Consider the following 144,179-nt stretch of genomic DNA (forward strand, 5'->3'; position numbering starts at 1 on the left):
GAGAACAGAGATGACCCCAGTCATCTGTGTTCAAGAACTGCTAGGCACTCTATCCACAAACCAATTAAACGCTTCTTAATAAACTATTTCCACACTTTCCCCTCTTCTTCCATATCCTAATCTGAACCACAAATTTTTGTGTTTTTTTTTAAAAAGACATGATTACTTTTTATTAACTCAATTTCCTTATGTATTACAAATGCCTTTAGTTGTAAAGAAAGTAATGTTCAGACTGTAGTCACAAAATACTATCTTCTTTATCTGTTCATACACATTTTAGTTTGCAGTGGCTTCAAAAGAAGTCAGGGTGTGCACTGCTAAGGGGGAACACATGTAGGCAGTTGCAGCTTCCTGGTGAACCAATGCTTTTTTAGACCCTTATAAATGCATCAGGATTTTGTCCTTACTAGATGTACAAAGAGGGTTAGATTTGGAATCAGAAAATCAAACATAACTTTAATATTTCATTATTTCTGCAAGCCAGTTTTACTAAATGCTTTTTAAAATGGCTGCTACAATTATGGTATCATGAAGGGAAACAATAAACATTTTAAATTATGAAGGCATGATCATTACCAAGGTTTAAAGAGGAGATCAGGGTCTAAGTCAGACATTTCTAACAAGAACATCAACAAGGTTCGTTAACTATCCTTACAGCTTTCTGAATATGGTAATTCACATAAAAATGGATTTAGTGACATGAATTGCTCATTACTTTCTGTTTGTGTTTAGGTCCATCAAACATAATTGTAAATAAACACACTATCAATACATTGTATAAGTAATACTCAAAGGGGTAAGATGGATGAAGATTCACACTGTTAAGTATGCATTTGTATCTATGCATAGATGCTGCTAAAACAATGCCCCAAAACAGGTGTTCTGTATTCATTAATCTTCGTGTGGGTTGTGCTCTCTCTTAGATCACCTCATCTCTTTTTACGCCACAAATTTTAGCCTCTGTTATTCTTTCCTGCACAGCTATTAAATTTTATAATTTATCTTTTCCTTATTACCTCTTTCTAGGAGTTGCTGCACTCTACAGAGTGTGTATGGTTTAACTTAATGTTTTAACTCACTTTAACATTCTATCTCAATTATGTTTTAACTTAATAACTAATATAATTTTAAACCAGTGTCAAGTAGACTATGAAATTTATGTAGGGATTCTAATTCAACTTGTGAAGCAGACATAGGCCAGTTGAATTTAAACACACTCAGAATGTTTCCACAAATCACTAACAAATAGGTAGAAGTGTTCCCAAAAATACACAAGCTGTTGTAAATTAGCAAAGGAAGCATCTTGGTCTGCTTCACTACTTCAGGAGAAGAAATTTATCAAAAGGAACCAACAGAGCTCTTGTGCTTCTGATCCCAAGCTGGATCCAGGCCAAATATTTAGTAGCAAAATAATGCTTTAATAAACTAACCGATGAGCAGAGAAAAGGTTTTTGGACTAACAAAGTCCTTTGTTAGATCTGAAAGGAAGTCAATCTATCCTTCAGTGTAGTGAGAGACTGGAAACAGTGACTAATATTACTAATTTAAATCCAGAACAATTAGTATGTTTGAAAGAGCTAGATGTGGGAAGGCTATCAGTCCCCATGGAACTATGAAAAATGTACTTTTTCATTGTCTCTAGAAACATGAAAAGTTAAATTCAAGTTATTATATAGCAAACGAATGTGCAATCAGACAAATATTCCCAGTGTTACTATCAGCAATATCTTTAAAATAGGACTTAAAGATGCAATTACACAATTTTATTAGCTATTTTGAAGTATTCTTTTAAATTCAGCAGAATTGGTGTAAATTAAACCAAAGAGAGGAGTATTTTCTATAGAAAATATACTCTCTTTGCCAGAAGAAAATGTAAGCCCTTTCAGTTTTTGATGTTAATTTTCTCCAGTGTGCAATACCTTTCTGATTCCCCACATATACTTCCTACAAGTGTGTTTTGCTTTGCTGAATAAAGGACCAATACAGTTTAGACATGCATATAGGAACTATAGGGTTTCTTCGTGGTTCTTCTATGTCACATGAATATTTCAATTTGACTCTGCATTTTCTGTTTTGGGTCTGTAATATTGCCATACCTGAAATGAACAATTCATTAACAGAAAATACATTTCTACATGAACTAGCTTTTCTTGCTCTTGTCCCCCTCTCAAGAGAAAACATTTAAGCATCCCACTTCATCTTCTCATTCCCTCTGCTACATTTTGTCTTGCTGTCTTCTGTTTGATATGGTCTTTCCCAAATTGCTATCTTTTTCTATATTCCATCATTGAAACAATTCTACCATTCAGTCTACGATCCCCTATTCATATTTCTTCCTTTCAGCTCACAGTTTCTGACTCAGATGCTGTTCTGTTTTGTCCTTTAACTTTGGTCCCAATTGAGTCCTGTAAATAATAATGCCAGCCCTGGTTTTACTAAAAATAACTAAAACATCTAGACAAGACAGATAGAGCCATGTCTCCTGATTGTTAAAAAAAGCTTGGGTCCCCACAACCACAAAGCTCAAGATGAAACCTAGTTAGGTAGAAGTAATTTTCAGAACAGCAATACCCAGCACTCACAAATCTGTGTGGCTGGAGTAATATGGGTTACCCCAGACATGAATCAATACAGGGGATTAATTTAGACACCTCACAAAAGTAATCAAGAGCTAAACATTTCCAGAGGAAGACATCTCTCTTCCTCCTATGCTTGAAACATTTAATCAGAAGAACTACTTATTTCTTCCATAGCCGTTGAATGAATTCACAACCTACAAGTGTAGGAAGGGAAAAGCTAGAAGAAATAAATTGAGGTAATAATTTTGTCATTTATACAAAAGCTGCTTAGTTTTAAGCATAGATAAAATTGCTACAGGGCTGAAATTATGTCCTTAAAACAAAAGCACTTACCCTATTAGCAACATATACCACATGACACAGAAAAAATATAATCTCTTAACACCTGAAAAAGTTCTAGAAAAAGCAAAAGTTTATTAAAATTTAAAATGTTATGTATACTATTTAAATTACCCATTTGCACAATCTATGTCAACTACACAAGATTGAAAGTAACATTTATTACAATAAAGTTTCATGTAGCCGTTTTCAGTGACACCCAGTTGGGCTAGTGATGTGCAAACAGACAAAAAGACTATTCTCACTTCAAAGAGCTGATGTTTAACCTTGTTTAAAGAGAGTTATGTTGCTGTAAAAAAGAAAAATACTGCACCGTTTGATCTTGGATGCATAAAGCAAGTAGCTAAACCAAGTAACAGTCATTAGAGACAGATGTCATTGTATTAGGAAAAGCTTTTCCTCCCCACTGAGTTCCAGCACTTGAAGTGTTATGGTTAAAAACAAACACCAAAACAATCACCAATCTCAAAGTCGGAGAGAAATTTTCAAGGCCCTACTGTAAATGAGATACTTAAAACATGCTAATGATTCCAGTAGACATAGTTAGAGTGGAAGGTAAGGAAGACTTTTCAAACATGAATGATGATATTTCGTGAGAAACTGTGTACTGAGTGAATTAAAGAGGCCCAGGAAGACGGAGATAGCACTTTACGGCATCTTCATCTATTTCCAAAAATACACCGCAGCCAAAGTTCTGTCATATGCAAAAGGATTGAGTGCATCCTCAGCAAATTTGCAGATGACACCAAGCTGAGTGGTGCAGTGACATTCCTAAGTGATGGGATGCCATCCAGAGTGACCTGGACAAGCTTGAGTAGTGGACCCATGGAAACATAATGAGTTTTAATAAGATCAAGTGCAAGGTGCTGCACCTGGATTTGGACAGCCCCTTTTATCAATATCAATCCAGGCTGGAGGATGAAGGGACAAGAGCGGCCCTGCCCTGGAGGACTTGGGGGTGCTGGTGGATGAGAGGTTGGACATGACCCAGCCATGGGCACTCCCAACCCAGAAAGCCAAATGTGTCCTGGGCTGCATCCAAAGCAGTGTGGCCAGCAGGGGAGGGAGGGGATTCTGCCCCTCTGCTCTGCTCTGCTCTGCTCTGCTCTGCTCTGCTCTGCTCTGCTCTGCTCTGGTGAGACCCCACTGCAGAGTCCAGCTCTGGGGTCCCACCACAGGAAGGACATGGACCTGGTGGAGCAACTTCAGAAAAGGACCAACAAGATGATTAGTGGGTTGGAGCACCTCTCCTTTGAGGAAAGCCTGAGAAAATTAGTTTTTTTCAGCTTTTCAGCTTGGAGCAGAGAAGGCTTCAGGGTGACCTAATTGTGGCCTCTCAATACCTGAAGGGAACTTACAGGAATGTTGGGGAAGGAGTATTTGCAAGGGCATGTAATGAAAGGATAAGGGGGAATGAGTTCAAATTGAAAGTGAGCAGTTTTAAATTAGATATTAGAAAAAACCTTACAGTGAGAGTGGCGAGACGCTGGCACAAGTTGCCTAGAGAAACTGTGGATGCCCCTCCCTGGAGGTGTTAAAGGACAGGCAGGATGGGGGTCTGAGCAGCCTAGTCTAGTGGAAAGTGTCCATGCCCATGGCAGAGGGGTGGGAACTAGATGATCTTCCATGTCTTCTTCCAAAGCAAATCATTCTATGGTTCTATGCCTCTTTGATAATATTGTGTAAAAGAAAAAAAAAAAAAAAAAAAGAAAAAGAAAGAAAGAAAGAAGAAAATTACACGTCATTTCACAATCAGAACACAAATAACTGCATTTTTTCCCCATTCCATGTGGTTAGGCAGTTCTAGTAAAAATATTTCATTTGCAAATATTACTGTAAACACACATGGTCAATTTCGTATTCCTTCCAAACTGTATACTTAAAATATGTTAATGGCAGTGCAACACAAATCCTTTAGTAGATGCTTTATGGTTAAATAATGAAACAGTATTTATTGCATTGTTTGTTTATGAAAGCATTTCATGTTTTCCTTCCAAAGCTCCCACAATCAATTTGAACTAGCTAAATATTCCCTATTTCTGAAAAGCAGTTCACCACCTTAGGTCCCAATAAAAGGTAGTCTAAACTGGCATTAAATTCAGAATAAATTCCCACTGTACCCAGCATGCCAATATCTATTTTTTTTTTGCTACATTTTTCAAAAAGCTGCTAATCTCTTTTGGCCATTTGTGCTGAGAATAGAGCATTTATGAAAGTTTTCAATTCTGTTTGGATTTAAGCTACTGGTCTCAGCTTACATCATCCAGTGAAACCTTTGTACATCAAAAACCCTTTGTAGATCAGAACCTAAATTTACCATAAGGCCTCTCTTAACAAGAAATCGTTTGACTGTATGCCTAGTGTGCCAAAAATGGAGTACAGCTCTACACATTCTTTTTGCTCTTAATACAACTGGAATACAGTCATTGACTTCACCAGATCAAACACAAATGCCCAGACATAAAAGTCACTTAGTCGTGTGATGGTCTGCCTTTCAAATAGGACATAAATGAAAGTACAAGTTGAATAAGTTGGGTCATGTGTGAATTAAGTGGGAAAATTTACTGTAAAAAATGGGTCCCAAGATTAGGGCTTTTAACATCTAATCTCTTAGAGATGAATTTTGAATAAGAATCGTAATTTAACCATTTAGACAAGAAGCTATCAGGAAGTATTTCTAACAGTGACAGGCTTGTTTGGTATTTACTACGTGTTAGAGGTGTATTTGAAGTTTTGTTGGGAAAAAAACTGAGATCATTTAGATCTTCTCTCTGCCTACACAGGAAAGAAAACTTTTTGATATGTTTTAGTACTATAAAATTTCAAAATCTGTCTCAAGATGCTTTTTTTTCCCCCAGTCTTGTATTTTGCAGAAAGACTGAACATGGTCATTTTTGATAAGCATGGATATTAGAGTCCACTGTTCCCCTGATAAGAATTACACTAAGAAACCAGTTGAGAAAATGGAGATGACTCCACCCACTGCACTGAGCAACTCTGGAGGAGAGGTGAAAGCCATCCCTTGCCTCAATTCTGCACACTGGATTGGACTTCAGCACTTTCATAGCAGATATCAAACTCTTTCCTTCAAACAAGAATCAGATAAGGCGAGGTTTGAGAGCTGGAAGCTGAACCTTAGATGTTCAGCTGCTTTAAGGGTGACAGTTTTTTTCTTCACTTGAAATTACACCAAGAAACAGTGTTGTTGCATGTGACGGAAAGCAGCTAGACTTAAGAGCAAACCCTGTATCTCACAGCTCTGTCCAGCTTCCACTTATCAGCCTAATCATATTTACTTTGTGCAAGCTCACTGGCACAGAAATAGCAGTGTACCTGCACTGCAGATTAACAACATAGAGATCACCTTCAATGGTGGCTGCAGCTAAAGAGTTAATTGTGTGTGGATGTCAATCATCATCAGCCAGTCAATCATGCAACTAATTCCTTCAGGGGTCACAGTTGCAACAAGGACAGCAGGTGACAGGAGAGCTGACAGACTAAGAATCCTACCACCTGGGTAACAGTTTATGCATACCAAGTCACTCATTACACAAACAGATGCCATGGTCCATTCAGCACAGGGTAAGCCCTTGGGCATTTTTGACATTTTAACCAAAATAATCCTTTGAAGAACAGGGTGCAAAAAAGTCTCCATTTTCACCACTGCATTCAATTTACCGCAGCAAAATGTTTTTGTCTTTCTACCTCTCTTTCCCCTCTTCACCACAAGGGTCTTTTGCCAGCAAAAATGAGAATAAAATGAAAGCAAATCAGATTTTTAAAAATGTTATTTATTTAATTGACATTCAAATTTATGCAAGGATACATACAACTGGCCTGCATTCTGTCACTTCTTTAGGAAATAAATATCTTTGCACAGCTATAACTTATTTGTTAATGCTTTGAAGACAACTCTTAAATAGACAGACAACCACCTGCTTTCATCAGAATGCTAATTTGTATTTAAGATTATGTCCTATTAAAAAATGAGCTTAAAATTCGTAGTAGAACCAGATAGCTCCAAACATTTTTGTTTGCTTTCTAAGAAAAAAAAGAAACAAAGTGAGAAATCATTGGAAAGGAGTGTTAGCTAGAGAAACATTGAAAACTAAGTAGCAACAAACCTTTTGAAGACCCTAGTGCAAAAGCAAGAAGTCCAGAGGTTGGTCAGAAATAAATGCCCTTGTGTATATTTAGGAACTCATCGGCAGAAGGCGGATAGCCATTACCTGGATCACAGAATTAATTTCTTTCCTTCTCTGCTAACTCAAAGCCACCAGTATTCAAGCTACAGGAGATAAATATTTAGTGTACAATATCACAAGACAGTTTCCAGCAGCCCAGTAATACTCTTCAACAACTGGCATGCTATCCAAACCAGCAAACTAAAGCAGTAAAAGAAGGGGAAAGGACACTGCTGTCCTAAGCCTTGCAGTATCCAGGCTGTTCTGGGAAAGAGAGCACATGACTCACAAATCCACCAGAAAAATTCATGAATATCCAGTAGTCCCTAGAAATTTCACCCAGCTTTGGATCTATCCATTTTTCTAAATCTGAGTATAGAAGTTGGTTGGTTGGTTGGTTGGTTGGTTGGTTGGTTGGTTGGTTGGTTGGTTTTGGGTTTTTTCTGTCGAGTGGAAGCTGCTGCCTAATGAAAAATTTGGCCTATCTCAAATAGTATAATAATAATAATAATAGGGAAAAGTATAAAAATAATAGGGAAAAGTGTAAACATCTGCAGGAGTCAATACAAGTCTTTAGAGAAGGACAAGTTCTATGCTTCTTCTATAGTTGACCTTAGAAGGTCCAAAACCAAGCAAATAGCATGAAGATGGTGCCAAAAATGTAATCAACAAGAATAGATTATGTTCCTTTTTTTTCCCACCACCATTAGCTTGATAACAGGACTATTTCAAAGTGCTTTTGTAGGCTGCAGAGATGATGATTTCAGAAATAGCTCAAATCATTCATTAGCTTCATATTGTGCCACTACTGAAGAAAAATACTTCAAATTGACTTGGATTGCTCCTCATATTTTCATCACATTCATCAGATTAATTATAGCTATGTTTTTTTTTTTTTTTTTTTTTTTTTTTTTTTTTTTTTTTCTTTTTTAATGTTCTTATTTCTGCTATACCAGCTAGAGATAAAAGACCATATTGCATTCATGGACTTTCTGCCTTCAGAAAGCCATGTACAAATACCAGTTGCAGCCAACGGGACTGCAGTGTAAATGTGAGCTAAAGGTAGTTGCAAGATTTAGTTATTTGCTTAGTTCTCTGATATTATAATCCTGTCACCTTAAAATGAGGCTTTTATGGCGGTCTGCAAGTGAAGGACTGACCTTCAAACTGTTACAATTTCTATAAAGGTTATATATATGATTCAGAGAAAAGAGTTAATAAATCTCTAATCAAGTTTTATAAACAGGTGGCAGATATACCCGAGACAAGTGTAATATCCAGTTAAAAGCTGGCTAACAGCATGATATCAGCAGTGATCCATATCTGGAATAGTGATATTGAAGGTTTATGTTAAGAAATATTCAAAGTATTTACTTCTTATTGTTTGAACTTAAATGTTCCAAAGAGTGAAAATGAGGTCTAAAGAAAACAGAAAAAAAAATCTACTAAAATTCAAAATGAAATAAGATATCCCAGATTAAATGCAAATTAAGAGCCACAGCTGCTACTAAAAGTGAAAAAGACAACACATTGATCTGTTTTCATCAGCCAGTGCTTATATATACTACATAATATGCAGAACATGGAAACTTTCTTCTGGAAATTCAGATGAGAAAATCCCCTACAAAAAGAATATTTTTGTTTGTCAGAAATTATTTTTTCCTCTTGTGCAGTTTTGGTCTGATTTGGATCCAAAACATATATTAAAAAAAAAAATCCAGAAACTCTCAGAACTCTTCAGCTGTAATGTCAAATTGATGATACTATCAAATTCCCTACTTATAACCACAATAAATTGAAGACTTTGAATTTATAGATCATCTGCTGAAGGTTTCCATGGGCAGCTTCATCAGCAGATTGCCTCATACAAGGAATATAATATTTCTCAGTTTTGTTGCCACAGGATGGACCTTCCAGGTCATTCCCCAGAGCCAGTGATATGACAATTAACAGACAGCAACCCTTCAGATAATCAAAACAACAACAAAATGTCTTCCAAGATTTCTGCACTCACAGAAGAAAAATAAAATTGAGAAAATTGTTATCTATTTCAAGAGAAAGATCAAATCTCCAAATAAAGATGCTCTTCATTATGTTCAGTCCTGCCTCCTTGAAGCATAATTCTCCAGTCTCATCTCCAAAATAGCACTAAGAGCTTCTGATGGATCCACATGCAATACTGTTCTGCCTTTCTAAAAGTATTTCAAAGTTAATCGCCTCCATAAAAAAATGTTCTGAGAAATTATTCAAGCATGCTCCTAATTTTAGATCCTATACTGATTTTTCCAAGTATAGTTCTTACTCGGCTTACACCTGCATCGGTGTTGCATCCACATTTAAAAAGGAGAAAAAGTAGTTTTTTGTTGCTACACCATACCTTAAATAAATTATAAAAATCATGGGGTATTTACCCCATATCCAGACTTTCAGACATTTATTTTTGAATCCCATTCTATCATCTTCCCCCTTACTTACAGCTTTTTCCTGCTGGGGTACCCACGGTACAGCCTCCTGCAGGGAGGCATAGGGACACGTATGTGGTGTGTTTATGCTTGCTTACTTCACACTTACCTTTGCCAAGGCACATTAGTGTGAGGATAGATGTGGCTCTAGATGCACCTTGATACACTCACTATATATTTTGTGTGCCATGATTATAAAATAGGAAGGCTCAAATATCCATCTGCAACAACTGTAGCAATTGTCAGGTAGGCCACAGAAGTGTCCTGGCAGAAAACATCAACTTGTAGTAAACCAAAAGAGCTGTGCAATCACTGACTTGTCCATTTGATTTGTTCTGGAACAAGAATAAGTAAATATGTCCTTAAGAGGTAAGAGTCAGTAGAATAGAAGTACTCTGAGAAAATATTTGAGAAAAGTCTTCTCCATTATCTAGCTCATAGTGAATATTCTCCAGTCTATTGAAGCCTGGTCAAGATGGGAGGCTAAACTAAGATATATTCTAAGGTTCTGCCTCTAAGGTGTTATTTTTCTTCAAAATTGTGGGTATACAAGTGACAACATTGTAAAAGAGAAAAAAGTTTTGCTTTAAACCTTTCAGTATGTAACATTTCTTCACATGAAATGTTTAATTAAACAGCAGCTTGCATTCTTTGAAGTTTGCAAAATGATTTCACGTTTACAAATTTTAGAATTCAGGAAGGGAGTGGAGGAAGCAAAAGGAAAAAGCTATTCAGTGCTATCTCTAGTAAATTCACACCTAACACTAAACATACAAATGGAAAGCAGTTTAACTAGTACAAAAAAGAAGTGCAGCTGGAACCCAAAAGAAGCTTTTATAATTACAGTGATGATATTTACTTTTCAGAATGGAATAAGAAATCAAGGGAAAAAAAAAAAGAAAAGAAAAAAGATAATAGAAAAAACAAGTTCTCTGGATTCATTTTGATATACTAACCTTGCCAATAAAAATGTTTAAACCTCAGTTACAACTCCCTAGGGAATGGCAGCTATTATCCCCTATTGAGCTGGTGCTTACCATACAGAGTCTGAACAATTCATACAGAAAAATAAAGCATAACGTTCCTGTTTATTATTGCTTTAGCTGAGAGGTGCTGACATTAAACAGTTCTGCACTGCTGCTATAAATCAGCATGCTGTGGATGTTCTCAGCATGGGACTAGGGCTCCCTGGTAACAGCTCTCATCAAGGCAACCAGCTGTCAGAATTCTTCAAATTAAACTGTTATTACTACAGTATTCATTAGTCAGTTACTGACTATTAAGATATTTTTATATCTGAGCCATTGACATTGGATATTGCTTTTTAATATGCAAGTTATATATAAACATGATTAAGTGGTTCATGTGGGGTTGACAGTTTCTATTATAGCTCGATCTCCCCTTTGTAGGGACTATGGTGTTGGAGATAACATCCTGGTCTATACTTAAATTAATTCTCTATTTAAAAGTCTTGTATGTCTGCTGTGATTGATAAGGTGTTTCACTAGGTGCCACATTCATGTTGCAGAGGTATAACACAATACAAAAAGGATGTACAATAGATTGTTTTGATCATAATATAGAGAGACAAAAATTGGCAATTTTAATTCCATTGCTGTCCACAGTAGCTTCTGGTCATTTTGTTTATGTAATACCCATGTACCTGTGGTTGCAACAAATAGGAGATTCCAATTTTTTAATACATGCTTTAGTTGCTTATTTTGTATAACAATGTAACTAATGTAAGTAGGAGCATTCTTAACATATGAACAAGTTTGAGTTTTTTTCTAAAATATTGATTTTAAAATACCAAAAAGCCTTTTGATATAGGTAATATCTTTTGCTTCCAAATAAAGATGTGAAATTTCAAGTTTTCCCACCTTTATCTGCATTTGCTTGTTTTAGAGGTACTCTCTACGCTGGTAATTGTTTTACATCTCAGACGTGTCTGCTTTGTTTTCAGAATGTGTTTTTGGATAAATTTCCAATTTAAGCTAAAATATTGGTTTGATCCTTTTTCAAACTGTCCTCCCTTTTCCATGCTATGTGGAAATTTGTGAAACACTGCAGAATTTACACATCCCTACTTTAAAGCTTTGTTTCTTTGGCAGAGCTTTAGGCTTTAAGCCTGGAAAAGTCAGTTTTGCTTGCAAGTGTTGGCAAGCACAGGAGAGGACTACTGTTACAAGTCTGAATGTCTCTAAACAAAGCTTTCCCCACTAATTCATCTCCAGAAACTGTTTCAGTGCAAGCAGTAACTGAGGCATCACAGCATGTGTGTTTCACTGCATCATGTGAAACACCTCAAAGCTGTTCCTGACAAGGACCATGTCATAAACTTACACAGCAACCCTCCAATAAAAACTTTCCTCTTGGTACAGCTAGAAACCTGGGAGAAGGCCTCCTGCTATAAATTTCATAACAGTGAAAATAAAAGCAGAACATCATCCAGCATCTTATCCACTGGGTTTGCACAACCCTAAGCTCCATGAACTTATTCACATACATGTGGAAATAAATGCTCTCTATGGTTGGCTCCAGGCAGCCCAAAACCCACTTTCTTCTTCTCTCCACTTACGTCCAACCACACACCAAAGCTTCAGAAGAAGCAAAAAACCCTGGGAAATCTTGTGACCATATTTTCCCCAGGGGAAATATACCGTTTCTGAAATTGGTAGAATTACTAACATTGAAGCCTAAACAATAGTCCTGAAAATTCTTGTCATGGAAGCACCTCAGAGAAAATACCTTTCCAGAATGTTTTATAGAGGAGTGTTTACATAAGTTCTTGGATTACTTAAAAGAACTAATACTCCTCTGTGGTCATTAAAGTCCTTCAGTACATGAGACAATAAAGATATTTGTACTTTAATTGCTCTTTTATAGGAGTTTAACTGTAGAGAAAATCAAAGAGATCAGATTCTTATTTTCTCCCTCCACCATTCACTAGCTTTCGACAGTTAAACCCTGGAAGCAGTAAAAAGGAGAGCATTAGAAAAAACATCCCAGGAAATAAAAAGTCAAGACATATTTTACACATCAAAACCTCCACGTGAGTTATGTCACCTAAGATTTTTTTTAAAGGAGTCTCTTCTTTCGTAAGGAGTTTAGCTTTCTGAACATCTCTGAAAATGGGTTTAGAGAAGCAATGTTTAATCACTCTTGGGGCAGAGACATGGAGACTTTCTCTTGCAGATGTGCTGGTGTATGCCAGGCCAGATTGGGGTGCTTCCATCCCCTCTCAAACTACTAAGTCTATCTGCTCAGTTATCTTGAAGTAGTGCAGATTTACTTTAGTAGAAACTTCATATAAAACTAGGGCCACTTAATTATGTCTAATGCCATTGTCCATAACTGAACACTAAAATAAAAATAACTAACTTCTACTGGAAATTAAAATAAAAATAATTAAAAGCCACACCATTAAATTTCACACAGACCTTACAAACTTGTCAATTTTCAGTTGTTTTTAGACATTATCAAAATGTCCTTTAGCTACAGGCAGTGAAAATTATGATTATAACGCTGAAGTTTCAGCAGCACACTACATAGGAAATAAAAGAGTTTTTAACATAACTTAAAAGAGATGGAGAACTGAAGCCTGAAAGTGGAAGAAAAAAAAGTCTAACATACAGAGTAAAAAGATGCATCCAGGTAGTTGGGATTCAGAATAGAAGTTTACCCCACCAGGAGCAAGTGTATTGCCAGAGAGCCACAGATGCATGATGAATGAGACAGTAAAAATGTGCTTATGGAAGTGTGATGACAGTTCTGTGTCCATAAGACATACATCTCCAAGGTACACTTGCGCATCTGTTATATATTTTGGTGTTGTTTCTTCTTCAGCTTCAAGTCATTTGAGAAGGTGAGAATATATGCCCAAAAGGCCATTAAGAGAGAAAAGTTAGCAGAGGCCAGAGGCCATAAGGCGACAACATGAGTGGCTAGAGAGATTTATCATCAGGAAGAGCAAAAAATATTGTAAATACTGTAGAAGACTCTGCAGTGGAGGAAAGCAGCTCTGCTGTTCACTCTCCCATTACCTCAAGGGTGAATTATGTCTTCCTTCTTAATGTGCAACCGCTACAACTCAGTAATACTAATACAATAGAGCTTATAGGTGATTTTTTTGACATGCAGTAGCATACTCTCCAGTGATGACTTTTCTCATTATTGTTGGGACTGACAAAAACTAAACATAAGTCTGTATTTCCTCAGCTAAAATGGGCAGGTGCAAATAGGAGCAGAAGGGGAAGAAAACATGCAACAAATGCCACCTCTCCCAACAACCAAATGAAAGTGTTACAAGACACTGTGTGTTGCTATTGTGCAGTATTTTATGATGGTTATACAAACTCTTAAGTTTTACTAACAAAGTTTGCTTCTAGGGCTTACAGCATTCAATATTTTGTGACTCTTAGGCCTGCATGACCTCTTCTTTTCATGCAAATGAGAGACTCTTTAGTGCCTGAGTTAGTTGTTTCCTGCTTTCTGCTTTGAAGATAGCAATTACATGAAGAGCGACAACCAGTACTATGCTGTAAAGTTCATCTGAAGCAAACAGAAAGAAGACCTTTGTCTCCAGAGCTTAAGCAGAAACTGCTACGAGAAATGAAAATTTAGATCAAATGATGCAGATGAAAGGGATTCAAAAAGAAAGAGAGCATGACAACAAAAACTCCCAGCAAAATGACACTCCAGATGCATGGAATGTTTTACAATGTAAAGAATGGAAAGTTCAGTAGACATTACTAACCAAAAAACACGCTTTGAAGGTGGCTGGGCAGCATGCTGAAACAGTGCTAAAAAGCCATATTCCTCCATCAGGAAAATTAGTGTGTAGGACCCACACAGGACCTCAAAAGGCTTGGCATATCATTACATCAAACTAGATGCTAGTTAAAGATAAAATTGAACTTGTGTACAAAATAGGTAGCTGCCCTAGGACAAAGAATTGGTCTACCCACAGGCAGCTATGACATCTTTTGTCCCACCTGAAGCCTTTTTCCTTGCCTTAGCAGTAAGCAAGGTTTCTGTGGCTCCAACATATCATGCTTACACTGAAAATGTTTCATCCATCTGAGCAGGACTATGATAAATGCTGTCGGTACTGTACAAAATAACCATACTGTGCTAAAGAGTAAGATCCTCTAGGGTAGTGTATAAAGGAGTCAGCTGTTGTTCAGTCTTCTTCATGCTAAATAAATGCAGCATGTCAAAATAAGCTCCCCCACTGCATGGACAGAGAAAAAAATTTAGGAACAATATTCAAACATTTAATTTTATAGGCAATAAAACCAGAAAAAAAATAGATGCATTTTGGCAACTTACAGGCTAAATTTACATTCCAAGGTGTTCACAAAAAGCCAATACTACTTGAAGACAGCTTATGTACTCTAGCTGCCAAAAGGAAACCCCAAAACTTTTCTACAAATTTTATTTGCAGATATGGGAATTTAAAATCAAGTACAGGTTAAGAACAGCCACCAGTTGTACCACAGCTGCTTCGAAGTCTTAATGCATACCACATGGCCAGTAAATCTGAAAAGAAATTGGCATCTCTTTTATGTCGCATTCACTTTCCCCTTCTCATGTTTGGCAGAGCTTCTCTCATGGAAAGCAAGCCATAATACTCTATTCTCGTGAAGAAGCTGAAAATATTAACATCAGCCTTCTCCTTCATCAGTTAAGACAAAGCAGCAGAGAACACTCAGTACTGCTAACTGGGAGATGCAAAGCAGAGACTAACTCAACCAGCAGAGTGAGTGCATTCCTGTGATATTTATAGGAACAATGAGAGGAAGAATTTTCGTCTATAAGTTAAAAGCTCCTTTTAACACATGCTTTCTAGGTTCTGGACATGATTCTTTACTAACATAAAATAGTCTTCAGAACTGGATAGACTGCACCCCACTGCAGATTTCAGGTATTTTCAGGGAAACTATATACTCAGAGAACAAAACTATGAAATTATTGCTATCTTTGTACAAAATACTAGCAGGTAGCACAGTGACTAAATTCAATGTGTTCTCACAAATTTGATCTAAAGTGTTTCAATTATGGATAATAATTTTGGAAAAAAATATAGCTTAACTATTATACCAAGGCCTGCAAGACCATCTTTCTACTTTTATAAGCTATGAAACACACAGATGGCAATAGTCTTCAGGAAACTAAATAGTAGTTTTGCTATAATGAAGTGTTAGAGGAGGTCATGTTGAGAAAAAACACTTTAGATAAGCCAGCAGCAGTTCCAATGGTTACTGAGGGAACCTGGCAACCAGATGTGTGAAGTTACAGAGCCTCAAAGGACTAGTTGGTTTGAGAAGAAAGAATGGGATTAGTACAAGAATTGAACACGTGGTCTTTGTAGAACAAAAAATAATTTTATCTTTGAAAAAAAAAAGCATATTATGACAATCACAGGGTTTGTCTAATATATATAAAAAAGAAAATTCCTGACCACCTTTAAGCCTATGTGAGACATAATGGAGATACAAGAGCAGTGAAAAATGGCTGTGGTTTATTGTCAACACTGAACAACAAAAAGTTACATTCTTTCCAAAGTAGGGAGGAAAAGGAAATAATCTCAGTCTTGGCTATCAACAAGATTGATGAAAATGTATTTATGATCAGAATTCTAGCGTATCATGCATCTACTTCATATTGTGTATACATCCAAAAAACTTAAAAATATTTCACCAAAGTCAAACAAGACTGGGACTTTGAAGGGCTTTTTACTATGTCAACAAATTCTCTCAACCAAGAACTGTTAAAATTTTTCTCCTCATTCATAGACTGGACCACAAGGTAAGGTCTTTCCCTACCCCCTTGTAGTTCCTTCTGGTGCCAGTCAGCAAGTTAGCATTAAAGTCATAATAAAACCAAAAATTTTTTACAAAAAAATAGAGAACATTGACACATATCGATTGTGCAGTCATATTAAAGAAGTAATCATCAAAGGTGAAGAGATGACTCTCTTTTGCTATGTTTTTAACTTGTGCCTCTGTGAAGATTTCATGGATTCCAGTAACATATCCACTACTGCTTCAAATTTAAGGTGACTTTTTGTGATGGAACACTTTACTGGGAAAAGATGTGCTGGAGAAGCTATGAACCAAAACTTCTCAGAGCAGCTTACATTACGAAATTGCTGCCACGTCTGCATCTCATGGTGCCACTGCTTTTTCATGGCATGTTCAGCTAAAACAGCATGGATTTTCTAAATTTAAGTTTTATGATAGTGGTTGGTGTTCTAGGTGAACCTGATTTCTGAGGATCAAAACCACTAAAGTTTCATAGGGGAAAAAAAAAAAAGTTAAGTATTTGACAAGAAAATACAAAGCAAAATGACTATTTTTTTTTCAAGGGACTGGGCTGTTCATCCCCTCACAACTTAAGTTTTCCTAATTTTAGGTACTGTTCCATCTTACTCTGCTAAATAAAGTACGAAAAGCAAGTCTGCAGCATATATTTTGACATGATGATATTTACTCATTAGGAAATTTCTATTTCAATTTGAAAAAGTAAGCTAGAAAGTAATTGCTGACAAAGTTTGATTTAGTCAACAACTAAATGGAGAAGAAACAGTGTGAGTTTTTCAGAGCTATTTTAAACAGCATTGACAACATGATCTCACTGACATCAAATCATATTTCCTAGAGAATATTCTGAAATTAGGATTTCATCCAGACTTTTAATATTTCTCAAGGTTAGGAACCTGTTCCTTGCAGTTCATCACTTGGGATGTGTGACTACTCATTTTCAAAGAAACAGTTTATCTTCTTACAGACATCTATACATGCCTGCTGTTTGTTTAGTTGTTTAAATGTAGTCATCCTTGGATGACTGCTTGGGACTCTCCGCTGGGCTCACAGTAAGTGGAATCTAATTGAAACCAAATGATTGGCAATTGATTCTGTGTAACCCAAAGCCATTTGTTCAGTTCTGGCTGACACAGGGTAACTGCCTTTCTTCCTCATGTGGAGCGAAGAGGGTGGGGGCAGGAGATAGAGAAGGATGAAGTCACAACCTTCTGGGCTTCCTCAAAGTGTGAGAATACCATTTTCATCGAACACCTTATGTTTGAAATAGAAGGCAGTAACCACAGGGAAAACAAGCCCTCTGTATAATCTCTGTGCTGCTTCCATGAAGATTGACTGTGACTTAAAATAGCTGGAGGTTATTAACCCTGTAAATCTTTCTGAAAGAGATTTCAGTTGCATTCAGAAAAATCAGCTATCATGTATCTGACATAAATTACAGACTTTTGGGTTATGTTTGAATAATTAAATCATTTATTTTACCCCAAATGATAAATCTGACCTTACAACCCACAAGTCCCCCTCCCCGCCCACCACAGGAAAATATTCAATAATTTGAAAAAGTCCCTCTAGCCCCTCAGTTCAACAAACTGATTTTTCTCTTGGAATATTTTAAAGTTAATTGAACATTTTTAATCTGTTTGTAAGAGTGAATCATTGTGCGGAGAACATTATGGATAAATAAAAATTCATCTACCTTATTTGTAAGAGTTGGAAAAACATTATGACTTTTCATTATAAAAGTACTTCTGATTTTTGCCAAGACCTTAACCTGATGATACTTAAGTATGAAATTAACCCCACACCTGTACATTTGTTGCCTACATTATTACTCTCATATGCATGCATATGAGAGTACTGTTACTTTAGTGCAAAAAATAACTAGATGATGTCCTGGAGCCTGTGAGATTAGAGGGGTATAAAAATTCCTCCAGACGTGAGATCCTAAGATTCTCCAAATTACATTTTCCACCCATGCCATATTTTCCCTTGGCATTTTGCTTTTCTCCCCTGGAAAAAATTGGAGGGAAAAAATAGACATCTAAAGGTGTTATGATGAGCATAAGGGATACAGAAAAATAAAGGTCTAATTCACTGCAGACTCTCCCTCTTTATTTTTTCAGATTCAACTAGACTAACTGCAACATATAGTGTCTAGCTGTACTTTAAGTCCCAAAAAAGTAATTTTCTAACATTTTTTTGTACTTTAAAAGTCATGTAATCCATATGAAGAAGGATTTTAGGATTATGACTCAGAATCTTATGAAACAATCAAAACTGTAGGAGTACTGAAACATCATTTGGACTAATACAATCAAGTTGCTTACATATTCTGTTTTATCTGCTGGTAAACAATAGATGGAGCATATCTTGGAGCTGCCCTTATAAAGATTTCTACACTTTTAATGCAAACCTAATTTACAAGAAACCTGAAATGTAATTTGATGATTGGCTGAGGTGGTGCAAAACTCACCACAAATGTTTCAGAGGAACAAACATTTGGAAAATATTGTCTAAACTCATTGCATTTTATTGGACTCTTCAGAAATTACTTTTTGATACATGCAGATCTTATTTCCTATTTCAAAGTTTTTTTTAAAGAAGAAACTTGGAATGAAATCAGTATAGAGAAATGCATATAACAAGAGCTCATGCTCAATGAGTTTGTATGCAGAGAATTGTTCACAAGAAAGGTGGTTGCCAAAATTCAAAGTATAAACAGCAAATATAAAGCACCACTTCTTTATTGTGTGTGAGTCTTCACACCACTGAGCAGGGAAAAAACAAACAAACAAACAAACAAAACAAAAACAACAAAACCCCCAAACAATCAGAGATAAAACTGAATTATACACATTTTCCCTCAGTATAAATACAGAATTTTAAAGATGTGACCCGTCTTTACAAGATGAGTGCTGACGAGTCATCAGCTGTGTAAACACTAGCTCTAACACTTTTCTTGGACCCCCAAACTTCTTGTTTCTTGTCTATGCTTGAAAGCATAGAGAAGACTCAAATGCCTGGATGAGGTTTTTTGGTTTTCTAAATACAAAGCAGAGATAAGTCTAAGCTGCAGGTCTTGTATTAAATAATTAATACTAGTATTTTGGGCTTCTGCAGAACTCAGCTCTCTTAACTGCATGCAAATTTGTTTCATTTTCCACCATGCTAGAGTTAACTGTGAAATCTATCACACAGCAAAAATGTGGAAAACATAGATGAAAAACAATGGAGGACTTGATGTGTAGCAGAAGTAATCACTGTGAATTATCAGAGTGGATAACGCTTCAAAAATCCGTAAAGGAAAAATGTTACTCTTTTAAAGTGTCATATTACAACAATGTTTTGCTGAAAACTGTTGTCTGCATCCAATTTAGGAAGGCATCTGCTCATGTTTGCTTAAAACAAAAGGGTGGTTGACTTAATGAATTATTTACAGGCGTGCAATATGGCAACAGTATCATTATGAACTCTCTCCTAAGATCTCCTCTGGCTACTCCTGGCAGGGTGTCAATTTGCTTGTTTTTATGGTAGGTGCAAGGAATTATGGAGCTATTCTCTGAAATGAGATTCTGCTATTCTATTCACTAAATGTTAACAAAGTCAGTGAACAAACTACACTACTACATTGCTCAGAAAACATTTATTTCTTAATAAAAGAACAGTGTTCACAAGCTTAAACAAAAATTTTAAACAAAAATTTTCTAAGTAAGTGTGCAGAGATTTACCATAAACAGGTAGTTTACTAAAACAACCAAATTCAGAAAGTAACATCAGCTTATGTATATCTTTTAAGAGGAACCTTTTAAACACAAGGTTTATTTTTTGTGCATTTTCCGTATTTTGCATCAGCATAATGATGGCCTACCTGGAAGCAACACCAGCATTACATAATTACAGAACAACTATTTGGCAGCAAGAATTCAGAATTATGAGGTTTTCTTCTGAAAGACTATGTATGCAACTTTCAAAGCACTTGGGCAACTGAAACTTCAAGACCTCCTTCTAGAGAGGCCACAGTGCCACTCAATTTCAAGGAATAAGTTAGGGAAAAAAGGGCTAATGAAAGTAACCCATACTTCCATTAATCTACCAAAGAGTTACCAACAGAGCACTGCAAAAACAGAAAAGAATCAAGTGGGGATTCCCCAAAGCTCTGCTCCCAATCTCATACTATTTCAGTCACTAATGACCTAGATAATGGAGTAGAGCATAATTAGTACATTTGAAGATGATACCAGGCTAAAAGCAGTGGCAAGTGCTGGAGGGCAACTTTAGAATACAAAATTATTCTGACAAACTGGATATATAGCCAGGGGAAAAAAAAGGAAAAAAAAAAAAAAAGAAGGATTACAGAATATTATTCTTGATGAGAACAGTCACTCAAATGTGGGACAGTGAACAACTGCTCAGTGGCAGTACTGCAAAGATAGGCAGGTTCTGCTTAAACATAAGCAGAACATGAATCCATGGTGTTCTGTCACTGCAAGGAAAACAAAAATTATCAGGATGCACAAACTATATGGATAACTACACAGAACAGATATAACACCACTCCTTAGGGCTGTCACTCTCTTAGCTCTGCTTACCTCACTCCAAGGAGAGACATTTCTCTAATCTGCCTCCAACTGGTCAGCAAAAGAAGCCTAAAAAACATGGCTCACAAAGAATAAACTAATTGTACTGCTTTGTCTTGAGAAGCAAAAGAAAGAGAGAAGGAGAAAGGAAAAAGGGATTTTTTGAAAAAAAATCTTCAAACCTTTGCATACTGAAGTAGTTTTCATGTACATAAATAATCTAATTTAAAATTAATATTCAATTCATTCAAGATCTTTCAACAATTTCTATGGCAATACTTAATTTATATTTTATTAGATAAGAAATAAGCAAGCTTTATAACAGGTATATAATTGAGCTTCTTAGGCACTCATTTGAGGGGACAACAGGCCAGAGGCTGTCAGAACTGAGTGCATATGTTGTACATAATACATTGTACATAGAAATTAAATACTGACTATCAAAAAGTTATTTTGCTCATTTCAACTCATGGCAACTCTGTTTGCTCAGAACATGTAATACAGTGGTATGACCCAGGAGACACTCCATCATTTTTCCTAAATAGTTTCTTTCCCCAACCTCATAGGAGAAAAGGAAAATGCAGAAAAAGAAAAGAAAAAAAAATAGGGCAGGAGGGAGACTAAAAGGAGTTTCATCTCTTTCATAAGGCCTGTAGATCATGGAAGCCATATTATTTTCAAGTGCACCTGTTTGTAGTTGGTTTAATAAACATAAAAGTTTTACAAATTACCTATGTGTGTTCAGGTGGGGTGATAAATGGATGTTCCATATTAACATAGATCTCATTCATCTCATTTGGGTTCAATGTCACTTGCTTTCTGACCCAAGCAGAGTGTTTGTTTCTCTTTGTTTTAAGTCTTCTGGGAATCATAGCATTTCCAAAACAGGTCTAAAGTCACACAGAAAAGATTTCAGAGAGGCTATCAAGTTGTATATAATTGGTTAATCTGGACAGGTTCTGGGTGACATTGTGTTCTCTGTGCTGAGATCTTTTGTCTGAAGGGAGACAAGGACACGAAAGCTGGTACTTGTGTGTGTCTGGCATCCTGAACTGCTTTCCTCTGCATTTATTACACCCCAGATATGTACTGTGAGTGAAACTGTAAGTGTGCTTTTCCTTTGGGGGAAAAAACCTGTCAACTTGACAAGTCTATGGTCAGTTTGAATAACGTATAAGTAAATGGGTATTTTCCAGAGCTGTGAGAGGGCTTTAACTCTTAAGGGAAGCCAAGATGAGAAACTGAAGCAGAATATCCTAAAACACAGGAAAAGGTGCCTGATTAGCCCTTATTATGTCTCCAAGAATTGCTCTTTAATGTTTATGTGCAGTCCTAATGACAGGAAGTTTCTTATTCTGTTATTAAAAAAAATTTCTTCTGAAATCCCCTTAGAGGAATCTTCCCTTGATTGATTCAAAAGGCAGACGTTCCACTCCCAATATCTGCAACTTAAAGATACAGGTTTTAATTGTGCAGTATAATATGTTTATCACTGCCATTTCCCCATTATATTAAAAGAAACCTACTTGAACATAAACATGCCAGAGGCTTTCTGCCTTCAGAAAGTAGGGAAGAGACCAGCTGCATTGTTTAGGAGTATTTCAGCACAAAGCTGGAAGGACATCAGGACAGTTATAAACATAGCATGTAATTTAATTAATTTCCCTGCCTTATAAAGATATGTTTCCATCTAGCGTGGCTGAGAGTGTGTTTGTGGCAAGAGTAGGTTGGGCTCAATTTATTAAGTGTGAGTTTAGTTCTTGCAGCCTTCAGCAATTCCAGACTTTCTGCTTAGCTACAGACATTGTAAGCAGTCTTCCCCTTACAACAGTGCTAAACTTGGTGTTTGAAAAATACATTGTATTTATAAAGAGAGAGGAAGAAGGACTAAAGAGAACTGTTTGAGAATAACAAATTGTATTTATAGTTAGACTGCAATCTTGTACATTCTGTACTTTTGTTGACTAAAAGACATTATTTGACTGGCCTTCCATGAGGAATTACTTGATCTGTCTTCTGACGGTGTGCTTGTCTACGCCACCAGCGTCCCGGGATGATGGTTGTGCAGGGGCAATAAAAACATCTGTGAGTATTTGACAGGGGTAAGTGACAGGATATTAACTACTTAGTAGGTTGGTTTCATTGCTTTCACAGGGTTCAGCAAGGCTTTTCAGTCTGAGAGATGCCACAGCCAACCTACAAAGACAGCTGCATTCCCTTTGCACTCTTGGCAGTCATCCTTCAGTGAAGGTTCTGCTCAAAGCTTCTGCAGCCTTATTTATGTGCTCACATATATGACACTCTTTTAGAGAAGAAGCTTTGAACATCCTCAGGCACTTTGTCCAACATTGTGCTGTTTGTTAATGAATATGTTTCCAAAACTTTGTATTTTTAAACTGACAAAATAAATACATCCAATTTTCATGCGAGGCTAGATGTAACATATCCTATGGCTCTGGACCATCTCCTGTATGTTGTCACATTAAAATACAATATCTTCTTTAGGCTGGTTTTTCCCCCCCTCCTCCACTCATCCTGTATTTTGAAATATCCTCTGGAAAAAAAAAAGGCATTTTAAGCTTGAAGAAGCTGAAAGGCCTGAAGGCTATGGAAGAAGAAAACAATAAAGTAATCTTCAATTGTGCCTGCTGCTGTCTCAGGCACTTATTCCCATGACATGCAAACTGTGGCACTAGTGCAGTTCAGAGGGCACAGGAGTTTTGGGAGAGAAGGTGGAGGCAGTGCTGGCTGCTGGTGGGAGCTGCCTGCTCCTGGCAGATGCCTCCACTGCCAGGGCTCTCAGCTCTGGGGCAAGCTGCAACTTTAGTCAGGCAATTTCTCTTAGTCTGCTGTCTAACTTCATGTTCAGGTCAGGTTTAGGTCAAACTGAGAGAAAAAGAGGTGCAAGTGTTCATACACATGCGTAAACACAAACAAACACAAACGCAGACACAAGCACAAACACAAACAAGTTGTGCCAGTTGTGTCCCTGTACTCTATCCCAAAGATCACATCCCTCTGTTTTCACAGATTACAGGCCCCTCCCTGGCCACAGACCTTCAGGGATCTTCCTGGCCTGATAGAATTTCCCACGGCGGTGGTCCCTTGGGATTGTCCCTGTCCTGGTGTGTGTCCCATGGCTGCTGTCCCTCAGGAGTTCCTGTCTCCCTTTGGCGCACTATGTCCCCCCAAGGGCACATCTTTAGCCCTGACAGCTGAGGCCTTTCTTAAACACAACTTTTCAGGATCTGCCTGTGTTTCTCCAGCTGACAGTCATGGATCAGGATGGGTGTTTTTCCGTGCTGTTTCTGTCAGTGTCAGGGGTGGCTCCACATACTTGCCATGGGTCCCCAGCCTTCTCACACATCCTGTACTGCTGTAGTCCCCAGCACTTAAACCTTGTCTCTCTAAGAATACAAGCCTTGAGGGAGCCCATACTGACTCACATCAGGAAAACTGGATCCCACAACAGAGCCCTGTTCTGTGTTTCCCAAGTGTCTCCTGTTTCCTGGGTGATTCTGTAACAGTGGTTGAGGGTCTTCCCAGCTGAGGTCCCTCCATGCAACAGAACTTTCCAGGAAAATACATAAAACTTTGTGTTTCCTCATCTCACACAGATATTTTGAAATGAATACACCCAGGGGGAGCCTTTATATAAGCCCAGGTCAGTACAGGGAGGATGGCTGTTGATCTTCATGGGAGAAGGCAGGGATGGCCCTCATTTTCAAAATGAAACCAGCCCCAACAGATGCTATCAAGTTTCTATCTGCCATTAATCATGTCTCTCACTGTTTCTTGAAAGTCTTGAGGAAAGTGCTCTGGAGAGGCTGCCATAGCCCCAAGCTGTCTTTTGCCAGTGTATCTGTCTTTACATCTTTATTTAGACATGATGTGTATGAAGTTGCTAACAGTAGCTAATGGTTTGAACATTGTTTTAATATTTATTGAATTTTTTTATTTCATGAGCTGCAGATACAGCTAGGTTCCAAAGACATAAAAATGGATATGAATATCATCATCAATCAAAAAAATTAAAATGAATAACTATATAATGAATATGAAGAAAGGGAGTCATTAAATAAAGCACAAGAAAATTGTAGCTTTGTATGCCCTACATATATTTTTGTACAGAACTACATGTTAATTAAAAAAATAGTCAAATTGTCCATCAGTAAGTGCTAATGCCCCATAGTTGACCTGATAATTGCTTGTAGATGTCATTTAAGAAGTGGTTGTTGTGAAGTCAGTTAAAAAGCAAGTGAAGTTCAGAGCACTTGTGTGACACAGATGGACCTGAAGAAAACATGATGGAGCTGGTTGTGGCCTGTAAAGGAGGATGGAGGTTTGTAAGGAAGAGGTGCAACAAAACAGAGATGGTGGGAAATAGTGGAGGACAAGTACTACAGATGAAATTGTAGAAACTGAAGAGTGCAGGTATCAGAAATTATAACAGTTAGCATGGAAGTACACCTGGCACTACTTAGGAAATTACTATGAAGAAAGCATTACATGCCAGGTATATTGTCAGCTAAATGTCACAAAATTTTTCAAAAAGTCATCTACCTCCTGAATTAATCGCAAGTCACTTATTTGTGAGTGTTTGATCTCAATTTCTAAATGTGTGAGAATGATGTAATTGAGATTGATCTCAGGAATAGTATGATATTATTTCTTATTTTGTTGGATGTTTGTGAGAAAATATCTTCTGAAATGTATGCATAATGTAATCATTTTCAGGAAGCTTTCCAGATTGAAATTAGCTTTCTACAAATATTTTACCAGAAAAGTCTACTTCATAAGTATATGTACAGTCTACTTGCAAAGAGGGTCATGTCTTTGTCATGTCTTTTTGAAATGCAGGTACAAGGATACTTAAATAGGTCAGTTCTTATAATTCTTAAAATCTGAAATAGTCACAGAAATAATGAATCATTTTAGTGTAAAAGTCCCATTGATGCCTTCTCTGCAATTGTTTTAATATCAACTATTATTTGCTATATATTCTAGAAGTCCAGACTATGAAAAAAGCAAAAAGGAAATGAAAGATGAGTCTGACAGATGAGGCCATTGATCTCAAAGATTGCTTTTTAAGAAAGAAGGAAGTTTAATTTATGGGCAGAATTGTTTTGGCACCACAGTTATTTTATAATCAGTGCTGCATTCCTAAATTTTCTTTTAATCTCTGTTGTTACCTTAAGTCATTATATGATAATGCATATAGCATATGAAACATATAATTTATGATAGAAACCATGAAATGAAAGAGAATTAAATATAAACTGTCCCATTTTGATGACTGCAGAGAAATAAGGAAGAGGGAAAAGGGTCTCAAGAAAGGGATTGATTCCTGGTAACAGCAAAATCTTCCATATTATTACTCCCAGACATCACCCAATTTAAAAACATCTGCAACTTAAAATGCAACATTAGATCTTTTAAATAATAAAAATTGTCCAGACATTAGTGCAGATATGATATAGGTTGTTACAATTTTAGTATTTTCCTAATTAGCATTATAGCGATAATAATGTCAGATTTGAGGATTTTTTCTTGTATATTTATTCTCCATCCATGCCTTTTAATAAGGCTGATGACAGAATCAGATGGTCTTCACACAGTACATTGGATTCAACTTGCTGTACTAAAGCAAATATGCCACATAGATTCTCTTGGTACACTGCAACCATAAAAGTCTATTGCAGAAAAATGAATGTTGTACCCTTTCTGTTCCTACTTAGATGAAGACCATTATCAAGAGAGAGAAAAAAGTGTCCATACATTCTCTGGAATTGACAAATTATTAAAAAAAACCCTCAAATTGTTAAAGTGAACCTAATCTAGGACAATATTCAAAGCACAGACAGTTCTGTCACTGAGTAAATATACTGTATTTACTAAACCAGTGTCAAGGACTGAAACTGCACTGCCTGGAGTCCTGCTATGAATGTGTTACATTAATCAGCCCTGTAGCCAAAATACCATGCAGTGCTGCTGCAAGTTAGTCTTGGGATGAATAGAAATGTGATCTGTGTAAATGGCACTGCCTAGAGAAGAGCTATTGCCATACTGAATATATTGTTTTTCAGGGAAATAGACTGGTCATATGTGACATCAGGTTTATTTGCCCCTCTCAGGAGCAGCTAAGTTAACACTGAGAGAAACTCTTTGCAGTGATATAATGCAAACATTATTCCTCATGGCTTGCAGCCAGACTGTTCAGGTAAAGTATATTTTGAATTTTAAAAAAAAGGGTATAAAGCTAATTACTGAGAATATTAAGATGTTAATATTAACAGGACATTTCATTTGAATGCCAAAAATAATTACGTGTTGAAATCTTCTATTGAGGTAAAGATAGAGATTTACTTATATACCTGTATTCTGACCTGTTACCAAATGCTGATACTCTCAAAGGAATCTTCATCGCAAATGGTGTAAGAAGAATCAATATGTCCAAACCAGAGACACGGCTGGTACTCAGAAAGTGAGGAACTATCTTTATATCAATAACTTCTCAGAACAGCTTCCAATAAGTACAGAATTATTCTCATGAATTCATCAGGTAATATGAAGACTTTATCTAGGCTTCAATGGTTACGAACAGGGGAGACAGCAGTGTATCATGATAAAGATTATAGTTTATACCCTGTTCAGAAAAGGTCTGCACCAGCCTACAGGTACTAGCAGAGCTAAACAGGACAGCATAACCTTGAAGTTGAGATTGTAGCAGAAGGGAGAGAGAACAATTAAAAGAATACTTGTCTTACCAGAAAAAAAGAATAATGTCTTTCTCATGAGATGTAAAGAGACGAATTTTTGACATCCTGATCCATCTTTCATGAAAATGTGGAATAGCAAAGTATGGCTCTATTTCCTTCTAAAAGAAGATGCATGTTCTTCCTATATTTCCACAGTCCACAAAAATTCACAGTGGACCAGACTTTGTGACACAGAAACCAGTCCTGTCAATCTTTGGTCATTAGAACATGCTCTGTTGCACTTCTTCATTCTTGAGGATCAAAAGACAGCAACAGTCAAATTTTGAGGATTCTGCTCAGGAAGGATTCTCCTACAGTCTTTTTTGACTTGTCCCACTCACAAAACTTAAAGCTGAGGTCAGTAACTTCAACAATTTCTTCATGTTCTGAAGGTTAGAAAAGTCAATTGGGAAAACTCAATCTGAGTCTGCTAGCAAAAACTGCTAGGAACTTTTTGATTGTTCTACAAGCTGGTGAAGGATTTTTATCTTGACAATTTTGTGGTGAATTAGCAGTAACTTATAGATGTACAAAAAAAAGAAATATATATTGTCCCTGAGAAAGACTTCACTATGCTAAAACTGTCAGACAGCTTTGCTCCTTCAGGATTTCCAGGCCAGTTTTTCTGACTCAAGACTTGATTCAAATAAATCAGAAAAAATATGATTACATTATTTTAACTTCAGCCAATCTAACCCACCACCAAGCGAGTTCTGATTATCAAAAGAATCAAAGTAGATGTTATCATATTTTTGTTTATTTTTTGAATGGCAGAGTTATCGCTCTTTGCTGTAGCAGAGAGGTTATGTTTTCACGTTTTCCAATATTTCCGTATTTCCCCCCACAAACTTGTTGTAGGAAGAGTGAAACAATAACTTTAAAAAAAATTAAAAGTTTTGTTTTGTGTTTTTTCATCCTACCACTTATCTGGAGACATTTAAAGTTTGTTTGAGCTTGGGCCTGGTGCGGGTGACTCTGTCTGAGCAGAGGGATTGGACCAAACAACCTTGGCATGTCCCTTCCAACTTCAGTGATTGCATGATTCTGTAACTTCAAAGTGTAGATCCCTTGACAGATAACCTACATGATAAAGACCATGGAACTCCTGTATTAAAAAGACCCCATGTGGAGAAGATATCTCAGCAAAATTATGTTGCTTTTGTCAGGGCAGTGACAGTCAGAATCAGCAAGTTGTGACCATCTGTCTGATAATAAAACAAGCTAAACATGGGCAGGACAGGACTACTCTAGAAAAGTTGTGCAATATCTAGCAGAGAGAGTTGGGGCTTTTTGTTAGTTTGTTATTAAAAGATATTTCATGTCATGTCTTTTATCTGTTTCATTCTGTGCTACAAAGCCTGCTACATTATTAAAAACTGATGTTATGGGTGATAGGAGAAATGCATAACCTGTAAGAGAAGTGTGGGAGTGAAGAAAACATTTTTCAGTGATGGTGAGTTTCATAATGTTGAAGCCTTTATCTGCCCTCTTCACCTTCCTGATTTCTTCCGCAGAGGTTACGTGTGTAAGCCCTCTCATTATGATTTTGTTTATGCATTTATTTATGTGGAATTAGACAAAGCACTGTAATGTTCATTACTATTAAAAAAAGCAAACAATAAAAACCAGCTTGATATATCAGTACTTTTTTCTTTGGAATTAAGCCTTTTTCAGTTTACTGTATTATAACGAATGTCATACCTTAATACAGCAGTGTGTAATGAAAAAGAAAAATCCTGATCATTTTTTATTTCTGCAGTTTTTCATGTCATTGTCACGCCCCCTCTAAAAACAGGAATTTGGGAGGGACGATCTATTTTGCACCCTCTTCCTTTAAGAAGAAAAAGTAGAAAATGTTACAGCATTAATGAATGTATTTGTGCTTCAATTTCTTCTCTTCATGAAACTGAGTATTTTGAACATCAAAAAAATAATTGTGTTGTTCCCTCAGATTAGCTCTCTGTCTGAAATATACTGTGCTAGAATGTTAATTGAGTTTGACATAGGCATGGATATAAAATGCATCATGCCACTCAACTTACCAGCAGTGAAACTGATTACCAATTATAATCATTCTCTGCATGGTGACAGCATACCAAGATGGAGATGTTGAATATTTCAGTTTGCAATATTATCTGGGTTGTTTAAAGTACTGACTACGTGTCCTGAAACCAATAGAGGTAATTGGTATGCATGTAGGAGCTGGCAGGCTGAGCACATCACTTATTTATAGAGTCTTTTGATGTAACTCTGTGGAAAAAAAATGTTAATAAAACATGGTTCAAAGGAAAATTTACACTCACCATTATAATACGACATAAAGTACAAATTATTGTACCTGAATAACTGTTTTCTAGTGAATAATGTTCCTTTTTCATTTATTGAAATAGTCCACTGAAACCTAACAGAAGGGGGAAGGGGAACACAAAGAATAAGAAGGCTATTAACTCTTTTCATTTTGTGATGCAGCTATCTGGAAATTAAGATGCATACACAAGATAGAGGGTGGAAAATCACAGGGTATGTCATCGTTTTCATAGCCTTCTAATTTGCTCCATAAATTGGTTTATGGTCCTCTTAGGGCACGTTCATCAACAAACTTCATGTCAACAATTGATATGAGGCTTGAAATGGACCAGAAAACAGGATACAGGAAGTAACATGGTGACCTCAGTTGAAAGGCAGTGAGCCAGTTAAATTAGCCTTCATGTAAGTCCTTCTCCTGCAAGGACACCAGCAATCCTTATCTCTTTTCAAAAAGGAAGATAACACTAAAATATTGAGACAATGTTTACAGAATGCTTTGCTTTTGTCAGAACTACTTGTAAGCCTGATTGAATCTATACGGAATGCAAACTTTGTATCAGAAGTTAAAAAAAAAAAAAAAAACAAACAAAAAACCTAGAGCTTCTAGGCATCAGATAAGAAAAGACACACAGTATTTGCAAATGCTGGTAAAAACCAGTTTTATTAAACTCAGAATTTATTTTCTATGGAATGAGTGGAATCCTCAATACTGGCAACAAAAGGGAAAAAAACATGTTGGGGGTATGATAAAAAACATGTCTCATGGGGGTATGATATTGTGTAATATTAATGAGAAATTGCATTTAATCTTGTCACTAATTACAGAATTCTTATGTTCATGCACAGTGGTGGCAAATTAAAGTTGACCAAGCATTGACCACTGTCATTCCCATAAAGCTGACCATTTGCATTTCCTGCTGTTAAATGTTTCACTATGCAAACTCAGTGCCCTGGGCATGTATTTTTAAGGGATTGTTAGCATGTCATGTAAACTGAATAGCACATTAGTAATGCCTCTTGGTCTTTAATTTCCTGCCCTGTGATGCCTGTCCATCATGAAAATGTAAACTCTGCACAGGTACAGAGATTGGCTATTAATGTCTCCCAAAAATGCCTTAGCACATCAATGCCTTAAAGAGAGGCAGATCCTGGTAAAAACAATCAGAATCTACAGTGGATGAATTCCTGTATAGCACTCAGGTAGTCTCATTAATGTAATTTAAAGCCTTCAGTTTTATGTAGCATTGAAGGCTACAGCTGCCCGTCAAATAAACCTGTTGATCTTGTGGTTGTCTGCCGACCTGCTGTCATGGAGATCTTCCTGATTTCATTTTGGCTTTATAAAATACCTGGGATCACTTTTCAACTCTACTTTAAATGTTAAGTACATCCTCTTGAGATCATAATTTTGCCTGAAGCAATATTTATTTACTTAGAGCATATTTGCATGATTAGAGCATGAGGAGAAATATGGCTGTGAAATGTGAGTAAGGCCAAGTTCTCTGCAAGTTGACTGCTATCAGGACTGTAAATCCTGCAGAAAATACCAAGGATTTGAGGTGGGTAAGAAAAAAAATAAATTCTCCTAAACAGTATGTTTCTTCTGGGCTAACCAAATTCATGTTTTATTCATAAAACACATAATATAATGCTTGAATGTTGAACATTATTTCCCTGGAGTCAAAGTCCTCAATAGATGTCAAGACACAGGAGGAGGGAAGAACACAGAATTGCACATACTCCTTTCTCCCTTCCCTGTCCTTCCACTCTCCCGAGTGCTTTTGGAACTGTACTTGGGGATCAAGTGCAGCCCAAAGCCACTGTCAATGTAGAAATTCTCACATTGGGAATTGTCCTTCAGACAAGCAAGTAATCAGCCTTTTTGCACCCAAACTACATCTGTGTAGCCTGCCTTGGCAGGAAACACTCTAGTCAGCCAACTTACAGGTCAGCTTTTCCCAAGGTCCCTTGCAAAATGTGTCCCTACCAAAGGTGGTCACTGATCCATCACCAAGACCCAGTTGTGTGTACCAGGAGCTACTGCAGGGGTTAGTTGTAGAGAGGACACTTAACCCAGTGGTGGAGTTAGGCCAATTTAGGACATTATTTACTTCTGCATATGTAACTGAGGCACTTAGCCCTTATGTGTTACAATATTGTTTTGTTAATAACTGAAGTAAAATAATCTCCAAAGTTGTTTTCTATTATTTGATCAACATGGAGATTTACTTTTCAAGGCATCAGAGGATGTAAGACCATGTCCCATTTGCTCTCACTGATTTCTGTAAGCCAACTTTTTTCCTCTCATCTGGCTCACTTACTGAAACCCTAAGCCAATCCTTCACAGTGGTTTTACCACTGCCTGCTCAAAGCAGACCCTTAAGGTAAACAGAGTTTTCTACCAGGTACCCAGTACTCTCAGCCACCTACAGGTGTGTGAGTTTTGTTGTAAAATGCAGGGGTTTTTTTATCAGAAAGCATTAGGGTCTCAACAGCCTAACATTAGGTGTGGCACAGGGACTGCAGGTTTGGTGTGACCCAGAGCTGCAGCCCACTGCAGATGGCTCTGGGTGTAGAGGCAGAGCAGTCAACCTCTGCCTGATATCTAGAACCAGTTGAGTCCAGTGCAGCCTCTTTGTGAGTGCCAAGTTTCAAGTCTGGAACTATTTCTTGAGTACCATCAAGGATGCAGCTGTCAGGAGGGTAAAATTAGGTTGATTTACCCTCGGAGAATGCTACACTAATTCAGGAAATGCACACAAAGGACACAAGAAACAAACATCAATTAGAAGAAGAAACATGAAAATATCTTTCAGCATCTGCCCTGCCCTTTATTATTATTCCAAGTGCATTCAACCAATCATTCCCTCAGTCTGCTTCGTTATTAGTGAATTGTAAAACAAATACTGAGTATTTTTATCTTCCCATTAGCAATGCTGAATCTCATTTCCTTGTCTGGAAGATTTCCCTGACTGCCACAAAGGGAAATATCCTGTGATGGCCACCACATTCTAAAATATGTCTTTGAAAGAACATGAGGTACAATTTTATCCTTCTAATTTTCAGAAAAATAAGAAAGATGGTAATGAAATGACAGCAGCATTTTTATTAGGGGATTAAGGTTTGCTCTGAGTGTTGAAAAGGCGCAACAAACCATTTAGTGAAACAGCACAGGAGTAAAGAAAGAAGGAAGAAAATACAGGCAATAAGAGCTTCTTTTGTTTATGGTTTGAAGCGTGCTGACAACAGTTATTAAGTTATTAATATTGAATAACATTATGCTTTCAGAGGCTGCACATTATGTGGGAAAGAAACAGGCTCCTCAGCAGCTATTTTTACCCCATTTCTAGGTGATACAGAATACACACAGTCAGGTCATCAGAGACTATAGCTACAAAGCTCCTGAAGAGAGGAGGATCTGTGAGCACCTCATGACCTTGATCTTGCAGTGAGCCCTGCAAGCAGCTGCTGTGCAACCTGGATGAAGAGGGTCCGTGCTAAAGCAACACTTGCGGGTTTGGTACCTCTGTGTGCAGGAAATTCATTTTCTTCCCTTTGATGTGAACTTCTAGTGGAAAACACAATGCAGACAAAGTGGGAAAGCTGAAGAAAATTTTCCCTGTGTAAGTGTATCTGATTAGTAGTCAGCAGCCACTCTCCACCACATATCCACTAGGGTCCTTAGTCTACTTCAAGTGTCTTTTTATTCATAGGAGATTAGGGAAGGAGAGTCCTTGTGCCAGAAAAAGAGGGAAGCAAACACAAAAGGGAATTAATGCACAGTTTTCAGAACTTAATTCAACTTCTGAGTGATCATACTCAGACTAACATCTTGTTCCTGTTGAATGTCAGCTCCCTGTATAGATTGCTTACCTCTCATGGCCTAACAGACAAAAAACTTTATAAGGAAAACCTTCTGGTGGACATCATGTTCTGACAAATCAGCTAATTTTTACTGTTATTGTATAGATTGTATTAACTTTCAGGACAAGCATAAATATATTTCTGAGTATGTATTTAAGTTTAGGTGTTATTATAATATCTTCCCTGCTGGCTGTATAGATCAATGTTTGCTTGCACAAGGGTTGTTTTGCCACTGAAATGTTGTAACAAAACAGACAAAACAAAACAGAAAATCTGCACCCCTGAGTAAGCAATTTAACCACAGATAAGCAAAAGATGGATTCTAGTATATTTAATTCCATAAACTGAAAATAAAAATAATAATGAGGTGGTCTATAATAAAAAAGAGACAAATTACAAATATGTCATTATTGATTCAAGGGATTGTAATTTTAGAAAGATGCTTTCAATTCTGTCAGCATTATAGATCATGAAAATAAATGGATTCTTTCAGCAATATTGTCTTCCAAAAACCTACCTCTCATTGCTTGCAATATTTTGAATAAAACTAAGATGGCACAAAACTTTAAGCAGATATTTCAATGACTTTTTTCTTTACTAATCATAGTTATGGAAGCATCCACTTCATATTTTATTGCATTTTCAATGAGTATAGAAAATTTCAGTCTGATAATGACCTTTGTACGTCATGCTGCAAATTGATTTTGATGACCTTTCACTCTCAGATAATTAGGCTTCATTCACATTCATCTTGTTCATGTTGCACTGAGACTGCCTACTGCACTGGGCTGTGTAAATTTTCCCCTTTCCAAAATGTTGCCTCATATTTTTCATCACTGGTTTATTGTTGTTGGAGAAATTAGGACATTTTTCTGTGAAAATTACATGTTCAACTTAGCTTGCCCTATATCATACAATCATAAGGGCTGGAAAAACCTCCAAAATCATTGAGTCCAACCTCTGACCAAACACCACCACGTTAACTAAACCATAACACTGAGTGCCATGTCCAGTTTTTCTGGAAGCCTTCCAGTAATTGTGATTCCACCACTTTCCTGGACAGCCTGTTCCAAAGCTTGATAAACTTTTCAGTGACAAAATTATTCCTGATGTCTAACCTGAACCTCTTCTGACATAGCCTGAGGTCACAAGGTTAACAATTGTGCTATTATTATTTGGTGTGAAAATGGTGAAAATAGTTTTTTCTCTATTCATAAAAGAAAACTTAAAAAAAATATTTCTCAAATAGTTTTCTACTCATTCCTCTGCCTCCCTCAAGTACACTTCCTCCTCTAAACTAAGTCTTATCTAGATGGTTTGGTGATTCAGCAAAAAATATCATTTGGTCCTCCACAAACTCTATGTACACTACATCATAAAAACGGTAGGAAACACTGTGATATCCTAGAAGATGGTGACTTCCAGAAGGGCAAAAATGCCGCTGGACAGAAACAAAACATTGAGAGACAACACATGAATGCAGCTGTCTGTAGTGGAATATTTTTCCTTAGACATTGGTTTCTCTAAAAAGAAATGTGTTTAGGGAAGTGCGCCTGTTGCATCAATATATACTCAAGTACATGCTCAATATACTCAGTGAATGATTAGAAATTTCCTGAATATGAACTGTTAAAAATCACATAGTTAAAAAAGTAGACGTACTAGAAGGTAAAATAGTCTTTCGGTTGAAAATTATAAAAGAATTAAATTCCTCATAACAGCTTTCAGGCATTTACTTAATCCTAAATACATTATCGATGTTGCTTCTTTGTATGTTTGCCTTACAGACATAGAAGACACGAGTCTGCAGTTCCAGAGTTCTGCAGCCAAAGCCCTTTGATCTAATCTGTCATAAGCAAATTGACTTTCAAGTGCAAAAGAACATGGAAAGAAAAACAAAGAAGAAGGAAAGAAAAGTAAGCAAACATTACTGTTGTTTTGTAAAAGGTTAACAAGTTTAAGCTCCCTGTAAAGAAAGATAGAATTGTCTCTGTTGACATGCCCTGATACTAATACAGGTAAATTCTATTAACTTCAGTCCAACAAGAACATTTGTGTATTTCTGCTAGGAAAAGAAAACTAGAGTAGGAAATGAAGATTTCAGAGGGTAAGAATATTAAAGCCAGTCAAGCTGAACAGTACACTCATATTGAGATATTTTTACTATTAATTTTATTGTTGTGTTTGTCAGCAAAGGAAAGCTCCAAAAGAGGAAGAATTCTGGAACACAGCCAGAATGTGCTTACTGTCTTATGAACAGGATGAAAAAGAGCTTTCTACATTTCTTGCTGCATAAGATCCATAAAGGCAGGAACTTCTTTATTCTGTACAGCTATCAGCATAGTGTCAGTTCTTAATAAATAATAAATAAAATAATGACTTGAAGAACATACAAAAAGATGAGTGGGGAGGACATACTAAATTATTCATAAATGTTCCCAACAATGTCACTTTCCAATTAAAGTGTCATCCTATCGTCTGTGTGGGTGAGACAACAACCTTCATCTCACACAAATGTGACAGCACTAAGAGCAGAAGGATTTTGTCATATATTAGTACCTAGGGTGTGATAAAACATTTAGAAGAAGTTTTCAGGAGTGGAGTTTTTCTATAATCATCTTGCTCATGCCACTGAAATTCAGCCATTTTTCTGTAGGAAATATATGGACTACAATTTGTCAAACAATTTATATACAAACTTGAATAAAGGCTCATAAGCTACTTAATAGTTCCTTTTTTAAAGCAAATCACACTAATCAGAAATAATTTTAAATTTATTAACTGCTACATCCTTACCAGTTTCTCTCTACTATGAATGTACTGAATTAGGTTTGAAGGAACTGCTTCTATCCAGCCTTAGTTAACTAGGAGCACTGTGAATCCTCATGTCACAAGTGCAATCTAATTTACGCCTCTGTTGTTCAAAGCCAGCTTATTCATATTAGATGAAGTGAAGCATGAGTTGTCTCACCAGCCTCTGTACTCTACAGTGCAGACCTAAAGCCACTGTAATGACTCCCCTGCCTCTTCCATGAACACTAGGATCAGCATAACCTATACAGTGAGGTTGGTACTCTGCATCTCTCCCTCTGGTCCAGAGGTTTCCTTGATTCCTGCAAAGACAGTGAACAACATTGTGAGAAGGCAGGAAAAGCAGGTGAAATGTATCTGTTCCTCCAACCCTAAGGAAAATGTTCAGACAGGGATGTTACTGCTCTTCTCCAGTGGTATTGTTCTGAGTCATACAGTGTTAGTGTGGTTCTCATAATTACAGCACCAGGAGCCATGAAGCAGTATTACAATAAACATGAGATTCAGTATGATAAATAGTAAATTTCTAGCTATCAGAGACACAAAAGTTGGAACACTAAACCCTGAAATATGCAAATATAGAAAACTAAACAGAGCAGTTCGAATGCGTGTTGTTTAGCCTCATGATTGCCAAGCACATTTTACCTGCTCAGAGTACAGCTTCAGCTGCCAGTACTGAGGAAAGCTTTCTGGTGTTAGATGACTGTGGGCCAAACTGTCTTTCTTTTCTTCTCCCATTTGTTCAGAGATTTGGACCAAGATATGAAATTTCCTAACAGCAGTGCTGTGTTCATTTGAGTATATGTTTCCCCATTATATCATCTGTGTAAAACTGATTAATTCATTATATAGACAAACAAATACAAGTCTGCATAGCCAGGTGAAGAAATATCACTAATAACAGTTTGGTTTAATTAACAATAAGCATGGAATAAATTGTTGAAAATTTAAAGGACCAAATAATTTATTTATTTTACAGCTGAAACTAATGCTGAGATTTAAGAATGCGACAGATGTGTATAAAACATTATGGATAACACAACTATGCAGACTATTTCCCAGATCCTCTTGTTTATTTATAGCTGAGATGATGGACAAAGCCTTTAAGCTGGCTTCTTAGAGCATACTGCACAATCACTTCATTCACTTTGTCAACAAGCTTTGGCTTGATGAATTTCAACAGAAAAATGCTGGGTAAAGCTCTGCAGACCTGCACAATTCATTTTGCAGCAATTTTCTTGAGGCTGCCTCAAGATTGACCTGCTATCTTCCTTGTCTTCTTATCATTTTTCCCATCTGGAAAAGTCTGAGTACTGTGGTACACTGGGGAATAAGTGATCTGAGACTGCTGGAGCATTCAAAGATCATTAACAGTCATAACTCTTAAAATCACCACCCTCCTGCAGACAAGGTTAATAGTAGTCTATAGAATTGGTAGAGAGGTCAGTAGTTAACTTCAACTAGTATAAATACTGAATGATTTTTTTAAAATTTTCTTTGTTACCTCAGACATAAAAGAAGAATTGCATATTTTAGATGCTGCTACTGAAGATTATGTTGAAAATTTGGAAATTAAAGATTTTAGACCTTTATGGCCAGTGGAAAAACATCATTCTCCATATATTTTTTAGATTACTTTACTAATTTTCTTTCTCTAAAACTGAAATATATCTGCATTTTTACAATGCCTGACAAATTTGATTAATATAGCAATTATTTCAGCAGTCTAGCCCAAGGATTTTAATCCAAAAATTTGAAGAATTCATTTTCAATAGAGAGAAAAAAAATCTACAAATTTGAGAAAGACACTAATTGGTAAAAATATCACCTCCACAGAAGTCATTTCAGTGCCATAAATTAAAAACAAAGTAAAAAAATGAACCCCCCCACCCCTTACCATCCAAAACCAGTGCAGGAATTAAAAAAATACCAGATTTTGAAGTCAAAATTTCATTACTAGTCTTTGCTCCATAAATAAAATTCAAAAATCTTTTTGAAGAGAATAGGAAATGCTGGAGTTAGATAGAGTGAAGTAAAAATATCCCCTTGATGTCACTTTAGACAAATGCTAAGAATGACAGATCTAGAAAAGTAAAAAACAAGCAAAATACCTAATTTCTTTTAAAAAGATAAAAAAATAAGCATCCAAGAGGGAATAGATAATAATTATAATCAGTCAATAAAAGAAGGAATAAATAGTTCATCATCATGGTAAAAACACACATTAAGTAAAACTGAGTGATAATAACTGTTATTATTCCCAAGAGAGGTAAACTCCCAGATAATTATATTTCCAATGGTACAGCAGTTATATCTATAGGTGTGCATACACACACACACACACACACACAATGAGGTATGTATATGAATGACAAATATCAGTGATAAAATGAAAGAAGTCCACACATTATGGTGAACTAATTATGCAGTTATGTTTGGAAAATTTATCTTTTGTTTACATTAAAAGTTAGTATTTCAATATTTTAAATCCTTCAACAGGATGACTTGTTTTATTAAAAATTATTTTTCTTCATAAAATATAGAATTAAAAATATTTTTCTGCAATCTATATTTATTTGTAATACTCATATTTGTAACAGCATTCTACTCTTTTGTACCTATAGATCTCACTTATCAAATCTGGAGTAGTGTACTTTACAGGTGTTTGAGAGAAAATAGCTTAATACACCCTTGGTAAGTCCTTTGTAATTTTTTTGGAGACTCCTTCTATTCCTGCACTCTCCCTGAAGTCCTGAAAGACTGAGGGAATTGCTGAATTTGTGGAACCTTTCACTCTGGGTCACTGATGTGATTCAAGTCGAAGTCATCAGCAGACCAAGGATCACTTTCATCTGAGGATGAGTTTGTGCTCCTCTAAAAGAAGTTGGTAGCTTGAGCCAGTTTCCTTTGAGGCAAGGGGGACAAGCACCATCTCAGTCAACCATCAGATCTCAGCTGACAATCTTTTGGTTCAGTCTTAGCTGAAAAGACTGAATATCTGACCCACAGACCAATCACTCCAAGTCAGAGTGGAGCAGTACTCAAGCTCCTTTAAAAACGCCGGCCATTCTCTTGTGTAGATAAGTTGAATAATTTTTTCTCCAAAGCTGTTTGTTTCTGCTGTATTCATGAGTACTATGCATGAAAAAAAAAAATTATGTGACTGAATAGTCAAGTTGTCATTAAGGAAACTTTCTGAGAAAAGAGGAAAGTTATCTTGTGTACTTGTTCTGATTCTCCAGAAATTGATACATCCTGATTTGGAAAAAACCCGGAAATAATGTCATTTAATCACTAGAAATTGATGTGACTGTGAAGGAGACATTGGTTTTGCTATGTCCTGTAGAGTTGTCTCTTCTTTGAATATGAAATCTGCATTTTTTAATTGAATGACCTTTTCCAATAATTTTCCTCGCTAAAAGGGTAGTATTTCAATTCCTTCATTATTTACAAGCAACTTTAAAGAGCCTGTGCTCATGTTGACAATATCCTGTGTGAAATTATGAGCAATTTCTGATTTGTTTAAATTTCTTTTCAGCTGATAATGCAACTCTACCTGTACAAAAATACATCCACTAAGTGATGAAGTTGGCTTTCTATTGATGGTCCTTCTCAAATAAGCATTTTCTCTATATTTATATAATCCCCATCTTTACGGTGTCACACAATCTGGGTGATTTCTAGCCCTGATCCTCTTTGCTCCTAATCAGCACTGTTTGTCCGTGCCCATAACAGTGATCTATCTGAAAATGTAGTCCGCCTCAGTTTAATCCCATTTCTGCAGGCTATAACTGGCAAAACCTTCTAATTTACTAAATAAGGACATCTCAGGTCTGTGAAATAAAAAGCTGCATTCCTATGAATTAGTTCTCTTCACCTGACCTGAGTGGAACTTTTTTATGCTTTTTTAAAACAACATCATTGGTGGTTTACTAATTTGTTTCTCCAAATTACTGTTCTACTTTTTTGGGTTTTTTTGGGTTTTTTTGGGTTTTTTGTTTGTTTATGGTTTTTGTTTGTTTGTTTTTTGCTGGTTTTGTTGTTGTTGTTGTTGTTGGTACCCATGTAAAAGAAACCATGCATTCAGAGCACATTTTTCACATGCAGCATTATGTATAGTACAAAATGAACTATTGTTCATCAGTTGCCAGTCTTGAGTTAAGAGGACTTAATGCTTGAGTTGACAGACAAGCGTTCTGGAGTTCCATTCAATTTATTGGCTGAAACACAAGACTGCTGACTGTTGCAGCACAGGATCAATCTCAAGCCTCTTATTCTGCAAGACACTCATACATGTAACTACTTTTTCATGGATGGATATTTATAACATTCTCAGGATACCCTCCTATCACCAAATCTGAGTCTGGTATGTAAATGATTGTTTAATTTTGCTAAAAAAAGGTGGCTTTTTTGTTCTGATAGTTAATTTGTAAATTTGAATAACTTATTGGATATGATAGGAAAAGCATATGTTCCATACTACTGTTTATACCTGCACAGAAATATCTTTTTTTAAAACTGGAACCTATGAAGAACAGTCCATTTAAAGGGCCTACACTACATGCTGAAGTGTGTGTTTGTTTAAAAGAAAGGGAAAATTATTTGTGTTACAAAATTTATATTGTATGGATTCATTGGATGACTAAAAGGAAATGTTGCAAATATGGGTTTTTTTAATCAGATGTATTTTTAAGTTACTCTTACAGTGAATCAATTGGATGCAGATAAAAGGCGGGGAGAATGGGATGGAGGGGGTGACTCATGTAGAATTAATTTTGCCTTCTAGAGGTCTCCATGACTGCACACAGTTCAACCCATTGTAGCTGTTGTACAACCAAACATTTGATGCACTGATCAGCGTCGAGAGTGGAGGTAGGGAAGAGCCACAAAATGAGGCTGAAAATCCTTGGTGATGCTAGTTGCTCCCTAAGCTTGGCTCTATGGTATATTAAAGTAAAAAAAGAAAATAAAAACAACAGCAAAAAATAGAAAAAGCAAAAGAAAACCAAGAAAATAAGCAAAAAAAAAATAAAATTAAAGCAGGACAACAGAACACCTGAAAATGTTGTTCCCTCTAGAAAACAGCCTTCTTATTTCAGTTGCTTATGTCTTTTTTATTCTCTGTTAATAAATCAAAATATCAAAGCACTCTTGTAGACACCAGCCATTGGTTCCCCAAGGGAAAATAATTTTAATGTTCTGAATAAATAACAATATTTCCTTGTAATTATTATAATCAGTAGTAGTAGTATGCTTTCATAAGGAAAAAAATGCCAGAGATATGTATACAAAATCTGTTTATTCCTACAAGCTTTTGGGACTGTTGTTCATTCATAAAAGGTTTCACAGTAATAGAAAAAATAATGAAGTGAAGAATTTCTATAAAAGAACAGTATAAGCATTTAATGTTTGTGAGTTAGAGAGGTTTATTGTTCTTAATACCAATACTTGGGAAGCAGCCACAGAAGCGTGGAAAATATTATGCAATAGCTAATATCAGCATAAAAAAAGAAACTTCTAACTTAAACATGCTGTGGTTAATGATTTAAAATACTATTTGCTATTTAAGTGCTAGCGTACCTATATTCATATATATTAAAACCAAAGACATTTACAAGTGGACAGTTCTCCTTTTGGAAGGTCTCATTATATTCTCCACATTAAACATTGGTGTCAAAGGTTAACAAAACATTCCCTGAGCTGAGTAAACTATGTGTTCAAATATTCTTCTTTAAATTATTAATTTATGTTCATCTTGATAACACCTAGATCTTTCCAGGTCTTTGGTTCACACTTTGATAAAAATGGCACAGACCAACACAGTTATGCAGAATTGAATGAAGTTCAATGGAGAATAAAAGCATCCAAAGAATTAAAATATCCATAAAGGGCAAAAATCCAAGCATTATTGGATTCAAAAAAGGAAGCAACCTCCCAGATGATTCACAAAACACTGAGATTTACAGCTTCAACTGCTCATAATTTACTTTGTCTTGTTCTTCGTACAAAGCTGAAGGAAAGGTATATGATCATACACTCACTGGGACTGGGCAAAAAGGTGTGGTATAAAATGAAAAATAACTGGAAACTTTTTTGCAATATACTATTGAATTAACATGCAATATTTCTATCTTGCATTAGTTAAATTCACTTTTTATATTGTTTCAACTTTCTTTGTCTCTGCACTGCGGGATTTGGCTGGAATGGAAGTACCAAGAAATTGAGTTATTCTCACCTTCTTTCAATATGACTCTTTTGTCATGGAAATTAAGCTTTATATTTTTGAAAATTTGGAGGCTGATTTAAATCCAAATCTTCTTGCAACTTAACAGCTTCGGGTAATACCAGAAAGGTAATTCAGCATCTTTTCTGGCCTCTCACAAGATGGATGCCAGACTGCAAAAGAAAGGTACTAAGACTATCACTAAAAGTTACACCACATGTGGATGTGATCCCCTGGAGCCTGCCTTTCACCACTGTGAAGCTCAGCACTGTCCAGGGGTGATCCTGGACATACACAATTACAAATGTGACCTCTGCAGACACTCACGAATGTGACCTGACTTCATTCGGCAGAGGAGCTATGCCACCTGCATGGTGTTTTTGTGGAATCTGCTTCAGAGGAGACTGGAGGAATTCAGGGCCTTTGCAAGAGTGCAATGTTTGGCAACTAACCTTGGCTAGCAAACAATTGTTTGAGAAACTGTTTCAGCAGCAATTCTGCATTTAAAGCATGCCTCATAAGGACCTGATCACAAATTCATTGTCCTGAAATTTGAAGGCTGTTCAATGCCAACCCTGGCATTTAAGTAGATAATTTTTCCAGAGCAAGAGTTTGAAGGCAGCTGGGTCCACCCTCATGGTTCACATTCACTGCTTTTAAGTAAGCTGCTACCTCTCATCTTGAATGACATTACATATCACTTATCACTATTTGTCAGAAGTTGTATCAATATCTATACAGTAGCTGTTGCATTTCCTGGATGAAAAGTCTCAATGTTTACCTTTAAAATGTCAATCCTTCTGCACTCCTAGCATTCACAAGCCTGTTTATCAGTTTGTTCTCCACTGCCATGGAGATGTGATCAGAAAAAATGAAGAAAGAGGGACAATTTACAAGGAGGAAGCTGTAGCCAAAGTCATCTGCAGATTTCAATTCACTTACTATTTCTTTCAGGAATCCTTTGCAGTGATAGCAAACTGATTTAAAACTGAGATTTAAAGGTTTCAGAATTTGTCCATTTAGGTGACTGAAAAAAGACAGGACACCCAAAGAGTGGTGTGGCCATCGCAGCTCATGCTATCTCTCACAGTAACAGCTCTATTCAGACAGTACTATACACAACACATGGTGCAAATCAAGAAATCATTTGAATCATCAGTGAAGGCATTCAAGATACCTGACATCTCCAGCAAGCAGAGGAACAAGGAAGGAATGGCTAGGGTGGGGTGCTCCATGACCTGAGAAAAATTCTAGGTGAGCTGGTGAAAATCAATTTCCTTACTTTCTTAAATAAATGTCACTGGAACAGTCTCCTTCAAATGAAGTGAACATGGCCTCCTGATGTCTTGCCCTCAGATTCTATTGCACACTTCTGAATATGAACATCTAGCATTTTGGATGTGCTACTTACGAATTACACAGACTGACTCGTCCTGCTTCTGGTCATTGCCGCAATGTTTGTGACTTGATCATGAAAGAGTGCAGCAGATAATCATTGTAATCCTTAACATCAGTGTAATAACTACTTACTAGTGATTTGGAAGTTATCATCATCATTCCCTGATAACAGCTTTTATATCTGATTTGTGTTATTCCTAGAAAATAGCACATTTTCTTACTTTTTCAATGTAACTAGTAAAGCAAGTATTGTATCTCAGATTTGCAAAATAAGTTGAAGAGTAAAAAGCACCTTAAGAACAAAGAAGTCTTGACAACAGCGACTTTCACAGGATATCCACTCAAAAAATCCATTGCACTTGCATTTAAAAAAATTTTCAGTATTTGAAGTAAACTCATAGATGCAGAAAGGCCATCTCTTTTCTGTAACCTGTTGTCTATGGCAGTATGTTTTGAGTTGCTCAGAGAGAGCAAAAAATAATGGCAATCAATAATAAGTGAAAAATTTTAACTTTTAATTAACCCTGATATTATCACTAGGTTATACATGCCTGGTGTAGTATCTTCTAGGGTCTGTCTGCAGATAGTAACATTAACACACCACTCTATGTATCTGTCTATTTCTCTATTTTTCTATTTCTCTCTCTATTTGTCTATTTCTCTCTCTCTCACACACTCTTTCTCTCTCAACTTGCTAATGTACAGAGGGAAGAGAAAGACCTTAGAAGCTGTATTCTACCTCAGGAATTAGTACCCTACTCCAGAGCTGGACAAGGCAAATAAATACTGAGTTGCAGGGGCTGCCTGGCATGGCGGCTGTAAACACAATCCTTCTCATGTAGGGCAGAAAACTTAGGCAAAGAAGCTTCTGTTTCCACTGTGTCCTCTCCTCTCGCTAAGCAGAAACACAACCTCTGAAACTGCCAAGCCACTACCTACTGAAAGAACAGCATTCTCTAAAAAATAAGAAAGCAAGAATGTTTTCTTTTGATCTACAATCCATGCTCTGCCTTTCCTCTGCACTGTTCATACATTTGCACCACATTAAAAAAAAAACACATCTAGAACAAGTTCCTTTCTGTTGTTCATATGTGTGAGCAGAGGCTTGATCATCCAAAAGAACGAGCAGGTGAGACGCAGCCGAGATCTCATTCATTAAATTCACACAGTTTTTTATTCACTGGCTCCATTGACCCTTTGCTTGGAACATTTTTGTGAAGTTCTTGTGCCTTTGTGACTACATTGTTATGAGATTTTAAGGCAGCTTCGAAGTGGGATTCTCACAGGCAAAAAACAGCCTATTTTGTGTCTTTTTCTTTATCACAGCCAGACCAGAAAATTATGATGAACTTCCACACTTGCCCTTTCTCTTTCACCAGGGCTGGAATATCAGGGAACAGTTGCACATTGCATATGTTTTCCATCAGTAGGTACCTATGACTATAATCACTTGTCCAAAACTGGACGTTTTATGTGGATTTATGATAAGGTATTATAATGCAAACTGTGACTGAAATTTGATTTTGCTGTTGCAGAGAGAGAGGGGAAAATGTATTTTCTCAGGCAGAGTGATAATTAAACTCAGGAGCATGGCAGAACAGCTGAATGTAATGGATAAGTAGCTGCTATCCTGCAATTATATATTAGAGTATTAGTGATCTTAGAAATGGTTTGCTATTCCATCAATGAATCCATCTGAATCATTGAATTAAAAAAAATATCTAATTTCTTTATGAGTCTTGGGGACCATTGTGTGGTGTCTGCTTTTAGCTCTATGTTAACAGCCTACCTATTTTTTCTCACTTTCAATTGAGATGTGGTTTCAAAGGTTTTTTGACTTTTACACATGCACACATAAGATACTTCAGAGCACGCTAGGTAACATCATTCCACAGAGGAACTCATTAGTGTCCAATACACAATATGTCAGGATAAAAGTACATTTGAAAAATAATATGCTTCAAAAAAATCAACCACTTCTGCTGCTCCAGAGTCATTGTTAAGACATGTTTATGAGCATTTCACTGACTCAAAAGTATTTTTGTTGTACTAAAAGAGGAAGTTAATTTAATTAACGTTAGAATCCTCCTGGGAATGTGAAAATTCCTTTAAAAGATTTTGAAGTGAAATTTTTAAATTTCAAAATCCAAAGCACATGTCTAGTGAGAGGATCTACACAAATTAAAAACATACCTAGATGCTGAATATGTAAATATATTTGTTATGTGTGATATTAATGTCCTCTTCATGCACAGACATTCAGCTGAAAAATGGCAATTCAGAAACAGAAGAAAGCTTCCACTTGCCAATATGAAAAAATGGAAGGTACTTCCTTGATTTTAAACAACTGAGAGGAGGAGGGGGAAAAAAGACAAAACCCCAGTTTTTAAACCCTGATATTTTAGCAAGCTAAGACTGAGACTCTTTTGTAGCAGATTCCTAATTTGTTCATTTTACACTGTCTACCTAGATCAAAAAGCAGTGTCAAATGCCCAAAGCAGTGTTTGTCAGCAGTTCGTCTTAGTTTTAAAGCATTTGAATAGAGGAAGACTAGTACTTTATTTCCAAACAGACACAGGAAGGCTCTTGTTGGCAGCCCGTTGCTGCAGAATGAATACATGCCATGAGTATACACCATTTGTCTGCTGATTACAGCAGACCCCGGGGGAGCTGATGTTAGCTCTCATTTTCACCTCTCTCTCTCACACAGTGTCTCCTTGCTTTGGCAGTCATGCCTCCCCTCCTCCTCCTTGCCTTCATTCCTCACGGCTTTGATTCGATCTGACTTGGCAGTGGTATATTTAAGACTGTTTTCCAAATTAAGATCAGGCTGGGATGTTTGAAATGTGTTGACTTGCCTTGAAGGTTAACACAGAGAGGAAAAAAAAAGTGGCGCTATTCTCATTTGGAATTCAGTACTGATCATAATGAACGTACTTGGTATTCATGTGAATCTCACATGTATTTCCCTAGGAGTGCTACTGTAATTTAATGCTGCTACTAAAAATATTGGGGGTAGAGGGGCACTTAAAATAAAATGTCATGAAATAAAAGGAAAGGATATACCTCGTGTCTCTGCAGCAACTCTGTTGTTTGCCTGTTGTTGTAATACTTAATTTATAAGCTTTGTCTCCCATCCCCCACTCATTTACATAGAATTTTCTGAGAGAAAAGATGAGAAATATTCTTTTACTGTGCTAAAGATGTAGCCTTATGATTTAGTACTCTCTAGGGCAATGGTGATGTATGTGCTATCAAATTACATGGATTTTACACACCTATTTTCTCTGATATCCAATAAGAAATGTGTACTTACTGCAGTAACCTTGCATTACTCACGCTACACTTTGGAGAGACAGAGCATGCTGCACCAAGCACATTCCATAGCCTGTCATCACATTTTTCTCACCTTACAGTATTTAAAAGAAAAAAAAATCTGTGTTATGCTCTAGTACATAATTTTCTGAGATCCCTATTTAATATTTAAAATAGGGTAAATGGCCATATTTTGGTGGCAGTGGGCTTCAAAACAATGCAGTAGTGTTGTACAATGCACTAGTTGAAAACCATTTCTGCAGATGTAAATTTGACTATTCTACTTTGCTTTCTTTGTGCAAACCATGATTGTGCTTGGCAGTTTTCTACTCTTTCATTAGGCTGTCATTGCTAGAGCAACACAATTAATAGCAGCTTTTAAGGTTTAATAATGGAAAAAATCTAATTACATTCCAGTGTTGCTCTTATAATAATTCCAGACTCAAAGGCTGTGTCCCTCTACTCTTCAGTGATTCACATCCTTGCGACTTTGCTCATCTCAAGTTTTATCAGAGAACACTAGATTTGTGGCCTAAAATCAGGAGCTGGTTCAGCTTCTCAGTGTGACAAATGAGTCACAAAAAGTAAACAAAAGTGAGGTGATTGTGCAGATTTGAGAGAGTAAGAAGGGGTGAGATGTACACCAGTTTCTCTGTTGTTAGCAATATCTCAGCTTTTTCAAATCTTCCTCTTTTCAGGAGAAAAGCTTAAAAAGTAATTATCTATTAATAGATAATTAATAGATAGCTGCCTATTTCCATTACGCTAGAAAAACATGCAAAGAGTCTAATACCATGTAAGACTTACGGAATCCATTCAGTGTCCTTAAAGAAAGCTTCTAAATCCCTCTCTATTCAGAGGAAAAATGCTGGACATATTAGAAACTCCCTGATAGAGAATCTGTCCTCTTCAGTTAAGGAATATGGGAGCTAAGCTAGATCTGCAACAGTAGGTCTCACTCTGACACACTAGAAATGCGTCTCTCTGATTTTTATGGAATTCTTGTTAGGAATGCAGCCTCATTAGGGACCTACACAGTGCTTGGATACATGAGGTTAGAATACTGAATTCTACATTCCTGATCAAAATAAAGTAAATACTTTAAATTGTTGACTTTTTACCTAATCATCTGCACAGGCATGAAAGGAGATGAAACTATTTGTTATGATATACATTTTCCTTTTCGTAACTCATGTTTACTTTGGCCAAATAAGCCATTTACATTGCACAGAGGAACAATTAGAGGTAATATGTTTGTTATAAGAACACCTGTATGCATTTTATAGACATAAGTAAACACTTCAAATAATTTCATTTTTTCTTTCTTTACACATAAATCTGTTATAAAATACAGCATAATTACATCTAACTTCCTTGTGACAACTTGGTGAATAGGTCTTGATTTAGAAATTATTTTTTTTCAGACTAATTTTACAAACCCCAACTATATTTTGGCAGCCACTAAAGTTGAAGGCAGGTTCATATATTTTTCCTAGTATACACCTAACAAAAAGATGTGAGGAAAGGTGTAATAGTTGAAAGTGAAATAAGCCTCCACATCAGGAAAAAAGGATACAGCAATATGTCACTCTCTCAGTAGTTCCCTGTGACTTAGAGGAAGCTGAAATTATGGGACTAAGGTAGTGAAAGTATTGTGTAAAACCTGGCTTCACATATATTTTGTTCAAAGTGGAAGGTTTGGTGACTGGTGTAGCAATACATGAGCTGAGTGAGCAGAGACCATTTTACATTGAAAACCACAAGACTTCTGACAAAGGGCTGCTTACCCTATAGTGTAGTCTTGCTAACGTTCATGATCTGAATATATATAGCTGCCATTACTTTGTATATGCTGACTTTGGAATTAAATTACTGTTCTGCGATGTCTATTGCACTATGAAATGGAATGTTCCTTTGCAGACATTAGATTACATTATAAATGCTATCCTTTAATATATAAAAAGAGATATGTCACAAAAATATCAGCTGAGGTTTTAATAATGGAAGAGACATAATGAAAATTAATTGCTCAGTTATAAGCTATTTTTTTCCATTTTTTTTAACCTACATTAAGCTTGTAATTTTATCGTCATTCCCCTTAAGCTGTTACCAATGAAAGCAGTATTTCCCTTTCCATATCCATTTTCAACTCAGTACTTAGCTGGTTTTTTTTTTTTTTTTTTTTTTTTTTTTTTTTTTTTTTTGTAGAGTGTGTGATGAGCAAGAACATTTTTAGGTAGTAAAAAGGGACATAAATATCCCTGGAAACACAATTGCACAACACAGAATAGCAGAGGGACAACTTGTGTTCTATTTTCAGGTAACATTAAATGGCCCCCTCACATACAAAGTGGTATTAGCACACTGTATTTCCTTGTCTTTCTTGCTGAAATCATTCTTGCATTTGTTCATTTACTGTATTTATGTCATCTGTCTTGGTTTTCACATATAGTTTTTCAGGAGGAATTATAGCTTCTTAAAATATCTTACCTTGAACACTTTATATAAAGTTGTAGTAAGCTGCTATTTTATCCTACATTTTTCTCATAAGTCAATCTGAAAACATCCTTTCAGATGCAGGAAAATATAGAGAGTATCCATCTAGAGACTTAGAATTAAATAGCTTGTAAAAGAAAAGAGGAAAAGATTAGGCTACAGATAAAAATGTTAAAAGTGTTGTGCTATACTGGAAATTTTTAGTCTTGATAGGATATATATATAATTTAACGAAATTAGGATTAGAAAAAAGAAAGCAATTCTAAAAGTAAATCAATAAGATAATAATATGCTAATTAAAGTGATGAAAAAGGGGTTACTTGACCCTACAGACATATATTAATATCCTCAACTTCTTATTTATGATCAGGGAGCTGAGTAGGAATATACTTAGATTGTACTAATCTATTAATCTAAGGGACTGGGTGAAGAATTATGCAAGAGTGTCACACAGTTGTGAGAAGGGAATTATACATTTCATGATACTGAAAAGCTTTAGTTCTATTATCCACTTCCTCCATATAAATATGCTCTTTCATGGTATAACCAGTTCTTGAAGTCTTAAACTGGAAAAAGTATCCGCTCAGCTTTAGGCTTTCAGCTATTCTTTGGACTTCATCAGGTCTCTCTTATTTCACACATTCATGGATCACAGCCTTAGTAAGAGGCAGCAATTTTTCTGGCAGTGTATCCCTATTAAAATTTAAAGATCAGATCAGCAGTTTGAACAGTCAGACATTCATTCTGTTCTCCAGAGGAGCTGTTGCAATCTAACTTGGCATTTTTGGGCTCTGGCTTCTTGGCCTGTATTTGTCACCTTACAAAGCAATGGCACCCCATAGTAAGAGGTACTGTGTTAAAATATATCTTTTTGGGAGGAAAAATTAGACTGCCAGGCCAGTGTCAGTATCCTTAGTTTAAGAAGTTTGAAAAAAATCTTATTGATAAGGATAGTGCAATGTGCATTGCTTTACTGGTTTATAGAGAATAATTCTAAATTTCAGCTCCTTAGTGAAATTTTTCCTGAATACCTCGCTTGCTAGACATGTAAATCCAACTGAAAACTCCCCATAAAGCATGCCTTGGTATGGTACATGTTATTCCTTGGATTTGGTCAAAGGAAAAGTTACCTTAGCTCAAGAGGACTATAATTTTTATATGTATTTATATATAAACCTAAGTGAGAAATAAATAAAAAAATGACAATTTTAAGACTGCATGAATTCTCTTGTTTCAGACTGCCAGATACTAAAAATTGAAAGAATGCTTCCACAAACTCAATTTGCATCTGTAAATCTCCAAAGTCCCTAAAGCATATGACTCTCAGTTTAAGTTGTACTGGTCAATGAAAGATGGCTGAAGCATTAAAGAAGATGGAACTATAACAATAGGGGAAATGCTAGGAACTTCAACATTCTCCAGAGAAAATTCTTGACAAAAATTATTAACCAATTTATGTAATATCTCTACCCACAGCAGAATTGCTAAAAGTCCTCAGTGTCTTAGATGTCTTAATGCATCCTTCCTTTAGGTCTCACACACAAATGACAGCATAAGCATGAATCATGCTATGTTAATTCATTACTAATTTTAGTATACTATATAAAGTTATTTCAGTCAGCACAAAAGAGTGGATTTATTAGTCTTCATAGAAAGAGCAGGGTTTGAAAAGAAAAATGTTATTGGTGAATTCAGTTTTCAGTTCAGAAAATTTGGATTTATGGAAGAGACTCAGCCTTCAGCAAAGGCTTTGACACCGTTCCTCAGTTTCCAGGAAGTGGTCTGCAAGAGTAGATTCTGAAACCATGTAATATTTACTATCTGTTTTAATGATCCAAAAACCTGTGCTGAATCAGAGGTAGAAATGTTAAAGTAATTACCTTGGAAAGTAAATTTAATGAATGCCCAATATGTGAAAGCATTATTTCTGTAATCTTTTCTATTGCCCAATTTATCATTTTTATTGTTCATTTACCTATGTTATATAGTTCTGGTATGAATTATATTCTCTAATATTCATTTTTCTTCAGTGTGACTTGTTAGATAGCTATTGAAAAGATCCTCTTTAAAGGCAGACCTTCGTACTTGAGAAAACTTGGAAATATAATATAATTAAACATAAATCTATTCCTGTCTCAAGATTGTTTGGAAACGTTCCTGTGCTTCTTACTAGAATTAGAAGAAATACTTGTTTGAACGAGGCACTTTTTAGCTTTCTATTTGCTTTGAAAGCATGGCAGTATTACTGATATTTTTTTATTTCTACTATCTATTCTCATGCCTTCATTCTGCAAAAATTAGCTGCATCCATAAATTTCTTCACACCAGTAATTTCTCAGCTACTTAGCTGAAACACAACCTGAGATGTGTGATAATGCACACAAAAAGGATTGCTGATGACATCTAGTCCTAGTGCAATGTGTTTGTATGATACAAACACAGGACTTTCTCCCGAATTCAGGCATAAACCAGCTTAGCTGATGGAGAAAATAAGTCTCATTAGCACTATAGGAAATACCAAAGAAAACCTATCTCTCAGTATGATATGATTGAGAAACTACATTTGGAAGAAAATTACTGAAAGAGCTTGTAGGAATTTTTGGGGGTAACTCAGTTTACATTTTTCTGGGATAATGTTCTCTCTAAGATTAAAACAAAAAACAAAAAGCACTTTCCTCAGAAAAATTGAATTGAAATAACACAGATTATGGTAGACATTGTGGTAAAGAGGAACATACTTCCTCATGTTTAAGGGTATAACCAGGTATTTGGTCTAAAACAGGGTGATGAGTAAATGTCAAGAAGTAGGCAGGCAAGGTGCAACTTTTAAGACAGCGCTGGAAAACGAAATGAAGTGAAATAGAATACTACTCGAAAAGTAGCCAGGACAAAATGAGAGGGAAAAATAAAGTAAAGATGACAAATATTTTGAAATCCAGAGGGTTTCCTTGCTCTCATGGAGTGACTGAAGCATGGCCATACACTGGTTTTGATGCCAGTATAGAGGCCTTGTGGTACCTGGTATAGACCCAACCTTCCAGAAGACAATCAGGATATACTTATAACTATTCCATATCCCAACTGGTGCAACACCTCTGCAGGACAGCTCTGCACATCCACAAAGAAAGAAAGGAGATTAGTCAGTCCCCAGTCAGAGAATTAGGGCCTGTCTGGCACATTCTTAGGGGGAGAGTGATCAGGTCTTACTCCTATAGACTCATATTGGCAATTTTAAGGCAAGGTTGAGAGCCCCAATAGTGTCTGAGGGCTCTGAGGCTGTGTGAGGACAGAGGATTAAATACAATGAAGAGGATACAAGTACTCCATGAGATGGAGAGGAATGATTTTGTATGGGTTTGCATAATTGCTGACTTTGGCATTTTTTAGAACATGAAGTAATTTGAATCCAAGCCCAGGACAATATTACATCTATAAAAGGACATCATGGTGGGTGAAACACTGGTGCTGTAGAAATACCACCAAGACCAGCTTCTCCCTATTGTAGCTATGACAAGGCTCAATCCCTGTTTATCTGCCACAGATATGTGGCACCCTCAAGTAACCCACATGAAAAAGAAAGCAAAACATTGATCTTCGCAGTAAATAGTCTACCAGGAGCAAAAATTCACAATCCAAAAATTTGAAGGATTCATTCACATGCACCTAGTAAGGGTTTAGCAGGAACTGGTTTATACTCCTGGAGGAGCCTTTAATAATTAAAGAAATACCACTTGAATTGAAACATATGATAATCACATGATTATATTTTTTGATACAGTGCATAGTGCTTATGTACAAAAATAAAAATACATTTAGAGCTTAGCCTGTCCTTTATTGTATCAAATTAAATTGGATTTAATGCTTAGTTGTGTGTCATGCATATCAGATCCATTTGTACAAGGCTGTATAGTGTGGAGTCAGTTCAAATGAATGAATAGCTTTCTCATTACTTCACCCTATTCTGCTGTCTCTTTTCCTGTCCTTTGTAATGTAATGGAGGACAGCTGTGACAGTGAAGTGAATATTAACTAACCTCAGTGCCTCAGCAGATTGTGACTTAATCCCTGCAAATACCACTAAAATCAAAATTTAATTACTGTCAGCACAGCTCTGTTAATGCCTGAAAAATATTTAACAATTAGTGGTTGGCTTGATTAAGCAAGCTGCCTTTCACAAAGCAACCTGAAAAGTTTTTCCTTGTATTTTATCCCTCAGACTAATTAGTCTGATGTAAGCTTATAGAACTTCATTTACTGTTACTGAGTCTGTTATACTCCTGATCCAGTTTCTGCGGCTTAACTGTCTTTAATGGAGGAGAATTGTTAAAAGGAAAAATTACTCCTCAAAAGTAAAAAAAAAAAAAAAAAAATCTTTTTAGTAAAACAGAACACTTCATTAGTTATTTGCTCACATGAATTTAAGAAGATAAATTTGTCTTACCTATGATTATGTTATTTATACCAGTTCAGTATGTGTTGAGTGACATGTTAACTAAGGTACAGTCATGTCTGTCGGAGGACAATGTCTTGTACCTCTGTAAAAAGAGGATTATATCTAAGCCTAGAGAAAAGGCTTGGCCTTGAGTCACAAGATATAGATTCAGGTATTTGTTTTGAAAATCTCCGATAAAAAGGAGAACTACAAATTAAAAGGTGATTCACAGTTGCCTTTTACAATTAAGTCTTGTTATTTCAATTAACTTGATGTGGCTTTGATCTTGCTTGGTTATGCCGTTATTGTACAAGAACCATTGCTCTTATTTCTGTGATTTTACTAAAGTTGCACTTCTGAAAACCTGTGATTACAGACAGGCTCTGCTCACTTTATGAAAATGGAACCATTGCAAGAAATTCCTGTAAAATATGACTTGAATTATAACATTTTCATCTGGTATCCTAGAAAAAAAAATACTGTTCCACAGTTGAACGAGCAAGATATACCACTTCAATATTTGAAATATTTTTTGATGACACTTTTCTCCATACTGTAGTGGCTAGCATAGAGTCGTTTAACTGGGTGGCAGATGTTTGCCTGAGGTCAGTTAAGTACAAGCATATTAAATTTTTCTAGGTAAACTCTTACAATTCTTTAGCTGAAAAACTAAGAGGTACAAAATTAATCCATATATTTATGAAGTGTATAAATATGTTTTGGGGAAGTGAGCATAATCAGCTTTACAAGAAAGGGTGAATTCCTTCACTAAGGGCCATTGCCTACACAGAGAAGAAATTTTAAAATATTTTTCATCTTTAAAAATTTACACTTCATACAACCCCAGACAACAGCTAGAAATTTATAATATTGGCTCGAGTCTACTGTAAAACCTTTTGAAAAAAGTTTGTTATCTATGTAAGTATATCACTCTCAAATTACTTAGAATAGTAAGGACTATAGGTTTACTGCTGCACTAGCTAGATAGTAAGTAAAACATGTCTGAGAAATGAGATTGCCTTACTCCAAGTATACAAAACCGAAATACAAAATTGATTAAGACTATTTAAAATCGAAATGTTTTATCCCTTCTGCATGCCTGTCTGTCACTGGGATTTACAAGAACATGGTTTACCTCTCTATTTTCTTCAGAAGAAAGGTATTCTGCAGTATAACTGAACTATTTGTTTCAATTAAGTACTGGTATTTTGCTCCATTTGTATAGGTTTTTGTCTGTTTTCAGAGAATCATAGGATCACAGAATGGTTTAGGTTGGAACAGACCTTAAAGATTAACCAATTTCAACTCCCCTGCCATGTGCAGGGACACTGACTAGACCAGGTTGCTCAAGGTTCCATCCAACTTGGCCTCGAACGCTTCCCGGGATGGGGCATTCACAACTTTTCTGGGCAGCCTGCTCCAGTGCCTCGTCACCTTCACAGTGAAGAATTCCTTTCTTGTATATAATTTCAACCTACCCTCTTTCAGTTTGATGCCAACACGCCTTGTCCTGTTACTGCATGCCCTCGTAAAAGTCCCATCTTCCTTTTAAGCCCTATTTAAGTACTGGAAGGTACTATAATGCTGGAGCCTCCTCTTCTTTTTGCTGAGCCACCCCAACTCCCTCAATCTGTCTTCAAGAGCAGAGGTGTTCCAGCCTGACCATCATCTTCATGGCCTTCCTCTGGACTAGTTCCAACAGGTCCTTCTTATGTGGGGAGTCCCAGAGCTGGATGCAGCACTCTGGGTAGGTTCTCTTGCATGTGACATAGAGGGGGAAAATCCCCTGTCTTGCCCTGCTAGCCACAATTCTTTTGCTGCAGCCTAGGATACAAGTTTTTCTGGGCTGCCAGCATGTGTTTCTGGGTCTTGTTGAAACTACTCATCCACCAACACCCACAACTCCTTTTTTGGTAGAGTTGCTCTTGATCTATCTTCAGCCCAGCCTGAGCTTGTACTTGGGATTGCCCAGATCCAGATGCAGGTCCTTGCACTTGTTGGATTTCATGACGATTACACTGGCCTCTGAACCTCTCACGCATCCTTTCCCTACAGCATTGATTGTGCCAGTTTGTGTCACTGGCAGACTTGCTGAGTGTGCACTGAGTCCCACTATCCCTGTTGCTAACAAAGACGTCACAACACCAACCCCTGAGGAACACTGCTCATCACTGGTCTGCAGCTGGACATTGAGCCATTGTCTTCAATGTTTTGAGTGCCACCACACAGCTAATTGTTTATCCACCAGGTGATATCCATCAAATTTGTTCTTCTCTAGTTAAGAAACAAGGATGTCAAAGCAACTGAATCAGTAAAAGCTGTGGTTTGTGAAATAAAAATGAAATCACTGAAAAGGTAATCTCTGTAAGACAATTATGCATAGTTTGGTACAGTCCAAGATAACTGGCAGCCTTTGCTTCTGAGGTCATGGTGAATTGAGGATGGAGGTTAAATTACCATTCATAATGGAGAGGTGGTCCATTCATGTCATGTCTTGAATGTTGGCTGAAAAATGTAGAGAAGTACCACCACCTTTATCAATTCTTTCTGAGGAGTAATTGAAGTTATTATGAAAGAAGAAAAGGAACCAAAGTGCATTACAAATCTCAAAGCAGAGTAAAGTTTTTTTTCAGCTATCATAAAAAATGTATTCTCAAATATTTTGTATGACATTTAGATGGGCTTCAAATGCTTCTATCTATATCATCATGTACACTAACTATTTCTCTATGAATGTACACCTGTATTATCACTAAGCAAATACTCTTTCACCATCAAGTTTCATTCTTGTTTTATGGTTGCTCATTGAAAATGCATAAAAGTTTTCCTTAATACAAATAATCCACATAAAATGTCTATTTTGCATACTTTTTCCGAAAGCAATTCTTTTTCTTTTTCTTTTTCTTTTTCTTTTTCTTTTTCTTTTTCTTTTTCTTTTTCTTTTTCTTTTTCTTTTTCTTTTTCTTTTTCTTTTTCTTTTTCACTTTTTCTTTTTCTTTTTCATCAAAAGCTGAAGAGTTTCTTAATGGTTAATATGCTTAAATGGTCTTTATATTTTTATGTACAAAGCAACATATGTTAAAAAACAAGCAAAACTTGATCAAATTTTCTTTGCCTCAGAACCAATGCTGCAACTCTATCAAGAGCCACTTACCTATGTTTTCAGAAAAAGATCAAGCCCTAAGCTTTACTTTCTACTAGGAAGAACACTTGTAAATCTCTGGATTAGACCTTAGAAGAAAGTTTCCAAAGTTGAATTTTTTTTACTGCTTTTCCCTCTCTTGAACTGTAACCATTAAAGTGCTTCAAAAGCTGTGGAAATTTTAAAGCTGAGTTCAAATAAACTTGATTCTGTCTGTGCATACATGTGCTTACATGTGTTCAATGCTTAAAGGTGAAATCCTGTATTCTGTAGCACTCACAGTACTCTTGCTGAATCAAAAGGGTGTGTATGTGTTTTGAGAAAAATAGTAATCTCTTTCTTATGCTCACTGGAATATTTATTTAAAATCTATGTCTAGAAGCACAACTTGTGTAGATTAGCATAACAGTATCCACTCATTATAGTAAAATTTAAAGCAGTAAAACTCTGCTTCGTTAATGTGCTGGAGTACTGTCATACAGATATCTGTAAATGTGTCTTTCCTAACCTCCATGGAAAGGGTAATATCCAGGAAGGCTAGAAAGCAGGAGAGCTACATTGGGGTTAAATAGAGATGTACTGGGATCTGCTTAGATGGAGCTGCATAAGAGAAGGCAGCTGCTCATAAGAATATAACTGCTTTGATACCCAGGATGTGTCTTTAATCCTTAGTGAAATTTTCATACTTGTAGTGTTCCAGTTTATGCTGGGATTGATGAGTAACAATACAGAGGTCGTAAAAACACCGCTATATTTTAACACACAACCCTGATTGTAGTACTGTTTTCTAAATGGGAAAAGAAGAGCCATATAACAATTCAGATTTGAGTTTAAATAAACCCAACCAAATAACTTTCCTCTGTAACCTTCCTCTTCTCCTACATCATGCTTCTTCCCCTGCTGAATCAATATCCCAGCCCTTGATAAGCTTATACGTTGAAATCTATTGAAAAATTAACCATTATGTAACAGGAATTTTCCACTTCTTGATCTTCTCAATTAATTGCTGGCTCTAGATCGCACATTCCTTTTCTAGCAGGTATTGATGCCTTGGACTGGCTGCCTAGAACAGAGGCTAGACAGAGTTAGAGAATAAAGTAGATATTTAATAAAGGTACACCTTGGGCAGTGCAAAAGCCTCTGAGAGGGCTACACCCAAGATGGACAGTGGTCATGAGTTTTTCCAACAGATTAAAGTTTGGTCTATTTGCATATCTGTATGCATATTTGCATACACCCAGTTTGCTCCCCCTTAGTTCACTTTTGTTTACACTTTTTGGGGCCTGAGGCAGTGATGGTGACCTTGGTCCTCCGGTCTGGAAGGATTGTTTTGCCTGACCAAACAGTGAAGAGAGCGTATGGAGTTCAGATTTATACACTAGTGCAGTAAAGGATCTGAAAAATATAAAAGCTAGAATTTAAGGCATCATTGTAAGTTGTTCCAAAACATTAACAATAGCAAAAAAATCCACCCTAGATTTTAATAAGAAATAAGATAGCACATATTGACAAAAATTAGTCTATGTCTGAGTCTGAGATGAATTTTGTAGCAGATGAATTTTGTTAGTTTTAGTTTTGCTTTTAGTTCTGTTTTATTCTAGCTTCTCTGGCATTTCCCAGTTGGACAAGTGAGTCTTTGGCTCATGCATATGTATGCTAACACAAGTGATTTAAAAAAACCAGCTACGGATCTCTGCAAGCTGGCAAATATAGCTAAATAATACTAATGAATAATATCACGAGATTTCAATAAAACAACCTAAAAAGTTCAATTATAGATATCATTATAAGTGCATGTTTAGTACAAAGAAAGAAACCAAAGGAAGCTAAAATTGTTGCAAAGGTAAAAAAAAGGTTGGCAGACATCAACTCTCATACAGAGGTAAGATGACAAAATATATATATATACACATTCACTTTGCATCTTTGTCCAGTCATGTGCTCTACATATGCCATTGGAGGCTTTAATGACTCTTGCAAAACTCTAAGAAGTAATTAGGAAATATTCCAAACCTATTGAGCAAATTAATACATCTAGGAAACCCATACTGGAATGGGCTTAGAGTTGCTTTTTGTGATTAGTTTCTATGAACATAGCAGGCTTTTGTAAATGGCATAAATCAGTTTAATATATAACAGAATGAGTTTAAGGCTACAACAATAATGTTATAAATCATAAACATTAGAGTGGGTCATACTGAAAGCTACATTTTTTCTGTGACTCTTTGTATTTGCAAGCAGCGTCAAAACCACACCTTTTCCCGGTATGGCATGTTTGAAAAAGTCATTGTTCATTAATGTTCTACTTGTTTGCTAGTGGCATTGTTACTAGTTCAAATTAAAGTCTTCCTTGTGTGCTGCATAACTAATTATCATGCATCATTTCTTGTACAATTTTTTCTGTCATTCAGAAGAAATTAGTATAATAAAGAAGATATTAGTAAAGTGCTTTCTTCACCTGACATCATACTTCTAGACTCCATGCCAATAATTTTTTTATCCATTATGGATTATTAGGAAAAATAAGGAGTAGCCATTTTATTATATGTGAATTATTTTTACTTGTGGCACAGAGCTACCTTAAAAATGTAACTCTGTATTAAGTTATAGAACAAATAATGTCAGGATTATAATGGAAAAAAAAATTTGAAGTATATTCCTTGATAGCATCTGAAAAGACAGTGGAAATGGCAAAATAAATTATTACACTGGTGTTTAGAATATGTAATGTCACCTTACTTTCAAAACTTTCAGAGGTCATAATGTGGCATCTATGACACAATCTTGGGATCAATATATCAATATGCAAATTTTTTAGCACAACACTTTACCCTTAACAAAAATTGTCTTTAATATGTTCAGGAGGGTGCAACTTCCCGGGAGGTGTTTCTAATTAGGAACAACTAATTCTACTTCACTGGATATCAGAAATGTTTCAAAACCACATAATGTAAATAATGGTATGAAAAAGGAATGAATACCACTGACTAATAGAGCCCATTCAATTTCTCATTGAATGAGTACTGCACATTAAGAAGAAAAAGGTAATTTGGCATATTCCCTTTTTTTAGGAGCCTTTTCAATTCTCCTCTAAGCAGAGGTACAGAAAGGTGAATAAGAATATTCCAGTACAATTTCTGACACTGTGGGCAAACTAGAAACATAAGTCTATTTTCAGAAATAAACAAATCTCCAAGTACGCTTTCCAGTGTAAGAAATCCACATAATTGTTGGGTAAATAAATGTTGTGCATTTATAAATTTCCTGTCTTTGGTGCTTTGACAAACTTAGGGTTCTTGAAAAACAATAATTTGCATCAAAGAAATAAATCCCTGTCTAATACAATTTTTCCTCTAGAAACTGACCTTATGTAAACTCTCATCTGTCATATTTGATGATGTTATTTTTCACAGTTAAAAAAATCCCATGTCAGCTCTTTCAACACCAGGATGAGAGCTCAAACCCTACTGGCAAGAGTAGACTATCAGTTTTAGGCTCAGCTTGGAAGTGGTCATAGTGATATATTTCATTTTTTGTTACTATGAAAGTGAACCCAAAACATAACATGATGTAACATAGGGCTCTAAATAGAGATGTGCACTTATGATGAAATGTGAACTACAGCTTTCATTAAACATGTTGTGATTCTTAGTTTTTTCAGAAACTGCATTCATGTCATCCCAATGAAGCATTATATTAAGGAGTCATGATGCTGGGATTTAGACTACTGTATCTTGGATGTAGACAACCTATTTATGTAGCTATTATCAAATGTGCTTCTATCATGCAACAGGTACATAGGAAACAGCTGCCTCAAATCTTGGACACAGGCCTTTCTGTTTCCAAACCAGGCACTGAGACAGGAATGGGGCACAGGAAAGAATAATTTGCAAAGACTCTTCCGTTTCATTTGCACTTCACAGCCCCTGGATGGGAAAAACTGGGCATTAATAATGTAAAGGGACAGAAGACACTTTAACAAACCAAAGTTGCAGAAGTTTCAGTCTCTGGGCAGTACAGTGTCATATCTTTTCCCAGGCCTAAACCTTTCTGAGCTCAGACTTTGAATGCATTATGCATGCTTCTGACAAATTTCCCTAGCATATTGACATCAGGCAGGCTTCAATGAATGAAATATTTTATGAAACCAAGAGATTGATACTGATAGGGAATAGCAGAGTCTCTGGGATCATAAGACAGAGATACAGACGTCTGCCAGCAAGGTCAAAGTAAAGAAGAGAATACTTTGATGTCAGCGCTGAGAGCATCATGAAGAAAGGTGGACATCTAGGCCCCGTAAATGTCAAGCTATACTCATCGATGGGATGCATTCATGAATAGGGACTGATTTGAATGCTGTGCAATTGTTTCCTATACTAAAAAATCTCAACATCAGAGGTAATAAATAAACAAAATCACCATGGATACTGTTTTCAAGTAATAAGATTCATGAGGAATTTTTATTTGGATCACAAAGAACATGAATCTGTTTTCAATTCAGGCTATATTTCATATGGGAAACTTTCTTCAAGCAACTTTGTCAAGCCTTGCATTGACTTCATTTTCTAAGGGTGCAACCAGGTGCAGGTCATGGAAATGTGGTGCTGGATGTGCCTTATGAGATGCTTTGGGCAGCTGGAATCACATAGGCCTTGAGCCCATGGGTCTGCAGCCACCTTTCTGAAATGCCCAAAGTGTATACTTCTAGTTTGCTCCCATATTCAAAGGCTTTCCTTAACACACCATTTAGACCATCAGCAAAAAACCCAAAAACGTATAAGAGATCAACACCCAGAGTGGCCAGAGTGTATGGTGAAGGAAATGATAAAACATCATTTTCCTAGGTTCACAGAATAACCAAGAGACCACCAGATGGAATTCCTATATAAGGCAGAAAGTATGTGAATCATTGTGTTTCAAGGAAAGCTGGAGAAATCACGAAAGTCCAAGGCACTTCTAGTGAGGAAAGATTCCTTCTTGTCTTAAAATCTTACTCAAACTCTGAGAAGTTCCTAGCACTCTTCAGAATACCAATACACTGTCTCTAATCAAGATCAATTTGTGATGCAAAAGAGCAAAAACCTATCCCTCTGGAAAAAAAAAGAATCTGTGTATTGGCAAATGTCAGCAAGGTAGGGAGGAGAGAGGTAGTAAAAGAGAAAATTTTAAGGAAAGAATTCCTTTTTTTAGTTTACTACTGCCACAGAGAACCAAAAATCTCTATAAATACATCTCAAAACCAGAGTTATGGCAGGTACATAACTGTTTACCTTATGCTTCATCTATATTTTCATTGGAAAACCATTGGACCTTTCAAAAATACAGAATGTGTGTGTTTCCCCCCCTCTAGTTTCTAGTTTTGTGGGTTAGGTTTAACGGCATGTTTTTATTTTTCCATCCTCAGCAGACTCAAATCTCTCCTAAGAGTTTAGACCTTTGAGTTTCTGTTTAAATCCTTTGCATATAAGTGATCAGAACCATGAACAATAGTACAAAGAGAATTTATTTTGCTGGCCAGTAGTTGTGTGTAGCTATGTCTGTTTATAACACTTTACATCCTCCTTTTAACACTCCTCCTAACACTTTACCATCAACCTCCTTTTACCCACCACTTTTAACCTCCAGCATTAATTTTTTTCACAACTGAATGAATGCAACAACTCTCAGTTATCCCATGACCTGTATGCTTATAGCTTATAATCACTGCAATAGATCAGGACTTTATTGAAAAAACTTGTTATTAGTGCTCAAGTACATGAGTTTGTGTTTTATACACTGAACATTTTTCTATTTCTTGTTTACAAGGTCATCCTACGCTTCTCAAATGGTATTTTCCTAAGAAATAGTAGCACTTAGTTATCACATGCCTGCACTTTTCACCCTGAAATTTGCGGCCAGTTTTTCACTTTCTAAGTTGAACATTTGTTGAGGATTTCTGCATGAGAGGTAGAGCAGAGAGCTTGTAAAAGTGCTGGTCCCTTGCTGCCTGAGCAGGGGAGATGCAACCTAGTGCCAGCTCCACTCCAGCAGTGGGGCCAGGAATGCAGACACGGCCACTACTCTTGTAAATCCAAGTATGAGAAACATCTGGAAAATATTGCTTTTCATATATGAAGAAATATTGCTTTCACATATGAATGAGTTTAAACTTGGGGTTTTTTGGGTTTTTTTGGGTTTTTTTTGGTGTGAATGCAATTAATGCAAGAATAAGTAGATAGAAACCCTTTTAACTTCTCTTTCTGGGTTTAGGAGAAGGACACAAATGTGTTATGAGGTGCTCCACAGTTGACAGGACACAAGTGTGAAACAGAACAGGAATGATGGAATCATAAAATCATTAAGATTGGAAAATACCTTCTGGGTCATCAAGTCCAAGTGTCAACCACATACAACCAACATGTTCACCTTTACACCAGGTCCTCAAGTACCATATGTACATATTTTTTGAACACTTGCAGGTGGCAGCCATCACCTTGCTGGGCTGTCTGTACCAATGCTTTACAACCTTTCTAGCGAGAAAATTTCCTTAATATCCAATCTAAATCTTCTCCAGTGCAACTTGAGGCCATTTCCTCTCATCCTGTCACTGGTTGCCTGGGAGAAGAGGCTGACCCTTACCTGGCTAAAGCCTCCTTTCACAGAGTTGTAGAGAGTGATAAGGTCCCCCTTGAGACTCATTTTCTGCAGGCCAAACACCCCCCAGCTTCCTCAGCTGATCCTCATTAGAGTTGTGCTCCAGCCCCTTACATAACGTTGTTGCCCTTCTCTCGTATACCTACTGGACAGACTGGTTTGAACAGGACCACATTTTTTGGAGAAGAGGGCCATCATGCAAACAAGGTTCTTATTCCCTCCCCCCAGCTCCTGTACTCCCAGTCCTGTCCCCTTTATAGATGCTACATTCCCTTATTTTGCTGCCAGTAATGTGACAGGATGCATCATCTACCTGCTTCACCTACATGTATTTGAAATCTATTTGGTATGAAATAACTTTACAAAGTAGAATATTCAGAATATTTTTAAGAAAATGCCAAGTCACCAGGGACAAAATCCACCCCTAAATATATGCTGTTGCAGTTTTCTTTTTAATTTCTTTGTCCCTCATAATTCCTGCCTTAATAGCCATCATTTCCATCTTGTGTGCTGATTTACTGTAGGACACTGCAGGAAACAGTTTGCATTAAGATAGATTAGGTCCACTTTATTAACCCTGTCAAAGAATTCAGTTATCTTATAAAAAAAAAAGTATTAAATTAGTCTCACACAATCTATCTCTGGTAAAACTGTACTATATTTTATTATTTTCATTTGCTTTCATGCCCTTGGCTCTACTTTTCTACAAAAAGCTTCTAAAGGCTTTACACAGTACTGAATAAAATCTTCTGCATCAGAAAGAACACTCTGTGTTCCTTCCACATACCACCTTTGCCCTCTTGGTTAAAATGCAGGTACTAATCTGCCATTGCCCCATTCCAGCTTTTACTAATATATTAAATTTCTTGGTGTGGCAAAACTGTACTTTTGCAATTTTTACTAATGCTTCCAATATTCTACAGCAGTTTCCCCCCCGACCTCCAGTTCCCCAATGCTTCTCCTCACTTCAGTGTAAGTTGGGCCTGCATGTTAGATGTTGCAAAACACTCATTCCTATTTTCTGTACAAATTTCTGCTACAAAATCCATCATTCACCAATTGGAAATATGAGCTGTCTAGTGAAAAGCATACAGAGCTATAGGAGATTCTTTTACCCATAGCGAATCAACAAAAATAAGATGGAATTGGGCAAAATTTATCTGCTAAATTTTCACAAAAATCAAAGCCAAGATTTTGCAAGATTGAATTATCAGTGAGTCTCACAAACCTACAAAGAGCAATAGCTAAGTCTACAACAGTGATTATGCAGTTACAGATTTTCTGTCTAGAACAACCTCTTTCAGACATCTGTGGTAGGCCACTTTTTGACCTGCTACTTACCTCACAGACACATCGTGAAGCTGGGCCAGTTTTATTAAAAGGTTGTGATACTCACTTCACAGCTGCAACCCAACATAATTATTAGAAGTCTTATGTGTCAGACTGATTTGCAGTGGAGAATCAGTAGTGTCAGTAGAAAATATGAAAACAGAGCATATATATATTTTTGACTAGTACCTTATAATGCATTATCTATAATGAAGCTAAAAATCACTCAACTTTTATTCTAGCAGCAAGTGTATAGACAGATAAAATATGATCTTATAGATCTTTCAAATGAGGGACCTACTATCAGTAAAACTATTTTAAATGTGGGCTTATATACCTTTATTTTCCACATTATTTCTAATCTATGTCGGTAACAAAAAATTATCACACTTGAGAAGAAGAGTAATCTATGTGTAACCTACAATATTCAGGAAATTAAGATGACATATTCTTCTGGTCTTTCCAGAGTCACAAAATGCAGTGTATTAGAAACATAAATATCTGGAAATTATTCTAAAATAAGCTTTTATGTAATTGCTTTCCCCCATCACTTCAAACTAATTTACAAAGGATTTTTACAGAGTTCTTTTCTTCCATGAATCTTCAAATGTCATCATCACATTTACAAGTTCCTAAAGGATCATAACCATTTAGTAGATCGATGTTAAAACAGTGAGACACAATCTTAACATTTCCTTGCAAACTAGGAAATAAATATTTTTAAATCAAAATTTCAGTCATTTCTTCCTAATTTGCACTAACCTTGAATGAAGAGGACTGAGAAAGGCTCAGTCATTGTACTAAGGAAAGGTTACATACGTTCACTTCCCTCACAGCTTGAGAGAGAGTACAGACCCCCAGCATGGCTGGTCCTAAAAGGAGTGAGACAAAAATGCTCAGAGCCTGTATTTCTCAATGCATTAGGCTGTGCTTCTGGCAGGTGTGGATTTCCCTATAAAGGGAAATAAATATTACTGCTCCTTGTTGATCATAAAGTTTCATAGGGACTTCCCAGGAGAATGATGCAAAGAGCAAATGGTGGATTCTCCTTAGAGAACATCCTGACAGCATTGGTCTGATCAGAAATCAGAGAAAAAAGTAAACTACATTTCAGGGTGAAAGATTGTAAGCCAAATAGTTTAGTTTTCAAGACTTTGCTATGCAAATTGAGGCCAAAGAGAAGAAAAAGAAAAAAATAATTTAAAAAAGATTACAGAAGTGATATACACTCAAAAAACGCCAGGAACAGAATAGGATTGCAGTGGTCTGTATATCAGAATTATCACTCACAAAGTCATCATGCCTGAGACGGGGGTTAGTGACCTGCACAGATAGCTGGTTCCTGTGAACACCAGGGATATTGCCATTACCAAGAGAGGCACTAAGGCATGCCTTTTCCTGCACTCCAATTGATGATGGCAACCTGAATATGCACATTTACCTGTGTCCCCATAAAACAGCAGGCATTTCCTAATTACAAACAATTTAGAAGTATTTAGAAGTGTATTGCATTTAGAAGTGATTGGAAGTATCAAGAACCCAAAATATTATGGCTGCAGTAAAATATCAGTCAGGTTTCTGATCATTTCTTGAAGGGCTGCTGGGAAGACTGCAATTCCAATATCTAATGGCAGGCCAGTTCAAGCCAGTGCTGGCTTTTGTGTCTAGGAGCAGAGAGGCAAATGTTCTGCTTCAGAGCAGGAACAAGCAAGTTAGTGGCTTACAGGAGCTGAGACGTGGCTCATGTTGAGGTGTGAGGCTAAACAAAACAGAGGTGAAATATTTCATAAGCACTGCACCGTCTAATTCTGCTCACACTTGCTTATAGGCTCTAAGCTGGTCATAGGTAGATTTGATCCCTGGTCATTGGAGTCTCACAAAACTTTGGGCTTTCTGAACATTCACAAAATAGTCTTAAGAAGATGTACTTGAGAAGTCCTTGATGTACTTGTTTTGCTTTCAAATTGTCTTTGAACAATTAAGACTACAAAGAAAAGTGCTTTGTAGAGAAAAGGATATTACTGACATGAGCTGGTACACCAGCCAGGGGGAAAAAGTTCATGAAGGAGAATTTCTGCTGGGATCATTCTACTAGCCTGAATAGCATGACAAAATGATAAAAAATGATAAGAAAATGAACATCAGTACTCGCCCTGAGTACAGAGACCTGGAAGGAATATCAGCTGGTCTGCAGCCAAAAAAGCAGCAAGCAATTAACACAGCCTGGAGAAATCTTCTGCCAACATCAATTGCTGCACATTGATACTCTAGCTTTTGCTTATCTTTTTATACTCCAAGGCAAAAGGTAGGCTGGGGTGTGTAGCTCTGTCATGGTACTGCAGAAGTAGTTTTTGACTAATGTAAGGTTGTGCAGGGATTGAAGAAAAGACAAGCACTACTATGATGCTCCACTAACTTTGCTGGGCTGGACTTCACACAGTGCACTGTAAGAAGCATAACGCGTAACTTGCTAGAAAGCATCTGACATTAAGAACTATATCCTTGAGTTCATTTTTTAAGGAAGTTAGATTTTTAATTTATTCCATATTCTTTATACCTTTCCAAACTGGACATATCTGTTGCAATGTAGGCTATAAATTCAAATATACAACTCGGTCTTCTTAAACATAATTTCTAAAATCCAGGACATATCTATAAAGATCAAGGCATAATGCAAAAAAAAATGAAAAAGGTAAAGGTTTCTGACAAGGTCTGACTACAGAAGAGCACAGCAGCTGTAAAAAGTCTTTGTCAGGGTTTTCCCTCCAACAATGTCACACTTCAGTAAAGTATAGAGGTACAAAAACAAATCTTGCAAAGGCTGTGAAGTGTTAATCTCCCACAGCATTAAAAGTGTTGTGAACAGCATGGAACAAGCAGCGTTTGCTCACAGCAATTAGGACCAAGGCCGGTGAAATCTCAGAAATACATTAGCTTGCAAATTTGAAAGGATTAGAAAATATATTCTAGGGCTTGCTTCTGTGGAATAAGGGGGAAAAAGTGTGTCAGTCTAAGATCTCAATAAGTTCAAATTATTTAACTATGTAGTTGCCAAATATTGACAGTACTTGGAAATTGTACTTAATGGAGATTTAACCACCTCTGACTTCAGAGGAGTCCCTTGAACAGTAAGGGAAAAAAATTGACAGATTTTCCAAATTACTAAACAAAGGACAAATTAGCATAGTTTCACTGTTTAAAGAAATAGAGGAGATATATGATACAACCAAAACAAGTGAAATAGATCTCAATTTACTATTTATTTCTTTCCTGCGGATGCTTGAATATCTCCTATTCCAGGACATCTATCCTTCTTGAAATTGTTTCTTCATTGGTAAGGAAATTGGGCATATGTCAAGAGCTTGCTATGGTTCCCTAGGTAGTAATGGCTTCTAGATACTGCTATGAAAATTTTTTTCAGTTCCGCATATCAGAGCAACCAAGCAAACACTACCTAATCGTTCAAGGAATTTCATCATTTGAGAAATGTTTTTTCTGGAAAGCAGAGTTTTCTCATTTAAAAAAAATAAAATTAAAAAGCATATATGTTTAATGGTAGAGAAAAAAGACTGACATAGTTAAAAAGCATGGTCCATTCCAAATACAGAAATTATCTTACTGATGGACATCCAGTCACATGTGTCCACCTATAGAGTATACAGCAGATAAAGAAAGGCAAATATTTTTAACAGTCATTCTAAACATATTGTCAAAAGAAGCTAAAATAAATGTATTTTCATTCAAAAACTATCATGAAGTCTAGTACTACTATGAATATACAGTTCTGCCAGTGCTAAATAATCTGTGGTGGAAGCCTGAAAATGAAGTCATGTCTTCTGCCTCTAACTGGATCCTGAAGCCCAACTGCATTATTTATTACTCAGCTTCTTCTTAGGTCAGCATTTAGAGTCTTCTTTCCAGCATTTCCCAAACTCAAGTCTCTCAATATAATATCTTTATTTCCAGCTAAAACTGCCCACATGACCCACAGAAATAAAGTATGTGAACAAAGGTAGAAAACAGGTGCCGTGCTACCTTAGAAACATTTCCCAGAAAGTCTCACTAACTCAAGGTAGTGGGATGGGCTCCGATTAAACAAAATCCTGTCCTCTCACATAGGCTCTGTAAAAACTGTCTAGCTATCAACCAGTCCCACTTTTCTTTTTCTGTCAGGATCTAGGATTTATATCTGCCAAGATAAGCCATTTTAATTTAGCAGAAAAACTTGTTCTTACTCAACCTTTCCAAGGTGAAACAAAGCCGCAGCTTTCTACAGATGTAAACTTATTATTACTATATTCCTGTCACTGTAAAGTAGTGAGACTAATACTATTAAAATAGTTTCAGCTATTGATAGAAAATCAACAATGAAAATCTCTCTTGATTGTTTCTAGGAGATTGATTTTGTGTTTTTCCTGACACTTTAGTAAAAAACAAAAATGTCCTGCAGTGCTGAAACAGAATAGCTTAAGCAACTATAGTTGAATATTTATAAAGAGAATTTTCAAATGAGTAGTGGTAAGTTTTCAACAAAACGTGCTGCTAAGAATTTAATACAGTGAAGGAATATAACAACATAGGCAACTGCTCTGAATTTAAATGCTGAAATAACTAATACAAGCATTAGTATTTCCAGTTAAGAGTTAATGAGTCACCTATTTCCCAAACCAAGATTTTGCAGAATATCTATTAATTTCAAATATGCTGGTATATCTTAAAAGTTTGTAAACATATTCAGTAAAGTCCAAAGAGAGGAAAGAACTGTAAGAATACTGAGTTACTGAATAAATGGAAATGCCTGCAGGTTGCTTGATCACAGTTTTTTGGTCAGAAGAAGATAACCTGGGATTTAGACCGGTTTCATTCGACAGTTATGCTTAAAATACTGGTGTGATATTCCAAGCAATGTATTCTAACCTGAAGTGTATTTCTCAAAGAGGATTAAATAGGAAACATCTATCATTGCAGAGTAGGTTCATTAACAAACTGGCTTACCCTAAGGACTGATTATCCAAAGAAAAAAGATACAGAGGTCAAGGTCATACACTTGAAGGTAAAAAGAATTTCTGTGACAGACTGTGGGCTCATCAGGTTCAAGCATATGAAGAAAAAAAGTATTTATTTAAAAAAGAATGACTACAAGGTACTAATGTAAATTGTTTGTGAAACAAACCAAATGAAAACCTAAAGTATTTCAAAATATATTGTTTTAAAGGAAGTCTTAATCTGCAAATCAATGGCATATCCTTATCTGGAAAACCATTCAGAACCCACATTCCCATAAGATAAGTTTAGACAAAATTAATATGGTCTTCTAGAATGGCCTTGAAAATAATGTTTTCTTGGTGGACAATATATAAGTCTGTCTAACATAAGACTGATAAAAACCAATTGATTTCCTCAACCGAAGATATGGAGGCTGTATTCTGTAAATACACTAAATACAATGTATATCAATCCTCACTGAGGAAGAAGTCTTCTTTGAGCTAAAAAGGAAATAAGTTGGCATAACTTGACCATGAGGAGTTTATGGTGACCTAAAAATTCATATCCAAAGGAACACTCACAAACAAATAACTGAAATAAAAGCAACTATCAAAAAACAATAAATAAAAACAATTAGAGCAATGCTTAAATGAACATGGTTTCCAGCAGTTTCTGGAAATGCAGCCAGCCATCAGGAACTCCCTGTGTGCTGACATAAATTCCCTGGGTTTTCTTCTTTCATCTTCTTTTGTGTTGACCCAAGAAGACATATTCAAGTCGACATATGGTTTTTTTTTTTCCAATTCATCTTGCAAAGTGAATGCTTGCAAAGCGGATATTTGCAGCAGGATAGTAAAATATGCATATGTCTCCATGAAGGGACTGCATGTAGGGCCACAGAGAACTTCAAGCTCTAGATTACTTTTCCTTGATTTATCAGCTCAATGTTTCATTTTTAGTTTGGTGTTCATTTCATTTCAAAGTAAATATGGGTGCCACTACTTTTCAGAACTCTAAGAGACTGGTGTTTCATTATCTCTAATTAGGGAGTTTCTTTACTTTCATGCTTGTTCATAGCTTGTATTTCTGTTAATGGGAATTCTATTTGTGCACTGATTTGAGAACAGAGCTCTCAGATATCATGTAAATCACTTTACGGATGACTGGCCATTGCTGACCAGCTGAGCAAACTGATATTCTCATGCATTACTTGTCAGAAATTGTATTTAGACTAGAAAAAGATATTTTAAGAGTTCCGAAGGGCAGGGTAAGTGGAAAATGAACAATTTAAATTAGGATAGGAGCACCACAAAGGCATTAGTTCAGGTCATCCAAAGAAAATGATCACACTTAGCCCCTCTGAGAACTCTTTGAGCCACACGGCTCATACACCCCAGGTAACACAGGGTGGAATTCACTCCCAAACAGAATTTATCTGCCTCCTGTAGGCTAGCTAATCTTGCTCCATCTCTAACCAAGCAGGAAAAACACAGGAGTAAACCTCCACTGGGAAATATTTGTGCTTTTTTCCAATAACTGGATGACCAGTGCAGGATGTCAATCTTTTAGTCTAAAATCATGATCTGAATCCCACCCAGAGTGTGGGACACTTTAGGAGAAATGTAGGACACTTTGGGGGGGGTCCTTGAGTGCAAATTAGCTCTCTCTTTTGTGGAAATAATCTAGATTCTACTGCAGTAGCCTTACATGCTTTCTCAGTAATAAGCTTCTATGTTCCTTTTTCCAGCCAGAGTAGAAGTAGTCCCACAGCAGGACATAATGTTACTTTCTAATAGAGTTATTATTTTGCTACTTTGCAGATAGGACAGAGCAGCAAATTGAGCAGCAGTTGTAGGAATGCTGTTTAAAAATCCCAAACAAGAAACCTTTAACCTTGTGATCTGACTGCCATAAAAGCCTGTTCATCATCTCAAGCTTGAATACATGCATAAGGCTTATAGTGAAAAGTGAGCCTATAAAATACATGCAGGAAAACAGGAAAACAAACTTTGCTGTCCCAGAATGTGGGAAAGACTAGCAGTCTCATGCACAACTGTTGAAATTATAAAGAGAACCAGTGTCAAGGATGTGGCCAGGATACTGAGGCTGAATTTCCAATTTGATTCTTTGTGCTAAAAGTAATAAATGAGCCATTGCAAAAAAAACAAAAAAACAATAGATGAACAGACAAGGAGAAACATTGCACAGTAATTAAATTTCATTCCTGAAAAGCACAAGAGCTTGTGTATATGATATACAAATTAAATCCTTTTTTGTTCTAATGTGTTGGGCCCTTTTGTTTTGTGATTCTTTTGCTTCTCACACCTTTCTTTTTTGACTATGAGAAAAGTAAAACCAGACAACTTCATTAAATAAGACCATTATAATGAGAGCTCAGATTTCCTAAGTCATTATAAAACTTCCTAAATAAACAGAGTGATCATGTGAAAACAGTTTCAATGGCAATTGACTTTACATCAGAGGTGAAAAAAAAATGGAGATAAAAAGATGCTTGTGATAAAAACATGCCTGACTTCAAAAAAATTGCATTTTGTAGCAGAGTGATGCCTAGTTTTAAACACTTTTCTTCCATTTCCTATACTTGAATGCCTTAATTCCCATCAAAGAGAATCTCGGAGATATGTCTACTTGCAAATATATATATATATACACACACACATATATATGTATACAACATACACATGATGGTTTTGTCTTCTGAATGTGATTCAGGGAGATTTACTTCAATGAGTATGAGTCCTTTTTCTTCTCTTCTTTTCTTTCTTTCAGCCACACAAAGAAATGACGCCCCAGTGAACTTTGTCACCAGGTGGCTTTTGCTTTATTTAGTAGCAACAGCTACAGAGCTGTATTTGGTTGGGTTTTCTCAAATGCTGCACTTGTTAACACTCGTCAAACAGAGAAAAAAATAAAAGGGTACATTTAATTTCTTTCTCAGTGTGAAAGAGATGTGCAAAGGACCAGCATGCTTCTAACTAGGCACTAACAGGTACACTGCAAAACACTTGAAAAATTGGAAAATGAAAGCATTCTAGCTGAAATATAATCCTTTGTGCTTGGTCTCTTCATGCATAATTGTCTATATGCTACTGGGAAGAAGTCATATTACCCAACTGGGATCCATTTACAGTGAGACAACCAAATAACATATGTTTACAAAAATGTAGTGTTTGTTTTTGGAGAAAAGAATGTCATCCCCCTGCTACCAAAGCTGAGTGGTGTGCAAAGTTAGTAAATCTTTTCTCAGTTGCAAAATTAGTGTCAAATTTCTAAGGCCATAAACTACATCAGCATAAGTCACTCTCATTAATTTGATGGGTGAAGAAAGGATTTTCAAACAGCAGGTTTCTCATTTTAGTTTTTATTTTAATAAGCTAAATAATGAGGTGGGGGTAGAGTTGCTTAACCAGGCCAAGGGAAGAAGAAAGCAGAATCATCTTAAAACACCAATCCTGGATTTAATAGCCTACAACAAAACACTAAGCAGGTCAGCTTCATGGTTCAGCAATTCCTAAAAGCCCTGTCTACTTCTCAACAGCTTATCGGCGGCCAGTGTATAAGATCTCCCAATGAGATCTGATTTACAGCACTAAAGGGTTTTGCTGCAAAAATGAAGGGCAAGAACAGCAGAGTTTTCTTGTACATTCTGTCTGTGCACACATATATATTAAGAAAAACCCAAACCCTCAGAAACTAATTTGGCCCTCACGATAAGGATCTCTTGCATTTTTCATTGACATAAACAGGTCACAAAGCCTGGAAAAGCTTAAGCAGAATTCAGCAGCAATCTGGTTTGCTTTTTTCTGGGTCAAAGTCAGAGTTTATCTTGTTAAGCTATCTAATTGAACACAGCCCATGTGATACAACAGGACTAAGTGCATTAAATGAGGAGGCAGTGGGAAGCGGGGAATGCATTTATTTCTGTGTGGTGTTGGAAGGATATGGCTTCCTGGAAATACCTAAATTAGCTTTGAAATGGCTATTTTTTGTGGCTGGGAAAAAAGATGTCCTACTTCCATATGCATTTTCCGTATTTGTAAATATAGAATCCCAAGCTAGTTTTGTATATTGTGATTGTGATATGGAATACAATAAGCAAGCTGAACATATCCAGATTTCCACTTGTCTGTGGTAAATCTGAAATAATTGTATTGTTGCTAGATGAACAATGGCAGATTTGCATTGAGGTACCCAAGATCAAAAGCAGACCCCAAATGTCAAGTGAGTTAAAACCACAAACAGCATGATTTAACACACAGTTGCACAAACCAGGCTGTATGCAGTTCTCAGTAAAATGAATTATATATAATAACACTTATATTTTCCTATAGTTTACTATTGGATTTGCCTTTTTACATAAATGCTTAAGTTATGATAAAAACCAGAGCTATGTCAGTTCTTTTCAGTCTCAGCACATTTGCTATTAGCATAAGAAATGCTGCTTATGGCAGAGGCAGCCGTGCTTGAAATTTCTGAATTAATGGATTTGATTTCCTCTCGAGACAAACCATCAGCCTTGCAGTAATGGAAATAGATATAGTTGGTAAAACAAATAAAAAGCTGGCATGCAGATAAAATGGGTTTCAGTATAAAATAGTAATGTTGTAATTGAAGTGAACAATTACAGGGTTGCTCCTAGGCACAAAAGAAATACCATGAAAATGAAGTAATGTTTCTGTTAAGTATAGACATTTCATGAAACTGTAGAGCTGTAGATGTCATTGTCTGGAAAAGGAAAACTATAGTTATTCTCTTTAGCTGAGATACTCTGATAATATTTTGCTAATTTTAATAATAATTACTAAAGATAAATCTAAATTTTACATGAGTAGAGGGGAAGCAGAGTCGGAGAACAGAGATTTACTATGGGTACAGAGCCAAAAGCCTTGCTTGCCTTTTGAGTGATTTTGGCTATTAGGGGTCAAAAACCTGCAGTAAGAATTTCTGGAGGACAGTGAAAGGGGAAACAATTTTCTGTTGGTAGAAGAAAGCATCCTTTGTCATGGCTGCAACACTGGAAAGCCTGGGCAGAAAGGGAGAAATTCTGGCAACATTTGGTAATCAGCAACTGGAAACTATGAGGTTCCCCTAAGGGAACAGGGAGAAAATTCTCAGCATCAGATCTCTTTACCAAAGACATTTTCTCTAACTGGGTCGCTCTTCTGGCTGGCTTTCAGCTATATACACCACTGGGGAAAAGCAGGGACTTTCAGCATATGAAAGCCTTTCATGTTAAAATGCAAAAGCAAAAGTAATGAAGCAAACCAAAAGCCACCGATGTAAGTGTCACCTCAAATCTGAGAGTGCATTCATTAGCTCCACTGCAACAAAATGCTCTGCTGTGTCCTATATTTCCTCTTGCTTTGTACACATGACAGCAAATGCTCTCATCACAATTGTTTGTAGAGATCTATTAATTAACAAATCACAGTTAATGTCTTGACAGTCAGCAGAGCACAAAGCTCTTCTTGCAGTGGGTAAGCCACAGCAAATTCTGTGCACTCGTCGTGTTTCTGTCACCAGGAATTTGCCTGGACACCCCTGGTGCAGCACATGGCTGATGGCCTCACAGCTGCACCAGAGTATGGCTAATATATTTCATGGCTGTACTGGCTTAGCGGTCCCAGGAGCAAGTTTTTAGGTGTTTTATGTCCCTTGCCTGAGGTGACCATGATGAAGCATGTGGTGCTGGTGGGCCGGCGCTGCTTGGGCTGCAGCCCAACCACTAGGGTCTGGCGGGGACCTTCTGCCGGTCTGGGTCACTCACCAAAGGAGGCAGCTGTGCCTCCTCAAGGAGCCTTTCATGAGGAGACTCTAAGAGTATTTGAGTCTAAGAAATATTTGTTAATATTTCTTATTTACTTATAAAAGCTTCCAGTATCCTGCATGGTGTTTAAAACACACTGGTAAATCTTCTATATGTAAAAGCATTTTCTACTCTAACTACTCTATCAGGCAAGATATAATAGCAGTTTACTTACATATGTCACTCTTTAGTGCTCACACTGAAATTTTACTGCTTTCTTCACATTTTTGCACTTATATAAATATAAAGTGTGTATTTATATATGGGTCATATAAATACACCCACATAGTATGGTAGATTTCTGAATCATCAAGTGTTTCTATTCCATAAGGAGAATTCTTTTGGAACAAATTAATGACAAAAAGACATTGGTTTAAATATATTTAGTGTTTTATTTGGTGTTTTAAAAGGTCTGCTGAAAAGTTTTTAATATGATTATATGCACCACAGAAAACAATATATACTTAATTTGTGAAGGAAATAAATATCTGACATAATGATTTAAATCTTTATTTTTCTCCCTTGACATGGTGGCTGGTGACACTTAAATGTACTTTTTTTTCCCTTTCCTTTTGACAGAGTAATAAAAATCTCATTATCTCTGAATAGGCAGCAATTTCGTTATCTAATCTTTTTACCAAAAGGTTAGTTAATTAATCAGAAACAAATCCTGATTATTATTTCAATAGAATTAGAAAGACAAATCACCAGAGTACGGCTAAATAGGGCAGGCCTGTGGTTTAACCTGCTTCATTTACATCCAAGTACAATGACTGTCAGAAGCTCGCAGTGAGCAAACAGCCCCCAGAACATAAGCCAGCAGATGGTTTTCTCTTGTCGCTAGCCTTTCCTCTCCTCTAATGCCTCTGATCCCATTACCTCACTGAATCTGTTACCAGGGTAACTGTTAAATTGCTGTGAAAGGCATGGTAATAAAGTAACCTGTCACACTGGCAATAAAAGCAGCAGAATTTTCCTGTTCAGTGAACTTTTCAGCTCATCAATACTCACTTTATGGAGAAATTCACCACTACACACAGGTCAGCTGCAGGAATTGTTTGTGAGGTTTTTGAAAAGCAAACCAAAGTTCATGTAAACATGGGAAAGTTATAATTAAAAACTGGATTCAGAAATGCACACACAGCTAATGCTTCACTATTTGCTGTAGAAGGTTAGTAGGAGATTAGAGATATTCAGATTCCTTTTTTTTTAAAGTGTGTTCTATAAATAACCTTTACTACCAGCAGGAAGGCAATTAATCCAAAATCATTTTGATAGTGTTTAAAACCTTAGCCACCATTGCATCAGGTTGCTTACTTTTAGCAGCTGTACTCTGACCTACTTGTTAAAGTGAATTTTTATCACAGAATAATCTAATGCCAGAAGGATTCATTTAGAAGTGTTTTCCGGCATTTGTCTACATTCCATTGTTTTACAGACTTTGAAGCAAACTTGATATCTTTAACAGTTATTTGGCAACATGTGTCTGTTTCCATTAATAAAACTTTACTGAGTGTAATCCTAGAGAGAAAAAATGCATATGGCCACTGTGCCAGTCCCAGCTCAAAAGGCTTCTCCCAGTTTTCTAATGTAACATATCCGGCTGCAACTTTAATCAAAAAAGAGTAGAACAAGATTTCTTTTTTTTTTTCCCTAGCATCACATGGCAAGAGGTTTTTTGATAGGGTACATGCACTGTTGGCCACTGATCAGAGCCCCATTTGAAAATGTCATGTGGAAAAGCCCTCCTGACTTCAATTAGGCTCACAAGAAACTGTAAGAACATGAATGAAAAAGAGAGTGCATATCTAATCCTGGTTATTAGCCTTTTGCAGACTCTACACTTTCAGCTTCATTTGGTAATGCCATTAATTATACAGCTCTAACCTTGGAATATATTGGAGTTTGCTTCTTGAGATAACTTCTCTCTCAGTCTCTTTGTTTGTTTGTTTTGTATTATTATTATTATTATTATTATTATTATTATTATTATTATTATTATTATTTTCTTTTAAACTTTCAGACACATCTTGTTATGAAAAATTGAAAGCATTTCTTTGACTGACAGCAAGCATGAGCCTGCAGTTCATATTTCAGCTGCAGGCTACAGAAGGGATGTGTCTTTAAATAGTAGACACATTATATAGTCCTGAGAGTATGGATTTAAAGGAAAGGTTCTGGCAAATGAATCTTTGCAGAGATTATGTTCAACCTGTAGATAGCCACAATCACAACAATAGTCCTTGTCAGTCTGCTGCTGACAGGCATGGGATGATTTCACACTCCTGAATAAAGCCGCATTCATGACTTTAGCAAAAATTCTCAGAACTCGGGGAGATGTTTGGAGAGGAAAGGACACAATGATAATTCCACTGCATTTAGGAACAATATGAAGTGTGAGGTACTTGCCCAGACTAAGGTTCTTTCAAATTCTGGAAATCTTCAGAGGAAGTTTGTATGAAGAAGAACAAGCCAACTGCACAAAAACCTGCAAATTCAAAGCCTTAAGCAGAGAAACACTTATTAAGCCACATAAAATAAAAGCATTTATGCTGATCTATAACCCAGAATCTAACTGGACTGTTTCTGAGATTTTGAGAACTAAACCTCTCTGGTGTCTGATATGTATAGTGCAGTTATAGATAAATGTCCCCAAATAAACCAAAATCCTTGCCCTTTCGAAGCGACTAGTAGGGGAATCACTGTTCTCATGAGATCATTTTGCAGGTGTCAGAACTCCCAGTAAGATACCATGTGCAAAATCTTCATTTTGTGCTCTTTATTTTTAAATATGTCAGGAAGGGTGATATGAACATAGTTTCAATGAAAAAATTGAGTTTTTAATAGATGTCATTGTTTTAATTTAAAATTTACTTTAAATTGTGTGTGTACTGGATTGTTCATGATTACACTTTGGCAGAATGCAAATATAAATGAGATGTCAACATGGATAAATTCCTTCCTTTGAAAATGTTTATGAATATTCATGAGCAACATTTGTTAGCTCATTTTCCCAGCTCTGGTTCAAATGCACAGAGCAGGGTTTCTGTGCTCTGCATCAGCCTGTATGGAAAAGCCTTTCTGCTGTACAGATTCTCTTGGTGTAAAGAGGCACTGCCTTTGGATGGTGGCTTTCTACTCCAATTTGATTTCGAGATCCCCGTGGCTGCAATTGCATATTCAAAAACAATCAAGAGTTCACACTGAGCTAAATTACAACTGGGTCCATTTATATTCCTGCACCTTGGGCTTGCCTCACTGAAAACTTAAAATTGAAGCATCAGAAATTAAAAATGTTGTCAGAAGAGAATTAAAGGTGCTGTTTTGAAAGAGAAAAAAAGACGAATAATTGTGTCCCTCCTTCCACCAGATGCTATGTCCTTATTATTGTCCTCCTCAATAGCATGTTGTGACTAGACTCGCTGTACAGTGTATAGCCCTTTTCTCCTTGGATTAAGTTCAGCTCTGTGCACTGGAGCATCATGCAGCCTCAGCTCCACACAAATCTCACTCTTTCAGTGTGCTGCACAGCTCTTGCACAAGTTTTGCAAAGGTGTGGATTGCACCTTCCAGCTTTAGTTTCAAATACAAGTGGCAGTAAAAATACCACAGACAGATAGATACACCATGCACTGCTGATAATTTTCCAACCTCCCTGACTAAAGTTAGTTTCTGAATGCCACAGTCAACCATAAAACCTGAAGGGCTAAATTAGCAAAAACAGCCAGGCATTTCCCACTTCTGGTGAGGTCCATACACATGACCAACATTTTTGTATCACTCCTAGCTTTGTGACAAATTAAGGCCTCAGATGCATTAGAACCAAAGTTTTCACCCCATGTCCTCCAATTTTTCTAAGTTTCTTTTGTCTTTTTTTTCCCTGTTTGGACCAGCAATTTTTCCATGCTCCCGTTCTTTCTCTGAACATTTCTCACTGTCTGTCATATCTGCCAGCATTGAAATTCAAGGGAAAAAAAGAGCGTAGAAACAAATGTAAAACATATTGAACTACTCTTTCATTGAATACTTTATAGCGGGCTGAACTTGAGAAACAGATTCACAGAGAAAAAAAGTCCCAACACTGCTGCAGATTTCAATAGAGTTTTATTGATTTGCATCAGCCGAGTAACCAAACTGCAGCTATTTATCCTGATGGAGTGAAAGAATTGGGAAGGACATCTGTCTCTCAGTGTTACCATATGGTTTGTTTGATCTTACCTGTATGTATGATTGATCCTGTGAGCATATATTTAATGCATCTCTCATCCTATGACAGTGGAATAGTGTAAAATTGCATCTTCCTTTGTTTTCTCTTTTAAAATTTTACACTGTGTTCCCTGTATGGTCCTTTTTCCATGTAAAAATTAAAAATTTACAGCTCTTATATCCAACATGGACAATTATGTACAAACATCAATCCTATCACTTACTCTGAAATAAAGCTTTATGATGCAAGCAGTTTTTTGTAGTCCTTCACACTGCCAGAGACCAGAATAGGGATGAGAGGGGGGACAACAAAAGCCCACACCAACCCTGAATTTTTGATGTTGCTGCTGTTTTGTGCTGCGTCTTCAGGCTCCCTGAAGAAACAAGATGCATCAAGCGGTGCCTAAAACATGTTCTCTTCAAACATTGGGAATGATTATTTCAGCAAGTTTTAGCTTTCAGCAGCAACATATGTAGCAGCAGCTGTGCAGTAATGCTTTGAGATTTTGGGTACTTTGGAACACATAAGAAAACTGTGACTTGCATGTAAAGACAGGAAAATTTTTTTTCCTCGTTCAAAATTGTGCTGAGACTTCAGAAGCTTAAAGGACTAAGAAAGTACCTTACTTCACCCACTTGGATCCAGTGATCTCCCCTCCAAGAATTTTAATAGATTATATATATGAAAATATGAAAAAAATTGACCAATAAAAATCTTCTACTATTTTAACTAACTGGTTTGTATCAAAATTTCACACCAAACAAAAGTGTCTTTGATCCCCAGCTAGCCTCTTTTCCTCACCAGGTCTTTCATTCATGTTTTTTTTCTATTATTTTTCTTTCTATATGCTACCAACAGAAAATCCATGGGCACAGCCTCAAGATCAAAGATGAAGTTTAATCTTCAGATTGTGCTGCTTATGCTCATAAACCACTCAAGCCCCAATCCTGCTGTCTGTGACAGTGACAGAATCCTTGATTCAATTATAGGTTGAAGTCAATGGGGAACATGCTTTAATCTGTGTAAAAACAAAGGGATAAAACAGAAATATGTACCATTCTAAGGATGATACTTTATTACACTGAGACATCAGTCAGTGTTGCAATAAAGCAGGCTGGGTTTGGAAAATGGATGAGATTAAATTGTCTGCTGGGCTATGGCTGCCTCTCACATACAGACTGGTGCGTGTACTGCTCTATTTCTCTGTCATTTATCTCGCTCACAAAGACTCTGATCCACTACATGTTGTGTGATAGCACAAATTTCATGACATGAAGGATTCCCAGAATTATCAAGAATTAGACCATTATTCTAAATATGATAGGATTTTTCAAATACTATTAGGAAATCAGAAATTATTCCGAGGTGTAATTCCATTGAAATAATCAACATTTTTGCTCTAGCATTAGTATGCTCACATGTCAGGGTGTCTGGAATCCATTTCCACATTTGCCTGTGCCTTTTTAACACTCAGTGTTGAGTGCCTCTTACAAGGTAAATTTAACAGAAAGGTAACTTTACAGAGAGCTGGCTGGGCTGTAGTGATGACAGCCTTCCACCATGTTAAAGTAAAATTCCTTTATGAGTATTGCTGACATTCCCCAAGCTCCATTATTGTTATTCCAGTTTCAGAAAACACTTTAATACATGCTTTATTTCAAGACACATGTTTCAAATATCGTGAGATTTTGGCATTTGCTTAAGTACTTTCACAATTTGATTAGTTAAACAGTGAGGGAGTGACAGCCATGAAGAGAAAGAACAATTTTGGAACTAACAGTCCTTCCATGTATAAATTCTTAAGTTTTAGCCCACCCATCTCACTCCTTCCTTTTTTCCACTTTCCACCCCTCCAATTGTGGTACTCTGAGTGACAGCATTTGGGTGATGGCAAATGCAGGAACAGCAGAAGTAGACAGAAGACTCCCTGTGCTCTTGCTTCAGCCAGTGTCTGCCTCTGCCCCCTCCATTACTGAGTGCAGCACATTGGCCTGTTAAACACGGATTTTTTGTGTTAAAAGAGCTTGTCTCTTTTTTTTTTTTTCACCAGAAAAAGGTATATTTGCATTGTTGAGACTTCTTTTTTTTTTAAGATATGTATTCCATTGTATCAAGTGATGCTTAATAACTTGACATTACTGTGTGGCACAATGAAAAGCAGAACAACTTCTTTTGGGAAGGAGAGTGAAAAGTCTTGGCATGATGTGAGAGCAAACAGCAGCTCATTCCGTGCTCACACCACCAATAAACCACCAGTAAACCATCTTTCAATTATCCCAATAGTTTTAACATACTTCCACAAAAAAAAAATATTTGATATCTAGTGTGATTAAGCTTCTTAGCTTGCACTTTAATAAATCTGTGTCTTCTTCCTGTCATTTTCTTTGAATAGAAGTTATATATTACAAAAAAAAAATTGTTACAGATTGATTTAAAATATACAGGAATGAGTTAGCAGGAAAGAAATAAGGAATATCCCCTGAATAACAATGTTTTATTCAGCAAAAATGACCTTTCAGAGGCTGCACTTGCCAAGAAGATCCTGAACTTCTCTCAAGTTACAGACATTTCACACACCAGGGGAAGGCTGTACTGAAAAGTATGTGAAAAAACAAATAATTTACTTCTCACTGGTGTAGTTAGAGAAAGTTGAGAGGGCTTCCTTTACAGTGAGTGCCATTTAAAAGCCAGCATTTGTCAACAGATCCCACACAGTTGTTTCCTGCAATGCTCTGGTGCTTCAGAAGCTGCTCAGTGACAGGTCTTGGCTAATACTGACTTTTAAGAGGCAACCAGTATAATTACAGCATTCATGGAAGTGAGAGATGAACAGTGTGGACTGAAAAGGAGCCAGGTATCACATTGTGTGGGCAGGGGCCATGCCTGGCTTCCCACACCACGCTGCCAGTTCCACTTGCCCCAGAGCAGCAGAGTGCCTGCTATCCCCATCCTGCACTGCTCCCAAGCTGGAGCTAAGCTGTCAATTTTTTTTTCCCCCAAACTTCACAGTGGATTTTATAATGAGATGGTTTTGAAAGAATGAGAGGTCACCAAGCATCTTTGCACGCCTAACATGAAAGTGAAAGTCATTTAATCTGCTGTCTTTCTGTTCACATTTTTCTGTGACATCAAGAGGATGGAGGCTCACAAAGATGGCATGTGTCTGGTGGATGTAAGCCAGGCTATGTATGTCTTAAAGTAACTCATTTTTCAATAGCATCCATTTGCCAGATATATTCTCTTCTTATGATGAGGATGTAATTCACTATACAAACTGAAGTTCACATACAAACTAAAATTCATTTTGTCATATGAGCTAACATTTTATTAGCATTAATTTTAAAAATTGCATTTAAATGAGTCCTATTTCATATGCAAAGTTCTTGATGCCAGATTTAATGTTATTCATGCATTAGTGTTATCCTTGTCTGTTCGTCATATGTTGTGAATGTCTCTATGGTCCATAGGATAATGAAGAATACTGATTTGTTGATGAAGAGTATCTTCCATGCTAAGGGACTTAATTAAAGCTATAAGATGAATTTTAGCACTTCATTCTTTCACCACATTGTGAATGTAGTCCGTTGTCATATTAATGTTCGAAATGTGAGTAGTTGTACATCTGAATAGTTTCATTGAAATCAATGGGCCTAACTCATATGAGTAAGGTCTTAAAAAGCTGGAATATATTTTTACTCATACTGAGACCATGTCTTCCTTGTTCATTGTTTCTTAACTCGTACTATTAATCTGCTGGTACCATCACTCAGTTTCACTGAAGAGTATCCAAAGCAAGAATCAGTTTCTGTAATTTTTGGGGACTCACAGCAGTCACTTCAATGTAAATAGTAAAAGTCATCTGAAATAAAAACAATTCTCTGAGATGTAAACTCACTGTTTCATATATAAGTAATTATTTTTCTGGCAGTACAGAAAATGAAAACTGAAATATTTATGGCTCCTCATACCACTGATTTCAGTGTACTCCTACTTGCCTTACTGCATGGTACACCTTCCCACATTTAACAAGCCAAGTGTGAGTAAGAAAGCAGTACTTACACAGGTGTAGGGGTTTATGAGTAACCAGCACAGGTTTCCTTTCTGCACAGATTCCATTGTTCATTCTTATTTGGCAGCCTTTGACAGCCAGTTGTCAGGTGAAAGGAGCAGGACTGTGTTCTAAAAGCTCTGTTTTCCCTGATTCATCCAAATGTTGCCTGAAGTACAATTTTGCCCCATGGATCTATGTTCCAAGGGTACATTACACATATAAAACATGTGCTGACCTGTTTGTCTGTGCCATGTGTTTCCTCTGCATAAAGGCACATATGATCAAGAAGGTTTGAGTCATAATTATCAGATGGGTGCTGTCATCAGACCATTATGTTAATTTATATGAATATAATACAGCCAAGCACAGCCAACAGAGAATTCCCCTGCGTAGTCAAAGGCAGCACAACAGGCGGTGTGCCACCACCTCTGAGACCATTAACAGTAAAGGTGGAAATATAGGCATCATATTGCCCAATTAATCTAAGCACCATCCTTCTAAAACTTATTTTGTAGGATTCTTTTTTTCTAAAAGGAAAAAGAAAGTTTCCACAATCGTCTCTTTCTTCTCAATTTCAGTTCTGAAAGTCATTGGACAGAGTAGCAGCAAAATTATATCTTATACTTGTGCAGTCTGCTTCTCCTGGTGAAATATACCTTTGTCTCCTTTCCTGGGCCAAAAAAAAAAAAAAAAAAAAAAAGAAAATAAGATGAGAGAAATAGCTGACATAAAGAGATAGGATAAGACATAGTTCTACCCAGTTTCCTTTTCAGGTAAGATTATGAAAAATGGGATTGATTAGGTAAATATACATGCAGATATTTTATTGTTGCCTTGTACTTTCAGTACTATAATAATATTTTGACTTTATTATTGTATTTTATGACATAATTATTATTCAAATTTGTAAATTTAAAAATATCACTGTACAACTCCCCACTGTAAATAAACAAAATATCTATTTGTATGTTCCTGCAACATATCAGGGCAATTTATTAGGGTATAAGACTAAAATTAGGGAAAATGAAGGATAGATTAAAAATAATCACCCTAAAAATCATTGGGAAAAAAAGCCCAGAGTGTAGACAAGAAAGAGAGGGAATTTAGGACTAGGAGATTTTATAGACACTTTTAAGCTTTGTTTAAAATGGTCACTCTGGCAGCATGTCTGAATATTCTGCTATTTTTTGACAAAGAGCTTAAAATTAATCCCATGGTAACTGAATTTGATCTCTTTGGAAAGTTCCAAGAGCAAAGCTACTGTTGAGCAGACCTGTGTCTCCCTCCACATCTTGCTGCCCTGGGAAAATGATAATAATAAAGAAACACTTCTCGTAGCACCAATACAGCAATCATGCTGGGTCATGAAACTAATTATGTTTTGTGATGGTGGAAATTCTCCATTTCTGTGTGAAGGGGCACTGCTGCATGATAGATGAATGTTGGAAAGGCAGTACATTGTGCTCTTTCATCTCTGTCACTGCATATTTATTCTAACTGCTCCTAAATTATTCATTTTCTTTAAGCAATCAATATTAATAATCTGATTTGCTCCTTGGCATTTTTAGTCACACTTCTGTTTAACTGACTGTAAATAAAGGTCACTTGGAGGCTTCCTGCTGCTGTTCTGAAGGTCCTTGCCTAATTAATTCCCAACACTTTTTTTTCCCTGTGACTCTGATTAGCAGTTGCAATCAAGTTCAGCAATTAGCTGCCTCCTTGCACAGTGATTTGCTCACTCTGCCTCCCTGCTACATTTGGTCTCTACTACACAAAGGCAAATGGAGTAATTTAAATGTATTTGTTTTGTGTTCCATGACCATGCAGAACAGGTCAGATTTGTCACTGCTTGCACATAACCTTTGCCCACCTACATCATACCTCCTAATCATCCATGGTGCCCCATAAGACATCATAAACATAATGAACAGCCTCACCAACAACCCACTTGTGTTACGCCTAATCTCAGACTTGTGAATCAGCAAACAGCACATTAAATAATTCTTGCTTATTTAAGAACACCTACAGTTTAACTTACATAAAATTACTTTTTAAAAAGGGGGTTGCTTCTTATTTAATGGTTTTACTTCAGTCTGCTTGGGGCCATGGACAAGCCCCACATTTAAACACCTTTGGATGCCAGCTTCCAGGTCACAGGAAGACACAGATCTTGTGTTAAAGCTTGAGAAATAATAACCTCAATGAACTCTTTTCATCCTTTCATTCAGAACCATAGAAAAGTTGCGGAAAACATCAGGACTAATTTAATTAATAAGTTAGACTCTAGTAAGAAGGGATGTCTAATTAGTAGTTGAAAGTGCCAGGAGGACAATCTTCTCCAGGAGACTCCTCTTCAGCAATTCTGCCTTTGAAAAGCAAGAAGCAAGAGACAAAGAGTAAAAATAAACATTACATAAATATCATAGGCATTCTTCACAGGCTTTTCAGTGTTCTCCTTCTTATTACTGCACCCTGGGTAACAACTTCCAAGCAATAGTGTTTAATGAAGAATTTCTGCAAAGAAAATACTTTCTTTTCCCCCAAGTTTGTTTATAAGTTCATTGATTTAAATTATTCTAATTCTGACTCCATATGGAGAGTTGTTTCCATTTCCAGAATGGTTTCCACTGTCTGAGCAGAAAACTAAGATGTATGCGCAAGAGAAATCCTTCTATAGGTGAAGTTTGTCTCAATGTGTTTACACATCCAATGAATCTATAGACAGATTTTAAAATGGTGTAAGAACTGTACCCATGAGAAAGATTGGCATGTCAATCCACAATGTTTCTGTTAGTATTATTATTTTTTATGCATCCCTGTCCTTGACAAGTAAGGCAACAGTAGGACTGAATAATACCACCAGAATGAAATGAATATTTCTGAATACATCTTTAAGACATAGTGAGACTGTAAGGAAGAAAATTATAGGTATAAATTCTCACATATGGGCATAAGGATTTAAATTTTCACCTACCTTTCACAACTCACTCCAAAAAATGTCAACATATTTCATTTTTGAGTTCTTGGAACTTAGGGGAGTTTGTATTGGTGGATTTGAGTGCCCTGAAAAAGAAATTGATCAGAACTTAATCTGGTTACTCTTTACTTACAATTTACTAAGTATATAAAAGCAGTTATTTAAATCACAGTCCATTTCTACTGCTAACACCTATAGAAGCTCTCTTCTGACAGCAGCAAGCCAAAGCATGCGTGCCTTAAAAAAGCAAATGTTCTTTCTCCTTTCTGTTCTGGCAAGTGTGTTCACTTAATCTCACAGGAGATCTGTCAGCTTTCCCCAACTCCAAAAGCAATTCTTTAGCACTTATTGAAAAGTGCTGTAAGCGAAAGGCAGCAAAGCTGACTGGTGTTTGCACGCAGAGACAGGCAACCAGAGCCCTGAGTCACTCTGTCTCTCCAGTGTGTGCTGCACAAGATCAGGGCTAGAAGCAACAGTTAAATCGTTCTTGGACTTACTACTTAATGAACATAAATACACAAATTATGCCATTTGTTGGAATGATGATATTGCCGTGAATCATTATATAAAACATACGGTGCTTTGAAATATAGGCATGTAAACATAGCGGAGCACTTGTATGGGTGTAAAACTCACACACTCAAAACAGATCACTCATTTCTACGGTGGCAACTTTCCATGTTTGGTCTCATCCCAAAATTGAGCACTTGGAACAATTAAAAAAATTTATTTTCAGTTATTTGAGATTTATGACAATGAAAACTATTAGTTTGAATAAAAATCCAAACCTAACCCACAAAAAAACCAAACAGAAACCCCAGCCAATAAACTAACCAACCAAATAAAAAACCATAAAAAAGTAAAACAAAAAAAAACTCCAAAACCTTTTCTAAGAAAATAAATTGCAGAATTTAATCAATTTTCTTTGCCTAAGAAAATATGAGAGGAACCAAAGCTGCAGTTATAATTTTGCAAATGTGCAAATGTTTGGTTTGACCGTCTGTGAGTTTTTGTTCAGTAAAATGCATGTGATGTACGTGTCTTTCTTTCACCACTCTTCCCTGCAGTCACTCTGAAGTTACATGAGCAAAGAACATCACAAGCAGGTTTTGCTTGTTCAGCATCTGTTGCACAAAATCACATATCATTTCTGTTTTCTCTATAGGACATAAAGTATCCATCAGACTTGGAGCAAAGCATTCACGTTAGAGAAACATGCTGTCTCTGTAACCTTGGAAAACAGATTTAGCTCCTCACATTTGTGTAATAGTGTTTATAATTAGTCATTGGGGAGGTATTATTTATGAAAGCTTTCCTGAATGTAATGCTTTGCAAACATCTAAAGGATTAAATAGGTATTTGTTGCCTTGTGCTTGGAAGAACAAAGCAAGCTGTATGGGAAGAACTGTTTCCCTTCTGTCCCAGGTTTTGCTTCCTTCCTCTGAGCTCAGTATGCACAGCATTGGCTGAGGCTGAGGAAGCAGAGGAAAAGCAAAAGTGATGGGTGGTCTATACCATATCCTTTCTTCATAAATATAGCAGTTATTTGGGAGGATGCTCACTGACATGACATTTGAAACCTTTACTCTTTTTTGGGAGTTCACTTCCCACCGAAACATGAATTAACCCACAGGTTTATTCTCTCTGTGCCTCAAGGACAACTTTAGACTATTTAGTGTGAATTTTTCCAGAACATATTCCACAACAGAACATTTTACCTGTCACCTAATATCATGTGAAATTTATGGAACAGGTAGTGCAAGAGCAGCAATCTACGTGCATCTGGTAAATATTTGTCCTTTCTGTTAATTTTTTGAAGCAGTTGATTTTTGCCCTCCATTTGAAGCAGTGACAGTTCTGCGATATTTTGTATATAAGGCATGTTTGGAAAGACAGGCCTTAAATATTGTATTTGATGAGGTGCTGTCTCCTAACATATCAAGTAAATCTAATGATGGTGAACAGTAATTACCATTGCTTAACTGAAGCAGCATTACCTCAAATCTATCTGGCAATAAAAATAGGGTAGTGCTGATTGAGGGGTATTTTTAACATGGCTGATATTTAAATAAATAAGTTACAAAGTGGAGATGAAAGAGGTTTGTTGTTGTTTTTGTTTAAAAGGTTCAAGATTGTTTTGTTCTGGTAGTGTTGAACAAGAAGAGTTCATGGACTGCCCTGACACCTACCTTGAAAAAGAAATGAATGACATTATTTGTAAATTGAAAAGATTCAAAGTCCATGTATATCTTATGTATCCCCTACAATATTCTCTTTCTCTCATATATATATTTTTTCCTGAATGAATAAAAAAAGCTTCAAGATCTTAAATGACAAAAAACTTATGTTCACACAGTATTGAATTTACATGGTGAGCTACTCAAATGTCAACAAATGCCAAAGCTAAGGAGAAACCCACAACTAAAAGACTGTTGTCCTCTCTGTGTGCGTGTTATAATATTCTTCAGTTACACCATCACATAGAACAATGTAAGTTATATAGGAAAATAGAATATGAATGTTCTTCCTACCCTGAAGTATGACTAATATTTGGATAAGTCAAGAAAAATTAAACTTTCTCTTTAATAAAAAAGAAATACAGAAAAAAATCCCCAAGGACAAGGAGGCTCATTCCCATGAGAGAACATTGATGGTTGTGGCCTAATATTTTTGATTCTACTTTTTTTACTGATGAATTAATGGTAGCTGTGTGCAAATTTTGCAATTTTTTGCATCCTTGTTATTTCTGTACAAGAAAGAGTATACATTAATACATTGTCTTCAATTCCTATGTCCCATGTTGAAGAAGTTGTCAGAACTGCACTGGATATATGCAAACCTGCAAATTTGAGGATCACAAAGAAATGTCTTTGAAGACATTTCTGAAGAGGAATACAGGAAAGATATCTAATGGGTTCTTCTCCCTTCCTACAAAATCCTGAAAGTTTTACAAAGTTTCAATGAGGAACAATAACAGATTATTCTCTTACTTTTACGGATGGCGTTGTAACCTAGAGTCATTGTCCAGGGTGGAAGAGACATCTTAAGCCTTCACAGTTTAAAATACTTGAAAGATAGTCCACACAAAACCTTGTTTTTTCCCAACCCCACTGACATTAGCATTAGGATGAAGTGGTATTTGAGCAGATATTCAAAACAATGAAAAGAAAATAAACACTATATATTGCTTCTGCTAATGTAAATGCAGGAAAAAATATATTTAACGTTGTGAATCTAATTTAAATGAAGTAAAATCAAATAAAGTGGGAGAAAGGATTTTAGGAATGGCAGGAAGTAAAGGTAGCAGGTATCAAGAGAACTGTATAATGATATTCTGTGAAAGAATATTTTGGAACTGGTGCAATATAACAGTGATGAAAAACATATTTGTGAGCACCATTAAACCTTTCATAAATGATCCTACAGCACCAGAGCACTCTAACATATTGTGTGAAGATTAGTGCTAAAGTTATAGCAATATGGTTTCTCCCAGAGAACACAGGAAATTAATTCTGTTCATAACAGTTCAATGGCTATACTAAGATCTCTCTGGTTCACTGATTTTGAAATAATGCAGAAAGTTCAGACTCACAGAATCACAGAATAACAGAGTTGCAGAATGACAGAGTTACAGAAATTCTGAGTTGGAATTAGCTCTGGAGAGCTAATTCTCATGCTCGAATGGAGCACCAGGAGCTGGTTGCTCAAGATTATTTCCAGACAGCTGTTGAATATCTTCAAGGATGAAAACTCCACCTTCCCCACTTCCCTGCCAGTGCTCAGTCATATTCACACTGGCTATTGTTGATATTCCGCAGTCTCCTGTGTTTCAGTTTGTGCCCATTGTCTCTGGTTCTGTCACTGAGCACAACTGGAAAGAGCCTGTCTCTGTTCTCTTGGCATCCTCCCTTTGAGTATGTAAATACTTTGATGAGATTCCTCTGAACTTCTTGTTCTCAGGTTGAACACTCACAGGACTCCTAGCCTTTCCTCCTAGGAAAGAGGCTTCTGTCCTTTCATCACCTTGGTGGCCTTCCACTTGGCTCTCTCCAGAAGCTCCATGTGTCTCTTGTACTGAGGAGCCCAGAACTGGACACAGCATTCCAGGTGAGACCTCACTGGGGCTGAGCAGAGGGACAAGATCACCTTCCTCGATCTGCTGGCAATGCTCTTTTGAATGTACCCCAGGATACCTTTCACTTTGGCAACAGGTCTGCTCTACTGTTCCACATGGTGTCCACCAGGACCCCCTGGACCATTTTCTGCAAAGCTGAGTGTCCCCCTACATACATACACTGGCTTCTAGGGTTTCTCACCTCCAGGTCCAGGTCTTGCATTTTGCCTTGTTGAATGAGCTTCACCAGGGATCTGTTGGCTCATCCTCTCAGCACTTTAAAGCTGCTTGGATGGCAGCACAGCCCTGTGGTATATCAGCCTCTCCTCCTGTCAGGTGTCAGTCAGTTTTATTATTATTTAGTTGGAAACAGTTTGTCTCTCAGTTGAATTTTTAACGGACAAAGTGCAGTGTGATTACTGCATATGAAATTATCAGGAGATGTGTAGCAGTGGAGATAACCCAACATACATTATTGAAACCCTCCCATTGTTCCCTCACAGGGAGTATGTACACAGGTCTGTTTGAATCCAGTCCTATCCAGGTTCAGGTAGCATTAGATCCTAAAGCATTTTAGTCACTCAAAAGTATACCACAGTTCTCAGAGGAGATACAATAATGCTGAGAGCACATAATCTGTGACATAGGGTCAGGTGTAGACAGTTGTAGGAAATATATCCATGTGCAAGCAACTCCCTGATATAATATTAAAGGGACAGATGAGAGACGGGAAATCTCAGCTGAAGGTCTGTTTTGGTCTTCACATCCCACTGCTGTTGACTCTTATTTCTCTGTGGTATGTTAAATGTGCAGGCAGCTGGGATTATCCTTCTGACCCAGCTCTCCCTTCCTAGTGTTTTCATGAAATGCATGTTTATCAGACCCCAGCAAATTCCACTCTCAGGAATGCAAGGACAAAGAATAATCCCTGAAGGCTCATGACAAAGCAAAGCAAATGAAATGAACAGCTAGCAGGAGAGACGGTTAAAATGATTAAAAAATAAATGCATGCTTTAGAAGTGAACCAAGAACAAGCAGTCATGAATCAGTGTGGAAGAAAGGACATTTGAGTTTGAATGCTCTACACAACATTAGATACCATTTCCATACATGACAGAAACATCATAAGGAATCCTAGAATGAAAACATAAGAATGCTTGAGTAAAATTCCATAGCGAGGACATATTCAAAAACAAACAAAATGTTAATAATGGAAATGTTGCTAGACATCCGTGATTTTTGATGATAACTTTACAAATCCAGGAAATGCACATGGCACAATACGTTGTTTCTCCTGCTCAGTCTCAATTACTTCCCTCTGTTTGTCAATATTCAAATCAATATCCATGTCAATATTCAATCAAGATCCAACTTCAGTGATGGAGTCTAAGAAGGGAACATCAACTTGAAGACCGTGGAGAAAAATTGCATAGCTACAAAAGCAGATAATCTGTAAATGACAAATAAACCCCAAAAGACTTCCCACTTTACCCTCAGTAGTGAGAATGAAGGTGTTCTCTAAACACAGTATTTAATCTATTCTTTATGCATTAATCTTACAAGAGATCACAAAAATCTCTTTCAACTTTTTACAGTGGTATCCCACCTAACAGACATATATGGCTATCTCTAAATATTTGATACATGATTTCTAAAGAGACATTAATATACATAATTTGGAAATAATTTATTCAAAGATACTTATGTTGCTTTTGTTTAAAGCTTTTTAGTCAGTTGACAAATATTTTTGATTCTTTTTTCAATCCTTGATATTATGTTGACTATCATAAAAATTTTCCACTTTAATTTGACTATGACAATAGCTAAAGATGAAGTTTTCCCAGTCACTAGCCACATAGACTGCTGGTAGAACCCTCAAGACCATCTCTAAGGTCTTGTGGTAAAGCCTGTTTGGTCTTCACCAGAAAGGTTTTTCTCATTTTCCTGAATATTTTAAATATTACATAAAAGGATTTTCACTCAGTTCTTATGCTCGATCAGGCGTTCCTTGCTATTACATCTGTAAAAGTACTTAAAAAAAAATCAATCTTTGTTTCATGAATCAAGTTTTTAACATGTGGCATCTCTGAAGATATAGGTATTAATAACCAGGCATCTGGGACACCAGTGATTTTTGGCTATTAAAGCTTTTTTTGTAGCTAGTACACTTTATAATGAATAAGTATTTTCCTCTTTGTGGCATAGATAGCCTAGTTCTTTAGCATGGGGATTTTAGAGACAGAAATGGTAAAGTACTTTTCTTTCTACTCCTGTGAAGGAAATAACATTTTAAAAGCAGATGAGGTGTGAAGTTCTGTTCCAGTGCTCTATATCCACTCTTGGCTTTCATCTACATAGGCAGTTTGGATTGTGTGAAAATATATAAACCCCATTGTGACAAGTGAGAACTACTGCAAGTGCTTTTTAACTTAAATATTTAACTTAAAACATGCAAATTCTGCTAAAGGCAATCTGTATGAAGGGGGAAGAATATTCAGGGAAGTTCAAACTTGAAGATGTAGGAAAAAAATTGAAAAAGTGGGCATTCCAACATGTTTAACTACTGCAGCCCATGTTCCTGTTTCAGAGACATCTGTAGAAAGTTGGAAGAGAAGGTCAAACGCCCAGATATTTTTTTTTCATAATTTTAGCTTTTATAATGCTCGAAGTTTGTTATAGTGTGCAAAAACCTTTTATATTCAGTTTTGTCTTCTTTTTATTGAGCAGATAATGGTGCTGTCTCCCTCAGGTGTCTACATGGAAAATGTTGGAGGTCCTCCAATCCACTCACAGCTCCTGATTTTCATCCATCCCATTCATGCTAATTTCAACCCCACAATTACAAGTCATCAATCAACTTTGCTGTCTTCATGTGCCTCATCTCTCCTGATTAATGGGAGGAGCCATTCTCCTGACCATTTCTGGGACTCTTCTCACAGAATATCTGCTCCAAAGCTTTGTGATTCTTGGGAAAAACAGTAATGACTTAACAGTTAATTGATAACTGTAGAAGGTGCCAAAGGCTCATGCAATCTCTTTTGTCCTACTGATTCCTGTCTTTCTATCTGTAACCCTCTAAGTGCTCATTCCTCAACTCAAATTTATGTGCCTTCTGAAACATCCAAGAATAAACAGCATTTCTCATTCTGCACTTTATTTTCATTCTGTGGACCCAGTTCACACTTCACTTTTCATTTTTTATTTCACTGACCACATGAATACTCTTAAATCTATTCTTTAATCTCTTAAAATACATAGAAAAAATTTTGATTTTTTTCTTTCAGTCTGAGCCCAAGGTGGGGGGGGGGGGGGGGGGGGGGGGTGGGTAATCTAGGGTACCTCCAAAAAAGGCAGTAAGGGTTTTATTGTCTTTCTGACTGTATTTATCCTGTCTGAAAGTCTTCTTACCAAATTTTTCACTCTCTACTTTTAATTTATATATCTAAATTTTGCCTTCCAAATTGAGATCCCTCAAATTTCACAGCTTTTCTGTGCTTTGTCTCCCTCTGTCATTTCCTAGTAATTTATTGAGCCTGTTCAGCATCACATTCTTCATTCCTTCAGGCCTGTTTCATACTCCAGCTCTCTTCCTTTTCAAATAGTTTTGCCTCTTATTCTCCTTGTGAAACTGCAATTAGCTAGTTACATTTATGGTTTTAGATTTTGGTTCTTAGTCTCTTTTTAGTTTAATATCTAGAAAGGAAAATGAAGAAAATAGATGACCATCCTGCATACCTCACTTTTTTGATAAAATTGATATCTTCATAATCACATAAATAGACACAGATGGTTATAAAGTTAATTACAAGCACAGAGCTATTTTAAAACTATTCTTAACTGTGGTGAAATTCATAGTAATTTTCTCCACTTATTAAAATACTGAGAGAAATACAGGTTATTTTCACTAATAAGCCTGTGAATAACCAGAAATTTAACTCTGTTTCCGTATTTTATCCTCTTCTGTTGGTCACTCTAAAACAACTCAAATGAAGGGTGGTCATTTAGACAGACTTCAGTTCCAATGTTGGAAAAAAATTGCTACACCGACTTAGATATAGTGATACCTAGACTTTATCTTAATAGCCATTATTATGGCTCAGATTATTCTATTTAAAACCCTGCTAGTACAAACCTTCTGCCTGTCCTAAGGGCTTGGTAGAAAAAAAAAAAAAAAAAAAAAAAAAAAAAAAAAAAAAAAAAAAAAAAAAGGGGAAAAAAAAAAAGATGTCAAGGCATTTATCTAAAAGGAGATGTGTTTTTTAGCCATTCCTTTTATGGGATCGCATAGCAAATTCTCAGGCTTGTATAAATACACCAACAGGCTACCGCACTGCTTGATGCCAGAATATATTAGTTGTTCAAGTTCACATAGCCTGCAAAAATACAGGAAGCAGCTCCAATGCCAACAGAATGGGAAGCCCAGCTCCCTGCTTCCTCAGCCCAGCTGGGCCACATAGGCAGAGGTCACCCTCTCCCCGGTGGGAGCAGAGGAGACCCCAGGCTGCAGAGGGGAACCAACAGAAGTAGGCAGTAGCTCTAGCAAAAGGGCAGAAGGAAGGGAAATTGTGGGAAGGGAAAGATCTGAAGCCTACAAAACTTACAGCGAGCTGTTGGAGCAGGTTCACGAGCACTACTGTGGATCTGTTCAAATGCCTGGTCACTTGGATGAGCGCTTGGACAATCTGGATAGCTCTCAAAGCTTTGACTACTGATCTGAGCTATGTCTGTTGACTTTTCTCCACTGCCTCTGTCTGTGCTGTGGAGAGCAAGGCTTGGCAGGGGATGAACTGACAGCAGAGCAGGCTAGCTCTGGCCTTCACATTAACACATCCTGTGCTTTGGCATCACACAGCATTCCTAGAGTGGGAGTTTTGGGAAGAGACACTTTGTGCTGCTTGCCAGATGGGACTCAGAGGGTTTCAAAAAAAGCGTGAAAAACCACATGCAAATAAACACAGTGGTAAAAAAAATGTGAATGAGGGAATTTGTTTGGGTTGAGAAATCCCCTTCTTCCTGCTTCTTCCTCTGACTTTTCTAATTAATAATCATATCTTTTATTAAAAAATAAAGGCAGAAAGAGGTCTCTGAAAACATGTGTTTGCACAAAAAGGCAAAATTTGAGGTTTTAGCTCAAACACAATAGACAGGAAACACAACTTGGCCACTTCACAAAAGAAACACCCCCAAGATGAAGCCTACAGAGCCTGTGGTTTTACTAGTGGGAATTATTTGGCAAAAGAGTGTATGAAATAATATGTTTCACTTTCCAGGACTGGTAGATGGAATTAACTGGATACTAAGTTCAACTGTGACCAGGCTAGACTGGGATTCTTCCCAATACCTCCCTGTCAGTGTATTCTATTTTAACCTGCACTCCAACTTAGTGCCATGAGACTAAAACAGATGTCACATAGAAAGCAGTCATGTCTTTGGTTCACTCAAGCACCCTAACCACTGCCCTTATGCAGCTGGACAGAATTGTGAGGTATTTCTGCAGGATTTTGGCATGGATCTTCACGTAAGAGGTAGAATTGTTGGGGTTTTTTAGGTGCATCATGGAGCAGCCATCAAGATAAAAAATTTACCTATAAAATGATTGCCTTGCTAACAGACACTGCCACCCATGGTCTGCCTTTTGGGTTGCATGGCTGTGTGCTGACCCTTGCCATGAATCTGTGGCAAAGGCATAACCAAATATAGCACAGAGCAGTTGTGCTGGTCAAATAAGCAACTGTGATACGAAAGAGGAAAAATATAAGCAGTATAAGAAGAAAGTAGCATAGAACTGCATAAAACGTTGGAGGAGATGATTTTTTTTTTTAATCAAGCCTGTGTATTTGTGAAACTGACTGCCTTGAGCTTTCATTTTAACTTAAATGATTCCTACTTTAAAGAGAAAAAAACTGGGTGGGGTTTGTAATAATAATTTAATGTGCTACCAGGCTAGCAAATGAATGACAAAAGTTCTGTACATTATTTGGGTACACAGGTGAGGGGACACTAGAATTGCAACTCTGTTTGCAAGGTTTGTTATGACATTCTGGCTTTCTGGAACAGAAATTCTCCCACATATCAGGGCTTTTTCTACAAAAAACAAATCAGAGGTTTGGGAGTTTTATATGACTCTTAACAATTCTTTTTATTGTGGAATAACATAACTTTGAAAATGACATCTCATAATAAAATTCTTCAAATTATTTTACCTGGCTGTGGAACATGTGGCTTTCTGGGAGGATAGGACTCTTTTATGCATATTCAGAAAAAAACACTTAAAATGATTCTGTGACTTGGTTGCAGGCAACATATTAAAAGAAGCCCAAAAATGTAACATCCCACTGTATACCAAGAAATACCATTTAACTCCAAGTCCTGTCATTCAAATTAAAGTCTTTTTCCAAAAAGCACCTTGTCCTGTTTCACAACGCAATACATAGAAGCACTCTTGCATGCTGTGTAGTGATCAGAATTGTATCATAAAGGCGTGAGCCAGTTTAAGATTAATAAATGAGTCTAATTCTTCTCAAATATCTATGAAGACAGGAACACCTCTACATACACATATATATTCCCTATTATATAGATACAAAAAGCGTATACCTTCTCCTTTTCCCCCCAGTGACTCAATACATGATTAGACACAATAAAAACCTTGCCTTATGAAACTGATGCATTTGAGAAGATTGTCTGTGATAGCTGTGCAATGATATATTCCATACAAAAGCATGCAATTCTCCCAAGTTTGCTCTCATAAAAGATTCATTTCTATCATAAACCATCACCTGTCTCCTAGTCCTCTGACATTACAATGCTGTCACATTCGGCACAGTGGGGTGGCTGGTGTGTTTTCTTTTTTGCAAATATTAAGATTGACAGGCGGTTGACAGTGCTAAAGAACAAGATACGACCAAATACATAGCATTTGTACCGGCTGAATAGCTACTGCAAAGAAAGCATAAACATCCTTTTTTAACCTTTGAAAATACTCATACAGAGAATAAGCCAAATAAATGTGATGTACATAAAAAGAATATGGACAGGGCTTCTTACCATAAAATACTTTCTAATTGTCACTATAATTTAGTATTTTCTTTTCTCTTTCAGTTCTTCTCTCACTGCTCAGTGCCCATTTCATCTTGCTGACATACATTATTTTTCAGGACAAAGACAGTTTTTGTATTGCCTCTTCAGCATCTAACTGGTGTTGAATCACTGCCTTGACGGTACCTGTCGCTATTAACTGGGAGGAAATTTAGGTGCCTTATTTGGTCCACTTAATTGTACCCAAGAAAGACTGCAAAGTGGAATGGACATTATAAACACCCCTCAATGTGTCCTCTGCTCTGAAAGTTGTCATGAGACATTGTTGATTGTGGTCCTTATTTTTTTTGCCGACATTCGTTATGAAGGAGAATATTAATGACAGAGTATTTATACAGATGGATGTCTCCTTATCCTGACCTTCTTTATCCTTAACAGTCCTGGCAATCTAGTCTCCAGGGGTTTGCATAACCTAGTAGGAACAGATGGATTTCCTTTACAACTGAGGGTCAAAGGCAAAGAAGCATGTTCTTAGATGTGTCACTACATGAATTAAAATGTAGTAATGAATTTGTGGTGTACTCTGTGACTTTATGTTAGACCTTGACCTTAATATCACATTTAACTGAGTACAATCATAGGTCACAAATTAGAAAGGTTTAAGCAATCTTCTGCTCTATCAAGGGAACCCAATTTAATCAGATCTGATTTAATATTCTGCTCAGAGTTTAGGGAGCACTTGACTAATATTACTAAGGAAAAAAGTGTCAGCGAAGTTCACCCATGCTGCAGAAGCCCAAAGAGGCATTTGAGGCATTGGGGGGCAATTCTAGCAATTTTGCAGAAGCTTACAGTCACAAGCATTAACTCTTTTTAGTGGTTTTTTTTTTTTTTTTTTTTTGGGAGATGGCTTCCCCTCCCCAATACCAACTCTTTGCTACGTCATAATTACAAAGAATTGCATCATTGCAGTAATGTGTTTCGTTATTCACTAGGAGAACACCTGTGGAGAGGCAAGCTTTCCACATCCAAAAGCACACAAAAGAGCAGAAGTTAACACATCATGCAGAGACAGCAGCTCAAAGCACGGTCATAGAAGAAACTGCACAGAGATCCTGAGTACTTGAGAGTGGATAAAGACATGCAGAGTGACTTCATGTCCCTGGAAGTGGCAGCATGGAACAAGTGCTGTCATCTAATTGTACAGATCCAAACCCCATTCCTTTACAAAAGCAAAGAAGGAAAGAAGAGAAAGTGAGGATAAAGCATGCTAACAGCAGGGTCATGACTTGTGTTCAGCTCTGCTTTTTTTCAGGTGCACTATCACATCTGCAGATGCATTCATAATTGTTCACTTAATGCTACGTGTACATGAACATGCATAATATACACAAGCTTCTTCTCATCTGAGACAAACGAAGCCTGCCAAAATACAAGACTGCACAGAAAATATAATTCTCTAGAAGAGTGAAAATTCACTTCACACTGTGCATAGGAATAGGAGAGTCTGCTCCACAGGGCTTTAGATTAGATTAACAAGCTAATCAATTTGCAGATTAATCTGTCCTTAAATATGCATATAGATAAGACATACAGTACAGATAGAAGCTGAACATATCTGATGGATCCAGCTACTTTATGAGCTGCAGTAAAATAAACACACTCAGTTCCCTTCTACATCTGCTCCAAGTCTGCTGAACAAACACTGATTTTCTTCCGTGTTTAAAACTGGTCAGGTTACAAGCATTAAATTACATTATTTGAAAGCGCCAGGTGAAAATAAACTGATTGTTACCTACCAATTTAATTCTGAGTTTATGTCCAGTAATTTAATCTTCACTAATTCACAGCAAATGACGTGTTTGCTTTTCTTCCTACTTTAAAAAAGGTGATTAACACTGAATCATTCCAGTTTGGTAAAAATGAGTCTGCAGTGCTGAAACAATTCTTCATGCATTAGTGTTGCTTAAAATAAAACCACAATATGTTCTATCTTAAAAATGATGTTGAAAATAGAATGTACTGATCTTACCTCAGAAGGCCCATGTGCATAAAATGCCCCAGAAAGACATTGGAATTTGTGTTTATAATTCTTGCTTATTTTAAGACCTTATTAAGCTTGTGTAGGATCTTTCTTTATGTATTTTATCTCTTCTAGATAAATAGATTTAATAGAAAGGATGAAATGTGATGATAAAAAAGGAAAATCAAACTTTTTTTCACTTGCAATTTTAAAACATTTTAAAAATATCACTTGGAAATTATATAAATTTGATTGTGGTACAATAACTGGGGTTATTATAACCCTACTTAAAAGCAATATAACCCTACCTATATGCACACCTAGAAAATATTTACATTGAAAAGACCAGACAAACATTTTGCAAAATAAATACCACAGTTCATCAGATCAGCATAAATCATGTGACCTACTACATACTACCCTTGACTCTATATCAATAGAAGTAATTTGTCAATTTAAAATCTAATTCTGAAACGGTTTAAAGACAAACGCAGAAAGCCATTTTCTCTAATTGAGATATACTTGATATGTCAACAAATAGCATACAAAGTGAAATAAAAACGAGATCCTCCAATAATTTAGCTTGAGCCAAGACATTTGGAATCAGCTTGCCATGATGGAAAAATGAAAGCTGCCTATTTCCAATGGTTTTTTACTATTTATTTTGGCATACCTAAATATAACTCTTGCCATTTGTGAATGGGAGGGAGAAAAAGAAGTCACTGTCAATGGGTAGGGAGCAGTGCCTCAGGAAAGCAACTGCGCAACATTTTACCAAGAAGAGTAATGAACTTAAGTTTTGTGCAATCTTCTTAAATCTCCAAAATTCAGAGATACTTCACAGTAAATCAAGACAGTGCAGAATCATTGAGTTATAAGCAGGGAGAGCTTTCTTTCTTTAAATTTGTTCATTGTATTTTCATTTAAGACTGTATACAAAATCTCTCAAACAGCTACTCTCCTGACAACAGTCAAATTCAATGAGAACCTAGAGCCTCTGAAAGAAGAGGGGACTGGAAGAAGTTGCAGTAGAACTGTTGCAAACTCTCTCCGTTAGACAAACTTCATGTAGTTAAAAAATGCTAACTATTTCCGGTCTATATGACTGGGATTTGGCTGCAATTTGCTTTAATTATCTTTTCTCAGCTTTTAGCTAATGATTCATAAAAGCAATCAGCTAGGTCAAGAGGCTGCACATCTGGATTGGCATATTTTCAAAACCAGAGAACCTTTGAGAGGGAGGAATGAAAAAAAAAGTTGCTAAGTTTGTTATATTGTCCATTATTCTCACAACTATAAACTGGGTTTCAACCTAGTATTCAATGCCTGAATTACTGCTGGTTTTGGAAGAAGTAACAAAGTCTAATACCTCACTGTCAACAGATTTCTTCCCAGCGCTTTCCTTCCTTCACAGCTCTTGGTATATCCTTCCAGCTAAGCACATTTCCCAATACTTAGCCTTTGTAATCCTTCATTTTCCCAGTGTCTCATTCACTCACCAGAAAAGAAAGAGATCTCAAAATACTTTCATTGACAATACAAAAGATGGGTGCTATTTACTGGTGTCTTTGATAACCGAAACATAGAAAAAGATATACTCTAAGTAGAAAAGAAGAATAACCTATAATAGTCAATGCTGTTTTGTCCAAATGTCTTTCCATAAATTAGAATTCACCGATTCAAACCCATATATCACAGCTCCTAAGTGTTTCAAAGTTGATAGCATTCATTCCAATTTCTCTGGCAGGCCTCAACTTGATTACACCAACTATTAACAAACCAAACCAAACCCTTCAAACTACACAAAATGGAGGTAACTTCAAAGCTCCAGTCTTCCTTACCTCCACAGTGTACTTCTCTCTTTATTATGTTGTTGTCTACCTTGTTTCTGTTAAAGGACAGGCTCTGACTTTTCTACTTGAAGCAGTGGGCACAATAAATAACAGAATGTGTGTTTACTCCTTTATCTCATTGTCTTGGGCTTACGTAGCAAGGTTTTGGTAGGGGAGGAAGATGGGGCTACAAAGGTGTCTACTATGGCAAGATACCAAAAGCTTCCCTCTTGTCCAACACAGCCAGTTTCAAGAAAGACCTGCAGCCAGCCAAAGCTAAGTCCCCCAATGTGCTTCTGTAGTGCTTCTGGGATAATGTATTTAAAAAGAGGGAAAAATATAGTTAGGAAGAGGAAAAAAACTCCTGAACTCACCATTCTCCATTCCCCTGTGTTGCTGGAATAGGTAGAACAATTAGGAGTGAAGTCGAGCCTGCAAAGAAGGGTGGGTGGGAGTAGGGTGGTTTTAGATTTTTTTATTTCTCACTATCTTGCTCTACTATTAACTCATAATAAATTATGTTAATTTCCCCAAACTGAGTCTGTTTTGCTCATGGCAGTAATTGGTGAGCAATCTCTCCCCACCCCTATCTCGACCCACAATCTCTTTGATTGTGTTTGCTCCCTCTGCCCTGCTGAGAAGGTCTTGCTGGACATCTGGCAGCCAAAGAGTCACACCACCAAAAAAATGTTGGCTTAAGATCTACCAGGGGGGATCCTGGGGGTCTAAGATACCTGAGACTTGAAATATTGTTTTCACTTCCTTTTTTCTCACTCAAAGTATCCAAACTCATCATAAATCCATACAAAGAAAAGCAGTCAGAGGCTGACCATCTTGTGGTAGCAGCAGCACTGAGACTCAAAATCTTTACCATCCTTTTCTTAACCACCAAGGTCCTACACACAGCTAAAAAAAGACCCATATTTTAGGCCAATCTGATGTCCCTGGGTTCCTAACAGTGAAGGTTAAATTACATTTCTTTTTGATTACCTGCACCCAAAATTTACCTGATACCAAGTTCCATATCTACAAAGGGGTTTTTTGGTGTTTTTTTTTGTTTTGTTTGTTTGTTTGTTTGTTTTCTTTTGTTTTTTTAGGTGGTTTTTTTAATATTTTAGTTATTAGCCATTCATACATCTCTTCTTATACAATTTTAGTAGATAGTAGGACTATTTTCACAAAATAGCCTCTGCTAGCAGTACTAGCTCTGAATATCACACCCTTGCTATAACACGCTCCCACTGGCTGTGCCAGGCAGAATTGTACTGAAAAAATGACCTTTTGAAAAATAAATGTGTAAAATATGTACTTAAAAGTGTTTGTATCAGCTGCCCATTCAAAATCACAGGAATGGTTGTCCAGAACAACAGGTGAGGCAGCAGGATTGTACACTGGTGGCAGGTGGCAGGAGCAAATGGGAGAGTTGGTGTGTAGGAGGGCCTCAAGCCTGTCTGTCCTGGCAGTGAAGATTGGGTCTTGCAAAAGTGCAGGACCAGAGATCAGAATAATAGAGTCAAGGAATGGTTTGAATTAGAAGGAACCTTAAGGATCATACCATTCCAACGCTCTGCAGGTGGGAGGTACACATTCTGCTAGAGTAGGTTGTTCAATGCCCTGTCTGCCCTTGAACACCTTCAGATGTTGGACAGACACAACATTTTTGAACATCCTGTTCCAGTGCACCATCACCCCCACAGAAATTAACTTCTTCCTAATATCATATTCAAGTCTTTCATTTGAACATCCTGTTCCAGTGCACCATCACCCCCACAGAAATTAACTTCTTCCTAATATCATATTCAAGTCTTTCATTTGAACATCCTGTTCCAGTGCACCATCACCCCCACAGAAATTAACTTCTTCCTAATATCATATTCAAGTCTTTCAGCTTAAAGCCTTTGCCCCTCATGCTTTCATTATATGCCCTTGTAAAAAGACCCTCTCCAGCTTTCTTGTAGGCTCCCTCTAGGTACTGAAGGATGCTATAAGGTCTCCCCAGAGACCTTCTCTTCTCCAGGCTGAACAGCCACAACTCTCTCGGCCTTTTCTCATAAAAGAGGTGCTCCATCCCTCTGACCATTGATTTTGGTCTGACCATTTTGGTCTTTCCTCTGAACTCATTCCCACAGGTCCATGTCCTTCCTGTGCTGTGACCCTAGAGCTGGATGAATTGTTCCAGGTGGGATGTCACCAGCAGAGGGGCAGAATCCCTTCTCCCTCCCTGCTGGCAACTTTGCTTTTGATGCAGCCCAGGATACATTTTCCTTTCTTGTGGTTGGCAAGATAAAGAGGAGGGCTTGTTCTAAAGGAAAGACAAATCAATAAAAAACAAGATTCAGAAATAACAATACTAAACTCCCAAGACAAAAACCCCTCTAAAACAAACAGAAGAAAATGAAAATATACATTCCATAAGATGGGCAGACAAAGAGTTCTTTTTACCAACAGGAACTGTTGGTAAGAAATCAATGGAAAGAACTCAGTGGAAACTCCATTCCACTGGGGAATTGAAATCAGCTTAATACTGATATCATTATTATTAAGTTTATGCAAACAAGATCAGATTCTGCTCAGTTTCACAGAAGCTCAGAAAATCAAGTGTAGTTCATAATGTTAAGCATATTACTTGTGATTGAAATACACCAATTGTCTCTGGAAAATGCAAACATATAAACACACATTTGCAAAAGGAGAAATTCCACATTAACTATTACCACCAAAAAAGATGCACAAAAATTATGTTATTAAAATGCTTGTATGAATGTCCAGCTATCACATAATTCCTTCCTGAGATATCATGAACATTTTCATCACTTTAATGTGATGAACATACTAAAAATATTTGCAACACCTCCTTTGTATTTGGTGACCTTGTCAGTGTGCTTGACACAATGAATATACTGAAATTTATTCTGGTTCAGAATACTCACTCAGTGTTTCAGAGTGGATGAGATGATTTTTCTATTGAGTGATCTCTGTAATAATTACTGGCATTTTGAGCTAAACAAGTACATTGATCTCTCAAGCAGATGCACAAATCCTGACACTTAACATCTCAGATATCTTACATCACAACCACACTGTGCTTCATATTCTTTTTAAACTTCATGGTCATCCTAGGAATGTTTTTCTTCCCTGTGAATTAACATGCATCTTAAACCCCCTTCCACTAAGCTAAAATACAGTATAAAAGTGAATAGATCACTCAGTTAAGATTGCTAGGACTTCTGGTTTTGTTTTGAGTTGAAACTATTGGCGTAGGATTCAGGGCAAGCATATTAAAAAACATAAACACAATTATTGATATGATACATAATTACAAGAGTAGCTATATTACAAATTATAGACACGCCTTTCTGAAAATTCATAGAAGAGAGACATCATAATTTTTAGAAAAAATTCTAAATACAAATGCATTCTGACAAACTCTGTGGGTTGCTAAACCAGTGGTTTGTGTAAATCTTGGAGTGATTTGCTTTCATATTGAAACACCTGGTTTCAAGTTGTAGAGTGTGTGTTTTGCACAATGTAACTCAAAAACTGCAAACCACAAGAACTCATGACTAATATGCAGCACATAAGTGACAAAAACAAAACAGTAATATAAATGCAATGCAGTAAATCAAGACCAGATCTAACACATAATAAATCAATCATAACTGCCAAAAATTGCTAAATATAGAGCATTTAATTAAAGTTTCTGCCATGTCTCTAGACAATTCAAGTATAACCATTAGCATAGCCTTCTTCCTTTTTTTTCCGCACTCATTTTCAGCCTGAACCTTGGCCTGTTTTTCTCTTCTCATTCAAGCAATATCCATGAAACGTCAGGAAGAACACAGAGCAAGTACAACAGAAGAGAGTGCCATGGGACATGTCACAGCCAAGACATAGAAAACATCGATTCTGAAAAGGGGAGCATAAAGTCAGGCTAGCTGATTTCATACCTGGGAGATAAGCAGTAAAACCTATATGTTCAATTATATCTACATATAAAACTTATGCATATACATATACATATATATATGCATATATGTACATATGTATATATGTTTTTCCTTCTCTGTCTGTGTTTACTGTTCAGAAGGCACTCCCCAGGCCTGGCCCACAGTGCGTGCTCTCTCTGGTGCACACCTTGCCAGTCCAAAGCTGAAGCAGCACATAGCCCTGCTCAGCAGCATGGACTCGGAGAAACCTCTGCCATGGATACAAGGTAGCTGAAAGAGGAGAGCTTGGGCCAAATTAGCGCTGTTTGTTCACTAATTGGAGCACACCGTCACAAACAGACTGCAGCACACATTGAGTCTACCCACCAGGCAACCATGCATGGTTTGGAGATGAGGATGGGGCTGGGGGCAGAGTGACCCCATCAGTGAGAGAAAGCATGAGGCAAGTTGTCAGAATCCATTAAACTACCTGTTAAACCGCCATCACCACCTACTCTTGTCAGTGCACTGCGTTGCAGAGACCACATCCAGAAGCATGTATGCCCTGAAGAGGTGAAGAACTGTGCTTTCCCTTCCAATAACAAAATGTGAAAATGTCTCCACACTATAGGTTCACCCAGCTGAAAATGAAGCCAAGTTTTCAGCCTCTTTCCTAGGAAAAGGTGACAGAAAATAAGTATAAATTCCATTTTTAAAGCTGAAATCTGTATTCCAGAGAGATATCACAATAACAAACCAAGATGGGATATTTTTGCTAAAAACCTTCCACATAATCTATCAAAAAACTAATTTCTGATCTCATGAGTAGCATTCCACCTAGTTACCACTGGGTAAGTTTCACTTACAAGATAAGAAGATATTGCTTCTTGCATTAAGCATTTTTGCCTTGAGTTATTGACATATTTAAAATTATTCTACTTTATGTCCATCCTTAATAGAACAGAAATCTGCTACAAAAGATCTTTCTTAACAGACTTGCCTCAGGTATTGTGCAGAGATTCATGATTTAACAGCTCCTCCAAACAGACAGGCGTACAGCTTGTTTAATAGGCTTGTTCATCCGTTTGGCTTCTGGAGGTATAAGTGGATTATGGAGGTTTGCCTGGCTATCTTTTTACACAGCTTCCCAAATAATTGTCATAAATATTTCTACTTCCTTAACCCAATTGATGAAACGTAGCAAACATCTAGTCTGCAACTTCTATTGATGAAACAATTTCTTAGGAAACACATAACTATTGCCACTCCACAATAGATGCAGAGTTTCTAGTCTCACACAAAGAAGGGAGATACATTTGAAAAGGGAAAAAAAAAAGAGGAAAATCTCATATAAGTCTCACAAGAATTTCTTTAGTAATCAATAAAGATTTTTCTTCCTGTGAGTTTTCGGAAGACAGGTTTAATGGGATACACATGAATTCATCATTGCTAAAAATCTACCTCACTTCAGATGATAATTTATTTACTTTCTATAAAAAGGTATTTATGCATAAAAATTACATTCTGGGAGTTTAAAACCCCCTTTTCAATCTTGTAATGGTAAATGGGGTTCTGCACTGAAAGCAGTCAACATAGGAGTGTTTCAGCAGAACGGTGAATGGAGATCACTCACATAAGCAGGGCTGGCAGTTCTCAGACCTCAATATTTTTCCTTTTTCATAAGCTAAGCAAAACAAAATTGCTAATAAGTAAAGTAAATTATTTCATTTATAATAGAAAACACTTAAAAGAATAATAGTTTCCCTATTCAAATAACAGATGTATGGTAACCGCACTAGGTTCATGAAAAAAAATTAATATGAAAAGCTATTAAAATATTAAATATTTATGCTTTAAAATCTTCATCTATTTCACATCCCGTTAACTATTTTAGCATGATTTTATGAATATTTAATGTTATAAAAAACATTCCTTTTGTGATCCTGTTGAAATATTCAGCATGAAGAAAAATGTCATTTACACCACATGATTAATGTCCAAGATTCCTAAATCAACAAGCCCAGAAACCAGGGAGCCTGAGTAAAAGCGGTTGCAGTCTGGAATCTGAAACAGGGTTGTTGTGTCCTTGAGAACAGCAGCACTGGAGATGCCAAATAAAGATGCTGGCTGTATTACATTTAAAAACAAGAGGAGATGTGTTGAGGCACTCTGCGGGGGAAGATGGTATGTGCAGTGTGATTCAGCATCACAGTAGCAGTGGTGCAAGGGAGTGGATCTGCTTGCTGAGCTGAACAAAAATGAATAGTAAAACAAACAATCCTTTGTGCAAAGGCAGGCATAACCCAAAAAAAAAAAAAAAAAGAAAAAAAGGAAAAAAAAAGGATGGAATTAGTGGTCTGAGTGAAATATGCTTGTTTAAAAAGACCGTTCCCCTCTGAAGACCAACATTGCCTCCCTTCTCACACTGCTGTAGTACTTACCTGGCTTGCTGGAAAGTAGAGCGTGTTACATGCAACTGCTGACACGATCAGACAACACTAAATGCCCCCAATTACTTCATTATTTATGAAATGTTTGCTGGGTGTAGTCAGTGGCTTCATGATGGAAAAGCTGCAACAATGAGGCTCTGTCAGATTTTTGGCAGAGACATATCCAAACACATAAAAACAAGTTAAAACACAATCTTTATGCATAATTCTTTCTTGGCATGTGTCCTCAGTTACCATAATTTGAAGCGAGAAAACACTTCTACTTTTTCTCACTCTGAAATAATATGGCCAAAAGTGTATCTAACTCCCCTCCTCCCCTAGAAGAGAAACAGCCTTGTCAAGGGCTGGCTTGTATGTGTGCTTGAGATACCGAGGTTTCCATTTACCCCACACAGCTGCACCAACTCTAGCAGCCCTGCCTGCTGCCAGACGCCTGGAGCCACAAATCCACAGCTGCCCACAAGCGTCATCGGCGACTGGCCAGGGCTCAACTTCTCGACCAGACCCAGCCTCAGCTCTGCTCCGGCTGCTGATCCACTCCTCTTGCAGGAAATCCTGCAAAGCACATGCAGAATGGCGAGCAATCAGTGTGCCAAGAGATGGAATCAGTGTGGACAGGGGAAAGCACAGTACAGAGCCATGAATGCTTTGCAAAACTGTGCTTCGAAGTTGATTTACAGCTGGAAAGCCCTCTTGGTACAAATAGTTCATAAAGCATATGACCTAAGTACTTGCCCAGAGGGCCACAATAACATTTATGTAGCATAAATTAATGTGTTTCAACCGCTAATTCAATCTGGCTAGCTAATTCCTCTGGTTTTGGCAGAATGTGACCTCTGCAACAAAGTACTGTGCTTGTGGCGATGACTCACAGGTCTGGCTGCCTTGCACTTGAGAGTCACACACACCCTCGCAAACAGAGTGCTATTCGTCAAGCAGCCATAAAAATATACCTTCAGAATATGTTTGGATCACTGCTAATTGAAATTTCCTTTTTATAGGAGTCTGATCAAAACCAGCTGTGCTTTTGGAGTCAAGCAGGAACAGATTTATATATTACATTAGAAACCTGACAAATTCAGACACAAGCAGCTGAGTGAATGCCTATAATTGGCTGGAGAGACACACATATAACGCACAATTACTTGAGACTTCCCCGAAGGAAAATTCAACACTGAATGTGGATTACTTTTGTGTTTCTCTTTTCTGGTTTCCTCTTCAGTGAAAAGCTGTATCTAAGTAGTGCCCAAACTCAGAGGGACTTTATAGTGCTTTTAATGATGCCACGACTAGAGAACACAAAAGTGAGGCAAATCTCTGAGGAACACATTATTTTCTGTGCCTCTCTCCAACTAGTATGATTAGTAACATGTCTGTCTTGCACCTCTCTCTGGTCAGCTGACTGTTTCTCACTCCTCCAGATCCAATTGTATCTACAGCAACTGCTCATGAAGATCCACATGTTCACTAACTTCATGGCTGATGGCTGATTGAAAAATTCCAGGTCTGTCAAGCCATAGCAAACTCTCTGTAACCGTGCTATCATTGTGAATGCCCAAGATCCTCATCTGCAGCCAGCCTTCCCCTAAGAAATAAAATCCACTTCCGATTAGAAGCGGATTTTATTAGAATAAAATCAGATTCTTCTCATGACTTTCAAGATCACCATAATGCAAATCCAGACCGTCTAATAAGAGAGGCCAGCTTAGACAGCTTCATTACTAATGTTCTATCTGTGACCTTTGTTAATAAAAAACTACATTACATACATTGTAAGACCATCAGAAAGGCAATGGTTTCTATGACTTATGAGAATGTCAAAATGAAAACCAGCTTGTGAGAAAAATAATCAAATTAAGAATTCAATCACCAATTGGTAGATAATATACATCCTAACATTGTCCCTTTCAGAAGATCAGTCAGTGGCACTTAGACTAAATTTTAACAATGCATTTCAAAGCTAAGCAAAAACACAGCATTTGTTGGTTCCAGGAAAAAGAAGATTGTATCAAGACAGAGCCTAAAAGAATCCTTGACAAAGATCCTTGTTCTCTAGCAGCTAGAACAGGACTGGCAGATGAGGTGTGCAGACAATAAGTGTTTTTCTGAATAGACAAACTAATTTAGTTTAGGAAAATTAAACACTCTGTTGGTTACCTAAAATCTTTCTCAGGTGAAAAACAGAACAGAATGTACATTTTGGGGTATCCTGTTTGAGTTACACTTCTATTGTTGTACTGAAAATCATAACCTTTTATTCCATAAAAATAAGTCTAGAATTGTCCTAATGTTGTCTGATCTGTGCTGAAGAAGAAAATAGGTTGCTTGCAGCATGATTTAGTTCAAAGTCCAATAGTATGTACTGGCAATCTGTTCCTCATGAAAATTTACTCCAAGGCTGATAGCACCTACTCAGAGTTTTTGGAGAAGGCTCAACACTATCTTTTGGGTGTTTATCTCATGGCTTTCTGAAGAGACCCAAAGAGTAGTAAGCCAGGGCATAATCAACTTCTCCACAAAAGGGTAACACCTGCTTATGACTTAGGGTCTTGCTCTTTGCTCTATTTTATATTGCACTAGGTAAAAATGACTTTTAAAAGAAGCCTCACTGCTATAGACAGAAATTTCACACAGACTGGCTTTTTGCAGGGGGGCTTAGACTTGAAAAAGTAAAAAATAAGCAATGAACTAGATAGCTGAAAACCAACTTAATTTCTCAAAATTAGTTTTATCTCAGAAAATTACGAACACATCCACTTAAGTACAAACAAAAGTACAAAAAAAAAAGGCAAAACAGTACACCAAGAAACTTACTATTTCTGCCTCATCCTCACAAGAAATTAAGAAAACATTACTTTGTAACTGTTGTCATCACTGTAATATTGAGTATTACCAGGAGACTATACATTTTGTCGCTGTTATTGAAGACAAATTGTTGTGTATTTTATTCCTTTTCCCAGGACAATAGACATTTTATGACCACTGTGTGTTTTTACTCATTTGGGGTAAATTTGTAAATGTATGTAGAAGACTGTAGAGTGAAAAATCACTCTGATAAATACTATGAAAAATCCTAAAGAAAAATATGGGAGATTTCAACCCCTTACATTTCCTAATGTTATACAAATGCAGTTTAGTATTTTAGAGTGTTTCTTGTTATGATGATAAACGAAATGTTTCCAGTCTGAGGAGGCTACTGCAACTACTTAGACAACCAAAGCTTTGTGGCTTCTAGATATGTTTGCTATGATGTATTTGCATGAGGAAATGTCCCTGGAGAGATTTGTGAGCCATCATTTAAACAAAATTACACTCCACAATAGCTATAATTACTGCATTGTACCAGGATTTAAAAAATAATTCATAATAACTTATTTGTTTCTGGATGCATCCCTGTGCACAGAGTGAGTTTCACTTCTGTAAATGCTCTGATGATCTCACTAACACCACAGTTACATCGGCCCAAAAGGGCTGCTTGTAACCCTGATTCTTCACTCGAGGTCTGCTACTTAATTACACTTATTCATTCTAAAGACAATGCTACAATGACATGATGTGACATGCATCTGCTGGAAATTATGACTTCTGCCATTTCCAACACCTTATCCAACAGCACACAAGCTCAAATGCTTTGAAAGTCATCTCTTTTTCTCATACAATTTCTTAAAAAAAGAAAGGGTGATGAAGAGAGTTGATGGTTTCGTCTCAAAACTTCTAATCCTTTCCCATAAAAAACCTCTTATGTATGGATTTTTTGTTAGATTCATTACACCCAACTGGATTTGTTTAGGGCATATTAGGTGTATCTTTTTGAATGCAGAAGACTTCCTTAGAAAAAAAACAAGGAATTATCAAATTGTGGGTGTAATAGTCAACAATATTATTGAAGCTACAAATTTCTTGGTATCCATAATTAGCTCCATGCAAATATTGTATGAATGAAGCACAGTGTAGTTGTAGATTCAAAACAAATATATCCTCAGGCAGGAGGATGAATGTTGAATTTTCATGGTTACACTGGCTGTACATTTCCATCAACAGACACAGCAGCTAATGAGTGAAACAGTCACTAGGACAGATTAAAAGATGAAACACTGCACCCCTTAAAGACAGAGAATTAATGCATGTGATAAGAGTGTCTCACTTTTTAAAAGCCAATTTTACATTATACCTTTAAGAAATGTGTAAAATAAGCTGGGGTTTGAGGCTTTTAAAATCTTTCCACATCAATTTAATGACATGTCAAGCTTGAAAAGGAAAAGCGTCAGACTGATTTGATAAGAAAGATGTCAGAAGTACATTTATTGAGAAATGTACAAAGAATCATTTTATTTTATGCTAGGAGGGAATAAGTAGAAACAAAGAAGAACAAACTTATGTAAGCAGTGTAAATTACATTGACCCTGTGCTATAATTCAGTGATGCTGTACTCATGTAAAACACATATACGTTGATTGGGAGGATTTTATGTACTTAATGTACTTATTTGCCATCTGTTTTGAGCTAACCAGAGCTTTTCTAATTCCGTAATCTTAACATGCTAACCTCTGAGGTAAAGACATGAAGGAAAACTCAAAATGCTGTCCTTGAAGTTTCAGTGAAGCAAATGGGAAAAAAAAACCAAACTATTGTAAAGGGTCACAACTTCTTATGTCCTACATTACACCCATTTAATGCAGAGGGATAGGTTCTCATTTAGGAAATAACAGATCTCTCACCTCACAAAGAAAGTTGACTACAACCTTGAGGACAAGAACAGTTGAAAAAAGAGAATAAAAAAATCAAAACCTTTGTATTAGAGTGAAGGCTGGAGATTCACTGCTTTTTAAGTGTTTCCAGAAGAATGCTAAATTAAACTACCCAAAATGCCCAAGATGGGAAATCAGACATAAAAATCTGAAATATTTGCTGCCCAGAACAACTTCTAGACCTTGTGGACCAAAGCCAGACTTACAAGGTCGCCATTCCGAGTTTGGACTCTTATCTTGCTCTTTGGCCAGAGGGCTAGGATGACTCTTAGCAAATAACTTTTGGATCCCAAAGCTCCCTTAGTGATTTTTGGTTTGTGAGGCAAGACTGAGCCATGTGGCAGTATTCTCACATGCTGAACTGAGGTGCAGCACACACCTTTGTACTTCTGGGGTGACAGAAGTCATCCTGGACTCATTACTTATAATCATATAATAAGTGATGCTAGAGAGAAAGATTTCTGCTTTCCTGTCATAGGGAAATTATGGGATTTCTTATCCTTACTTTTTCCCTGAAGTATTGTGATAGCAAAGAAATTGTTTGGTGTTGGACAAATATGCATGAGATTTACTCATTTGTATCCACTTTAGTAGTTTAGCAGACACCTGTCAATGTTACTGGAAGATAAGACTACCACATTTTCACTTTTTTTTAATAGCATTGAAAACCAGCTGAACCAGTGTGACAAAGGCAAAGGACAAATGTCACATTTTAATCCTGTCAGTAAAAAAGCATTTGAAATACTGCCTCTCACTAAAAATAAATGTGTCTGGGTTTTTTCAATAACATAGCAATTCTACCTGTCAGTTTCCCTCACCACCTACTTTACTAAAAGCAGATTTAAAGGTACCCTCATTGATGTAGATGTCACTTGAAAGGAAATCTTCCACAATAAGGGGCCTGGGTGGACAAACAAGTCATAACCAAGAAATCACAAGTCAACCATGTCAAACCAATGGAGAGAGCTAGCAGAATGGACACATCGAGTCAGTGTGGATCCAGTAGAATGTCAGTGTCAGCATTCTCCTACAGCCTCTCACTTTGCCTGAATGTTCAGAGGTTAAAGTAGGAAATTTAGGAAGTAGTTGAAAGTGTCAGAAAATCACAGGAGAATCGTATCTGCACAGAATAACAATGTTTTTCTATTGTGCCATGGTTTTTGTTCCTTCCTCCTACCAAACAGGCAGCCTGCCATGATGGTGAAGAAAAAAATCCCTGGTATGAATAGCCCTGAAAAATTGACTTTTACTAATATAAAACAAAAATAATTTGGAATGGCATAGTTGATTAGATATTCTCCCTTAGAGTAAGCTCAAGAAATTAATTGTTTTCAGGTTGTTCAGAAAGATTAAGTCTTTATACCCATATTACCATACTTTTACAGAAATTCACTCCCACCCCAAAATAAACTAAATTATGTTTAGTTTAAATCCTGTGGTCTTTTCAGTGTTCTCAATTAATTCATTAATTAACAGATATCCTTTTAATTTTAAACTTATTAGTGAGTGATGAAAACAAAGACCCTCAATAATTTTATTGCCACTCAATAAAGATATCTTTACCGAGATCTTAAAATATTTCTGTGCCAACTCTTTGATGAGTACTACCTACTTTTCTGCCAGAAGAACATACCCCATGTTTGCACTGGTGTCCGTGTCTGTTCCTGGCATTACTTATCAAGGTTCCCACACCTGGGATCTGGCATCTCCACCTCCCTCTGAAGCCAGGTTCAGGTACAAGTATCAGACCTTGAAGAAAGGATATCTGCATCTCTCTGCTTTCCCAGGGGATTAGTGAGAAGGAATAGTGAGAAAACACCTTGGACACTGTTCTCTTCTTCCTGTTCTGCCTGAGATGAGGGTACACAGCTGCCCAGGATGTCCTCCATGCTGACAAGCTCCCAGCTCCATGTGTTATGCTGAAGGAGTTTAATCACAAACAATGAACATTGCACAAGATACCAGTGCCTCCTCAAGGTTCTTTATGCCATTCTATTCATGTCATTAGAGAATGTAAGGGAGGTGCATATCAGTTATTTGAAGATGCGACCAATTTCAGGATTGAAAAATCTAAATTAGTAAACACTGACAGCACACAATCAAATAAGAAAGTATATACATTTTCATAAGAGTAAGAAAAAAGTAGACAGATTCTCATGTGTAATTATCATAACCCTCTAATTTAAATTATTTACTAAGAGGCATATATTTACTTATGAACTTCTCTATTATCAATAAGGAGGGAAAAGGTTATTCTTTCTATTCTTTCCTTTAAAAGACCTTTCGTTTGGGTAAAGAATTCTGACATTTTTGTGACATAATTTATTTCTGATAAATTCCTTTTATCTACTGTATTTCCCAAATCTGTTTGAAGTTCAGACAGCTCTAGACAGATGAAGTCACTGGCACGTATTTAAAAAAAAATCCTGCCTTTGAAATATAATCAATAGTTTCTACATGATTCAACAAGGAATCTCTAAAGAGAAAAAACAATTCCTCTGTGCTCCCATGAACTGCATTTTTAACAGTCTTTGTGACCCATTCCAAAGTCTGTGCATTTGACTTAGGGCAACTAAAATAATATGAGCCATATTGGCCAAAAAATCTTCATGAAATGTAAAAAATACACCTAGTTTCAAGAAAGGAGGCCTTTATAGGTGATGTCCAGGCTTCTGGAAATTCATATCATATTGGATTTTTTTTAAGTTCACTATAGGTCTTTCCTGTGCTTTCTAAGAACGCATTGTCTCTTTATCGCAATGAAAAATCTACCAGTTTAAGGTAGTCTATCCCATATTGCAGCATTTTGTGAAGCATCTTGTTCAAATTAGCAACAATAATTTTATGAACTCTAGAAATTATTTTCTTTAAAAATATTTCATTTATCTATATTAATTTGGGTTATTATTATGAAAAGATTTTTCAAGCAGGAGACAGTTATTTGAAGGTAAATAAACTAATAAACTGTTCTAATAAACTGTGTTTAGTAGAACACAGTTCTGCTTCAGATGTGTTGGAGTAAAACTGTCAGGTACCTTATGGCAGCAGAGTTCAATTGTGACGACTCACAGAGACTCCAGAGAAAGGGCTTTTGGGCTTCAACAAAGAGACAGTGCAGAATAAAGCCCTTTATGATTAAATTACATTACTGTCACAGTAGAAGCCTTCACAGTTGTTGTTTATAAGCAAGGAAAACCATAGGTTGCCTACATGCACTGTGAAAAAATGTTTGATGAAAAAAATAAATGTACCCACAATTGTTTGTCGTTTGCAAAGTATCACTTTGGTCTCTTCCAGCAAACAGTATCAGTCATACACTCCTACAAAACCATGAGAGAACATGGTGAGTAAGGGAAGCAGGGGAGATGCTGATTTCCTCAGTAAAAGGTGCTCCAATAGCAGCTGTAAATTATGGCAGAGACAACTACAAAAGTAATGTGATTTCCTACTGGCTGGCCAAGCCAATTCAATCCAAGTGAACCTTCAAAACCTCACTGTAAATTTCTTCCATATATGAGTTCTCTGAAGAAACGCTGACCCACCGTGGTCCTCCTTCCTTCAGGGATTACACTCATTGTCATCAAGGTCAAGCTTCCTGACCCCTCTCGGGGCGCTCAGCTGCATCCCAAACAGCACACTCCAACTTTGATGCTCTTCTCCTCTCCAAGCATCAGTGCTCTTCTGGAGTTGCTCCTGTTTTTCTTTAGATTTCTAAATGCAATTTATATGACTGTAATAGAGCTTTAGTGGTTTTTCTGATTTACTGGAAGGCAGAATGCATCCCTGAAATGTTTGCACTCCTTTATTTGTGTAAGGAAGAAAAACTGAAATTGTGGGATGCAGGCACAAACTGAGAAGATGTAGCAAACAAACTTGTTTGTTAAAGCAGAGGTCTCGCACAGGAAACATGTCTCTGCATCATCGTGCTCTGTCTAGACTAAGCAGTTTTCATGCACAGTGAAGGCCAAACTGCTGAAGTTCAAGACTTCATGGCTTGATGATAACATCTAGCTTGTCCTACTGCCTGCAAAAATCACACCACCACTCTGTATTTCCTAAATTATTGTACTGAAATTCCCAAAATTTTTAACCTAGACACCATCTTTCCAGCAACATTTGCAACCTTGCTATTTTCCAGTATTTAGAGATCCATTAATAAAGGCCTGATAAAAATTATTGGTGCAAGCATTTAAATAACAAGGTAACAGTAGCGTTATTGAGAACTGCACTCAAGTGTGAATGGAAGGTACCTCTTATCGTCCCTGTCTCCAGGACACATCCAATTAGCCTTCCTGAAGTGTGGCATTACAGACAGGTCTCTCCATTCATTTTTGCTTCTTAAAGTACCCAGATATGACACCTATTCCACACTAGATTTTGTTGCCATGAAAAAAAATCTATTTGGAAAAATCTGAAGAGGTGTGCAAATATTTTACTTATTAGGTTAGAGCTGATATAAAGGGATGAGTTCTGTTGGTCTAATTAACAAAGAGAACTTCCTTTCACCAAGAAAAAAAGCTGGAATAATAAAGGCAATTCTCTGAAAGTTTGAATTAAATTGTACCATTTAATATGGATTTTATTTTTTTTTTCTGATGTTTATTCCTCACAGGAATAATATCCCTCTGGAAAAAAACAAAAACTTCCCCCAAAAAAATCAGACAGAACACCACCAACAACAACAACAAAAAAAAAAACAGCAAAAGAAACTCTGGCACCTCAGTTGTAATTCTGACAAAAATGTCATTAAGACTAAATCCTGCAGCTCAGTAGAAAGGGTATACTTACAGAAATTACGTTCACAGTTTAAAGCATTTATAGCTTATTTCTTTTGTCATTAAAAACATGGAAGACAAAAGATACTACATACATCAGTTGTAATTTTCCTGAATGCAATGTGGGTAGTTAAAATTACTGAGCTTTTACTTTTTATGAGTGTTGTTTAGATGAAATTCAAAGAATGAAAAAGTTAAACTGTGCCAACATATTTATATATTAACACAGTCATAGGAAGTTTTCACAAATGTATTTGCCATGCAAAAAATTTCCATTGACTTCAAAAGAATCGGGTAATATACAGATGAGATACTGAATTTTTCTCTTCCTTCTAAATGGTGCAGCTTCAAGGACATGATTCAACATAGATCATTTGAGCTCTGGAAGGATGGATGTGATTACAGTACGAACCAAAATAAATATGGATTTGTATGTGCTTGTAAATTTGGAACTTGGCCAGTTTTACTAAAAGGATCGTGAAAGTTCATAAGCCTACACATATTTTCAGACGAGTTACGAATGATTTATTGTCCTGTACCAAAACTCATCTTAATATTTTAATGCAAAACATGGCAAACATTGTTATTGCTTGCATTCACTGAAAATTGACAAATATTTTTTGACCAGTAAGTTTTTCTAAGTTCAGCTAAAACCTTTACAATTTTTTTAATTAAAAGATTGAGCATCTGCTCTCCTAAGCTATTTGTAGAGATCCTTCAGTAAGTAATTATTACCTTGTAAATGGTGCAGAAAATTTGCTGTGGAGTTGACATGTAAAACCAGAGGTGTTTCAACATATTTGACCTTTTGGATGTATTATATGCACAGATTATTTTGTATTCCTGACTGGGTGAATAGCATTCTTAAAATTATATTTATACTTTGCCCATCCACTATTTTGAAATCAAAGCAATTCCTCATTAACATTTATTAATTTGAATTTTGTGTGGTAGTATTTTCTTTAAAATACCTTAGCATAATTTTTTGTTAAAATAAAATTTAAGAAAAGTATGCATGCAGAACAATTTCCTGGAAAAATTCCTATGGGCACAGGTTTGCTTAAACATCTTCCCCTGCCCCCAATAACTGGGGGAGATGGTACTGCAATTTCAGGTGAAACGAATGAAACTAAAGAAAATCTTCATATGAACTTCTAAAAAGTGGAAGTCTTATACTTGTGTGTTAGGTGACATCCAGATGGCTTAAAAGGTTGTTTCTAATGTTAATCAAAGTAGTCTAGGAGGCAGATGTTGACACTCTTGGATTTTTTTCAAAGTTTTCTCATTTTATCTAGGCTAAAGGTATCATTAAAGTAGCTTCACATAGGGTAATTTTGCTAACACTTCTTCCTGGACCAAATTAAGCTCAAAAGTAGGAAGGCATTAAAACAAAAGATATGCAGTCAAAAAATCTGCATAAAAGGATGAACAATTTCTCATGAAATTGTATTATGATGATAAATTTTTGCAAATAGAGAATGTAAATTGTCGTCCATATATGAGGATGAATCTGAAATAAGGTTTAAAGAAAATAAATTTTTTAAAAGTGAAGATGTGTTATTGGTGTTTTCCCTGTTTATCTTTTGTAAATATGTGATAAGGTATTCACACAGATATCCTTTATTTTATTCATAGAATCATAGAATTGCTAAGGTCAGAAAAAACTAACAATCATCAAGTCCCACTGTCAGCCTAGCACCACAACCATGTTCGCCAGTAAACCCTGTTCACAAGTGCCATATCCACTTTTTAAAAATAGTTCTAGGGATTGTGATTCCATCACCTTGCTGTGCAGTTTGTTCTTCATTCCAGTGTTCTTCCTTCCCATGCAAAAACTTATTTCTAAAATCTAATTTAGAGTTCCTCTGGTGCAACTTGAGGCCATTTCCCCTTGCTGCTTGTTACACGCAAGAAGTGCCTGACCTAGCTACAACCTCCTGTCAGGGAGCTGCAGGGACAAGCAGTGACCCTCGTCATCTTCCTGTTCTCCAGGCTAAACACCCCCAGCTCCCTCAGCTGGTCCCCATAGGACATGTGCTCCAGACCCTTCACCAGCTCCACTGCCGTTCTCTGGACTTTCTTCAGTATCTCAAGGTTTTTCTAGTCATGAGGGGTCCAAAACTAGACGCAGCACTCAAGGCACAGCCTCTCTGATGCTCACTACAGCAGGGACAGTGAAGTGCCTGATTCTGGTGGCCACATTATTGCTGATACAGGCCAAGACATCCCTGGCCTTCTTGGCTACCTGGGCACAGGCTCTTGTTCAGACATTTGTCGACCAAGAAACTCCTCTTGTTTCTTCTATTAAACAAGATGGGCAAAGCTTTAACATGGCTTTTATTTCCTTCGTATTCTTTTGAAGTAAAGCTACTGTCTGCACAGAAGGGGAACCAAAAATAATGCAAAAGGTCTAAAATTGAGACTGCTTTCTCACTGACCAATCGATTAATGTGATGTTATTATTGATGGTGCTGAATAAAAAGGAATCATCTCTGAACCCATGTTCCACTAAGGTCGATGTTTTAGTTTATCTCTGTTAGAAAATTATGCATCTGACATTAGATTCAAACCAGAATATATTGTTCTCCTACCTTTGAGACTATCACAGTGGAGGTTATGTTTCAGCCCATTTCTAATATTAATGCAATCTACATTGTGAACATGCCAAATTCTTGGAGAAAGTAGACATACTTGCTCTGCAAAACAATCCTTTCAGAGAAGAAGACATACCCAAATTCCTTTGAACAAAATGTTAATTTGTAAATTACTGTTGTGAGAATTTGTGTAGTTCTACTTTATATTGAAATGACAAGATAGCATAAAAAATAATCTTCATTCTTTTAGATGTTATAACATTTGAAGTTATTACTTTATAAAACAGTTTTTAGCATTCATCTTCTAGTCATATAGGGGTTTGGGTTTTTTTAAATTTCTAACCTAGTTTTCAAAAAAATTTAAAAGTTTTTGGTAATTAGGAGCACTGAACATCACTAGCCTATAAAAAGGTTTTAGATTAATTAAGAAAAGGAAAGGTAATTATAACTTTTTAAAGATTTCAGTCAGAAAATTGGAGACCATGAAATTATTTAGCATTAATCTTTGGGATCCAGTTAAAAGCTTATTAGTGTCCATTCAAAATCTTAAAGGATTTGCAAAGGAAATGCCAAGAAAGTGCATAATTATGAAAATACATCTTTTAAGAAAAAAAGAACTTTCAGATCTTGAAGATGAAGGTATTATAACAATCACATAATTTAAGACGCTCAAATAATATGGATGCCAGACCCCCTATGCAGGGGGAATCCTTCAATGAATTCCAATATTTCCAAATCTGCTGTCCTTCCTCAGGGAAGTGGTCCCAGCACCAGCCTGACTGAACTTAAGAGGTGTTGGACAGCACTCAGGCACATGTTGGGATTCTTGTGGATGTCCTGTGCAGGGCCAGGACTTGGACTTTGGGAATCCTTGTGGATCTTCCAATCTGTCTCAAAATTTTCAAGTCAAGTCCTCACATTTAGATATGTACAAAGTCTTGATGTCTATAAATAGATAAAATCTTTAAATAGACTAGTCATCTCAAGAAATTCCAGTTCTCTGTGTGGCAAGTGTGCAAGTTGTTTAAGTCATTGCTCATCAACATCTGCTGGAGGATCATCATGAGGGTATTGTCTCTGGTCCTGATCACGATGTAGAGCAGGATGGACACACCTGGCAGGTATCCACTGTGTTCTGGAGTCCATAGAAATACATGCATACCCATGACCACATGTAACAAAGTCCCATGGACCTTCCCACTTATTTGTAATAATGTTCTTTACCATTATCTCAGATCTAGGTGATTGAGCATCACCACAAGACTGCAGGATAGAAAATAATTCAGGATTGTTGGGTTCTGGGATTTCCCTGGGACTGTTAGGTGGTTCAAGGTGTAAACAGCTTCGGCAACTCTACTTTGTGGGGTCTCGCAACACATTCCTCTTTTCTGTATTTCTTAAATATGTTTTGGAGTGCCATGGGCATGTTCGACAATGGCTCGTCCTGTTGCTGAAAGGGGGATACCTGTGTGATGTTTTATGCCCCATAGTGGAAGGAATTGTCTGATGATGGCTTTGTCTCGAGGGTCTGCGGAAAAATGGTGGCTCTAGATTTCGGTGCCCCTAGCAAGTGGTATTCCATGGGTAACTTCAGCTGTGGTAGCAGTGGCGTGTGCACAGAGGCTGTAGTGACTTTCGGACCCTGCAGTCTGCCGCTGCTTCCAGGTATAATGTTTGCTGGGTATCTGGGCATTTGCAGTGATGTACTTCTTGGATCCACCCATGAATTGGCTCTGGTGCTAGCCGCAGCTCTTCCACAGTCAGATTCTGTTCCAGGGTGGGGTGCATCCCACTGTCTGTACGTCCTGGCACAGGGCAACAAGGCAGTCTCTAATGCCTTGGGTGCTCCACAGTGCGCTCCACGGGTGAGGCGTCCTGGCATGGCGCAGCAGCTCAGTCCCACATGGCCATTTTGCTCCCCCGCATGCCCGGAGCGGTGGCCACACCTCCTGTTGGCTGTCCTTATGCTCAGTTCTCCTCATCCATCTCAGAAGGGGTCTGCAGCACCCTCTCCCTCTGTGGCTGCCTTAGCAGGTCCATTGGGAGTCTCCATGGCTTAATAACACCAATGGCAGTATCGTGGCTGCCAACGGGCACTGCTTGGACTATGAGCCTGCCAGCCCAGAGCCATGTTTTAAAATCTCAAGCAGCCCCTTCAGTTATATCCTGTTTGTGGGTTTTGCACTACATTAGCAGGGAAATTAGAGCCCAGTTATCATACTTTAGAGTTTGTTTCTTTAGCAAAAGTGTCCATACCTGGAAGGTGGGCTCTGCTGGCATAGAGCCCCATGCTCCCATCCCGGCAACTTCTTCTTAACTCCTCAAAGAAGGAGGGGGTCCAGACCTAGACACAGCTTTCCACGCCATCTTCTGCAGCTCTACACAGCTCTATCACAGGTAGCAGCTCTACATGCTGCATTTGCCAGGGTTCCACAGCTGTACACACCACAGGGAGCAGCTCTGTATGCTGCAGGCGGCTGTTCCAGCTGCCTTCCTGCCTTCTCCACTCTACACATGGAAAATCACATCAGGATCACCAGGCATTGGAAAGATGTGTCGAAGGCAGGAAAGCAACAAACACATGAAGGTCATACAGCAACAGCCAGCTTTATTGAGACCTCTTCTCCCAATATAGACCAGAAGGCTCATGTGATTTATCCTCACTGGTCAAGCTAGTTGCCACCTGGCCAACCAGCCAATAGCAGCCTGAATCCCCAACAGCCTGGGCCTGCTGTCCTATGGGCCTTACCAGAAAAGTTAAGCAATAAGCAAGGTAACTATATAATCAACCACATTTCAAAAGTTGGGATTATTTGTAACTGTGAGACCACCCCATGCTCCAAAGCAGAGACACACACGTATGCATTGGGAATGCTTTGCCAGTAGTGCTGGTCCCTTCAGACCACTTCATCGTTCCTTGTGACTAAAAGCAGTTTTAAACCTGAGTGTCTTTCAGCTCCTGGGGAGACCTCACTGGTGATATGGCACCACTAAACTGAGGCCACTTGAGGTCTTGCACTGGGTCTCACATGGACACCATCAAGTCCTTCCTTCCAAACTCAAGAGTCCAGGTGCCCTGTGACCTGAGGGGGAGCAGTCACGATTTTTGAAGTTGTTTCCAACCTGCATAAGAATCAAATGCTTTTGTTCTTTGTGGTAGTTTCTAAGGTGTCTTCATTTAGAGACAGGTGTAGATTGAGAAATTAATGTAGTACCTGCACCGCAAAGGGCTACATTTGGCATATTAGTCCACATCACAGTATATTTTGTTGGCTTGGATGTGGGACTTACAGTGAAGGAGAGGTATCTTCCTTCAAAACAAAGAAATAAAAGACAAATTAATGTTGTCAATTTTGAAAATATACTTAATATTAAATCAAAGCAGTAATAGTTGTAAGACAGTGACTTCAGAAAGTGTAAGATGTTGATAAATTTATTCACTTGATCATGTAGGAATATTTAAATATAATATATAATACAAACTGAAACAAAAATAACTTTCAAGGCACAGACCAATCTTTACAGAACTTGAAAAAATATGAAATTCCACAATGCAGTCTGCAAATATCAAACTGAAACAGAACAAGGACTTCACAATTTCTTTCCACTTGACTAAAGCCTCCACTGGAGAGTATCAATACACATGGCAAGTAGACAAATGCTAACTGTCAGGATTTTAAAGGTAACCTGCTTCATTATGATCACTGTCTTACCAGACAGCAAGAATGAAATAATTGTTTGCTTTAATTTTCCATCAGACTATGTAAAGACTCAAATCTCTTCCATCTTTTTCAAACAAATTTTGCTTTCAATTTAGAGTTTCAGGGTTTTTTTTTAAATATTACTGTCTTTCTTTCGTAAGCTTGTCTGCTTAAAATGCAATTAATACAAAGAAAGCACTTTGCCAAGGGTATGATGTTCCTTATTTTTTGGCATATTACTCCCTTCAGGTTAGCTGTAACTCCCTAAACTGGTCCAGTGCAGCTGTACACTTGAAAGGACTGAAGAATCACAGCGTTTATTTTGTGTTCACATAATAGATTTGGTGTCACCACTTATTTTTCAATATTAAAGACAATAGCATTGCTCCAGCTTTAAGAACTGTGTGGCTAAAGCTGGAGTGCTTAATTAAGACTTGGGATTTTTACTTCAGCATTGATTTTGGTTAAATAATTTGTTTATAACCAAGAATCCTTATTGCCATGAGAAAGTTCTGTTTTGGTAAGAGGTAGCAATAAAACTTCATGGAAATTAATTTCAATACAAAATTCTAGACATTACCCTGAAACCTTAATAACTGAACACTAAAGGCTGGTCTTTCCCCTATTCAAGTAAGACAGAAGTAATGCATACAGATTCTGATATCTACAGTTTGTAGAGGGACCTAGAATATTATTAATAATCAACAATATCTATCTGTGCAACAATCTCTTAAAATATAGTGATTTATATGATTATTTCTATTTAAAATTAAACCAAAAATTATTATTGATCACAATAAAATGCAATTGAGTAAAATTATAGTATTTAGCATGTTTCATTTTGCATACATTTATATACATGACTATACTCACATAATTATGTGCCTATAGATATAAAATATTTCATAATATCTACTCATTTACTTACTGAGAGTGTCTAATACTGCTGAAGCTGAAGACAGGAATGAAGATAGGTCATAATTGTATGTAGGCTCCAACAGAAAATTTCACATGCAGTATGTTAACCCAGCACTCCAGTTTATGGCATTTTCAAGTTGATTCTGTGTTGTGCTCAGGGGAAGTCACTGCCCAAGCAGAGAAGGTTCTCAGCAGGCAGCTCTGCCACTTTATTTACAGCCTTGGGGAAGCACGAGTTTCTGGTCCACATCCATCACTACACTTTTACCTGCTAAGGTCAGTACTGTGTTGCTTGTCAATACTTAGAATACCTCATAGACTACATCTGATTAAAATTGGTTGGTAAAAGGGAAAACCACAATTATTATAGTCTGCACTTCATGCAAGTACATAGGTGTAGTGTCGCATGCGTACTCTTGAAGCAACAATGCATGCTGCCCCGGGATTGGGTCAGCTGGAAGCATGGCGATAAATAAAGAAGGGACGGGAATGACTAAAGGGTCAGAAACTGAAAGCTTTAATATAAATAAAGAAGGCGCACAAGGGTGTCACTCTTGCACCGAGAATAATACAGAAACAGGCAGGAGGCAGTATTGTAGAAAGAGCAAAGAAGGCTTTATTTAAGAGAACCACTTGGTTTGTATAGAGTGATACTATAGATTCTATTTGATTGGCTAACTAACAAAAACATCTTCCTCACACACTGTACTTGAGAAGAACAGAAAGACGAAGTAGAAAAACACCACCTGCAGATTGTTTATACTTAACAAGTATAAACAATACATCTTACAACTCCCTAAAAATTCTCACAAGCCACTGTGAGAAATGCTTGTCATTTCTCTCTCTCTATCTCATAGCATCCACACAAGGGAGCAAAATAAAATATAAACAGCGCAGATCTACGTAGCTCCTTTAGAAGACCCCAAATGGGACAGACACAACCTTATATGAACATTACCTGAGGGCAAGGAGCCAATGAACAGAGAGAAACAGAAACAATACCTTATACGGAATACAAGATTAACCAATCAGAGGGCAGGGTTCAGAAGATAAGGAATATATTGTAAGGAATAACTTAATCTTCATAATGTTCCCATCATCCTTTTCTTGTCCTTCACTTCTCACAGTAACCTAACAAGATGTTTTCTGTCTTAGATACTCAGTGTCTGGCGTCCAATGTTGTGGTTGGCCTGCAACCCATCCTCTCCAGGATGGACCACCACACACCAAGAACACAAAAATAAGCAAAAGAAGAAAAACTGAACTTAAACAGATATAGTTATACGAAAAATGAATGTGTAAGTATTAGCTTTTGGACTATAGAAGAAGTCTTCCAGTGATTGAAACAAAAAAAAATTATGTTGAAAAGAAGCTGGGATTGTAGATTAATATATCCGATATCTTCCAGGGTGTCAGAAGAAGTGACCTGGAGTGTGCACATGCCATATAGCACTTCTTCAAGGGCTGGAGGGTAGAAGATGAAGTATAGGATGCTAATGCAGTAAATCTATTCCACAAGTCAAGCAAATTAACCGCTTGTTAAACTATCCACATTTTCTCTGAAATATTGCAGGAGATGTACTTACAATATTCAGGTAGATTAAGTAAAATATAAGAATATAAGAAAACCAGGAAAATGAGTAATATCATCATTGAATGATATTAATTCATATCAGCAAAGACTCTTTTCAAGAACTGAAAAGTGCTATCAATCTACTGGCTGGAAACAACAGCCAAAGCAACTCCAGTAATCAGCTCAGATGGGTAGTGGGTCAGACTTAGACTAAGACTGATGAGTAATGTTTAGAAAAAAGTCAGAATATGATGTCTAAAAAGAATGGTTTTCAGAGGTAAAGCTGTGATTTAAGGCTTTAAAGGAAATATAATCTCAAAGATGCCTAAAAGCTGATTTTTTTCAAAAAACACTGTTCAGGAAATCTCAGAAAATTGGGCCCCCACTTGACAAGATGAAAACTGACTATTAAAGCCAGTTTTGAAAGTCCTGGTCCAAAACTATTACTGTTTTCCTGAGGTGACAGCCCAAAAATATTTCAAACACTGAAGTAACATCTAAAGATATTCAGATTTTTTTACATATGTAGTTTTGCAAAATAGGATCTATCACAGACAATAGAATTAGCTGATGAGATTCAATTATATCCACTGGAACATGGTAGTAGAGACACATGAAATTTCTACTTTTCAAGACAGCATTGACTTCCTAATTTGCGCATAATATAATTAGTTTCTATTATTTCTAACTAGAGCTGGAAACTGTAGCACTAAAGATACCCACATACACTAGTCAGAGGGGGTATTGCATGTAAGGCAAATTTTCAAACAATCAGAAGTTTAACAGAACAGATGCCTGAATTTCTGTGGTATATTGAAGACCATAGTCACTGAGGAGGTGCAATTCTGAGGAGACCATATTCACTGAGGAGGTGTTATTTACTGAGAAGGTACAATTCATATCACACCCATTTTTGCTGGTTTTACTTGATAATTGCTGTAGCCAGTTTGGGGTGCCAACTACCTCCCTTTTAAAAGTAAAAACGTCTTTGTAAAAAGGCAGAAGATTTTTTTTTTCTTCTTCTGCTGCTATTACATAAAGAGAAATTGTGCTATTATGAAAAGAGAGGGCTTCAGGAGTCTTACTGCATTCTTCCAGTACCTGTAGGGAGCCTACGAGACAGATGGATTGAAGCTATTTACAGGTGTGTCTTATGACAGGACAAGGGGGAATGGCTTCAAAATAAAAGAGGGCAGGCTAAGATTGGATGTTAGGAAAGACGTTTTTATTATGAGGGTGGTGAGGCACCATAACCTGTTGCCCAGGGTGGTGGCTGTCCCGTCCATGGCAGTGTTCAAAGTCAGGATAGATAAAGTTTTCAGTAACTTGGTCTGTTAAAGGGTGTCCCTGTCTATGGCAGAGAAGTTGACACTAGATTATCTTTAGGGTCCCTTCCAACACAAACCCTTATATGATTTTATGATTCTATAAAACAAAAATAATCATGATGAAAATTAATGAAACCCTATGGTCAGTGATCATAGAGAAGCAAAACACAAATACAGTTGTCTTAGAATAAAATTTTGGTTTGGAACACCAGTACCCAGTAAAAATGCAGTGTAAACTGCCATAAACAGCATAAAGTTGTGCCAATAGCTGGTGAAAGGATTACTTTTCCTATTTCAATAACCAACTGATGCAAGTGTTTGTATGAGATCACATCATGTCATCACATCATCTTTCATGGACTTCTCATTCCATTCTGATAATATCACACAATTTTAAACATAGAGGTACTACAGTCCTAATCAGGTGTCAAAATCCTCTATGATATATTCATACAGGTATCCTAATACCTATGTATGAGGTATCCTAATAATTACATATAGAAAGTATCTTAATATCTATATCTTGAAATCCTAACAAGGTAGTAAGGCTTGCTAGAATCTATCTATCCCAACATCTTGCATGAGAAAATGTTGAATATTGCTAATAGCAGCTAAACCAATATTTGAGCACAGTTGCATTCACTATTGAATTTAATCTGATCACATTAAACTGCAGCTTTCTCAACTAGGAACAGGGGTTTTTTTGTGCATTATTACATTATCTCTGCTCCATAGTTTGTAAGAATGAACTGGAAAAAAGAGCCACAGTCACAGAAGTTTGACCAGAAAAGAAAACCAAAATTAGTGGCTGACTTTATCACCTGCCAGCTAAACTTCAGGCTGGAAAGAGTTTCGGAAAATAACCATCAGTAGCCAATTTAAGTCCACTAAATTTTAATTTATTTTATTAAAATTTATTTGACTTAAATTTATTTTATTGGACTTAAAAATTTATTTTATTAAAAATTTATTGAAATTTTAATACTTCCTCTCCTCTTTACATATTGTGCAAAACCTCTTGTTTCAAAAGCAACTCCTATATTACAACATTTATATATTAACAGAGAAAAATATTAATTTACAATATGACTATAAAACTAACAAATGGGGAAAACCATCAAGAGAGTTTTGTGCGTAAGACAAACTTACTCTGTATGAATTGCAGAAGTCTTAAATGTTGAATTAGCAATGAATAACTCTCTAATGGTTGTGATATACTGTGAACTAACTACTAAGTACTAACAAGTGAAAAATTTCACTTGAGATATTCAGAAAAATCAGTGAGAACTGGCACCTCAATGAGTTTTGGGCTACTGCTTTCAAAAACGTGGTTCCATTAGGAGGAAATTACATTTTTAAAATAGAGCCGGGTTTTTTTAGCCACCTGTTTCCTTTATGAACCTTCTGGTCCTTCAAGACTCCCCTGAAGGGGCATCGAGGGAGTGAGCAGGGTGGTGGCAGTGAAATGGAGGGGACAAGCCACTGGGAAAGCTGAAAGCATGCAGGATCACAGCAGTGCTCACCCTGAAAAGCACTGTGAACAGAAGGCTGCTGCTTACCCTGACCCTCACCCAGCATGCTGTAACACTGCACAGGTTTTCTGTTCCCTGGGCTGCTTGGCTAATTAAAGCATGAAACTTGCAACAGGGTTGAGGTGGTCTCATGTCCTGAAGTGGTCACACACTTACCACTGTGTCCATAGGAAAAAAGGATGTTGTTACAGGACCTAATTAGCAGAAGTAGTCGCATTACAAAGTTCGTCTGATGATAGACTATAACATCATCACCCACTTGACATAGAAGAAATATCCATCCACCCTCTCCAAGCACCTCAAAATAAGAATAATTCAGCTTTCCCAGGAATTCATTTAATTGCAGCTCAGCACCAGCAGAAAGGACAGGATGTCTGAAGGCTGGTACTAAGCATAAGGCAGCCTCAGTTGATATCCTCCTTCTATTCTGAAAAAAGCTTCAGGATTTCCCTCAATGGGACTTGACAACTCTGTTTTACACAGCTAATTTTAAGCACTTAGTTTGAAACAAATATGTGGTCACTCTGCCACCTTTATAAACTAATGATGGCAGAGGCAGTGTATGCCTGAAACACTGAGAAGTTTTTATTCTTTGCTTCAGAGGAACTCCTTCCTATGTATACATTTTATTCCTCCTTCTTAAGCATCTGTACAAGTCTGTTGTGGTATGCTCACTAACCTGAATCTTCCAAAAGTTGCAGCTCTCAAGATTAGTATATTTAGAAATAGGCCTTTTAAACTATTCTGAGAGGATTTCTCCCCAGTTGATTATAATTTTCATTAAGCAGCACTCTAAGTATTACAGAAAGGCAAACGGATGCTCACCCTCTATTTTATGGTCTAAGAAAATGCTGAACCTATTGATAGATGTAGTAACAAATCCAGCTTTAAGTGGAACATCCCAAATAATCGTGTTAAACTTCTTGTTTATTCTTGTAGGTAACAATAGGATTTAAACACAGACTGCTGCTGAAAGTGTAAAACATACTTCGGTGCCAGGGGAAGAAAATTTCATTACTACTCAACACAAACCACGGGAGATTATTTAATTAGGACCACTTCATCCTTTAAGCAAATAAAAGAACTTGAGTCTGCCTTACTTCTTTCCATCTCTCACCACCAATTCTCTGAATAATTTTGATCAAAAGCATGGTTTAAATCCACGTCATATGCTTCCATAACACCTGCTTTACACTTATTAGCCATTTTTGTGCTTCTTCTAAATGAAATCTATGTCTTCCAGAAATAGATTCCTTGTTAGTATTTAATCTTGCATTCTCTTCTTTCCTCTGTTTTCTATGGTCAATTATCCTGTTTCCTGCTTTTATTTCTTTTGCTAACCACAACATTCTACAGCCTTGTTCTCAAGCTTATATTCTATACTACTAAGATCTTATTATGTATTCATATTCCAAATGCAGGAGCTTTTTAGTGTGGGTACTATGTCTTTGCCATTGTAGTAAATTCAGTGACTATGCCTTTGTACCTTATGTCCTGTAAAACATTCGTCTTAATATGGTAGTAATTTTCATAGGTTATTTGTGCTTTAATGTGTTGTGAATATTTACAACAATATCAGATATATTGCATTAAAGTTAAAGCTACTTATGTATTAATGGTTATCAGAAAAGTACTCACCGGACCTTCAAAAGCACATTATCTCATGAACAGACATAGGATTCCCGTAAGGATTCCTTTAATTTTTAAGTTATTGTAATTATTTGTTTTCCCTTCTTTCTTTGCTTTCATGGTTAAGTTCTGATCAATTCAGAGTAGTTGCTTTCATAATATTATTTTCTTTCCTTTTCTTGTATAGAAAGAAAATATAATCCCAGAGGCCAAAATTCTTTTTCATGTTTTCTACATTACAGAATCAAACAGACCATTGCTTTGGTATGTATGAACACCTCTGTTGTGCATTTGGGTTGTAGAAGAGACAGAATTTGGTTTGGGAAAAAAACCAAAGGAATCAGGTTTTGTGCAGTATTACTAAAATATTCAATATGATTTTATCCAAAGATCGTTTTTCCATAAGTACGGCAGTGACTGCACCATCACTACCACCAGTTAGTACAAGGTACAGGAAATGAAGAATACACTATAACTTACCTTCTTTAGTAATATGTATTGCTACATTCCAAGTATCACCTGAAATGGAAGTTGAAGGAAACATTCCTATGTAAATATTTTTTTCAAGTAAAAAAGAAAAGCAGGAATGTAAATCTTCTGATACATTAAATGAATTTAATATTGTGCAAGTTAAAAGAAAAAAAAAAAAAGGGAATGAGTCTTGGGTTCCAGTCTAGAACTTTCTTGATTAACTTTTCCCCTATTGGTATGGAATAGAGTTCCATGCTTCCAAAATTACTTTAGGAAAAATTGCAAATAAGATTAAAAATTTCGAGAGATGCTGTACTAATTTTTTTAAGCCTGCAAATTGTTGCACAATTTCCCTGTTTATTTTTTTTTCTCAATATAACACATGACTGAAATTAATATCCAAAGATATTTGGTTTGTGGCTACGTACATCATAGGTTTATTGTATCAGTGAACAGCACAGGCTTTTATGGCCAAGATAAAAAGCATTGCACAGGTCTATATATAGGCAAAAATCCTTATTCACTCAGAATAAGTCACCTTGAACAAAATCTGTCAACAAATGGACAAGTGGTCTGAATCACCAGGGTTAGGAGGCAGAAGACTGCCTTAAGTTCCTTTATAAAGAGACTGAGAAGATTAATGATTTATTATTATATGATTTAATCTTTCTCTCACTGCTGCACACACTCACATTCTTTGAAGGATATGTGATTGAAATTGAGATCAGATGCAGAGTAGAGCAGATACAGGACATGTAAACATATTGCGGACTGAGACATATCTGGACAACTTAGGACAAAAATGAAGGATATTGCCCTGTATATAAATTACGATGCTCCATGCAGAACCCTACTATGAAGCTGAATTTTTTCAATAATAGGTTAGAGCTCATCATGGGGAAGTGAGTGAATATATTTATGTGATTAAGGACTTGGGTTATACCATGAAAAACCATTTCAAGAACATCAGTATTTAAATGTTATCTTTTCATTTGCAAGCTGATTAGTTTTGAAAAATACATTGTTTAGTATCTGTTTAATTTAGATGGAGATGACACATTTTTTCTACATTGTGTTGAATGTCATTTAGTTTTTAAGGGCTTGATTAGATACTAGGCTACTGCAGCATTTAAGTAAAAAAATCATGAAAGATCAAAACTTTTTCAGTAAACATTACAATAAGAGAACCTCACTGGAACCCCACCCCCAAGGTAAGTGTTGATCACACCTGTAGTCAGAGAGAACCTTCAGGACTTGCGCTAGGCTTTTGATTTCTGATTTGCATGCAGAATTAGAGAATGAAAGTTTGAATGACAACGGTAGTGCTGAGAAGTAATTTCACATACAAGGAGACCTATTCAAGAAGACTATATTCTTGAACACAAATAGTAAGAGCAGTTGACTGTATTTCTCAGGTTTAATTTTTGGCTTTGAGTTTGTTTTGCTCTGATATGCTCTTTCAGGAGCCTTGCCAGTGTCCTGAGGATGCTTGAAGAGCATTTGGTTTCCGGGCAGCATCTTTTCTGCCAGTTCTTGCCAATCTGTACCTCTTCTCCACAGCACCCTGAACAATTGAAGAGTGCAGATCCCTTCTGAGCAGTTTCTATTCCAGCCTCCTAGGAGTAGGGAAAAAGGGTGTTCAATTCTTGCCTTATTTGTTCAAATATTTCTTTGAATTTCAGTGCATTCTCACTTTCCTCACATAAAATTCTGTGTCAACAAATTAAAAAGTATTCTATATACAGAAAGGAAAAAAATATTTATCTAGAGCACAGTCTAAAATTTTGCTGAAAATTATAGCAGGAAAAGTCCCAATATTAAAGTAAGCTTTCAAATGGATATGAGTCTTATAAAAAGGATCAGTGATAGCGGCTTGCTCTTCTCTCAGTCATGTGAAAGTATTGTTTACTTATGGATCAATTTCAGCTTTTAGCTCCTTGACCAATGTCAGTTATTTCTTCCATTTTCTTCTGTGGCATTGTGCTGAGCAGGAGTGATGCACAGATAAAATTGCTATTTTATTTAACTGCCTATTTTCACTAGAGAATATGAAAAGACTATAAAAGGAAGGAAGAAAAAATTTTTAAAAAGAAACAAAAAACCCCCAAAAAATCCAAAACGAACAAATGAACAAAAACCAAAACAAAAACAAACAAAAAACAAAAACAAAAACAAAACAAAAACAAAACAAAAAAAAACAAACAAAAAACCCCCCCACAAAAACCCCAAAAACCAACCTCTTGGAGCACTTTGAATTAAGGAAAAAAGTTGAATAGCAAGAAATGGACCTAAAACAATAAAGTAAAACTCTCTCTGGGCAAGAGATCTGAGAAATACAAACAATGCCTATTCTTCTTAGGGCCTAAGTTAAAAAATATATACTTCTTTCATCAAAATATATAAAATAGAATTCTTGTCATTTTAATGCTGTTATTGTTGATCTGAAACAGTCCGTGTCTGACTAGACTATATTAATTTTTTTTCTTTTATTTTTTGGTGGTTTTTTTGGTTTGTTTTTGGTTTTGTTTTTGTTTTTTGGGGTTTTTTTTTAAGTACTCTGTAGTCTGAAGGACAGCTTATTTTGGCCTAAAATGATTGATTATCCAGTGCAAGAAAGCAACTTGTCCCATATGTGGCTTTTGGAATATTGTTAGTCCTTGAAGTGCCAATTGAATAAAAAAAAACCAAGGAGAGTTTGCCATGAAAACCCATGGCTTTTAAACAAAATTTCTACATGCCTCAGCAGCTGTGGCTGTGGTTTCAGAGTTTTGCACTTATTGACAATTCAGGAAATTTATGGGTTTCAATATGGTATATCAGGATCACTCCTGTGCACAGCATCTTCTGGATAGAGACAGGGAAATAGCTGAAATTGATCTTATGGACTTAGCTCTGAACTTCATTGAATGCTTTTATGTTACAGTCAGTGTTTGTTTCCTCTGTGAGAATGTAGTTCAGTATGATTTCACCACGTGCTGATTTCCTGTGAAATAAAAAATTTTTAACGATGCTTTATCCCAACCTATTTTAATTAATGTAAGTGCAAAAGAAGAAAAAATTGGGAACAATTTCTACATTTCAATCATAAGTAAGAAGCATGTTTTAATAGATTTGAACCAAAACCAGTGAGGCATGATTAAGACTGTCAGCTTGGCCTAAATGATTGACAGTGGTGCACGAAGAGCAACTGAGTAAAAGCTGAGTATAGGTCACTAAAGCTGCTAAGCAGATGTATCTAGCTGTGTATCTTACACAGGTTACATACCATTTTGTCTTCTGGAAATCACTGGTCATAAATGAAAACAGCAACCACAACTAACTAAGGAACACTAGTTTCTATGCAGAACAGCAGTAACTGTGTTTTTTCCATTGTACCTATATGCTATTTATTTCTGGCAGTACCCCATGTGCTTCTGTTAAGTTTAAAATTCCCGAGTTTAAATAAAAATGTGGCCAAAATTTCCAAAATTCACTATGCAGTGTACATAGTCATCATAAAGCATTATTAGTAAAAGAATAATTCTTAATTCTTAGTATTCCAGTTACTTTAGTTATTACCAAAGAATAACAGTCAGTGCTGAAAATCCTGAGGAAAGGACCAAATTTTAAATCTGGGATGACATGCTGCTATGTCACAAGGAATCCCAGAAATCTACTCTGAACAATAGCAGGCCCTACCTTCTGTAGCCTGTGTCTTGAGCCCCATTGGAGTTTGAGAGCAGAAATGACTTGAATTCTTGCTTTCAGTTTCAAAATGTAAAACTACAGAGATTTCCTTCATAGCTGTATGTTTTTTCATTAACACCCCATTGTATACTTTGCAAGTCACTCAGAAAAAATATTTTGCTTCACTTGGGGAAAGCTATATTGTGCTTAGTTGCCAACAATAACAACAATTCCACAAGGTTTTTTTCTGTTTTGTTATCACATCAAGAAGTGTGACAGCTCCAGCCTAACAGCCAAATAGAGGTAAATCTATGGGCAACATTTTCACTGCAATGTGTAAATCACTTCTGCAATATCCCTATTTTGGGGATTCTCTGCCTTATGTGTTTACTGCTCACTTTCTTCCCCTATCTAACACCTCACATAGATTAGTGAAATATGGGTAGTTTAGGTGATTGACAACTAGGTCAGTTATTTTTTCCTATGCAAAATTCCATCCCCTAAGCAGGAGTGCAAGAAGAGAGACAGTTCTTACAGACAGCTTAAGAGTCTGAGTAAATGTCACAACTTTCTTCACAGAGATGTAATTAGTCACAGAATCATGGAATCATAAAATAAGGTGAGTTGGAAGGGACCCACAAGGACCACTGAGTCCAGCTCCTTATCCTGCACAGTACCAGCCCCAAAAGTGCCTGAGTTTGTTGTCCAAATGCCTTTTGAGCTCTGGCAGGTTGATGCTGTGACCACTTCCCTGTGAACCTGTTCCAGTGCCCAACCACCCTCTGGGGAAAGAACCTTTATCTAATACCCAACCTAAGCATCTCATGACACAACTTCAGCCCATTCTATCATGTCCTGATTACCAAGGAGAAGGGATCAGTGCTCCCCCCAGTGCAGAGCATAGCAGGACAATCCTTTACCCAGCTGAAGACGCTGGGCCTGATGCACCCCAGGACATGGGTGGGTCTTCTGTTTTTCTCTTTACATTTCAAAGATGGCAGATGAATCTTTTTTGCCATCCTGACATGCATCCACTTGCCGATTTTATTGCTACTGTGGCCGTGTCTATTCTGCAATGCGAGGGTGACGACTGATAAGTAAAACATATTAAATTTACCTCTTAGAGGAAAAAGGGATAGCAAGCATGGCATCAATCTTTAATGGTGCTTCAAGGGTGGTCCTGAAAATTACAGACTTGAAAGTCAGACTTAAGACCACTGAAATTTGTTTCCAAGAAGCTGACCAAAAAAAGAGGTAATGATCACTGGGATCAGTATGACATACTTGAAAATAAGGTATTACTTTTGTAGCTGGAAATCATCATTAGTATAGCCACTAGATTTATTGGAATAAATCACCTAAAACATGCGGGTAAGCATGAGCTGGCTAATACTATGTAGCTGAACTTTCAGATAAGCTCTCAGTCTTGCTCCCTGTCAAAGGCTGGTTCCAATGATGTTGCAAGACAGGAAAGGAGACAAGCCCAGGAAATAAAAATGTATTAAAACCAGAAAATAAAATGTAGAAATAAACCAGTATTTTTGTTGAGGGAGAGGATGCAACAAGCTTGTTTCTGACATAAATGCATTTTACATTTGTATGAATACCAGGGAAAGGAGACAATGAGGTGATAGAGCTTGCCAACAACATTAGAGACAGGGAAACGATCTGATGGAAAAAATAAAAACCTTTCTAGGATGTTTTATCTTGAAAATAATATGACCAAAGGGGTACAGATGCAGTTGATAAAATTACAAATATGGAATGAGTCCTACAAATTCCTTGAGGGGGAAGTTTGATAATCATCCAAATGGTGACATATTCTTTTCTCAGGCTTCCAATGAACATACTAAAGTTTTGTCTGCAAAAGCAAGGTCCTCATGTGCAGATTCAGTCAAAATTGTAGATAAATGTCTCCCCTCCTTAAGTGAGGGAGACAGAAATAAAAGTTAGGGTTTCATTCCCCTGATTAAGTACATGGAAGAAGAGAGCTGCAATTACCATGGGGAGTGCTACAAGGCTCTCTGTGATTTCCCTCAATGGAAAGCTGCAGTATCATGGAGTAACCCTGGCAAAGTACACTTGTGGGTACTAGCTGCATCAGCGCTTCTCCCCAGCAGCTGGATGGGGATCCTGTCCTATACTGGCAAAGAGCAGTGATGGACATGTGCTTTGGGTGACTGCCTGCTAGCTGGGCTGAGACAAGTGGCATTGTTGATTTACCCAAATATTATACCCGTCATCAAGTGCCACATCTCAGCTTACACTCCCTGAATTCAAACATTGAATAAAAATTTCATGGAGAAATATAAACTTAGGGCTGGGGAAACTACTTGTAGCTCGTGGGAACATTTTATATCAGTATGTGGCTTTAACATTTTCTATTGTACTCCAGTACTGTAAAATAATCAAATCACTTTCCTGTTGAACAACATCTACAAAAAATGACAAAATGCAAATGTTTCTCTGTACACATGGGCCATCTGTTAGTCGTATCATCTTTATGCTTTCTGAATATTGCAGACTCTACTAAGAAGGACTAAGAACTCTATCTTTCACTTTTGGCTTTCCTTAGAGCAAGCCAGATGTCTCATGGAGCTATCAGCAGGGTTTATTTTTCCTGGCTTGGATGCAAACCTCACATTATTAATATCAGAGTGAGCTCTGCTAGCTGACAATTTAAGATAAAGTAAATTGGAAGTGACATAAAGGAGCGTGTGGGTGTTAATGTGCGTCACCGACATTCTTTTCTGACATCCTGAAAGGTCTCATCTGTATAGCCGACACCAGCAACCTTTACCAGTGAACCTGTGCTATTAGAGGGTAGGCACTCTCATTGATTTGTAAAAGTGACAGATGCTGCATGTGGTTGTAAATTAGCCATGTGAAACCAGTCTCCAGAGATTTCCAAGAGCTTTTTTTCCTTTACAGTGATTTGTGTTTTTCTATTTGCCAAGCTGCATGAAGCAAAGCACTTAACTCTTTCACTAGTCATATTGTTGTACTTCACTTTTCTTTTGAGTTTGGGTTGGTTTTCTCTTTGCTCCTCCCGCCTTTCCTCAGTTATCGTGATTCATAAGGCTAAACTTCTGCTTAGTTGTTTTTTGAGATGCTTTTCCTTTTCCCATCACAGTGTTTCTGAAAAGGGTTAGAAAAGTCCAATCAGGATAAGCTGAAATGCCTTTCAAACCATTAAACCCTCTTTTATTTACAAATATATGCATGCGTGCATAAATATGTTCAGTAATTTTTACATAACAGAAAAGTCTGGTGAAGACTTAGGTGAAAGCTTTGTTAAGCAGAGACTGCAGTCCTTGCTCACACTTGCAGACACACAGTACGTGAGTCTCCAAGCATCCTCATTGCTTACACAGAAGCCCAGCTGTGAGAGAGTTGCACAACTTGTGACAAGGCCAAGCTGTCTTATACAGCAACAATTGTATCATCAGAAGTATGATAGCAGGGAATAAAGACTTCTTTAGGCTCAGTCCCATGATTTGCTTTAGTCTTATAACAGGTATCTACCATGATTGTGTGAAAGACTTATGGGTGACCTGCGAACATCTGCAGGATCCATCCCCACCAGGCAGGTATTTGTTAGAGCACACAATCTGCCTTCTCTCTTTAGTCTGTTTTTTTCCATGGAATTCCAATCATGCCTTTGTAATGCTGATTTTAGATATGAATGTGCATTGTAATTAATGTACTACAATAAATCAGAAGACGAGACAAATAATCAACCTTCTAATAATCCAATTTAGGGCATCTAAGCACTTATGAGAAGTATCTATGTGTCACTGCGGAAAAACCTAATGCTGCTACAATACCAAGCACAAAGCAAAACAAAAACATGTCAAGACAAATTATTCCCTGGACTAAATGTCACCAGCTGTAAAAAAGCACCATGACAAAGTGTGGAGGTTAAAGGTCATGACCCTATAAAACTACTATTTTAACTCCTTATCCTAAATCACTTCCAATTATGTATGGTAAGGTCTTTCCATTTTGAAGTAGAAAGTACTTTTTCTGAGAACTTCAAGCTGGGCTTTCATCATGGATACAGAGGTGAAAGGTTCAAAGTTTTAGCTGCTAAACCACCAAATATCTGCTCTGTCTTCTATTTTCCCTCCCTTTGAAGTTATTAGCAACAGTTATTTCTAGAGAGTATTCACTCCATGGGGCAGCTTGTGCAGCAGTCATGGTAGACTCTCTGTCTTCCAGGCTCTTTATGTTTCTACTAGCTCCTACTCACATTATTCTTTTGAGCTTTAGCTAAATATATATATAGGCACCGCTTTAAAACAGAGATGGTCCTTAAAACTGACGTTGGGGCAGATAAGGGGGAAGTGTTCTTGTAATTTATGAACTTTTTTCCCATGCAACTGGCATGTGATTATTATTAAATCTTACTGCGCTGAGATCATACTCTAAAGCCTGTCCAGACCGCCTCAATGCTATCACATGTGACTCCAACACACATGTTGCTGAGGCAAGATTGCTTCCTGAAAGAAAGTGGAATGATTGCAAAAACTACAGGCCTCTTTATAGGGAAAATTTAGTACAAAGTTACAGAGCCATGATCTTCACAGTGGAAACCACTGTCTCATCAAACTGCCAAATCTCAGGTCACCATGTTAATGTTTTATGTTTCCAAAACTGCTGTTTGGAGTAGTTTTGGAAGGCCGAAATAAAACTCTGTAAGGGGCTGGAGAGGATTCAGGGTTTTTCATTTGTGTGGGGTTTGGATTTTTTCCCCCTAATAGACCCTAAATGTTTTATAATTTTTCATTTTAAATCTATTTCCTGGTCAATCATTCTCAAGCCACCCATTCCCACCCTTTAGTAAAGTCCAAAATTGAGTGTTACTATAGAAACTGCCACAGAGGTAACAGCTGCAATTCACAAGAAAGAAAAATATGAAAATGGATGAAGAAGTGTCACTTTCATTATGCAAAATTATATAACTATGTATGAATTTCATACTGTGTATAAGGTTCTTTGTGAAAGGCTAGAAATGTCCTCCTAGCCTTAGAGGAAATTATTTCCCAGTAGGTAAATTAATTACTTTCAAAATTCCTATATATAAAATAATAAAGAGACTATTTATAATCTCTCTTTCTAAAGCCCATCTGTTTTGCATACAAGAAATAGTTTTGGGTTTTTTTTCATTTTTAGCTTGTAATCTGATTTTGTAGATTTTCCCTTCTGTTTTTAGCAAACAGAAAACTTGATCCCAGATTTCTTAAGGTCGTAAGCTTTTTTAAGCACAACACACAAGCCAGTAGAATTTTTATATTTTAAGGTATTTTCCTAAACTCTCTTGGCTATATCTGTGTATTCAGCAGGAGGAAACAGGTCTACAAAAACTCAGAACAATAGGAATAGTATAGTAAACAAAAGCTGTGAAGGCAGGTACACAGCCTGTTTCTCTGATCAGCTACAATATTTTTACATCCCCATAAATTCCATTGACTGCTGGCAGGTTTTTGCAGACATGGCCTGGAGAACCTTAAAGAGGGGAGGGAGAACCAGGCCTTTTGTCTAGTGCTCAGCCGCCATCAATTATTTAGGAGCAAAATTATGTGACATTTTTCTTTCAATTATGCTGTTTAACAAGGCTTGGGAGTTAATACTGACCAGGAGATGTTTTATCCAAGATGTGCTGTAAAATGCTCTGCTCTCTGTAGAATATATCTCCCTTGGCTCTCAATTAATGATTGTAGCCATGCAACCGCACTAAACTGACTAATCGCACTTGACTGGATCTGAAAGCACCTCTGTGTTTTTTAATAGATTTTTTTCCTCCATTTTCTGAGTATTTTGAGAGCTGTTTGTGCCGGACACACAGTAATAACAATTTGTCAAATCTGTCAGAAGGCTTGACTACTAAAAACAGTTCTTCAAAGAGGAAAGTGTGTAAAAAAACCTGAAGACATGCTGCTTTATTATTACTGTGGGGACTGTGTGATCTTGTGCCTGACAAAGATCTGTTTAAGATGTAAGGCTAGTGCTGTGAGTCTGTATCCAACACTACCTTTACTCAGCCATCCAGCAGTTCAGTCTTCACCCTGGAAACTCACTCTTGCCTCTTGCCCTTGGCTTCACAGTTCAGCACAAGTGGCTGAGCACATTCCCAAGCTGTGCATTTTACACAATCTGAACAATAAGCAACCACTTAAATATTATGACATCCACTGAGACATGCATCAGATATGAAGAGGAAATTCTTAACAAGTATATATTTTAAAAATTTTATTTCGATGTGAAGCTCTGCCTGGCACCACGGCTTCTGAAAAACTATAGTGACTCACTCACTAGAAAATTCAGGGCAAACATGAATGCAAATACAATTTTTAGATTTGTCAACCACCTGTCCCCTTTAGTTCAATTATTTGATATTTTCAAACTTGATCATAAATTGTGGGAAATACATTTGGGAAATAAGGTAATCTCTTCAAAACATTATTTGCTTTTGTGTTCAACTGTTGTTGCAAAGAACATGACTGTACTTATCTGACAGGTTTTTCTGTCTCTTCTTCAATCCCAGAAGCAGAACATGCAGCATTAGGAGTTGCAGAGCTGTCCAATTGCATGTCATTGCCTATTGTACACTTGAGAACAGATTTCAGATCAACACTGAAAAATCAATCCTGACTTCACCAACGTAGTATTCCTTGATGTTCTGATAATGAGAAAGGTTATAATTTCAGGAAGCATTGAAATCTGTGAAGAATATATAGCTGTAATTCTGTTCAAAATGTTTGTCTTCTGTAGATAATTTTCCAGTCTATTCAAAAGACTTCAGAAAATCTTTAGTCTCTATTACGTAGAGGTTTTTCCCTATTCTTGTCATTTAGAGTCCTTAATAGCCAGACTGATTGCTTTAAAATTCTGCTTTACCTTTGAGTCATGATACTTTATACATATTTGTTAAATTCCAAATTAAGTGGCAAAATGGAGGAATTGGACAGAATAATGTGATTCAGTAAAGTCAGAGAAACTTAATTCTACAAAATTTTTGTGTCTTATCTTCAGACTGATTTCAAGTTATTTAGAGCATTAACTACAACATAAATTGAGACTTCAGGAAGGGCTGTTTAAGGGAGCTATTCATTCAGCATTTGGAGATTCCCACATCAGGAATTTGTATATGTTGTTTGTTTTGGTACTTCCTCATGGACATCATCCTGCCTCCTGCTCTTCAGCTAGAAAAGCACTTATGCGCAAACCTGCTCAATCTGTGTAGTCAGTTAAAGCTGGCTGTTGTTACTTTAGATCTGCATCTTGTAGAGGAGGCAACATAGAGCTTGCAGCCAGGAGAGGAGACAGCCAGGAAAATGGCTTTCAGACTAATTTTTGCTGCTCCAGGACCTGGAGAGGTCGTAGCATATCTATGGTAGTGGTAGGATCATGCCTGCCTCCCAACAGACTGTATGCCGTGCTGTGTGCCCTATGTCTAGCAGAGGCAGCATGGCCCTTCCTGTTTGCTGTCTTGACTCTAAGGAGGCCCTTTTCACTTGAGCTTGACTGCCACAGAAAACTTCTTTGCAATCCTTCTGGAAAGCAAGGGTTTAGGATTTTTTCCTTGCATTCCAACCTTTTAATCCCTCAGGAAAGGGACCAGCAACCTGGAATGAGGATTTTGCTTTAAGAGATGCAGCATTCCTCTACTACGTGATCCACAACAAAAATTCTCATCTGAGGAACAAGAGGAAACAACCAGTTTTGCTAAGACTTATATCTGGAAAGCAAAATCCTTAAAAATAAAAGCTGGGCTCGATTTCCTCTTGCCTAACTAAAATCACAGTACTTCCCTATTTTTCTCCAACCTGAGGAATGTCTCAGCAGCTCATGCTCTGGCAGATTATCTATCAGCAGACAAGGTTCTGTGAAATCATCTCACTCTGTTTACAAATAAGCCACACATTAAGTTTCCCTTGGAGTACCAATTAGTACTATTTCCTTTCTTTAAGAAAGAGTGATTTTTATTTTTTAAGTCCTGCAGCAAATTAGAAATACATAAGAGCACTGCTACAGCCAGCTCATCTAGATAACGATCATTTCTTCATTTTTACTGCTATCTTCCTTCAAGATAGAGATTTAAAATGTGGCCACAATTCCTCTTAAGTGTGTCATCAGAA

The 144,179-nt window shown here is 36.9% G+C and overlaps 2 long non-coding RNA genes across 3 annotated transcripts; one reads left to right on the top strand and one right to left on the bottom strand.

The window, feature by feature from the left end:
- The first annotated feature begins 40,960 nt into the window (after nt 1-40,960).
- On the top strand, nt 40,961-95,030 carry LOC119696153. 2 transcript variants are annotated; one of them, XR_005255505.1, is made up of 3 exons: nt 40,998-41,071; nt 91,681-91,827; nt 94,584-95,030. It is a non-coding gene; the product is annotated as an uncharacterized LOC119696153 (long non-coding RNA). The 2 variants fall into 2 exon arrangements; XR_005255506.1 differs by lacking the exons at nt 91,681-91,827; nt 94,584-95,030 and adding an exon at nt 42,916-47,387 and having other exon boundaries at nt 40,961-41,071.
- LOC119696152 lies at nt 84,885-96,588 on the bottom strand. The gene is made up of 3 exons (XR_005255504.1): nt 96,436-96,588; nt 87,718-87,806; nt 84,885-85,413 (listed from the first exon to the last, which is right to left on the bottom strand). It is a non-coding gene; the product is annotated as an uncharacterized LOC119696152 (long non-coding RNA).
- Between the last annotated feature and the right edge of the window lie 47,591 nt (nt 96,589-144,179).

The sequence above is a fragment of the Motacilla alba genome, chromosome Z (genome assembly GCF_015832195.1).
Source record: "Motacilla alba alba isolate MOTALB_02 chromosome Z, Motacilla_alba_V1.0_pri, whole genome shotgun sequence".
Classification (NCBI taxonomy): Eukaryota; Metazoa; Chordata; class Aves; order Passeriformes; family Motacillidae; genus Motacilla; species Motacilla alba.